This window comes from Vigna unguiculata, chromosome 6, assembly GCF_004118075.2.
Source record: "Vigna unguiculata cultivar IT97K-499-35 chromosome 6, ASM411807v1, whole genome shotgun sequence".
In the NCBI taxonomy this organism is placed as follows: Eukaryota; Viridiplantae; Streptophyta; class Magnoliopsida; order Fabales; family Fabaceae; genus Vigna; species Vigna unguiculata.
The window spans coordinates 19,024,519-19,150,871 of NC_040284.1; the positions used below are offsets into that span (position 1 = coordinate 19,024,519).

At 28.6% G+C, this 126,353-nt stretch overlaps 7 protein-coding genes and 1 pseudogene across 21 annotated transcripts; 4 read left to right on the top strand and 4 right to left on the bottom strand.

Moving 5' to 3' along the window:
* Nucleotides 1-610: 610 nt before the first annotated feature.
* LOC114187227 lies at nucleotides 611-6,054 on the top strand. Of its 2 annotated transcripts, XM_028075412.1 has the most exons (8): nucleotides 611-946; nucleotides 1,625-1,865; nucleotides 3,222-4,175; nucleotides 4,254-4,380; nucleotides 4,461-4,724; nucleotides 4,832-4,933; nucleotides 5,030-5,490; nucleotides 5,787-6,054. In XM_028075412.1, exons 2-7 carry the CDS (start codon nucleotides 1,810-1,812, stop codon nucleotides 5,375-5,377), a joined length of 1,851 nt encoding a protein of 616 aa, XP_027931213.1. In that variant the 5' UTR covers nucleotides 611-946; nucleotides 1,625-1,809; the 3' UTR covers nucleotides 5,378-5,490; nucleotides 5,787-6,054. The 2 variants fall into 2 exon arrangements, with proteins under 2 accessions (XP_027931213.1, XP_027931214.1); XM_028075413.1 differs by lacking the exon at nucleotides 1,625-1,865.
* A 13,286-nt stretch (nucleotides 6,055-19,340) lies between these two features.
* LOC114187281 lies at nucleotides 19,341-21,902 on the bottom strand (annotated as a pseudogene).
* A 1,868-nt stretch (nucleotides 21,903-23,770) lies between these two features.
* LOC114187279 (purine permease 21-like) lies at nucleotides 23,771-26,626 on the bottom strand. Of its 8 annotated transcripts, none has more exons than XM_028075488.1 (4): nucleotides 26,298-26,626; nucleotides 26,041-26,138; nucleotides 25,105-25,356; nucleotides 23,771-25,025 (listed from the first exon to the last, which is right to left on the bottom strand). In XM_028075488.1, the coding sequence occupies exon 4, from the start codon at nucleotides 24,967-24,969 to the stop codon at nucleotides 23,878-23,880; it is 1,092 nt and encodes a 363-aa protein (XP_027931289.1). In that variant the 5' UTR covers nucleotides 24,970-25,025; nucleotides 25,105-25,356; nucleotides 26,041-26,138; nucleotides 26,298-26,626; the 3' UTR covers nucleotides 23,771-23,877. The 8 variants fall into 8 exon arrangements, with proteins under 8 accessions (XP_027931289.1, XP_027931286.1, XP_027931287.1 ...); XM_028075485.1 differs by lacking the exon at nucleotides 26,298-26,626 and adding an exon at nucleotides 25,515-25,775 and having other exon boundaries at nucleotides 25,105-25,350; nucleotides 26,041-26,267; XM_028075486.1 differs by lacking the exon at nucleotides 26,298-26,626 and adding an exon at nucleotides 25,515-25,775 and having other exon boundaries at nucleotides 25,128-25,356; nucleotides 26,041-26,267.
* Nucleotides 26,627-47,280: 20,654 nt separating this feature from the next.
* Nucleotides 47,281-48,189, top strand: LOC114187626 (neurofilament light polypeptide-like). The gene has a single exon (XM_028075921.1). It carries the CDS (start codon nucleotides 47,353-47,355, stop codon nucleotides 48,070-48,072), a length of 720 nt encoding a protein of 239 aa, XP_027931722.1. The 5' UTR covers nucleotides 47,281-47,352; the 3' UTR covers nucleotides 48,073-48,189.
* A 27,640-nt stretch (nucleotides 48,190-75,829) lies between these two features.
* Nucleotides 75,830-78,049, bottom strand: LOC114187209. Of its 2 annotated transcripts, none has more exons than XM_028075391.1 (2): nucleotides 77,637-78,049; nucleotides 75,830-76,121 (listed from the first exon to the last, which is right to left on the bottom strand). In XM_028075391.1, the coding sequence occupies exon 1, from the start codon at nucleotides 77,951-77,953 to the stop codon at nucleotides 77,657-77,659; it is 297 nt and encodes a 98-aa protein (XP_027931192.1). In that variant the 5' UTR covers nucleotides 77,954-78,049; the 3' UTR covers nucleotides 75,830-76,121; nucleotides 77,637-77,656. The 2 variants fall into 2 exon arrangements, with proteins under 2 accessions (XP_027931192.1, XP_027931191.1); XM_028075390.1 differs by having other exon boundaries at nucleotides 75,834-76,121; nucleotides 77,627-78,049.
* Nucleotides 78,050-89,954: 11,905 nt separating this feature from the next.
* Nucleotides 89,955-97,210, bottom strand: LOC114187711 (disease resistance protein RPM1-like). The gene is made up of 3 exons (XM_028076034.1): nucleotides 96,738-97,210; nucleotides 95,722-95,846; nucleotides 89,955-92,346 (listed from the first exon to the last, which is right to left on the bottom strand). Exons 1-3 carry the CDS (start codon nucleotides 97,178-97,180, stop codon nucleotides 90,170-90,172), a joined length of 2,745 nt encoding a protein of 914 aa, XP_027931835.1. The 5' UTR covers nucleotides 97,181-97,210; the 3' UTR covers nucleotides 89,955-90,169.
* A 7,416-nt stretch (nucleotides 97,211-104,626) lies between these two features.
* LOC114188837 lies at nucleotides 104,627-106,220 on the top strand. Its single transcript, XM_028077494.1, has one exon. It carries the CDS (start codon nucleotides 105,346-105,348, stop codon nucleotides 106,108-106,110), a length of 765 nt encoding a protein of 254 aa, XP_027933295.1. The 5' UTR covers nucleotides 104,627-105,345; the 3' UTR covers nucleotides 106,111-106,220.
* Nucleotides 106,221-113,927: 7,707 nt separating this feature from the next.
* On the top strand, nucleotides 113,928-121,212 carry LOC114187728 (midasin-like). 6 transcript variants are annotated; one of them, XM_028076055.1, is made up of 13 exons: nucleotides 113,928-114,056; nucleotides 114,752-114,885; nucleotides 115,000-116,246; nucleotides 116,340-116,373; nucleotides 116,994-117,073; nucleotides 117,292-117,351; nucleotides 117,615-117,725; nucleotides 117,813-117,893; nucleotides 118,015-118,095; nucleotides 118,719-119,160; nucleotides 119,374-119,483; nucleotides 120,453-120,483; nucleotides 120,744-121,212. In XM_028076055.1, exons 3-13 carry the CDS (start codon nucleotides 115,092-115,094, stop codon nucleotides 120,902-120,904), a joined length of 2,346 nt encoding a protein of 781 aa, XP_027931856.1. In that variant the 5' UTR covers nucleotides 113,928-114,056; nucleotides 114,752-114,885; nucleotides 115,000-115,091; the 3' UTR covers nucleotides 120,905-121,212. The 6 variants fall into 6 exon arrangements, with proteins under 6 accessions (XP_027931856.1, XP_027931855.1, XP_027931860.1 ...); XM_028076054.1 differs by having other exon boundaries at nucleotides 114,752-114,848; XM_028076059.1 differs by having other exon boundaries at nucleotides 114,752-114,848; nucleotides 119,377-119,483; nucleotides 120,744-121,171.
* Nucleotides 121,213-126,353: the final 5,141 nt, after the last annotated feature.

Consider the following 126,353-nt stretch of genomic DNA (forward strand, 5'->3'; position numbering starts at 1 on the left):
CCTTTTTTCCCTCACGTCGTTTCGTGTTCTACGAGAGAGACAAACAACCTTCGTCAACAAAACCAAAAACTCTTCTCCCTAACCCTTTCAAGCTTTGGATGCAAGAGACAATCCGAAAAACTTCTTCACCTTTTCTCCCTAACCCTTTCTCCATCTTCGTTTTCTATCTTCCTTCGTAAAAATCCTTACAAACTTCGCACAAAAAATTTTGTTGGGGGTGAGAAGAGAATGAGAGTATGTGTGCGCAGGAGAGAAACATAGAACGACTCCAGAGAAAGTGAAAGTGGGGAAGTCGAGCGATTCACTTCCCATCACTTCCCGCCTCAATAATTTTTTTTTAATTATATTAATTTCAAAAATAAAAATCACCTCACCTAGCCATGTTTGTATGCCACCTCAGGTAATAATGGAAGGGGTCAAAGAAATGGAGTCACTTTATCATTTTCCTTGAGAATTATGACTCTTCTAGCTTTTTCTCTGGTTTGAAGAGGATATACTTTTTCCCTGTAAACACAAAAATATATAATAATAAAATTTTGGCATTAAAAATTTAATTAATAATATCAATGTTATGGACCGTATTGAAATATGAAACTAAAAGCGGGGGAAAAAGAATTTCAGATGTATTCACTTTTTATTTCTTTTCCCCTTTCTCTTCATTCGCGCCCTAGACCCCGTGCCCACCCCATTTCTGTTTCAATGTCAGAGTTCAAAGCATTTTCCAGTTGATTGAGCCCTAAGTGTCAACCCCATTTCTTGTTCATTTTGTCGAGCGAAAACCAGAGTTCCTCACGTTACCAAGTTGAGTGTTAATCGTTGAAGGTGGCCGTAGACGTGGTGGTGAGAGGCCATTGATGTGGTGGCTTCGTTGCTTGTTGGCTGTTGGGTGAGAGGCCATTGAAGCTGTCCTCGTTTTCTGCCATTCCAGACCCTGTGAAATAACCTGGTAAGAGATTCTCTTAATCTGAAATTAATATGCAATTCCAGTTTCAATGTATGGTCCTTCACTTGACCAAACTTTGAAAACCGACTACAAGTGAATAACCTGTTTGGCCCAAAACACACTGGAGCGTGCAGCAGTAGGTTCGGTGATTTGTAGTGTGTTGAACCCTTGAGTTCATGTTGTTGCAGAATGATGTAGTTCAAAAGTTTCCCTATATTTTCTTCCAAAGTAATATTTATGAGTATGAGTTGGATAGTAACACTCTCTCATTACATTCCTTTACGTGTCTCTTGTCAATGGGTACCTTGAGATATAGATTTAGCATATATAATTATTAGTTCACCCACTCAGGAACCTTAATCCAAAGTTGGGTTAGAAACTGATTAGTTCTGCTAAAAAATATTTCGTACACATCAGATCTTCATAATAATTTTACTTTTTGTATCTTTACAAAACATCAAACTGTATTGAAATACACTTTTTATCATGTGAAAAGACATTAGAATAATGATAAAAGGATTAGGTGTTGATGTCAATTTACTGATCCTACTTCAGAGCATGTCATACTTAGAATAGAATCCACGCATCCTGGTACCAAATGAATTATATATAAAGAGTAAATATATGTTGCATGTTTACTACTACTATTGCACTATATTTACCTGTTTTGCATCCAAAAAGGTGCCTAAATCATCATGCAGAAAGAAAGGAATTAAAGACACACTTGACCACAAGTTCTAGCCATAAAAACAGGTCCTTTTCACAACACATCTAACTCCATAATGAGATGATGCCACATGAAAGCAGTGCAGAACAAAGATTCTAGGTAAACCGTACTTGTGAAGTCCTACAGAAGTGTGACACCTATGATGGCTGTTCTTAGAAATCATTACCAGAATCAGAAATTTTCCGGCAAAAAACCGTCAGTTTTGCTTTAACTCTTGGGTCCTATTAAAAATTAACATTATGGAAACTTTTCCTTTTTACTGTCTCTTCTGACTTTCTTATCCTTATGTATCTAATTATCTATAAAACAACAAATGATTTTTTTTACAACTTCTACAAGATCACTTTTACTGTTCTTTTTGTTTCAAAATAAAGGAATAAATAAACAGGACATGTCATTAATCAATGAAGACATTTACACGATAAATTTATTAACTTTTATGATATTATTTCAAAAATCATACTAAAAATATCTCGGTGTAAAAAATTTGCACTAACAAAAACATGCCTGTTAAACTTGAAAATTAAATACATATATAAAAAAAGTGAAGAAATAATAAGGATGTGAAGCAAATGAGATTGAAATATAAGGAGACGCCAACTTTGGCTTGTTGCAAGGTCTTCTTCATTATTGTTGCATTAGCCTAATAAGGTTTAACTCTATCATGGCAAGTGGTCAATTTTGACAGAAAGCTCGGTTTCCAGTGTTTGTCTTTTGGTTTTTCCTGCACACCAATAATAATTTGCCGCAGAATACGACCTATGCAATTCTCAAATTTTATTTTACTCCTATAGGATTCTCTTGTCTTGTGGTTATGGGGAACATTCATGTTAGCCCTACCCACTCTCTCTTATCCATATCACTGCATATTATATTATTAAAGGGTGAGATAATATCAATAAGACATTATATATTTTTAAAATTCCTGAAATGAAATTTAAACTTCTACTTTATTATGATTGCATGTAATGTTTTTAGGTTTTCCAACAATATATTATTTTAAGATCATTTATACAATACTTCTTAATAGTTAAAAAGATTAATGCAAAAATAAAAAAGATCGTAAGTGAACATTTAAGAAACCTTGGTAGTGTACTTTACTTTACTTTATTTGATAATCCTATGCATGTTATCAGCGAGATTCGGATTAACATAGTCAGAGTGAACAATTTAATTAAGTATTTAAGATTAGCATTAATTTTTTATGCAAGTTCTAAGTTTGGATTTTTTTTCTTGCATCATATATGTATATTATGTCTTCGTGAAGTCACTTTGAGTTCTATTTTTTTTATGATATTCAATTTGGTTTAACTATTAATGTGTGTTATTAAATTTTCGATAGAATAATGACCCCGATTTGAAGGTAATGAAAATTATCCTTATAGGAGAATTTTCCCTTTTACCATTGACAATTTCCTACCAAATGTTGCTATTCAACCTTTACAGGATTGAAAGTAAAACATTTTAGTTCAAAAATCACTTGAAATGTGGTTTTTGAACTTTACAATTATGTGTCCTATAGTTCTTGATAATTCGTTGTTGGACATGTAGAAAAATGGACCATAGCTGGATGTATAACATGCTTGATCCTTCACGGATACTCAGACAAGAGTTCATTAATGGAGTAGCAGAGTTTGTATCCAAAGCAATGGAGCAAACTAGCTTTATAGGTAGAGGGATAAGGTGTCCGTGTGTCAATTGCAAATGTGAGAAAATCCATAAACCACAAGATGTGATGGCTCATTTGTTAAAATTTGGATTTATACCAAACTACAACATTTGGGTTAATCATGGAGAAGAGGGAACAAATGTTCAGAACTTAGGTTATGCATCCAGTAGCTTCAAAAACATGAATTGTGGGGATCAGTTTGCTTCAACAACTAAAATGGTGTATGATGCCTATATGAAAACATGTGATTTGGCGTCACTTCATGGTAATGTGGGGAATGACAGTTTATATGAAGAGTCCCCTAGTGCTGAAGCACAAAGATTTTGTGAAATGTTAGCCTTTGCGAAAAAACTTATTTATGAAGGAGTAACCGAGTCAAGATTATCAATATCTATAAGGCTTCTGGCGATCAGAACCAAATGGCATGTTAGTGAAGAATGCTTAGATGATATGATTCAAATGCTTGTTGATGTCACTCCTAAAGATAATTGCATACCTAAGAACTACCGTGAAGCAAAAAAGATAGTCTCTAGTCTTGGGTTGAAGACTAAAAAGATTGGGTTGAAGGCTCAAAAGATTGATTGTTGTGAAGATGGGTGCATGCATTACAAGATTGATGACCAATTAACAAAATGCAAGTTTTGTCATCATCCTAGGTATTTACCTCGTAAGGGTGTCATAGGAAGTCATAAAAGTGTCCCAGTGCAACTCACCCCATCTGAGATCCCAGTGCAGCTCACCCCATCTATTGTATCTTCTTCGGACAATGATCTACCTAATGAGGAGGTGGAACATGATGACAGTGGCAGGGTTATTATTACACCCATTGGTAAAGGGTAAGTATATTATGATATACAATTTTGTTTGTATTTAATGCACTCAATGCCCATTCACCTGTTTGCTTCTTTTTGTAGGTGGACGCCTAACCACCATGCCATTGAGGCAATTGGGCAGGTAATTAGGGCACAATTCAGGAGTCCCTACCATCATTATGAGGTGGTCCCTGAAGATATTCAGCTTAGATGGTGGACCCACTTTAAGGTAACATAACACTATATTTTACATCAATTATTATCTTATTAAATATTTCTTATCACTTTGTATTTTTTGTATTTTTGTAGTCTATTGTTACTTGGGCACCTCAACATGAGTCGCAAATTCAAAAAGTTTATGAGAAAAAAGTCAGAAAGTGCCTTTGTGACATGCTCTCCAAAGCAAAATCCAAGGGGACCCGGCCTAATTGGATAGGAGAACAAGCCTGGATTGAGTTGCTCAACTATTGGGACAATGAGAAGTTCAAAGCAAAATCTTTTCTGAATAAAATGAACACATCTTCAGCAAGAGGTGGTGCACTACACTCTACGGGATGCAAATCCCACCTCAAGGTTGCATTGAAGTTAATAAGTTTTATTTAAGACATGTCCAAATTTCCATACATCATTAAAGTTTATGTATTCATATATAATCATACTAATTGCATAAGTTTTGTCAGGAGCGAAAACATGGTTGTTGTGTAAATGTAGATGAGTTTTTTCTTGTCACTCACACAAAGAAGGATGGTGCTTGGGTAGACACCCGTGCACATGAAACCTGTGTAAGTTATTGGTTTTATTACTAATCTTATTTTAATTTTTCTATACAATTTTCAAATATTATAATTGAATAGGAAACATATCGTCAACATGTGCAGGATATAAAATCAGATGGTTCTACAAGATCTACTACAACAACAAAGATTGACTGCTCGAAAGATATTGCTGGAGGGACGAGTAGAGGTGGAGTTGATGCTACTGGGGACTTGGCTGCCAACATTCATCACGGTGCCTCATCCTTCACTCAACCTTTGACTTCAATCCGCACAATTCATTCAACACATGAGAAGTTGCTTGAGACAGAGAGGCTTCATGAAGAAGTAAGACAAGCCACTCTAAGAGCTGCTGCAGCAGATGAGAAAGCAGCTGTAGCCAATCAAAGAGCTGTTGCAACATTAAAGGGCTTGGCTGAAACAAATAAGAAGTTTGATGTCATGGAAGAGTAAATATAGTTGATCAAGCAACCGTTGGCCTTCGTGTTGGAAAGAAAAACCGCAGACACTACAACAACCAAACTTGGATGATCAACCCCTTCTTTGATCATGGACTTCATTGAAAGGTAAATGACATTGTATATGCTCTCATCTTTCACTATACGATAACAACATTTTCAATACTAATTTAGAGTTCACCATGGTCACAATTTCAAGTCTTTCTTGTGGTTGGGTGTTAGCACTGCTATCATAACTTTTTTAATTTAATCAAATACCAAGTATATTTATTGTTGTATTGAATTTTTGTATTTGACCTCTGTTACACCTTGCGTTCAATTTCTGCCTAGACTCTTCTTCAATTTGTCTTGGTGTACACTGTTTTTAAGCTTCTTTGTCTTAAATTTTGGTTTTCATTTTCCAGGTTCGGTTTCAGCGGACTTCTTCTGGCGCTGTGTGGCTATTACTTTGGATCTAGCTACCTCCATTCTAGTTCCAAGTTCAGTTGGCTCAACTGTATGCTTACATTGTAATCAAGTTTTAAGTTGTAGTTTCCTCCAATTTTATCAACATCCAGGAATTGCAATGTGTGTGCCTGAATTGTAATTTGATCCTTTAACTAGTCCTTAAGTAACAATGTTTTAACTATATATATTATTTCTGTATATATGATTTAAATATTTGAATTAAAAGATAGAAAGCAGGCTTTGTTTTTTTAATCTTTTTACTGAAGTATATTACCATTTGTGAACTTTTGAGTATTACAAAAGTCAGTGTCACAAGTGGTCCAGATTATACATTCTTACAGGATTTATTTATTGAGATACTCCTTATACTTTTGAAGTGAGTAGCTAAGGAAGTGGATCTCATTGCATAAAAGTTTTCATTTGAGCATTCTGTGCACAATTCAATTTATATCTTACCGATTTTCTCCTGTGCGTTTGATAAAGGTTCCTTTAACTACTTTGTTTATTTATTTATTTTCTTAGTAACTTTCACCCATTGATACATTGGATCTTTCTCCTTCAATTTTTCCGCCTTTTTGTAACCTGGATTGGGATAATGAGAATTTGTGATCCTGTAAGTCAAGTCTCCCCTTCCTATAAATTGGTATTTCTTCCCTCCAAAATACATATTCACTCATTCTTCTCTTTATTTTTATGAGGTTCTTTGCTTTTATAAGCTTACTTGCTAGCAAAATTTCATATTTTGCGAATAAGTCTTCAATAATCATTTATACTTTAGAAAAATGATTTTATTCGTGTTCATCAGTCTGTTTTTTTATTACATCTACAAAAATAAATTCAAAAGCACTATATATACGTATTTAAAAAAAAATACTTCAAATATATATACAACAATTAAAATCTATTTATAGTGTACTTCTACTATCACTTATTCACAAAATAAATACAAATTTAAAGGTAAATGTGATAGAAGAGATTCTTCTTCTATCCAACATTACTATTCATCTTCCAATCTCCTCTTTTTTTTTATATATATATATATATATATATATATATATATATATATATATATATATATATATATATATATATATATATATAATTTAAACATTGAATTAAAATGATGTGATTCACATTTACTAAAAGGATAAACATAAATTACATTATTTTAATGAAACAACTTTTATTTTATAAGTTCATGACGATAAGTTAATTTTAAAACCACTTTTTCTAATATGATATTCAAGTTTGATTTCAATATATATGTAAGACTTTAATTGCGATTATATTTGAAATCTCACAAACTAATGAAAGTGGAGTCAATTTGAGACTCTTTTTTTTTTTTACTTTATTAATAAAATAAATATATTTAAAACAGATATTAACATGCATTTTTTTAATTTTCAAGCATTATATATACTTTTAAGAATATACTTGGATGAATAATGATACTTCGACAATTTTTTCTTATAATTTATTTGAGACTTGAGATGATATTTTTTAAATAATTTTTGTATAAAAAAATGAAGAAAAAAGTAAAAAATCACTTAAAAAATAAAATCTTATATTATAAGAAAAAATTGTGAAAATTTAATTACGAAAAAATTATTTTCCTTCAAATATATACATAAAACCATATGACATTAAAGCCACAATTTGACCATCATTCATTCACTCATTACAACTTGGAGAGCTACTATTCTGCCATGCAACCTAGAAACAACATCACCTCCATTTATTCCCCATAATACGTAAAAAAAAAGTATTTAATATTATATATCCTCTGCACATATAAAAATATTCATAATTATGTTTTGCAGGATACAGCAATCCACGTTTCAGTTGGTGCCTTTAGCTTCACATTTCATAATAATATTGCAGTTGCGGTACTCAGAGGCATTACCACTACCATTAAATTTTGCATCAGTATTAACAATTTTAACTCTCCTTGCTTTTTCTTCTGGTTTGAAGAGGATATATTCTTTCCCTGTAAACTCACTCTCAACAAAAGCATTCAAAGCTTTCGGAGGCTTTCCTTTCACATCGCTCACCCGAATCAGTGAATCTGCAGAAGAACACTGTTTCAGCAAACCCTCCCTCGAAACCCGACCCTCGCATTTGAAAGGGCCTATAAACTCCGCACAAAGTCCTCTCACCTCATCACACTTAATCATCACACTATATCTAACATGGGTTGTGGGAGTTACGTTGTAGGAGTGAACAACCTCCCACCATGTCACTCTTTTCTCTGCAGAACCAAGGTTTCCACTCTCACTTTTACGCATCACACCGTAAAAGCAAGATTTTTTTCCACAGAGATTGGTTAAGTGTTCCGTATTACGAACTGTTTGTTCACAAGCGCCATCTTCAACCACTCTCACTACCCCAAAGGTGAAACATTCTTTGTTGTTGTTGTTGTTTCTTTCTGCAGTGATCTCCACGTAAAGTGATCGAACTGGATGATCATTGCAGAGAGAGTCTGCGAGTCTGAACAGCACTCTTTCTGGACTGACGCTCAAACGAAAAATGCTGAGCTTGGATTTATCAAAGAGGGAAGTGTATATGAGAGACGACTCTTTAGGAAATTCGAGACTTGACCATTTGTAACTGAAGATATTACCCATGTTACAGTTGGTGGCTTCTGTGTTTTCGTGTTTCCACCAGGGATGAACATCATGGAGGACGAAGTGTTAGGTTTTATAAAGGAAGGGGTTTCACTGGGGAGAACAACACTAATGAGATCTGAGCCTAATCACATAAGACACTGACACCACTCTCAACCCAAAACTTTAAGGCAATGGGTTTATGGGCCTTGATCCTTATATGGCTCTCTACTTTCTCAATTCTGGTCAATGTGGAACTTAGACTCACACTTGGATTCCTAACAATCTCCCCCTCAAGGGTGAGTCCCTTCAACCACATTAGTACACTCCCCCTCCAGTGGAAGCTACCCAACCACGAGTACTCATTTTCTGCCCTTTTTTGTACTGTCGTTCTTCTTAATGGGACACGCTTTTACCTGACCAACACTGTCAGGAAGACTTTCGATACTAGGACCATACTGCACTCGTCTGAGCCCGGTATTAACCATCGGCTCTGATACCACTTGTTAGGATTACAAAGGAGGGGGTTTCACTGGGGAGAACAACACTAATGAGATCTGAGCCTAACCACATAAGACACTGACACCACTCTCAACCCAAAACCTTAAGGCAATGGGTTTATGGGCCTTGATCCTTATATAACTCTCTACTTTCTCAATTCTCACACTTGCTTATTATCTAAAAAAAAAAAACTGTTGGGTATCAGAGTACCAACAACTAAAATACAAGATGAAAATAAAGGAACAAAAATAGATAATAGGCAACGAATATAATTTATTCAAGAAAAGGAAAAATTATATATCATTCTCTCTAATCCCAAGGAGAAAACAATGACAACCCCTCTCTTGGAAATAGGAAAAACTAATACAAGGAGAACCTTAAAGGAGAAACTAACCTTCTCTCTTAGAGGAGAAATTAATATTCTCTCTTAATTCTTCTCTCAAGCAAGTAAAGTGAAAGGAATAAAAACGGAGAGACTTTGGGATGATTTCCTAAGGAAACATTGGACTCCTTTTATAACATTAAAAGTAAGCCCCAAAGTAAGTTCCCATCGATGTGGGACTTCTTTTCTCACAATCTCCCACTTGAAGATTTTGATGAAATTAATCAAATCTTCACACCATGCTTTATTCTCTGCCTTCATGTTGCTTGTTCTTCTGATAAACTTCAGTAGGATCGAATCCACGTAGACTTCATTGACACATAATTCTGATCCTCCAAAACGCAATGCAACACTTGAGGTTCCTCCTAAGGACCTCTTGTCAACACTTCACTGCTCTCCACCAAACCCGCCATGAACCTATTAACCACTCCCACTGCTTGTGCAATGTCTGGTCTTGTACACATCATAACATTCATAAGGCTGTCCACCACCGATGCACTCGGTACTCGAGACTTCTCCATCCTCTCCGCTTCATTGCTAGGACTCATACGTGAGGAACAATTGATAGAAAGTGGGGTCGAAATTGGCTTGCAATCTTGCATGTTGAAGCGCAACAAGATTATCAGTAAGTATTTCTTTTGAGAAAGCCAAACCCCTCTATCTTTTTTGTCTCGGTGAATTTGCATCCCTGAAATCTTTGTTTGCTGGTTCCAAGTCCTTCTTCTCATACTTCCTAGCCAATTACGCCTTCAATTCTTGGATTTGAACTTTGTTGGGGCCTACCTCCAACATGTCATCCACATACAACATCAATGGTCTAAACACCCAGTCTGTTGTAACCGAGGCTTATGAAGTAATCAAATCTCTGGTACGAACACATGAGCGCCCTCTTTAAACCGTACTGAGATTTGTTCAACCATGCAAACCAAGTTTTCTTGTTCTTTAACGTCTTCTGGTTGGAGCATCATTTCATTTCTGCTTAACAATAACCTTGTGGGTAGTGGGACCCACAGGTGGTACCCACAGGTGGTACCCCTTCACATTGTTAGCATAGCCTAAGCACTTAATTTTCCCAATTTCAAGCTCTACTCGTGCTTTGGATTCCTTGAACTGGTAACAACACATTTGACTTCCTCTTGATGTAGTACACCCACAATCTCCTGGAGTAAACTTTGATTCTCCTAGTGATAACTCTGGTGATTCCCTTACATCAGAATAAACCAAGTCTTCTTGTGTTTTCCTTTTTCTGGTAGTCAAACTAGCAATCTACGATCTATGACTATGTTTGTTGGCTTACCACATAGTGCTCGCATAGAGGTAAAACAACCTTCTTGAGCCCGAGTAAGAGATTACGTTCCACCTGGATTTGCAAATTTTGCTCTGACTTATACCCAAGTTTACGATGTCACATCAACATCGCTTCTTCTTGACTTGTCGATGCAACCATTGCATTAGCTTCCTGCAACGTATCTCCCAAAAGCACATACACATCTGCCATGATCTTCTGAGCTTTCATGACTTACCAGATCTTAACTCTTCTTCACAGAATATCTTCGTCCTCCGAGGTATTTGCCATACAACCTTGTGAGGTTGATGCCTCAAAGTTCTTTCCTCCATTCTTCAAATGCCAACAATCTTTCTTCACATGCCCTCTTTTGCCACAATGGTAGCATTTGAGATGCTTCTTACTTTGATATCTATCATGAGACTGACTCCCACTAGATCCATGTTTTGTTGATCTACCTCTCGTCATCACCAAAGCTTATATTTGCCTTGCACTTTCCACCATATCCTCTTTGTTCTTTCGCCTGGATTCTTCTTCAAGAAGAGCTCCGACAACATCCTCAAAGTGTAGGAGGTCAGCAACGTTGTAATTTGTAATGTTGTAATTTGTAATGTTGATGACAAGCTGATCATATGAATCAGGTAAACTTTATAGTAGAAGCTCCGCACGTTCATTTTCAATTATGTTGAAATCTGCCGCTGAAAGTTGGGCAAACAACGTATTTAGATTGTTGATGTGGTCTGTTACCGATGTGGACTCACTCATTTGAAGAGTATAGAGTTTTCTCTTCAAGAATATTCTTGTGTGAAGTGACTTAACCTCGTACAGGCTTGTGAGAGTATCCCAAATCTCCTTCGCTGTAGTCTTCTCCGCAATGCTGGATAAAACCGCATCTGCCAATGCTAAGTGCAAATTTGCTATAGCATTGTTATCTATTTCCTTCCACTTTTTATCTGTAATGCCGACAGGTTTTTCTTCAATTGCTTCTAGACAATTGTCCTTTCTCAAAATTGCCTTCATCTTCAGTTTTCACAATGAGAAATTTTTCCCATTGAACCTCTCTATCTCGTATCTTGCTGTCATGGCCTTAAAACCGACTTATGCACTTCTCACTATGAATAGTACTGTCTACTAGAACAATGGAAGTAGACCGTGAACCAGTGCACCAGGTAATTCCCAGGAAAGAGAGGTGGGTCACTAATGGACACGCTTAAGTACCAAGTCTTTCCTAGCCAGAACTTTCCTAGACATGCACTTTCACACTACCACACTTTATCCACTATCACAGCACTATTCTAATGACAATAGCAGCGAAAGATAATCACACGAACCAGGCTCTGATACCACTGTTGGGTATTAGAGTACCAGCACAAGTACTCACAACTAAAATACAAGATGAAAATAAATGAACAAAAATAGATAATAGGCAACGAATATAATTTATTCAAGAAAAGGAAAAATTACATATCATTCTCTCTAATCCCAAGGAGAAAACAATGACAACCCCTCTCTTGAAAATAGGAAAAACTAATACAAGGAGAACCTTAAAGGAGAAACTAACCTTCTCTCTTAGAGGAGAAATTAATATTCTCTCTTAATTCTTCTCTCAAGCAAGTAAAGTGAAAGGAATAGAAAGGGAGAGACTTTGGGATGATTTCCTAAGGAAACACTGGACTCCTTTTATAACATTAAAAGTAAGCCCCAAAGTAAGTTCCCATCGATGTGGGACTTCTTTTCTCACACGAAGAGGGTATAAATAGCAGAAGAATAAGAGTCTTCTAAAGTGATGAAGTACACTGATTAGAACCTTCACCATTCATGGATATAATAATATTTTAAAGAACAACTTTTTTTTACGAGATGAGGTGTGTTCTTCTAAGTGATTTTGAAATATTGAAAATGTGATTTTGAAATATTGAAAATGAGAATAAGGACAAATGTAAAACCACTTAAAAGATGACTATTAAGATTGTAAGAAAAAGTTGTCAAAATTTAATAGTCAGAAAATCATTTTCCTATTTTAAAATATAAGTTTTGAACAGAACAAGACAAGGACATCAAATAGAATGATATAACATTTAAGATAAAGTTTGCAGTCATATATATATATATATATATATATATATATATATATATATATATATATATATATATATATATATATATATATATATATATATATATATATATATATATATATATATATATATATATATATATATATATATTATGACTTCCATCCATTTGACTCTTATTTTTTATTCTCTCGTGTGGTTTAGTGAGTTATTGATTCTTTCACAAAAAAAAAAAAGAGAAGATAATGGTACATTAATCAAAGATTCATACTAAGTCACATCAGAACATCAGAGAATAAAGGATGAGAGTCATACTTAATTTTTTTATTCTTTGACGTAATTTAGTGTGAGTTATTGATTCTTTCAAAGAGAAGTATAGTGATATATTAATCAATGATCACACCCACATCAGGGAATAAAGGATGAGAGTCATACTTATTTTTACTTTGTGACGATTTAGTGAGTTATTAATTCTTTCAAAAAGAAGGATAATTATATATTAATCAATGATTTATTACACTAAGTCATATTAGAAATAAAGGATGTGAGTCAAAAAAATGATAATCATAATATAATTTCTTTTTAGATAATTTATAAAAATTATTTTATACAAAATATTTTACAAAAAAATTAATAACAATTTCTTTCATAATAAAATTGGTAAATATTTTCTAAAAATAAATTTTAAATAAAATTTTCAAAAAATATGAATTTTTTTAGCAATAATATATCTTTAAATATTATCTTACATTTAGAAAAATGACACACGTGTTCTACGTTTTTATATATTAGAATAAATTAGTGTAAATGTTTTTGTTTACGTTAGTATAATTAAATTAGAACTAAAATTGTAATACATTTAAACATTACATAATTATTAAAATGCTTTCCGATTATCCACAACCTTGTGATAACATGAATAAAATTAATTATCACTTAATCATGTGGAGACATAAAATTTTAACTTTTTTTTTCACAACACATTTAAACATGTAATGTTTTGAATAAATTAGTATAATTACAAGTTAAAATTTAAGTATAGTACCAAATTAATGTATATAATTGTAGTGATGTACAAATACCACCGACAAAAAACAGCTAGAGGGAAAAAGTTATACGAGTGATAGTATAAAATAATTTTATATTATAATTTAAATTTTGACATCAATAATCTTAAAAGTTTGTACTAAAAATAATTTATCATAAAAATTACGAGCATTTTTTATCATTCATTTAATTAGTCCACATATAAATTTATCTAATTCATCCATTGCAAAAATTCATTAATTTAATTTTTGAATGGTTAATAATGCATCCGTTAATGTTTAAACCAATGGATGATGGGTTATCATATTAATACTTGTCTGATATAAAATAAATTCAAACATTTTTTTTTGTGATTAAGCTTGTTTAAACGTTTTTTAAACACATATTGTTAAATTTAATTTTGAAATATTTTTTAAATATAACTTTTTTAACAAAGGTTGTTTTTTTTATGAATGCATTAAATATTTATCCATAAAAAATATCAGTAGCTTAGATTTTTATGAAATGGTCATATTTTTACAAAATAAAAAAGTTTAATATATAATTTTTTTCCTTCGTAATGTCCAAACTAGCTATTACCTCACTGAAAAGCCAGGTAGGATAAATTTATGTATGATATGGTATAGATGCCACTTAGTCTAAGTCAATACCAAACAAAGCTTCAACATGACAAAATATGAGGTGAATCTTTGAATGTTCAAATAATAAATTGAAACAATAATAGAAAAACCCAAAATGGATAACACTCATGGAGATAAATACATATTCCTTGAAAATGCTTCTTATCGAATCAATACCAACTGACATAATATACATGACGTATATCATAATGAGAGCTTTGGATCAATTAGAAATAATATACTTAATTGGGCATTTTTATTTTTGTAGTATTTCAAAAGAAATTTATAGTTTAGATAAATCGTCCAATTTGACACAATTTCAAAATTAAAAGTTGTATCATATTGAAAGGATCTTATTGTAGAAGTTATGTCATGTTAGAACAACTTCATAATCAAGAGTTATATCATATTAAAAGAATTTTATTGTGGATAAACTAAAATCGTGTTCATTAACCGAAATCTATCATGTTGTAAGAACTAAATAAACTAAAATCATAGCATGTTATAACGATTTCTATTTTATAATAAAATAAACAGAAATCGTATCATGTAATTTTGTAATGAAATAATTAAAAATAATTAAATTAATTATTATTTTATATTTTAAATTACTCTATTATAATCGGTAATTTTAATTTTAATTTATTAGTACTAATAATTTAAGTTATATAATTATTATATTTGTTTATTATTTAAATAATATAACAAAAAACTTAATTTTTTAAACTACTTTTCATTTTAACTTTTAATTTTAAAAAAAATGAATTGACAAATCAATTTGTTTTGTTTCATCTACGATTTATCTGGTTGATAAACTAGGCACGACAAATCAAAATAGACTATAAGTTGTAAATATCAATTTATCTTGTCAAATAATTTTAATGAGTTAACGTATTGATACGAGATAAGACTTACCTTATCACGCTTAAAAAATGCAATGAAATAATAAAATAAAGAGATAAAAATTCTAAATGAATAATTGAAGTAAAAAATGTTTAAAAACTATAAAATAAATAAAACACTTCAATAAATTAAATGCTTAAAACGAATATTTCCTTTTATCTCTTGTCTCCGTGATATTTTGATTTGTATATCTTAAGGATTAAATATATTTTTCATCTTTTAATTTTCGATAAAAATTAAAATTAATTTTTCTTTTAAATTTTATACAAGTTTAAAAGTTTAAACATGTTTTTTGTTTTTTAATTTTCAATTTAAATTTGTTCATGTTTAAAACTTTAGATAAATTTAGTTTTTTATATTTAGATATATATATATATATATATATATATATATATATATATATATATATATATATATATATATATATATATATATATATATATATATATATGAATTTAGTTATTTTAATTAAATTTTATTAAATTTATTTAACATTTTTAAGGTGTTTTTCACTTAACGTTGAAACGAAAATATATTAAATAGATAAACAGCTCAAATATTATTATGAGACTAAATGTTAAATAAATATAATAAAATTTGGTTAAACAAATTAAATTCACACATTTTAAAATTAGAGTTATGGCTTGATTTAAAAATGAAAAATATATTTAATCATAACTTAAAATATGTGTAAAGTGTTCGAACCACAATGTTAATTCGGCTTGTTGGGATTGGAATGTAAATAAATTTTATTATAATAATTTTTTATTATTGGCAACACCTTTTTTGTATATTAATTATGTTCTCATACCTCCTATCTTACATTTTTAATTAACACTAAGAGTTGCATATATCTCCTTCCAACCTGCTTTACAACTTTCACAACTGTTAAATTTCAACTTTAACTTTGAAGTAAAACATTTAAATCAATAAAATTTAAAATAAAGCAACCTTATTAGTTTATGTAGGATGCCTTGCACAATATCACTAAGAATGATCCAAATCTATATTTAAAGCATTGGCATCTCACTAAAAAATATGTAACACTTAGTCCATCACTTGATTTAAAGTGTTACATTTGGATAAATTTTCAAATTAATTATTTATTGGAATCTAAACGTGGGTTTAAATTTTAAGATCAGAATATATGAGAAAGTTAAGTGAAAAAAAAAAATGGAAAACTCGTTGTCGTATAATTTTAAATTAGAAATTATTTGAATCTTTTATGTAACTTGACTAAAGACTAGAAATTCTCAAAAACATTTATTAGAAAGATCCATCATATATATATATATATATATATATATATATATATATATATATATATATATATATATATTCAAGTTAAATTAGTGATTTAGTATTTTAATTTGTTGGTTTGGTTCATTTTTGTTTTTTTATTATTTTTGAAATCAATTTGGTCATCTAATCTTTAAATTTTGTCATTTTCGTTAAGTTGACAGTAAAATCGTGTTCGTACATGTTATGTGTAAACTTGTGAAATTTTTAATTTTTTTAATTTTTTTAATTTTTTTATAACAGTAGTTGTTTTCAATATAGTTACTCTACTCAAAATTTTGATTCAATTTAGTCTTCATATTCTTTAAAATGATTCAATTTTTTCTCTTCAAATTCAAACTAAACTAGTAATTAAATTTAACTATAAATAATATATATATATATATATATATATATTAAAATAATTTTAAATAATTTATACATCAAATCACTCACTTAAATAGTCAAATTATTTTACTTTTTATATTTTTTCATTTATAATATTTTACACTTGAATTTTGTTACACTTATAAAAAGTTAAATAATTTTAATATTTACGTGAAGTGATTTGATATATAAATTCTAAAAAGTTATTTTAATATATATATATATAAAAGTTGCAATTAATAATTACTAACCAATTTTTTTAATTATAAAAATAAAAAATAACAAATTAGCACATGGCATGTACATACGTTTTCATTAACCTAACAACAAATTGAACATTTTTTAAAAAATGAAAGAATTAAATTGAACCTAAAAATAATGTAGGACTAAAATAAATCAAATCAATAAATTAAAATATTAAATTATCTACTTGTGTATAACATTTTTTATTACACATTATTTAGCATTTAACCATTGTTTAATTTTTTCCTTCTTCATTAGTTTGATACATTAATTAATTCTTAGATGCCTCTGCAACCACATAATGGCCCAGTGAAAAAATAATACATCAACACTTAGATGCTTCTTTCAAGCTATAGTGTTGTCGTACTGCAAAAAGAATATTATTATTTTAGATACAGAGAGAATAAACCATAGAAATCTAAGAGCAGAAATATTCTGGATTCGTCATTAATTAGTTTAAGCTATCAGCTAGCTCCCTAAACGATAACATATTCCTTGTCATATAAAATTGTGTGTAGTGTGCATGGAATAATGTTTAAAAAATTTGAACATGTTTGTTAAATTTTATTAAATTTTATATTTATATATATATATATATATATATATTAAATTTTATTATTTTTTAATTTTTTTGTGTTTTTGTAATGTTAGTTTTTTTAATAATTTTATATATTTTTCCTAATACCTTATATATAAAAGCAAAATTATATATATATATATATATATAATTATTTATTTATTTAAATTGGATTTTGAAATCTAGATAAAGAAATTATGGAATTTTGAATTCCATTAAAATAATTACTAGATTTCGGATTTCGAACTTCGTTTAAGATAATTTCTAGATTTTACAATCTGATTTAAATAGTTATTGAATTTGGATATATATATATATATATATATATATATATATATATATTATTTATTTATTTTCATATAAGGTATTAAGGAAAATAAAAAATTTAATGTTTTTCTATATATTTTATTTATTTATTTTTAATATCTTATATAAAAATAAAATAAAAACAATATATATAATAAAAAATAAAGTTAATCGGATTTAGAAATGTATTTTAGAACATTAACGACGCCATTTTGGAAATTTTTTAAAAAGTTGAGATTCTAAAGAAATTGTTGTAGTGGACAAAGAAGCCTCCTAATTAAGAACTAAACTATATTACAAAGATCATTAAGCAGGTTAATTATGATACTTATTTGTAGAAAATTGATAGATTAACAATTTTTTTTTACAAACTTGACAAATTACCAATTTGAGTAAAAAAAATGTTATTTTATTACTTTATTTTAATTAAAAAATAAAAATTAATCTATTTTAATTATATTTAAGAAAAGTTTGTTAAAACTTTGTCAAAATATTTCTTATCAAAAGATAATTTTGATAAGTAATATAACTTAGAAGGTAAAGTTCACACATTGATTATAACATTCACTGCTATCTGACATATGACTTGCGCCGGAATGTTTTTTGCATACACATCCTTTCTCTGCTGAGGATGAAATTATCTCTTCTAAAAGATCGAAGAGTAAGAAGTCTTTTACTCGGACGAATTTGAAGAGTATTTGCTAAATGATTTCGGCATTAAAAGCATTTTTATATTACCAATTTTTAGACAAATAAATAGGCATGTTCAATTACAATTGCTTGCAACTTTCTGCTGAATGATCTAAGCTAGCAAATTTTGCCCATAAAAACTGAAACATTTATGGATTATTAATGATGACGATGGTAAGTTAAATAGAAAGGGTAGAACTAAGAAATGACTGTGCACGTTCTCAGAGACTGCGATAGTTTTACCAAGTTCTACAATCATTTTGGGGTGTACAATGAAATTGGAACCCTAATATTTATTAATATTATAAATAAAATGTAATCATTATCCAGTTTTCCTAGCCGCGTATAGTTTACACAAGTCAAAACACAATTTCTTTGCAAGCAATTTCATTAAACAATTTATTTCTTATTTACTGTTTCCTCCATAATTTTCTACCGTATAATTAGTAGATTTACTGTTCCATTTCATCAATAAACACAGTTTTAAATAGTAATAAACTACTTATGCATTAAACAAAGTTTCATTGTACAACTATAGGTAAAGTTTTCTTATACAATGTTACACATTCTTATTAAAGAGATTCTTCCGATGATAATGATGAAGGCTACGTAACTCATTTATGAACCTCTTCGAGTGATGCAGAAGCTTTTGGATGATGAATGGTGTTTCTGTTTTTGGACTCGGTATCATCGAGGTACTGTTGATACAAATATGATATAATGCCCCAAATAGCAAGCATCATAGAGATAACCTTAATACCATGCATTTTGTCATGGAAGAATATCACTGCCAACATTGGAACAAGAGGCACTCTCAAAACGGTTATGGCATTGCAGAAGAGGGAAGAAACCTCACTGGTAAGCCCCAAACAACCAATTGTAAAGAGTTGCCAAAATATGGCTGTGAAAGTGAGGTTCAACAAATATGAAGCCTTCCCCGTCTCATACTCCTTCATTTCATTCTTCAAACCTTTCCACTCTCCACTTGCAAAAAGTCCCACTATGATAGCACAAGTTCCTACAAGGAACGTGTATATTATCATATCCATGATCACTTTCAGTGTTTCCCTTTTCATAACCTTCTTGAACACAAGCTGAGTGAGGGAAAGCCACAGTCCATACCCTGCTGATGCACAAACTGTGGCTATGAATCCAATCACATACTTTTTCTTGGATATTTGTGTGGAACCTGAATCATCTGATGATGACTCGTTTTGAAATACAAGAAGGGTAGAGGAAATGGTGAGAAGGACTAAAGAGTTTACAATGTAAGGTGTGAACTTGAGTGAATTGAGGAAGTATGAGAATAGAGCATTAAAAGCCAACTGGGATGAGCAAATGAGTGAATAGGTTGAGACAGGAAGGTACCATAGCCCAACTGAATATAAATAACAACCTAATGCCAGAAGCAGGCCAATTGAGACATACACAAATGCTAGCATTGTAGCAGATGGCTGATTTGGATGAATGTTATTGTTTGTGGTCAAATTTTTAGGTGTTGTGATGAAGTAATAAGGAAGCAGAATAGGGAAACCACCAAGTTGAACAAGTGTTCCCATCCACTTACTCTTTCCACCCTTTTCATAGTACAATCTTCCAAGGAGTGTTGCAGCTGATCCACACACCAACACAAGTACAGAATGAATGACTATTCTGAACCAACGGTAATACAGTTTTTTCCTACTCGTTGGACCATGAAAACTATTGTCCTCCAAGAACTGTGTTTCTTTGACTCCATTAGCTTAAAGAAAAACATACCAGATTATTATTGCATAAACGTAGATAATGCAAGATAATAGATTGGACAAAGCTTTCAAAAGAACTAAGTTCCTCAGAAACAGAAAAGTATCGAGGTGCTTGTGTTTGATGCTTAAACATTGACATGCACAAGAATTGTGTCTTGATTGAGATATAATTGGACGTTTTGCATCTCTATCCTCCTGAAGCTAACAGTGTGTGTCATTAGAAAATGTTTTTCACTTTTGTTTTCTGTCTCGATGAATAGTTATAAAATGTTTTCTTCCTGTTTCTAGAGATTTGGAAAAGGTTGGTTTATTATGTTCTTGTATAACTATTTGTAAACAAGAAAAATAAGGATAAACTAACTTCGATATAAACATAGAAAATTAAAAAATTCAAACCTAGCAGGTCTTAATATTTTATAGTATAATCAAAACTTGAGGCCTCATAAAAAAGTAGGTGACGTTATTTTTTAATTTTGTTTATTGGGGGAAGTATTATCTTGATACAGCTCAGTAACTATATCTCCACCAAAACAATTCCATCGACGTTACCACCTCAGCCTAGGTTGTGGTTGATGACATAGATTATCACGTTCGATGATTTTGTTTATTTCAAGTTTAGTCTGGAATCTGCTGGCAACATTGTAAGGTTTAATTCAGAAATTTTCATTCTAGAGGAACCATCGTAATTGGGATCAAACCAAGGTTTTTCAAAGTAGACAAAAAAGTTACAAAACGCTTGAACATATATGTAAGTTCTGCATACACTGAAATGGAAAGATTTCTTAACCTACAATCACAGTTAAACATAAATAGGTAGAGTCATTATGGTAACAAAATATGATGCAGCTGAATGAAAAGACATATAAGGAATCATTATAATCTTAATTTTGTGTCTTCTAACACAGTTGAACCTTTTATTTTTAAATAGGGTTAAATATGTTTTTGGTCCCTCAAGTTTTAGTAAATTTTGGAATTAGTCCCTCATCAAAACTTTATACCAATTTAGTCCTTCATCTTTTAAAATGCGTAAATTTAGTCCTTTTAATCAAATTTTGTTAAGTTTTTTTGACGTTTCAAACACATTTCATGATAGTATTTAAGTTAACATTGAAACAAAAATGTGTCAAACAGTATAAATAATTTAAATACTATCATGAAATGCGCTTGAAACGTCAAAAAAACTTAACAAAATTTGGTTAAAAGGACTAAATTCACGCATTTTGAAAGATGAAGGACTAAATTGGTCAAAAGTTTTGAAGAGAGACTAATTCCAATTTTTGTTGAAGCTTGAGGGACCAAAAACATACTTTTAAATATGAAGACAAAAATTTGACTTACCAATTTTGCTGAGATGCAGTTCTTGAGGGTCTGCCATGTGGATGGTGTGAAAAAGGTTTCAGGGGAGTGTTGCCCTTCTTGTGTTTCTCCCATGTGGAAGGTGAAATGAGTTTTCAGAGGAGGGAATTGGAAATGAAGATATAGTCCAGAGGAGGGTGATTCGAAAATGCAATTTATACATTATACATTTCTAAATGTCGTCAATAGAAAGAGAAAGAGTAGCAACTTAACCTCCTCAACTTTGCCATAATTACGATTAGTGCCTCTATGATTCTAGCCTACACATTGTTGACACTATATATTGCCTCCTCTTTTGTTTATGTGATGGATGTGTGAGTATGACATTTTACATTTGCGTAGTATTATTTTTGACATCCAACAAATTTTTACATACTTCACTTTTAAGGGTATTTTGGTTATTAAAAAAGTTAACCTTTGTTTGTTGAATATTTAATTAATCAACAAAAACGTTGTAATGGATTATGTACTTCAGACAAAATCCAAAAAGAGTTATAAAAGTAGTTTATTTCAGGCATTTCTTCTCAGTGAAAGTTTTTACTCTACAATGCATCTCAATGCATCTCAGTGGCCTCTTAGACTTGAGTCTGAAGAGATCATATTTATTGGGCTAGAGAAAAAAATCGACATATTGTTTAATGGGTCTTTCTTCCAACAGCTCCAAGTTTCTTCTGCAACTCCAAAGATTCCCAAAATTTCAAAAATATCTTTTGACCATTTTAGCGAAGCTATATACATCACACTCTCAAAATTGTTTCCAGACGTCGACTTCCAATAAAAAATGCTTCTAGCAGTTAACAACCCATTTAAAATTTTAGACTTTCGGATGTTAAAAAATAAAAGAAAAAAAATTATATATTTATATATATGCATTTTTGTTTTTTTTTTTAATTTTTAACAAAATCTAAAAATTAAATAAAATTAAATAAATCAGAATAAACTTTTCACTTTTTAATTTTTTTTATTTAAATTTTAATGTTATTTTAGTTTTACTTATTTTTATATTTATATTTATTTTTCAGTATATTAAATGAAAATAAAATTATATATATAGATATAAATTTTTTTTATTTTTCAAATATATATTACGAAATATGAAAACATAAAAATAAATAAAATAATTAATAATAAACTAAAAAAACAGTTAAAACTTAAAAAACATAAATTTTATATAAAATTAAAAATATTTAAAACTGAATTAATTTTTTGACTTCTGGGAGTCGACTCCTGGTAATATATTTTGATTTCCAAAAGTTAATTTTTGGTAATATTTTTTGACTTTCGGAAATGGACTTTCAGTAATATATTTTGACTTCTAGGAGTCGATTTCTGGTAATATATTTTGACTTCCAGAAGTCGACTTCAAGTAATTTATTTTGACTTCCGAAAGTCGATTTTCGGTAATATATTTTGACTTCCGGAAGTCGACTTTGAGTAATATATTTTAACTTTCAGAAATCGACGTCTAGAAGTAATTTTGAGGGTGTAATGTCCGTAATTTTACTTAAATAATCAAAAGATTTTTTGGAATTTAAAGAAATTTCTAAAATGTAAAAAAGAAAAATTGGAGGTGCAGAAAGAAACACCCTTGTTCAATTGCATTTACTTACGATTATACAGAACTTGGCCCAAAATTTGAAACATTTTCTATAGATTAGTAATGATGATTGATGATAAATTTAATATTGGACTTAATAGGTTACTCATTGTCTTTTTATCTATATTCTCCACAAAGGAAGTATGTCAGACATTTATTATCAACATGTGATATAGTTAAAGGACAATAATTATCCGACAGATTGAACTAAAAGCTAAACTTTGATATTATCATTCAATCCAAAATACAATGTACAGTAAGTTCATTGCTTTTTCTGTTAGCTACCTTAAAAGTCATGTTATCGATTATTGGTTGACAGTGCAAAGCCATTAAACTCAAAATTCAATTACTGATATGAAATATATGCATATTTATAAGTGTTGAAAATCTGTAATACAAAGAGGGACAGTGTTTCTAAGTCTCAAAATTGATGACTTAAAAAGGCTACCTAACTTATCTATGAACCTCTTCTTGGGGTACAGAAGCTATTGGAACGTGACTAGTGACTGTGTTTTCGGACGTGGTATCATCAATGTACTGTTGATACACATATGATATAATGCCCCAAATAGCAAGCACCATAGAGATGGCCTTAATACCATGCATTTTGTCATGAAAGACTACCACAGCCAACATTGGAACAATAGGCACACCCAAAGCGCTTATGGCATTTGAGAAGAGGGAAGAAACCTCTGTGATGAGTCCAAAACAACCAATTGTAAAGAGTTGCCAAAGTGTGGCTGTGAAAGTGAGGTTCAACACATATGAAACCCTCCCCAACTCATACTCATTCATTTCATTCCTCAAACCATTCCATTCACCACTAGCAAAAAGTCCCACTACAGTAACACAGGTAGCTACAAGAGACGTGTACATTATCATGTCGATCACCACTTTGAATGTTTCCCTTTTCATGACCTTCTTGAACACCAACTGTGTGAGGGAAAGCCACAGTCCATACCCTGCTGATGCACCAACAGTGCATATGAATCCAATCACATACTTTTTCTTGGACGTTTGTGTGGAGTCTGAATTATCTGATGATGACTCGTTTTGAAATACAAGAAGGGTAGCGGAAATGGTGAGAAGGACTAAAGAGTTTACTATGTAAGGTGTGAACTTGAGTGAGTTGAGGAAGTATGAGAAGAAAGCATTAAAAGCCAACTGGGATGAGCAAATGAGAGAATAGGTTGAGACAGGAAGGTACCATAACCCAATTGCATATAAATAACAATCGAATGCCAAAAGTAGGCCAATTGAGACATACACAAATGCTAGCATTGAAGCAGATGGCTGATTTGGATGAATGCTACTGTTTGTGGTCAAATTTTTGGGTGCTGTGATGAAGTAATAAGGAAGCATAATAGGGAAACCACAAAGTTGAACAAGTGTTCCCATCCACTTACTCTTCCCACCCTTTTCATAGTACAATCTTCCAAGGAGTATTGCAGCTGATGAACTCACCAACATAAGTGCAGAATGTATGGCTATTCTGAACCAACGGTAATATACTTTTTTCTTACTCATCGTCATCGACTCATTCATTGGACCACCAAATTTATTGCCCTCCAAGGAATTTGTTTCTTGCACTCCATTAGCTTCTAGAAAAGCATAACAAATTCTCATTATATACAGTTAGATAATATGTGATTATAGATTGAATAAAGCTGTTGTGCATACTTCTGATTTACTTAAGAACTCACTTCCTCAGAAGTAAAGTTGCTTTATTTGTGAATAAGTTTTTCTTCTTCTTCTTCTGCGTCTTCTTCTTCTGTTATTACTGTTATTGTTGAATATCTTCATTGATATACATAATTGGATGTCTTGCATCTCTATCCCCAAGCTAAGACTCTATCAGTAGAAAATGTTCTTTTGTTTTTGTTTTCTGGCTTGATGAGTAACTATAAAAGTATCACCTTTTTCTTCCTGTTTCTTTAAATTTGGAAAAAGTTGGTTTAATTTCTTGTATAAATATTTGAAACACAAGAAAAATAAGGATAAAATAACTTGGATGGTTATTTATAAGCATAAAATATAAAAATCTCTCAGATCCTAATAATTTATAGTATAATCAAAACTAAAAGCCTCACCAATCAGTGGATGATATTGTTCTTTAATTTTGTTTTGTGGGGGAGAGTATATATTGATACAGCTCAGAAACTAGACCTTCACGGAAAAAACTCCATCATCCACACCATCTCAGCCTAGGTGGCTTTACCTCTTTTACAACTAAGGTACCAACTACACTGTGGACAGTGACATAGATTATCACGTTATTCTGTTTCTTGTTGCTTGAGTTTTGTCTGGACTCTGCTGGCACCATTGTTATGTCTGGTTCGGCAATTTACATCCTAGGATCCATCGAAATTAGGACCAAGATTTTTCCAATAGATGAATAAAAATGACACAAAAAACTGGAACATGTCTATGTTCTGCATAATTGAAATGGAAAGATATCTCGTATCCTATATTTCATCACAGTTTCTGTGAGTATGTAACAAAATATGATGCAACTCCAGGAAAAGCCTTTTAAGCAAACCTTATACTTCTAACTTGTCTCTTTTAACATAGTTGAATCTTTTTGTGTTAACTATGGAAGAGAAAAAGTTGACTTACCAATTTTGCTAAGTTGTACTTCTTGAGATTCTCCCATGTGGATGGTGAAACTAGTTTCGTGGGGGTGTTGCACTTCTTGAGTTTCTCCCATGGGGAAGCTGAAGTAAGTTTTCAGAGAAAAGGAGATAGAGTTAAAAGGAGGGTGATTGGAAAATGCAAATGAATCATACAGTGTACATGTATACACATGCATCTATATAGAAAGAGAAACAGTGCCGGCTTATTCTTTTCAACTTTGACTTAATTACTATTAATACCTATATTTGCCTTCACACAATGGCACCACTTCATACTTAAAATTTCCTTGACTTTAGGTTGTGTGATGTGAGAGAGCTTGACAATTCTGCTTTACCACTTGTGTCAAAAAGGAAAAAAAAAATAAGCAGGGTGTGTTCAACATGATGCCTTGTTTATTGGTCAACAGAGGAAGGTGGTGATGTGTTACTATGCTTTTTCAGAGAAGCTATTAAGTATTTCATGTGATCATAGTATGTACTAATATCTAGCATTAACTTTCAAGAAAAGTTAATACTATTCAATCATCATGTGTCAAATGAAGCTCATTAAAAAGTATATCAGCATCAGAACACTTAATTGTTTTATCTGCCTTTTTTAGATCATTTAGAGTGTAAGATGAAAAGCTGATGAACATTTTGCAGTCGAGGAGGTCGGTGTGGCGGTGGAAGAGATTATATATCTGTGGCTGCTGTTCTGCTCTGAGTTCGTCAGTGGAGATGATAAAAACACACACACACAAGAAATTAGAGGTATATAAATAATTTATATAAAACAAAGTGAGCAAAATATATTTGACCAATTATGAATTATGTGGGGAACATGCTGTGTGTGCTTTCTATATTGATGGCAATAACCAGCGGTAGTTAAGAACACCTACCAGATAATAAATAAGTTACATATCAAAAAAACAATATTTTAATATAATTTAAAAAATATATTATTAAAATATTATGTTGTCTCTACTAATATTTTTTATGGAATTTTAATTTTGCAAGTTAATGATATTTATAGTTAACAATAGTTGAAAAATCATGTACTAAAAATGTAAAAAATCGCAAACTTTCTTATAATTTCTTTTGGATCAAAATTACAAATTCTTGTAATTTTTCTGCCAAAAATCGGAAACATTCCAATGATATATAATTATCCAAACTTTCCAAACACTCGAAGGATTTATTGAGTTATTGTGACAATTCTAAAAATAACTTTATTTTTATAATATTTTCCTGCTTCTTTTTTCTTCACATTACAACGTGGAATTTTGGTAAATACTTACCGACAAGAGTTATATTTTTTATTATAATTTATTTTTGTTTTTTCCTTTTCTATTTGTAAATACTCCTATTTGTATGGAATAAACATACCATTAAACATTAGAGCTCATATAAATGTTTTGTATTTTTTTTTATATTATCTTTAAGATATCGATGTTTATAAGGTGCGAAAATCCTTCACTACACTAAATTGATTTAACAAGTTATTGTATTTTGGGAGAGAAGTACATATGATTTTGTTGTATATCATATAATATGGACGAATGGATGTGCTATGCATGCTTTAACCTAAATTATTTTGACTGCTTTCCTCGTCTACTCTTTATCTCTTATTATTATTATTATAAGAGTTATCTAATCTCTCACTAATATCATTAATATATATATATATATATATATATATATATAAATAAACAATATCTAACATCCCTCATATGGATATTACTAAATTAATAATGTAGAATCTAGAAAAACTCAGAGAATCATCGGTTTCTTCTGTCTTTAATTATTTTAAATGTATACAAAGATTAAATAAGTTATACTTTCAAAAGCTAATACAGAGGAAAGGTACCGATAAGAAACGAAAAAGACTGCACAGGAAAGGTTATAAATAATATATGATGTGCAGTTCTTTTGTCTTTATAAAAGTATGCTTTTTAAGTAGAAAATTAATTCAAATAAGTCCAACACTTAACGGATGTATAGATTAATGAGTCAAAGTTTATAAGGGCTGTCTGTTAAACGTGACAATAATAACTAATTAAAGACCAAATTTAGAATTGTATATCTTTTCGACAAATTAATTAAAAGAGCGCAAAAGCATACTCCAACCTTGTGTATTTTTTTCTTAATATACATTCAAATATGTTTGTGTACTTTTATGCTTTTAATTACGAACTAGAAATCAAATTATCAAATTAATTACATATTTTGAAGATTAATTTAATGAAGGATGGTACACCCATATTTACAAAATCTCAAATTACATAAAATAAGTGAAATCATATATCTTATGTATCTGTTTTTTTTTTTTAATGATAATAGAAGCAATGGTAGACCTTCTCATGGACAGGGTGTTCTTGTCCCAACTTTTAAAAAAAAAAATTAGAATTAAATATGTTTTTGTTTTATTAACTTTTAGTGAATTTATATATTAAAAAAATTTAAATTTTTGAAAATTTTAAATTATATGTTGTGTATATTTGTAATGGATGAAAATTAAATTAGATATATTTGTATTTCTTTTATAGAGCATAATATTTAATGTTAATAAATAATAAAACATAAAATTAAATATAATAAAAAATAAAAATATTTATTAAGATACTTTGTTTTATTTTCTTTTCTATTGTTTTTTGAGTTTTTTACATATGATACTCATCATCTACTCTCACTTGTTTTCTTTTTTGTTTATGAAGAAAAAATGAAGTTAGAATATTTATTAGTTTAATGGTTAGTATTATTTTTTTTCTCTTTTGAGCATTTGTATATTTATTTTTTATAAATATTAAAGAAAATATAATGTCCTATATATTTTTTCAAAATCAGTTTTTAATTGTGACTGAATTATTATAGATTATTTTTTAGTAATCACATCTTTGAATTTTCTATTAGATTATAATAAATTATTTTTTGATATTAAAGTTTTTTTTTAAAAAAATCGGTATAATAATGAAGAATAAAAAATAGATTCATTTTTTAACAATGATAGAACAGAAGGTACTGTGAATATGAATTTCTTGTCGACAATATGATTATTTATATTAAAAAATAAATAACTGATAATTTTAATTCTAATTTAATTATTGATAAGTTCAAAAATCTGAAAGAACTAATGATAATTCTATAGATATGTGTAATTTTTTTTGTAGTTGCAGTTATCTGAATTATATTTTAATGAAGAATAAAGAATAAATTCATTTTCTAAAAGTGAAAAAAGAGGAGCTAACATTGAAGTGACAATATGATTACTTTAATTAAAAAATTAATAGTTAAAAATTTTAGTTCTAATTCAATTATTGATTAGTTTAAGAATAAAAAAAATGACTAGATATGTGTGATTTCTTTTGTAATTTCAGTTATACTAAATTATATATTAATATTTATTATATTAGTGATAATAATTAATCATATAAATTTTGAGTATATTATTTTGAGCCTCTTAAAATTATCTACCAAGATCCATTACTAAATAAAAAATAATAAAATCATTATTTTTATTGTTTTTATTATAATTATTAAATTAAATAAAAATATTTTTTATAATTTAGTATAAATAGCTTTTATTTATTTTATACCCAGTCTTAAAATAAATAAAAAAATAGTTAAGTTTAAAAAAATGTCAAATTAAAAATAAAGTTAAATTAAAAAAAATGATAAGATTATTATTTTAATTTAAAAAATAAGTTTGAAAAAAAATCTTTATATATAAACTAACATTCCATAAAATTAATTTATAAAAAAATACATTTATTTATATATCAGAATTCTTTTACATCTAATCAAGGTGAAATATTTTACTCTCTCGTCACATTTAAGATTAAAATTTTCCAGTATAAAAACTAGATTTTTATTGGCAGCGATATGAAATAATATAATAAGTTGTAGTTAAAATAGACTATACCGTCGTCGTGTAAAGTAGATTAAAAAATCTAATTTAACTTGTAAAATTTACATACATTTCTATTTTATACATTATAATTTCTAGTAATCAATTATATAACATAAGTACAAAGTTTGTGGTGTATAGAACCAGATACGATCAAACTCAAGAATAATAAAATCAAGATGAAAACTAATATACGTGCACGTTAGGTATAATCAAACAAGCCAAAATTTGAAAATGAGTGATGTTAAGAGGTTACCGCTTTACAAATCAGCCATCCAATAATTTCATTCCTTCATTTTCCAAATCTATGTCATGGATTTCATAGTTAGGATGTTTATAAATATAAAGTCAATTTTAATATAGGGCATAAAAGATTTTTTTATTTTTGGTTAAAATACCTTTTTGTCCCAATTTTTGTCAAACTTTGTCAAATCGGTTCTAATTTTGTTTATGTGCTTAAATAGTTTTTAGTTTTCGTCAATTTTGTTCAATTAGGTTCTTTTTTTGTTAACACCGTTTAAATCATTAACAATCATAAACAATGACTGCTACTGTTTTTTTGATTTTTTTATAAATTTTATAAATTTTTTTAAATGTCTACATGACAATCCAGCAGTGTGTCACGTATCAGAGTCAGTGTTTTATATTCAATTTGATCCCTAAATAATATAAAAATTAATTTTTGATTCAATTTGGGGAAGGACAAAATTGGTTCATGTTAACAAAAATTGAGACTAAATTGAATAAAAATCACGAATATATGGACCAAATTGAATATAAAACATTGACTCTAACATGTTACACGTTACTGGATTGACACGTGGACATTTAAAAAAAAAAACATAAAGTGACATGTGACAATTACTTTTCATGGCCATTAATGATTTAAATGGTGTTAGCAAAAAAAGGACTTAATTGAACAAAATTAACGAAAATTAACATATGTTTAAGCACAAAAATGAAATTATGACTGGTTTAACAAAATTTGATAAAAATTGGGACAAAAAAACTATTTTAACATTTATTTTTTTTATTGTTTAACTAAATATATATCTTTAATAGAGAAAACTTCCAAAGATACTTCTCACTTGTATTCAAGCATATCCATCCATATAATATTTATATTTTAATTTTAGCTAATTCAACTATATTTAACATTATTGTTTTATAAAAATATTAAACACGGTATTTATTAAAGAAAAAATAGGAAATATAATTCCTTATGGAACAAAAAGTTATATAGATTTGAATAATATTACTTTTAATCAATGTAAATTTAAATAATTCTTAAATTAGATTATCACACTATAAGAAAATTTTCATTAACAACAAATTTTAGTGAATAAAAGTTGTTAGTCACTATAGTGACTAATTTAGATACTAATTTACAAAATAAAAAAAATTATTGGTTACTAAAATAATCACTATTATGAATAAAAAATTCTAATTTGTCTCTAATTTGATTTCCAATACCAAGATTTTAGCTACCAAAGAAGATTAGTTACTATACAGTAGGTAGCAATTTTTTTCTACTAAAGGAATTAGTTTCTAAATTAGTCTCTAATTAATTAGTGACTAATTTAACGATCAATTATAATTTTTTATTCGTAATAGTGACTATTTTAGTAACCAATATTTTTTTATTTTGTAAATTAGTATTTAAATTGATCACTAAACTTAGTTGTTAATGAAACATTTTTTTGTAGTGTTATAACTCCACAACATTATTTTTGTGTTATGAAACACATAACTTGTCACTTTTATAAACAAAATGACGTGAGGTTGATGTGGTGTGAGTTTAAATTTAACATTGGGTAAAAATTGATAAATTTAAGTATCGCATAAAGCAAAAGACTCAAAAAATCCATTATCTTAAGATTTATGATCGAAGATGGTGTCAATTTCTTAGGTAGGTTTGACTCAGATCTCATGTTAAATTTTCCTAATGTATCTTTTCAAAAAACATGTTAGTGATATTAGTGTTGCATGTGGCATCAATTGTTTCGTGATAGAGGTCAAATGGAACAGGTTACAATCAAATCGTGACGTTTGGACTTGTGTTAAACTCTTAAAGTAAAAAGTGTTGTGCCCTGACTAATGACTATTGGTCTAGAAGTAAGGGTTCGATCCTAACAATTGGTATCAAAGTCAAGATCACGAGATTGTTATGAGTTTCTTGTATAAAAAGTATTCTTGATTAGTTATGTTTCCGCTTAAGAGCATGCCAACGTAGAAATTCCTTCAAAGGATTAAGATCATGAGTATTAAACCAACTGAGATTAAAGAAACAAAAGTAAATAATTTATTAATATATTCACAAGTGATTTTAGTGGTGGTTACTTTTAAAACAAGATCAGAATGTTTATGAGACTAGGGTGCCTATTTTTAATCAACCCTAACTAGTTCACACTAATTTAATTAAAGCACACACTCATATATTCAATTATATAGAGAGAGAGTGAAATATGTTGATTGATGATGGCCCAATAAAATATATATTTAATGTTGGTAGTTGTAGTACAGTGACCAAAAGAGTGAATAAGGGCAACATTGATGATTTGGAATTAGGAAAAGAAGTATATTTTATAGATCTACGTTGGCCTTCTTCATCCAATGAAGCGTCAGTCCAACTACCATTCAAAATTGTTATTAATCATTCTGCAACTTGTCAGTATTGTTCTTTTCAAACCATTAATATAGAAGTTGAGTGTCCAAACACATTGAATAATCTTCATCTTAATTAGCATGTCTTAATTAGAGGAATGTTGGACTACTAGATTTTCCTTCAAATCTTTGTTGTGTGTCTTGGCTTTGAATAATTATGATTAGTTTTTAAATTTGGGAGGGAAAAAGTTAACTTAGAAAGCTAATTTGACAAGTTTGGTGGAAGAAAAACCTTATGAAAGCTTGTTTTGAAATAAAATGTTATATGACAGATGTTATTGTCCTTTAGTTTTATCAATCAAATACAATCCTTTTAATGAAATTTTTTATTGAACTTTTTTTACTGCTTTGTAGATTATTATAGCAGTGAACTTTATAGACACCTGAAAAGAACATGGCAAAGAAGCTTTATTGTGATTTTCTTATTCCTATCGGTACAGGAGATCTTGGAATCATCTTATTAGGTGATTGGTTCATAATGAGATATGTATAATATTTAGTCTTTTTTAGAATATATGAATAAATTTTAAAGTTATAAGATTTTTTATATGCATAGACACACATATTTTGATAGAATAAGTCTTTTTTGAATAATATTTATTGGATTAAGTCAATGAAATTCTTTTATTTAGAAATTGTATATTGTTACATTTAGGTAATACCATTATGAATGAAAAAAAATTAAAAAAATATATAAAAAATAATCACTTATTATATCATGTTTAGGAGTACCTATCATAGTAAATTAGATTTATTATGATAGATATTTAGTGACCTGTCATAATAAGTTGACTTACTATGTTAGGTATACCAATATTTGTTATAGTAAGTTAACTTATTATGATTGGTCTATTAACATATGTCATAGTAAGTTAAATTTATTACGACAGTGCACTAAGACCTAACATTGTAAATCAGAATTACTATGATAGGTTTTCGTGGTGCCATAGAAAGAACGCACTTTCTATGACTCCCACAACTATGACGCCAGGATACATGTTACTTTTTACCTGTCATAAAAACGTGTTTTCTGCACTAGTAAAAATGTAGGTTTTAAAATAAGAAAATTATGATATTCTATCTATTAAAACTCTAATAGAAAAAACACACTTTCTATGATAAATCAGACTTACTATGATAGGTTTTCGTGGCGTCATAGAAAGACCACACTTTCTATGACTCCCACAACTGACGCTAGGATACCTGTTCCTTTTTTACCTGTCATAAAAACGTGTTTTCTACACTAGTGAAAATGTAGTTTTTAAAATAAAAAAATTATGATATTCTATCTATTAAAACTCTAATAGAAAGAACACACTTTCTATGATAAATCATACTTACTATGATAAGTTTTCGTGACGTCATAGAAAGATCACATTTTCTATGATTTCCACAACTATGATACCAGGATACTTATTCTTTTTTATCTATTATAAAAACGTATTTTCTACACTAATAAAAATATAGTTCTAAAAAAAAAATTATGATATTCTATCTATTAAAACTCTAAATTAATGCGAAAATGTCATTCCCATCAGGTTTTAGATCTTCATGTCACATATCTCCCTCTTTAATTAGACTAATAAAGAAAGTATTAAAGTATGAAGTGGTGGAAAGTAAGTGAGCCATAGTGATCAAACAAATTCCAAGATTTGTCTCATGCGTGATAGTATTTGATGTTAGATTGAACATAAACTCTTACTGAATACATAAATTCAGTTTTGAATTATGCTATAAAAAATACTTAATATTTTGTCCGGAAGATATACATTATAACAAAATCATTAAATATCAATTAATTTGACAAAAAATAATTAATCACTATATTAATTAATTTAGATATTATTTAACTAATTAAAAATATTAATATTTAAAATAGCTTTTATTATAAATATAAATTACGATTAATTTGTTAATTAAAATTTAAATTAATCTCTAATGTTAAATATTTATTTATGTTTTTTTAAACAAAACTATAAATTTAAATTTTATGTTAAATAAAATAAAAATAAAATATTTTTAAAGAAATGATTAGTTTATTATCTTAAAATTTTAAATTAGAAGAAATATAATCATAAGTTCGACTCATAGTATTTTATCTTCCAAAATGATGCATCGTTTTCATATTTATTTAGGTTACTGATATAAGATTCTCTTCATCCAAAACTGAGTAACTATGACACAAAGTATTCAACTTCACTAAAATTTCTATTTCGGTAGATTAACGCTACTTTTCAACAAGAATAATTTGTTATCTATCAAACAGGTGTTGTTGCTTTCCATCCTCGATAATGGATTTTTCTAACAGTGTTTTAGATTTCTGTGCAAGTAGGTGTGGAATTTTAGGTTTAAAATTTTGTATTTACGTGTTATGATTGATTGGAGAAAAGGGCAAGTTGTACGCCATTTTTTATACTTTTAAATTCATAAATGATAGATGAATTTAAACTTATATTTTAGTTTTAACTAAAGGATGATAGATGATAGATGAATTCAAATATATTTTTAATGTTTAAAATGGAATTCGTTTTTAAATTTTAATCTTCAAACTTTAAAAGTAGATAAATATAATTTTTTTTTAATTTAATTAGGTTAAATTTTGTTATGTGTGAAAACTCAAAAAACATATTAACTAAATTTTGAGTATTATATTTATTTACTTTATTTAAAAATTAGGATGTATCAAAATTTTAAAAAATAATTTATCCATATGTAGAAATTATAAATATATATAACCCTTAAATGATGAATAATGTACTAATTTTATTATATTATTATTATGATATAGTTATTCATTTTTATAAAGTAGTAAAAGTATTATATTTCTTTTATATTGTAGTTTTGAACGTTAGGGCAGAGTATTAATGGCAATGACAAGAAAGTCGTATGGAAGTAATGTATGGAATAGACAAAAACATGTAAGTATGAAAAATATGTTTGCTTTGGCAACGTTGTTTTGTCGGATTCATTCATTTCAATCATTCAAAGGAGGGACAGTGTCATTTAAAAATGTACAAGTCATTGGTTAGATCACCTCAATGCAAAGTTGATGGGTTGAGTCAATTTTGATGGAAAGCTATTCAATCTACTCAATTTTAATTTTCGTTATTTTATATTTATAGTCAATATGATCTAATCGGTTCTCTTTTGTTCTAGATTGGATTAACTTTGGTTTCAGATTTTGAAGATAAAAATCTATAAGATTAAAATATGCAAATTAAACCAAAACTTGACATTAGATCTCATATACGATTCATGGTACATTAAATTAAAAAAAAAAATTATAAGGGGCATTTTTCTACTAACACTTTTGGTAATCTGAATTTTTCAAAATTCATCATTCATCTTCTACTTCATAATACATAAAATAAATATATAAATTTATTTTCACTATATTACATTAATTTGGATTATTCTAATATAATTTATATTATATTAAATTTAGGTTAAATTCATTTAGTCAAGTACATTGAATCTTACGTAATTTAATTGATTTGATGTAGGATTTATCCAACTCAATTAAATATAAGCGAGGTATATCTAACTTTTTGATCTAATACATGTTAAATTTGACTACAACTGACTGGACCCAATGTGTCTGAATATAATCTAAATTAAACTTGATATGGGTTTGAGTTGACTCGAATCAAACGAGACACAAGCCAACTTGACTCAACCTAGGTTTAAGCCAAATCAACTTGTGCCTATACCAACTTGGCCCTTAAATCGATTTATCTTGACCCTAAGTCCTAGTTGACTCAGCTCAACTTTAGCTTAAGACGAGTTGGCTTGATCTAAGTAGGGGTTGACTCACCTTTACCTAGGTCTAGGCTGACTCAACTTAACTTGGGTTGAATCAGTTAGACATGAGCCTCAAATGACTCACCTTGATCGCAAGCTTTGGCCAACTCAACTCGACCTGAGTTTAGGACAACTCGATATGATCCAAGTAGGGGTCGACTCTCCTTGACTTGGATTCAACCTGTCTCGCCTCAACTTGGGACATGAATATCTCAGTTTGACTTGAGTTTAGGTCAAATCGACTCGATTAGAGACTAAGCAAACTTAGCTCAACTAGGAACCAAGCCAACTTGACTCAATCTGGGCATAGGCTAACTTCGCTCGACAAAGGACCAGACCAATTTGTCTAAACCTAGTCCTAGGTCAACTTGACTCAAGTTGTGCCTAAGTTGAATCTACTTGACTTTAGGCAATTTTGACTCGGGTTGACTGGGGCACATGTAGAACCGACTAAATTTGGGCTCGATCCAACTCAATCAGACATGTGCCTAGACCGACTTAACTTGACTTGGTTCATTGTTATTGAGTTGGACACGAGTTTGGTTCAACTCAACCTTGACCGAGCTAAGCCCAACCTTGTCTTGATTAGGTGGTGCCAAACTTGGTCTAAATGGAGGAGGCCTCTCTTGTCATGATCGTGAGGCCCAACATGAATAAACATTAGTTAACTTTGATTTTATGAACTTGGACCCGCTCTAACTTGACTAAATATGGAATCACCCCAACTTGGCTCGACCTAGAGCCAAACCAACTTAGCTCAACCTAGGCTTGGGTTAACTCGGCTCTACCTGAGCCTGAGTTGCCTTTACTCTACCTGAACCTAAACATATTTCGCTCAACTTGTGCCTAAACTAATCTAGGTCAAGTCGACCTGACCTTGCATGAGCCTAACTTAATTTTACCTTACTTGGGTCTAACCCAATAGTTGTAACTTGAAATGACGTAGACGGACCTTAGATTTTGAATTTTTTAAATCCAGAAAGATATCCAATCTATATAAAATCCAATTAAATAAATTGTACTTAAAATTTTAAATATGATATTGGATTTGAGATAAATCCATTTAACTGAATTTAAAAATAGAGTTAAATATGTTTTTAATTCCAACACTTGGACGCAAAATTGAAATTAATCCATGTCACAAACTGTTATACATTTTTGTTTTCAAACTTTAAATGGATTTAATTCTTTAATATAATGACATTAATTTTTTTTGGCTTATTCTATTTGAGTTGAAATGCGTTAAAATTGTATAAACAACTCAAATACCATCATAAAATGTGTTTAACATGTTAAAAAAAATTTAACGCTATTTCAAAATTTGAAATAGAAACAAATTTCAATTTTGTGTTCAAGTTCACATGCTAAAACTATATTTATCTCTTAAAAATAATATGAATTTGGATAGTTTATGGATGGATTTGAAAATTGTGATTTTTTTTTCTCACCCTTGTCCATGATAGACTAAAATTTATTAAAAGTGGTTCATGTTGATGAATTCCACTTCTCATGAATAACTCCCTCGTAATTGTGAAACAATATATTTTAATCCAGTATTGGTATTAGAACGAAAGTGTGAAATCTGACCCAATCCCATTTAAGAACATGGTATTTACTGTTTTTTATTTTCAGTTCATTTGATAACCACTCCTATCGTTAAATTGCTCGGTAATTAGTTTTTGAAATTATACTTCATTTAATTTTTATATATGTGAATTAGATTTTAACATAATCATAATTTTTTTAGTCAATGATAGCATTTGATTCTTAATTATTTAAGGAAACAGAACTTATAATATTTAATGAGACTCCTCAACTTGCAATGAAAATAATCATTTTCATTACCTGTTCTCGAGGCAGTACAATTTTTTTTTATCTAGTTCAGTGATCAATTTCTCCACAAGGGGCCACCCTGCCTTTGTTCTTGCATTATGCCGAATCATTTGGAAAGATTTAACAGAAGCTTTTTACTACAAAAATGCTTCTGCATTTTCCCCCATAGTAATGATTATGTTCATAAGAAACAAAAATGAAAAATGCAACACCAGTAAGATTAAAAAGATTAAATTAAATAATGAAAAGTAACTTTTACCTGTGAACTTAATTATTAGACCAGACAGGTCTCCATATAAAGTCTGGCAAAAATCCAAACTACAAGTGATGTAAAGAATAAAAGTCACACCTTTTAAACAACTGAATTGTTCTTAAACGAAAGTGCTTGCATTTAACTGAATTATTATAACATGAGTTGGAAAATATGCTTTAGAATTAGAAGTTCTTTAATAATAATTTCAACCATTTAGATGGTTTAAGCGATTCAAACTAATTCAATTTCGTTTGGTTAACCCAAATTAGAACATAGTCTAGTTCATCAGTATAATTTTAGGGCTGTTTCTCCATGCACCTCCAACAATTTATTTAGCACCCCAAATTTTACAAAATTATCTAAAATACCCTTTTAACTTTGACCATCTACACCCACAAAAATAACATTATCGGAAGTCGACTTCCGGTAATATATATTTTTGATTTCTGAAAGTCAACTTTCGGTAATATATTTTGACTTTCGGAAGTATTCTTCACTGAAAGTCGACATCCGAAAATAATTTTGGAGATATGATGTGCGTGACTTTAATTAAATGGTCAATGAGTATTTTTGAGATTTAAAATTTTTTGGAGGTGTAGAAGACATTTTTGAGGTAAAGGAAGAAAGACCCCAATTTTAGAGTTCAATCCAAGTTTTGACATGCAATGCAACTGGGTTCCCGAAAAAGGGTTTTCATCTTGAACCCTTTGTTTCTCCCCAACAACCCTGCACAACGCAATTTGAGGAACAATGCATTTATGCATTGCGCTTGCTACTTGCAGGAAAACCCCAACATTTCTAAGCACGGTAGCAGCCATGATGGATATGAACAGAGAATGTGACGTGATTTCAGAACTAGACAACCCTCGTCCATAATATGAATTACTAGTTTGACTGTGAGTTCTTCATCTTATACTTGAGATTCAAGCAAAATTATTACTCATTAATGCATTAGAATCCAGTTTCCTTCCCCCCACACCAAAGATCAAGTCCATGCATAAAACATTCAAGGTCTTCACTAAGCATAATACTAACTTTCGTAAAGTTTCACCGATAAATATTAAGTTTTAGTAAAATTATATATCATTTAGAAACTGGTCTTTGTCTTGCATAATTTTAACATAAATCTTAGTAAAATAACCTCTTTTACCTTTAATTATAGATTGAGGAGTAAAGAAGTTATAAAAAGTAGAAATTGATATGTTTGTGCTATTTTTTCATGTAAAATGAAGAAAATTGATCGGTGGTGATGAGTACCATAAAGGCGATTAAGGAAAACTTCATGAGAAGGAAATATCTAAAATAGCCCAATTTCAAAATGTGCAGCTTAAGCTTTCAGAAAGACGGTTTGAAAATATCTAGAATGAAACATCTACAACTTAAGCGCTAAATCTGGAGCTAAACAGTCAACTATTTTTTCTATAAAAACAAAGCATGCCTTTTTTATTTGTATGCTAGTTTTGAGAACTGATATAGTAGTTCAGTTCTAGGTAATTAAGTACTTATTGTAATATATAAGAGAACTATGGCAAGAAAGAAGTAGCTCTTTGCACTTATTGCAAAAATCATTATGAGCATCTAATTTCTTTCTATTTGGAATTGGATGTAACTCTTCTGAACTTGTTATATTGTACTTGATTCAATATTATGTTCTTGTTTTATGTGTTGGTTATTTAATTTGCTTTTATTTCTTTGATGACTTAATCAATCATCATACTTCAACACTAGATATTAGAGACATCTGATTTAGTGTTTAGATTCAATCAAATCTCCTAATCTTTGACATATACCAACTATAGATATACAACTTTAGTTGGTTTAAGAAGTCTTGTTTTTAATGTAAAGAGTCTGCGTCTTTAGATTCTAATCCTATAAATATGAGAATAAAATTACAATTAAGAATATTTTCAAGAACATTAAAATTATCATTATCAAATTCGCAAGTTAACTCGTACAAGATTACGTTTCTACACATAACTTCAGAATTAACTAACAAACTCGCTTTCAATGTAAACTCGACAAAATCGGGAAAGATTTCGGTCAACTTGCCCGACAAGTTTGCAATCAAGTTGGGGAGTTCAAAGGAGAAATATTTTAAATTCAAAACGACAACAACCATAGTCGTTTGTTGTACGACACGGAAAAAGAAAAAAGAAAAAAACTCGTCTTGATTAGAGTAGGATTTCACCGCGATTGTCTCTTTACTGTGTCACCGTCGCTTGCCACTTGTTACGCCACTGCTTGTTCACCGTGTCGTCGCTCATCGCGCGATTGTTTGCTCGCCGCACGGTCGTTCATGCCGAGGTCGTCTCCATTTTGTTCTTCTCCAGCTAAGTGTCGCGAGTCTTGTTTTGTATTCCAAAAAGGTGGGTCTTTTTGTTGGTTAGTTGTTGCACCACAATGGTTTGGAGAAAAGGATTAAGAGATTTTTATTCGTTAGGTGGTGTGATGCAACTTTTAAGAAAGGTATTATATATTATATTACATATTAGGCTTTTTTAATTAATTAGGTTTTTTAATTTCATTTTTTTAATTAAGAATTAGGGATTATTTTTAGTTATTTGATAATTGTATAATATGTTTTTTTAATGTTGTAGTTCAAAACTGAAATTAGCAATCAATTTAAAGTATATCTGGGAATGAATCAAATTTAACCGAGAAGTGTATCCCATTTACTAAAAATAGAAGTAACAATGCTCCTAAAGTGCTTATATATTTAAAGTACTTTGAATTGAACTTGTATTCTAATGAACTTATCTTTAACTATTTTGCTTAATTATTTTATTGTAATATTTGAATTAATGTTATTTATAATTTTTTTCATGAAAATTAAATTCTTCCAAATTTATGAGTTGACTCTACGAACGAGTTTACAGAGCTCTCAAGAGTTTACTGAACTCAACTCTTGAGTTTGACAACTTGACTAAGATAAAGAATATAATTGATAAGAAGGACAGAGCAATTGGAGTGAAAAAAGTCAAGATTAATCTCAACATCATTCAAACTTATATATTTAAAACAATCAAACCTTTATCCCTTTGTTATTGTAAACTTAATAGATTATAAATTATTGTTTCATCAAACCAAATTCCTGGTCAAAGGGGTCTCAATACTCACACAACCATGGACCAGAAGACAGATATCATGAGCATCAAATCAAACCTATTCTGAAATGTTTCCTATCCTGTATTCAACCTATATTTTATGACATGTTTGGTATCCAACCTATCTAAAACAGGGTCTAGAAACTGCAGAATTTTACAAAACGTTAGGAACCAAAAGTTGAAATCAGAAAGAAAAGAAAGAATTTTATTGAATAGAATGAAAAGAACAAGAAATAGGAGAATACTCTCACCTCCAAGGGTTTCCCTTTAGCAGAGAATTTCTCCTTTCACAAAGAGCTAAAGCTAAATCTATAAAATGAACATCGTTCCCTCTACTCTAGTTTAGTCCTATTTATAGATATGATTGGTCTGACCCATGGTATCCCTTTAATTAGTAACTACTATTATTCCCTTTATTCTATATACATCCTGATACAAAAGCAAACACACATGAATATTCATAATATGAATACTATGTATTCGTTCAGTAAATGGGGAAGCAAGATCAGATTCCCTTAAGTTGTTCATCAGTATACTCGACGTTTCATAAAAGTGAGCTAGATGTTCCAAGAAGCATCAGCACCCAGTCTATTAAATATCTGTCAGTCTGTATCTCGCTTTACATATCAAATAAAACTATAAAATATTCAGCATCATCCACAGACTCTAACAAATATGCACAAGCCAACCAGTTAAAAACTTGAGTGGCATAACTGTACAGAGAAAGTTGTTACTGAAAAAATATGAATATGACATTATAAATAGCATTACTTATTCACTAGATCTATCATCTTTCTGTAGAAAAAACTTAAATGGCATGACGTAACTTATACAGTCGAAGTCAATTTTATAATGAGATTAAGAACAAGTGTAAACACATGTTGCTCCTGATAAAGTAAATCTGGAAGAAGCTTGTCTTTGTACGGTTCAGTATAACTCTAAATTGAAGCGAGAAGAGCAAACCGTTGAAACAAAGGTGGATTAATAAACAAAACATATGTCATACCAAAAATAACAGAAGACAAACTTTGCACGCACCTGATTTTTTGGGCACAACAATGTTACATACAAAAGTCAGTATGCAGTCAACAATAAAGCAAAAGAAATTACATGAACTAAGGTAGCATACAAAGAGAATTAGCTAAACAACAAAACACAGATCAATGAAATGTACCGCTTAAATGTACCTAAACCCTATAAAATTTTGTGTACCCTGCATTGTGCCTGTGTATCAAGTATATGTGAGGACAGAATGGAGGGCTTGTCTTGGATGGCTATATAGTACACAAATAACACTCCCAGAAATTACCAGACTATTTTTCTTAAATTCATAGAGGTTACAGCAAAATGTTATCCACATATACATACATTAACCTCTTCTCTCTCTCTCTCTCTGTCCTCAACAGCAACAACCAAACCTTGACGTATTAGGCGGAGTTGTCTACATATATCAACCAAAGCCAATCTGAAGAACAACCTTAGCAAACCATTAAGAGAGACTTCTCTTTTTTACCAAAAGTTTTCTTGGATTTTTCTCTTTTAATCAACTACTTTTCATTTGATCTACTCTTCATCTTAGTTCTTATGGGAGCCTGGAAGCTCTATTTCTCTTCAATATAGCCTAAAATTGTCTTCCCTACCTCCAAGAAAAAAATTGGAAATCACAAATGTCTCATACTTACTATTTTGAACTGGTTAATTTTCCTATGGATGAAAAAATGGGGGCTAACAATGACTTATCTGAAACCTTTGATTGACTTATCATATCACAATGTATTTGTTGTAGCCAATACTTACACGATTACCGTTTCCTAGGTGGAACCCCAGCATTGTATTGTGGTGTCTTTATAGAACTACAGTAGAAGAATATAAATTAAAAAGAACATCGTACTCATCCATGACCAGGGCCATTTCCCACCAGAAAAGAAAATAATAATATAGAAGCCATCCCAATGGCCAAATTCATCCATCCTTTCATATAACAACACTCCAAGGAAAGAGAAAAGGATTGCGGTAAGACAAGAGGACTAATCATTTATTTAAAGGAGTAGAACAACCCAATACATATAGCTCAGGGAATCAACTTGTCATTGCTTTTGCGTACAGCAAACCTTAAAATTTATGCAGAAAGTATAGACCAACATGTCACTCTACACTAATGTTGGGACCTACCAAAATAGAAGCTAAAGAAGCAATCGCAACATATCAGATCATCAAGAGGTAGAATGCAACAGAAAACTAAAATAATATACAGACATTGAAGATGAGAGATCCTAATCTAACAACAGGGAGTTAGTTAAAGCTTATTTCAATCATCCAAATTAAGGATAATTCTCTAATTCAATACAGCAAAGGGGTAGCTTGAAATGCAATCTAGCAGATCAAAACAATATACAATGCTTAAGCACTCTAAATTACATTTTTTCTCTCCAAAATCCTTAGGATCAAGACCAACTATGTGCTGCCTAGTCCTCTACTTCTAATCATTTACAGATCAACTTGATTCCATAGGAACACCAAGGTTTTCAGTAGATAAACTTCTTCATAAATACTTATAAAGAAATTAAGAAGGCAAAATACACTAAATTTTTCCTGCAAACTAACTTATGAACTTAAATTTATTTTATCTTCTCCTTTTTTTTTTTCTCATATAAATACACCCTTACTGAGAAATTCATGGTCCAACTCAGTGCATAACTTAAGCACTTCAAAAATTTAATAAACATTCACACATAAACTTTCTAAGAAGGGCGAGTGATGACAAAACGGCTACTGAAACTTACTAAGAAGAGCGACATAGCTAGTAACGACAATAAAACCGAAGATGGCGTAACCGGCAGCGGCGGAGGCTCCGGTGATAGCGGCGGCGACAGCGTACTTGAGAAGCTCTATCGGATCGGCGGCACGGGGTTGATGGTTTCCTAATGTTGATGCAAACTGGAAGGGTTTTGCAGAGCCCAACCCCCAAATCCGTGGCTGTTCGGAGCAGCGGTTTTGTTCGTTTCGGTCTAGGCTTTACCGGTTCGATCCGGTATATTACAGTTGACCGGTGAAATCCGGTTTAACTGTTTCTTTTTTTCGGATAATCAGTGTGTCAAATATTTAGTAGTTGTTTTTTCTAATAATTGATAAAAACACAAAAAAAAAAAACTGATTGGTTTTTTTTCGGAGACATTGATTTTCCCATTTTCTTTAAAAACAAAATTTTCTTGATTTAAGATTTTATAAATTTATGTTTGAGAATAGAAATTTGTAATATAATAATAATGCTTCCATATTGTTATGGACCAACAAGTCATTGACATGGTATTCGAAAATAATATTCTGATGAGATTTAAAAAAAATGCTATAATATTTAAAAAAGCTATTTCTAGGTATTCATCGTGTTAGTGACTTTATTTCTAAGACTATATAATTAAAGGAAAGATTTTTATAGAAATATTTCAATCATTAGAGTTTTTAAAATATTAAAATTTAATTAAATATTAAAAAAAAAAAGCATCGTTCACATACTCTTATCTCACTAAATTAGTTGGCAGTTAGTTAAGCTGAAGAGTTTTATTATAAAATCAAATCAAATATTGATTTTTTTCGCCAAATAAATAGTCTATCACAATATATAAATGTATAATTATCGAGACAACTTCTTACATCAAATACATTTTTAAGTTTATTTAAAAATAACATATTTTATTGTAATACTTTTAAAAAATATGAGTCTTTATGCCCAGTTGGCCCATTTTTAAACTCATTTAATAATTAAAATAATTATATTGTTGGATGTTTTTCTATGAATCCAGATTTGATGATTGACCAAACTGCAACATGTTCGATGAGAGGAGAAAGTTTTTCCTTCAAAGCCAAGTTTTGTCTTGAGTTGTTAGAAGCTAAAACAAACAACTTCTAGTTCTATTACCAATTGAGTGCTTCATTCTATAACGGGAATCTCTTGTCACGTTTTGTATATGAAAACAAAAGTAGAAATTGTTTAAAATAATTGTATATTAAATAAAAATTATAGAATCAAGTTTAACTTTTGACTATCATTTTAATATACTAGTTGAGACATTGTTAAACTCTTATGATTTTGTTTTTAATAAATCATCTTCAACCTTCTTTCATAAACAATATGAAACATATTTTAGTTTACTTAATCATTATTAAATAATTGTTCAAAATAAAATTAATTAATGCTCAAATTAAATGTGTTGGAAGATGATATAATCGTTTTCAAAATTAGTTGTCATTATGTGGTGTCCCAAGGTATTGTTTTTTATTTTGGAACATGGAATTTTGTTGTTGTTTATGGAACCTTAAAAAAGAATGAGTATTTAAATTAAACTTGACATCGACTCTTAAACGATAGGAGATTTATTAAATGTATATGAACAACTTACATTACACATTAATCTTATAAAATTGAATTAAACTTAAAATTTACACGTTAATTTTATAAAATTGAATTAAACTTAAAATCTACTTTAGCATAAATTTTTATTTTTATTATATATTGTTCAACGATTTCATTTATAATTAATGTAAAAATTTCAACTTAATATTTATAGGTATTGTTTGATTTATGAAAAAAAATATTTTTAATATAAAATTAATTTTTTATAGGTAATTTAATAATAAATGATATGATAAACTCAGCATAAAGATAAATTCTAATATTATATTATAAATTAAATTAGTCATGAAAAAAATAAAAATTAATACATCAATATAAAATAAAATAAAATAAGAATACGTTTATCTTGGTTGAAGTTTGGTTAGGTACGATGGACAACAAATAAGATGATGAGGCACAACAATTGGCACGATGTAAAAGTGTGACAACTGACAACAGAGTGAGTTGAGAAATAAGTAGTTTCGTTGCTGCCAAAATTCAACATAATGATGATAAGACTTGCAGAAAAGGTAGTAGCATATATGATTTTGTTATTATTATAGTAGCTTACATCTAAAGCCTCTCTTGTTATAACAAAACCAACCAAATTAGCAGTGTCACTTGGATTACTTCCTAAGCAAAATCCATTAACAGATTCTTCACCTTCAACATGCAACTCTTCATCCTTCAAACAATTCGTTTGGTAGATATATATTTTCACCTTTCTGCCCATCCATCGATCTTATATAATCAGATACATTTGCTAACATTTATAATAGGTTTATTAGTAAATATAAACATGAGATTAATTCGACTAAAGATAAAGTTAAATTACAACACGCGTAGTTTTGACTCTAGTATCACCGTTGAGATTTTTGAAAGAAATTACTCATTAAATATAAGTTCAGTTTACACATAAAATATTGACGCCACTCTTAACTCAAAATTTTAAGAAAATAGATTTATGGATCAATTTTATCTTCAAATCCCACATGGAAGCCATTTTGACATGTCGAGCTCAAAACTAGTGATCATGAACAACCATTTGCCTGTTTATGTGACAAATAGTAACTTCAGAATTGGCCATGTCCTTATCAGCATTTATTTCAAAAACCCTGAATAGCAGGTAAGTTTGGGACTTAGGATAACATCCAATTTATGCCATCTGCTTTATAATAATTTCCCAACCAAGGGCATTCTTGGAAATTAAAAAAAAAAAAAAACACTACAGTGATGTACCTATTCCCTGGTCTCAACCATTATATAAAGAGTTCATCCCTTCATGGCTTCAGAAACCAACATTCCCTTCTCATAACAACCACAAACTCTCATCACTTCCACTTCCATTCTTGCTCAGATTGGAAGGTATGGATCAAGTTAAGTCCCTCAAAATAAAATCTTTGATTCAAAGCAAAAAACTCCATGACTGTGTAATCAAGCTTATCCAATTGTTAGTCTCATTGTCTGTGTTTTCTTTCTTCATTTCTCCATCTTCCTTGCTTGCTTTCCTCTACCGCTTCAACCTCTACTTCTCTACATTTTCTTTGCAACTATTTACTCACACCATAGACAAGAACTGCATGTTTCTACTGTGCAATGGCCTCCTTGTGTTTGTTGGCATAACAAAATCTTTATCTGGCTCCACCAGTGTTTCTGATAAGTATCTTGAAGGTGGATCATCACGATCTTCATACTCAGATGTTGAGGCTAATGAGCCAATAATGTTGGTGGAGAAAACTCATCATGAACTTGAAGGACAGAAGAAGGTAGAAGCAGAACATGCGATAGAAATCAAGTTTTCGGTTGAAGAAGGTGAACAGAACATGGTTTTGGAAGGTGAAGAAGAAGGGAAAAAGAATAGTGAATCGGCTTTGAGAGAAGAGGAAGAAGCAAATGCAGAAAGTGGAGGTGAAGATGAAGAAAAGGAATCAGAAATTGGTGAAAGTGTTGAAGAGGAAGAGGTTGTAGAAGAAGAAGTAAATTGGGTGTTGAGCACTGAGGAGTTGAACAAAAAGTTTGATGATTTCATTAGAAAGATGAAGGAAGATTTGAGGATTGAAGCTCAAAGACAATTACTCATGGTTTGAATTTGATTAGGAACAATCATATGATATTCCTCTTTTACCCTTTTTAGGATTTGTATTTTTTGTTTAGAATTTCTAGGTCTCTAAATTACTTCTCTAGTATAATAGTTGTACTTCATGCAGAATTTAGATGTTGTAGGATGAAAAGTGCACTTTAGAGTAACACTATAGAATTGTAATTATGAATGAGAAAACAATGTAAGATTTTGTGGAATACAAGCATATATGCTTCGTTTGGTTATTTTCTTTTTTCAACACTTCAACTTCAATCTTCATTTTCAGGAGGATCCAACTAATTATTTTTCTTTTATAAAAAAAAAAAAATCTTTTCAATTGGGTTAGTATTTTGGGACTTCTTATTCATATATATTCCCTTACATAATGAAGATCTCAATACTAAATTGTTTCTCTGCTTTTCTTCCTTGTATATTCATAGTTGAAGTTGTGGGGTCGTGTTTGTAAATTTTGAAACTTTTGTTAAAATTGTTAATAAAATAATCTTGATTTAAAATCAACTACATTTATTATTTTTGAGTTATATATATATATATATATATATATATATATATATATATATATATATATATTACATCTTGTTTTTTTATAATAGTTCAACCTTGGCCTTTTATATACAAATAATAATTTTTTTTCCAATGGATATTTTTTTAAAAAGTATCCTAATTATGAGTTAGTATTTCTGTGAGTTCAACGGTGGAATACATTTTTTTTTCTTTGAGCTCTATTACGGTAATTCATTCATAAAACAAGTATTAATGTTTTGAAATTTTAGTTTCCAAAACAATTGATACTTTATGAATTCAAAGTTAAATTATTATTTTTTTCTAATTATAGTCTTGTCTGCAATTAATAATTTCTTATCAGAAAATTAATTATTGAGTTTTTAATGGAATACAAGCTAGGAACATACAGTCTAATCAACCACAAATGAGATATTTTTATGCTTACCATAAATGAGAATTCCCACATTACACTAGGTCTACTTGAATTTAAAAATAAATGTTTTTAAGATTTTTTTCATAAAAAAATATAAAGCTTTGTATCTAAACATAATCATATTTATGATTTTCCTTGGCTAATTGTGGTTCCAAGTACACATGACCCGCATTAAATGGGGATGACATATTTGTTTCCACATGATTAAATAAATGTATTTTAGTCTCTCTCCATATATATATATATATATATATATATATATATATATATATATATATAGAAAGAAATAAACAAAATACATGTCACATTATCAAAATAATAAAAAGAATAAAGAGTTAAATATGTTTTTATTTTGGACTTTTAGTGAAAACTAAAATTAATTTCTCTTCAAAATTTTAGTTCAATTTAGTCTTTCAATTTTAGAAATACTCGAATTTAGTCATTTTAACATAATTTTGTTAAGTTTGTTTAACGTTTTAAATGCGTTTTAGATAACATTTGAGTCGTTTATACTGTTTGATATATTCCCGCTTCAATACTAGTTGAGAAACGTGTTTGAAACATCAAATAAATTTAATAAAATTTGATCGAAAGTACTAAACTAACACATTTCTAAAAATGAAGAACTAAATTGGTCTAAAATTTCAAAGATTAACTAATTTCAATTTTCATTGAAACTTAAATACCAAAAACATATTTAGCCAAAAAATAAATAGCAAAAAACTCAGTTAAAAAATACAAACTTTTAAACATTTAAAAATACTGACAAAATTTAATAAAACCTCAAATAAAAATACCTCATCATATATTTAAAATTTAATTAAATATTTTTATAAATTTTGCATGCGTGGAACTGTCTATGTTTAGAAGAATCCATGAACACCTTGAACGCCATGTCAGTAATGTAAATCACACAAATAGGTAACATTTTGAGGCTGAAATCGTTTCTGACATTTATTGCAAATATCAGCAACACTCACTCAGCTGCCATGCGTCTGAAGAAGAGCATCTGCATATTTATTTCTGTGGTATTACTCAGAAAACTATTTGAATTGAAGGTTCTAGTTTCATTAATTTGACTCTATCATGAACCAAAAGAAGAAATTTATTTGAATGTAAAAGCAAGTGGGTCATTGCAAGATGGCATGGTTTAACTAAATAGTTATTGAAACTACAAATACAGCCACTCAGCACTTGTATCACTGTCTAACCTACAAGTGGTGAGATTTTTTTTTTTTTTTTTATGATTTAGAAACTATGGTTGAGCTTCCATTGGAGGCTTCTCAAGCTTTCCAAGTATATAATGGTTGAAAAGGATTTATGATATTAATAGCCAAATCAGGGATTAGTTCATGATGTTACTCATAACTAAGAAACATAACACAGTTATGATTCCCATCAATTTCACTCAAAGTACACATATTTTTTTTCTAATTAATAGTTGTTTTACTGATATTAATTAACATCTGTCTTTTTAAGTAAAGCATTTTATTTAAATATCATAGACTAAAAAAAATTATTCAAAGGGGAAATTCTATTAAAAATAGTTAGTTAGATTTTTAGTATGAAATTTAATTATATGCAAATTAAAAGATATTTCTTATTACTAATGTGATTATTATTTTACATCTTTATTTTAGATGTTTTTTATACAGTTAATTGTTGGCATGCATGTTATCTTAGCCTAATTAGTTTAGTAGTAATCAATCAAACTATTCTTTGGTAAAAGATAGGAAATATTCCAACTTAAAGAATAAAATTGGAAATTTACTTGCTAAATCAGTATTATTTTTCTTGTGGATGGTGTATATTTGATAAAAGAAAACATAAAAGTAGAAGCAAAGTAAATAATTTAAATGAGTTGTTATTATCACTATTTAGTGATTTTTTAAAATTCATTTTTATCTTTTAAGACCTCTTGGTCTTCGCCCACTTTCCTAATTTTGTTTTTCTCTTTTCAATTTATATATGTTCTTGTTATTTTTCCCTCCTTCCTTTTATTAATTTTCAACTTCAATTATCATCTATTTTACCAAAACTAATCATACCATATTAGATTTCATTTCAGAGTAAATGTTTGCTTTAAAAATTCCGTAATTTCTTCATTTGATAGTATTTGAGATTATGAATTTCATTCGTTGAATAACAGTAATAATTTTAAGATTAAATTATACTTTTAGTCCCTATTTTCGTAACAAAATTTGAATTTGGTCCCTCAATTAATTTTTATCTCAATCTGGTCCCTATTTTGGGAAATTTGACCCAATCAAGTCCTTTCCGTTAGTGGTGGAGTAACGGTGTTAAATGGGGTGCCACGTATCAGCTTCTGGATTTTTTGAAATTTTTTATTTTTTTTTGAAATTTTTTTTATTTTTTATTAATTTTTTTAAAATTTTTTTAAAAAATAAAATTTTGTCACGTGTCAAGTGGATATCGTGTCACGTGGCAGTGACAATGTCACGTGTCACTATTTGGGAGGTGTCATTTTCTCATTCTCAATTTGGTCCCTCTATTTTATTTTTTTCTCAATTTAGTCCTAATTTTTGTAAAAAATATGCAATTTCGTCCCCCTCCAAATTGAAACAAAAATTATAAAATGTTATACAAATATTTTTATTAAATTTGATTTTTTTATTCAAATTGATATTTTTATTATATATTTTCAATAAAACCAAGTTTCTTTAAATTTGTTTCACATTAAATTTTACTTAAAATTGTTTTCAAATTTTAAATTTATTTGTTTTTTATTGTTACATAAACTTGTTAATTTTTATTAAATTATATAATTGTTATTTTTATACTAACTAAAATATTTATATAGAAATTAAATTTGGTTTCAATTTGGAGATGGACAAAATTGCATAAATTTTACAAAAATTGGGACTAAATTGAGACAAAAAATAAAATACAGGGACCAAATTGAGAATGAGAAAATGACAACTCCCAAATAGTGACACGTGGCAGTGACAGTGCCACGTGGCACTATGTCCACTTGACACGTGACAAAATTTTAATTTTTTTAAAAATTTAAAAAAAAATAATAAAAAATAAAAAAATTTCAAAAAATTTCAAAAATTAAAAATTAAAAAAATCTAGAAGTTGACACGTGGCACCCCATTTAATACCATTACTTCACCCCTAACGGAAAGGACTTGATTGGGTCAAACTTCCCAAAATAGGGACCAGATTGAGATAAAAAATAATTGAGGGACCAAATTCAATTTTGTTACGAAAATGAGGACTAAAAGTATAATTTAACCTAATTTTAACTAGTTTCCTAAGGTCATGTTAATAATTTTAACTAGTATAAGTGAATTGAATTTCCGTATTGTTTGGTTATATTGTACTATCTTTCATAAATTTCAACTTTTTGTAGTTATTACTTATATTGCTATCAACCTCTAAATAAGGTAATCTATTTCAAGCTATGATGATTATTTGATTTTTTTTTTTCTTGTATGATGGTTATTGATATTGAACTGATGAGTGATGCATGTATTAAAATTAAATTTGATGGATGTTGAGGTTTAGATTGTTTTTCGAACTTGAAAATGACTTGAAGGGTCAAAATGAGTATTTGTAGTTATTTTGAATATACTTTTATTTAAATTGACGTTAAAACTGTGTGTGTTTTAGTTTTAACTTGTCTTGAAAATATGAAATGTTTGAAAAACTTATGTTCAATGTTATTTTTGATTGTGTGTATATGTCTTTTAGGTTGGTTACTTAATTTCTTATTATATATAGATGTTACATACTTACATAATGTTTTGAAAAACCTATACTCAATATTGTTTTTCATTAGTTTTGAATATGTGCATAGTTCACTTGGTTTTTTACTTATTATCATTTTTTTTTGAATTTTTATGTATAAGGTTAGAATACCTTAAGTGTTCTATAATTAATATATTCTTTATTATTATTATTGATAATAAAACTCAAAAACTTGTGTTTTAAACTTATCGGAATGATTTATTTGTTTAGATTTGGTTTTGAGAGAGTTTTGAATTTTGTGTAAAAGTTTGTTTCTTACGTATATTTGTTTCTTACTTTGATAAGTAATTTTTCAACCACTTATAAATCAAAGTCTTAGATTACATAAAGTGTTGATCTTTGGTAAGACATTTTTAGTACAAATTTTAGTCATGACATTCACATTAGTCTAAATTATTGTGACTTGTAAAGCATTAATATAAAAGGGTTTTGTACTCTCATTCAGTTATTAATTATCATATATATTATTACTTAATTATAAATTATCGTAATTTTATTTTCAAATTATTTAAGGATTTTTTTTTAATTTTTTTTCTTTTTTTTCGTTTTAAAATTAATAATTTAATCCTTCATATTCAATTCACTTGTCTTATTTTAATATTATTATTCTTTATCTCAAAGCATAAGACTCAAAAGCCCCAATACTCAAAGGAGTTTACACAAATAATAAAGACGACTACTTATAAGTTACAAAAATATCAATTATTAACAATATTAATATTATTAAATAAATATATTAACTTAATATTAATAATATTTAACTTGAATTTAATTAAAGTAATTTTAACTCAGTCTCGTTAAAAATATTTCGATTAAAATATCTTCGTTTCGATCTCAAACCAAAATATAGTTAATATGATTATTCTTTTCCACCTTTTTCATGATAATCCCAACTCCATATTAATAATTTTAAAGATTAATATTAATGACTAATACAATGAAGAAAACGTAGAGACTAACTTAATAATGTAACAATTAATTTACAAAACATCAGATTACTGATTAGTTCATTTCATAATCTATATGTTGAGCAACATAATATATATATATATATATATATATATATATATATATATATATATATATATATATATATATATATATATATATAAGATTCCAAAGACATATGTAATTGAGTTAAATTTTTATCATAACCTCTATCTTTGTAGAGACCATTGTATTCTGATCATGGACAAAGTTCTTTATGTAGAAAAGAAAACAAGAATTCAAACTCTCACATTATGTAGAAAACAAAGAAATACAGAAAAAAAGAATTATATATTATTGAGTATGTATAAAATGTTACAAGATGTTTACTATATATACACACACAAAACTAACTAATCCTAAGAATAAAAAATAAATGGATCTAAAACATCAACATATACTAACAATTTTCTATATTGTACCATCTTAAACACTACCTCTTATCCAGTTTCTTTATAGTAAGAAATTTCCTTTTAACTCTCACTTACTAAATATCATTATTTATATGAATCTGAGTTTTTAGTAGATTTTTGATGATATCATTATAAAATATCTACTCAAATACATATACTGATAGTATATGATAGTATACAGTATGACCATTAATGTTAAAAACTACTTCAAACTCTAATTCACAAACTAGTTATAATTTTTCTTAATAATAGAGTTTATTAAATACTAATAATTTTTAATTTATAAAATTGTGTGTAACTTAATCAAAATATATAATAAATATTCTTTTAAATATAAATTTAATTGTTATTTAATAATTTTCTTGTAATATATAAAATCAAATATTTACTTTATGAACAAATAAAACAAAAATTGTTCATATTAGAATTTTTTATATTTTATGAGTTTTTTTTTACAAATTTGTTAAAAAATATTGACAGTAATTTCTTACAATTTTTTTCATAATCAAATTTGTTAATATTTTTTATAAAAAAAAATTTCAAAATAAAATTAATAAAAAATATAAGTTTTTTTCGTAATACTCAAAAGGACAATTGAATCTATATGAAAAGTACAGTTTCACACAAGACTTTACGGGTAAAAATCTCATTATAACTCAAAATAATGTTTCCAAAAGAGAGCATTGTAATACAATAATGCAGATGTTACAACTCAAGCCTTAAGTTATCCTATAGAAAATTATTTGTGCATTATAATCAAAGGCATCATAAATTAAAAAAAAAATCTGTGTAGTTGCATTGTATGGTAGTTTGAAATATATTTTTTTATCGGCAAATAAAATATATATTAATGATAAATCACTTAAGATGTTTTAACCATTTAAAAAAAAAAAAAAACTAGTTCATCAATTACAAATTCAACAAATTTTGCATATAGCTTTAGCTACCAAGATCATTCTCATCTTTCTATAAATTTTCACAAAGAGTTGTGTATATTATATCCTATACATAGAGGCTAAGTGAATACATGAGGATATTATTTTATTCATTCTTATTCTATTTAGCCCTCAAACACAATATATCAACCTGTCACAAGTTACAAATACTCTTCTTGCATATTTAACATGAATGTAGAGTCAGTGGTTCCAATAAATTCTCAGATAAATCTCTTCCTGCACCTACTCTACAAATAGCTCATCAAAACATAATTATAAAGTGATTATTCTGTAAATAGAAAGCTGAAAATCATACATACAAAGAAAAAAACAAGCACTCTTTAAACCGTAAAGTTTAGGATATAAGTTAGAAACACATAATAGATAGCCTATTATTGCCCCTAACACAATAAAGCAAAAAGGATAATGGATTTCTAAGCGATGGACCTTAAACACAATATGAAACATAGACATAATCAGAAAATAAAAAATTTACATATTTGTGCAGAAAAATACTGCAAACAACATTATTTATCATATTGTGAACTTGATAAGATCTTTTTTATGATTGAAATTTTAAATTAAAGATGATACCTTTTCATATGAAAATATAAATTACCTCATATATTTTAAAAAGTACTTACCAATGTACTAGTTGAGAAATGTGTTTTTGTTACTAAAAGGGACCAGAAAAGTTCTCTGAGTGGTTGTGCATGTTGCACACTCATTGCCCTAATCCTTTTGGTGCAAGTTGAAGCTTTTGAGTTACACTTTTTAGTAACAGAGACATATATTATATCCACTCCTTAATGTTTAATTCCCTTTTACTGTGTGGCTAGTTCTTTTTGAACAGATTACTAAGTTAAAAAAACAGTAGATATTTATTGTCGCAGTTGGATAATAGAGGACAAAAATAAAGGATATGTGGGTCTTCAAACTATATTTGTCTTCTGGAAGTGCTTAATTGGAAGTGGCAAGAATGCAAAAACCTTTTCACTAACTCAATCTTATATGGTATTTAGTTATTAGAAATGTTTTCATCATATCATATAAGTTAAAGTTGCTTTAAATATCAATATCAAAATTCAACTAAAATGTTTGCCAACAATTATACCATTAAGAAAATATTTTTCTTGACTCAGTTTATGTGTAGGTTAAAAGACTGTGTAACCAGTAATAACTTTTTTTTTTTTTATGAACAATATTGAGAATTAAACTCCTAAATCTTAGTTTTAATATTAATTGTGAAATCGAGTAAGTATTATTAGATTTTAAGATATAATTCTTTCTACCATAAGACAGTTCAAATAACACAATTGGATTATAAGTTAATATACTTAATTTTCTAAATAGCAGTATGCAAAAATCTAATTAAAGTTAATATTTTTTGCTAATGAAGCTGCATAATTAAAATTGTCATTATAAACCAATATAAATAAAATTAGACTATGATATACGTTAAGCTCTTTTAAAATTAGTTGATGTTTTCAAAATTCGAGACAATTAGAAATTATTCTGACTAAAAAAACACCTAGTTTACTGCAGAGATCAGAGATCATTTTCATCCACAAAAAAAAAATTAAAACCAGTTTAAAATAAAACTCAATTTTAAACCTAGAAAAATCCAATTCTATTCGACCCAATATATATATGTTGATAATGCTGAAAAATTGACGAATTACGGACAAAAGAGTATTTCCTGAGACGTGCAGATTCATCATTTTTAAAGACTTTTCAGCGGTGTGTTGAGCAAGTCCCCTAAGGATGTAACAGGATCTTTCTGGATTTTTCGAGGATATCAGAACTAGCAAGAAAATACTTCTCTGAGAGAAAGTAACCTAAGACAGTATAATAAAATAAGAGAGGAGATAGAAAAGAGCCAAGAGAATTGGAAATGTGTCTTTTAGGAGAGCACTAGACAACCTATTTATAGGTGCAAATGAGGGTTGTGATGTGCTAAAGATCTCATGGCCACCTAGGATAATTGTAACACCTCCACAATAACTTCACAACGGTCAACAATCAACAAATGTTGTAACTGCTTTTTGAAAATAAAACAAAACATATTGCCATAAAGTTAATGGCCAAAATCAAAATTGACGCAATGGAAGTGATAAAGACACAACAACAACGGTCGTGTGTATATATATATTAAAACCATCGTGTTTACAACAATCTCCTACATATTGCAAAAGATAAGAAAGAAGACCGAAGAAAATTTTAGGTTTGATATAAGATGTAATGCATCAGAGCTTGTATAACAAGCTATATGAATCAGTCTTAGATTGAGAAACTTAACACACAATGTAGATGGTATAACAAGCTATATGAACCAAAACACTTAGTGTGTGCTTAATAGGCTATGTGCATGTCCGGTATTCATGAGTGCTCTAGAGATCATGCCAAGATCTCATACAAGTGACCTCACTTGATATTCATATAGGTGATTTCATCAAGTGTATGCTGCAAATCATACCTCACCCATAAGGGATATGAAAATCATTAAAAACTTTGTTTAAATTGAAATTCTTACACCTCATAGAATTTTAATTACAAAGTTTAACCTCTCAATAATCCAGTTTCTAGCACTTCCACACAGACACACACACCATAGAAATGAACATAGTTGATTTAAAATCAATTTATTGCTATCAAAACTAACAAGTGACTTGTTCTTACCCTATGAATCTTATTCATGGGATCTCCAATCACAAAGGTTGGGTTACCGTTACTTGTTTGTTTGCATGTGAATACAGAGATCTAGTGGAGTATTCATGTCTGAATCAGAGATCTAGTTAGTATCATTGTACCCTTCTAGTACAGTGGGAAATCCATTATATTCAATGGTATAATCCATTGAACCCGTAAGTATCTCATAAGTCTTGCAAGTGCATCTCAATATTCCTAATTATAATATTAAGTGTATCTTCTCGGTCTACCTACTGCATAAAAAAAACCTGGTCTAGAAAAGAGCATCAAAGACATTAAGCTTCCAATTATTTTGGTATACTGAAGTTGAGAAGATAATTATCTCTATTTTTTCTTAATTAGAATTAGTATCATAAGGGATATGAAGTCAGAATTTATACTATCTTCCTTCATTATTATTCTAGCTTCTAAAATCACATTGCCTTCATCTAGAAACAACTCATATTTCAAATTAGATTCTAGAAACTAGTTCTAAAGACTATCCCATTGCATATATATATATATATATATATATATATATATATATATATATATCAATCATTAGTATATCATATACACATATATGATGACACATTCTCTACAAATATTAAATATCATTAGGTAAAAAGCCACAACAAATAATTATTTTCTTTTCCTTTAAAATGGAGGTTAAATTCACTCAATTTGTTTTTTTAATTTTCTCCAAATAATAGAGTAAAATTACTTCCACCCCCACATTCATAAATATTTAAGATCGGTAAATGGAAAAAGTACTTGGTCATGCCCATCTTCATTTGTGAGTAGGGAGTATACAAACAACTACTCATGTATATCTAATAATGGTCCACTGCATCATGTCAAGATCGGCTCTCAGTCTACCTCCACATGATTTCTGGTTCTTTCATGTGAGAGACAACTTATTCAAAAAACACAAGAAAAAAAAATCGTTCTTCTCTCCAAAGTCCATAGCGTAAGCCAATAAGTCCTTAAAATTATAGGAAAACTAACGAATCACGAACAAAAGAACACTTTCTGAGACGTGTAAATTTACTGTCCTTAAAGACTTATCTGCGGATTTATTTTCCGAGAGTCTAAAAACTATCAAGAAAATACTCTTCTTCATAAAAGAAGTAACCCAAAACAGTATAAAAAAATCAAAGAAGAGACAAAGCAAGGAGAATTGAGAAGGTGTCTTTTAGGAGTGGTGATACTAAAAATAACTAAACTTATAAGTTTTAAGTTTTGTCTTATTAATAGATTAATTTGACCTATTCATATACTTAATCAACATTAGTTTGTGGAAGATTCAGTAGATATATTTCAATATCTGATACCTTTAAATAAACCTTTTAGTAAATATTTTCAGACAAGAAAAAAAAAGGTACTTAAAGAAACTAATTTTTTCATAAATTAAAATTAACTTAAATGCATAAATTAAAAAAATTATATGAAAAAATTCCTACGTATTAACCTATGCATGAACTAATTATAATTTATACAAAACCATTTTAATTCAGGGAGAAGCTTATTTACTTTTTCTTCTTATCCTAAAAATGTTTGTGGGGACTTTTCCCAACATACAAAAATCTTAATTATATATATGATAAGAGCAAGTTGCATGTACATATAATGCAACCCCCATTTATCATTCTCTCTGCAATTTATCTTCTATATGTTCTGGGGTCAGACCACACACGGAATCAATTATTGAAATTTTATATGTATCACTGTCTCCATCAATCTCATAAAGCATATTTTTCTTGTTTTTCTATCAATTTTTTCCCTATTATTTCTTCTATTATGCATGAACAAGTGAGTGATTTGGATATAACTCTAAAAAGACAGCTTTTGTTTTCATTTTTTGGGACATCGAAGTCCCTTTTGTGTTTGGAAAAAATTGATGTGCAGATAATGAAAATGAAGGAATGAAATCTTATTTGTGGAACATACTAAAACTTTCTTATAATTATAAGGAGATTAATGAAATCTCCAACTAAGTTTAATTATGTTTCAATTTTCATGTTTCACTGTATTTTAAACTTTTAAACAATCATTCTACAATATATATTTTAATAATTAGGCGGAGTCTGTTAATTCAATATGTATGACATTTAAAAAAAAAACACTTTCTTTGATTTAAATTATGTTTCTAATAAACTTATGAAAAGGGTTATAATTTGTGGAGCGTTTGAACTTGAATTAAATGAGACAATTTAAATCATAAAATCTCGTTTTGAAAATGTTGCTTCTAGATTTCACCGACCAAAATTGATGTGTTGCAAATGGTGAAAAAACAAACAAATTCATTAAATATGGAAGTAGACAACCGTTTGGTAGTGAGGTCCCATTGGGACCCTTTGTGATGAAAATCCATTAATGAGGTGAAAAAGAAAAGTCTTCTCTTTTAGTTTAATCTTCGTGCTCGCTATTAGGGTTCCTTGTAATAATCTCGTGCTTCTTCTGTATTGAGATTTTCAGCTCTTAAATATGCTCTTGGAGTTGTCTTGCTCATTCGCTTAAGGGTCGGGGTCGTTTTGACTAGCTCTTTCCAGGTAAAGGAAGCTAGGGTTTATTTTTTTAAAGTTATTTTGTCAATTTTTGGTATGTTGTATGGTTGTGATGCTTGAATGAGGTTGTTGGTCAAATAAAAATGTATGGTGTGCAAGTATGTTTGATTGATGTGGCGCTACTCTTTTTCTGCACTGCACACTTTTCGTAAAATGAAGATTTCTACTACGTTAACCGTTGGATTGAGCTGAAATTTTACCAGCTTATCCTTAACACATAATTCTTGACTTTGACCGGTCGGATCTTTAATTGGAGCTCTGTAGTGAGAGCAATTTTTATCGCAAGGTCACTGAATTTGTGTTGTTGACAACACTGCACACTTTTCGTAAAATGAAAGTTACTACTTCGTTAACCGTTGGATCGAGCTGATATTTTAACAGCGGATTCTTAACACATAGCTTTTAACTTTGACCTGTCCGATCTTGAATCAGAGCTCTGTAGTGAGAGCAGTTTTTATCGCAAGATCTTTGTAGTTTGGTTGTTTCTCTGATCTTGAATGGTTATTACTGGCTTGAATCTAATTGTTATATTAAAAGCATGTGATAAATGATTATGCATGAGTGATGTGATTCATGGATTGTGGATGATGGGTTTGGTATGAACTTGGCATGTGATTTAAATGAGATGGTTGGTATCAAGGAGACATGGTATTGATATGAAATACAAATATATATTCACTGTTTGGGAAGGATGAGTTGGTATGGATTCAACATTTGGTTATGAATGAGAATGGGTTGTAAAGGTTGGTATTGCATCCTGACACTCTAAGGAGTCAGTTAGTCTCACTTAGAGCAGATTGACTCTTGTGGTGAGAGTAGTAGGAGGTCTGAAATTCATTAAGGGTTAACCTTGTGTGTGAGGGAATTGATTCATTGTAACACTTGTAACACCGTAACACATAGCTCAGGGGTGAGCATCTCAGGGGTGAGCAGAGGTATCCACCACAAGTGCGAGCATCCGCTGAATCCGACCAGATTATATGTATCCGGATGAGTCGAGTCGAGTCTTAGTGTATTGATTGGGAGGTCATAACATGCTTGGATGATGTACGTATATTGAACTGTGAAAGTATATCTGATTGCATGATAAAATCTTTTTGGCTCTAGATTACCCTTTTGCTTGTTTGATTGCTTTGTATGTTGTTCTTCTACCATTGCGATGATCATTAATTTATTGATGGGAGCAGATGCGATAGGTACTCAAGGTCAACAGAGAAGGGATGGTTCCACTGCACAGTCTACCCGTGCTGGACTTCATGTCTCTTTGGGCTTTTCTTTAGGGCGAAGGCCCGTGTATTATATTGCTCCTAAGGCTTTATGTCGAATACTGACTATCTCTTACTCCTTTTGGGTTGTAGGCATTGTAGTGAGCTTTAGTATTTCCTTTTAAGTACCTTGGATAACTATAAGTAGGGATGGCAACGGGGCTGGAACGAGTTTCACTATCCCATACCCATCCCCGTAAAAAAAATTTCATCCTCATCCTCATACCCAAACCCAACGGGTATTAAACTTTTTTCCCATCCCCATCCCTACCGGGTAACGGGTATAATCTCGTACCCATACCCGTACCCGTTTTCTAACTACTTCAATATTAATTCTTATAAAAGAAAAAAATTACGGTAAAGGAAACATAATATTATTAAATATTCATTATTAGGAGGATGATTGTTTCTTTCATATCAAATACTTTGAAATAAATTATAATTGTTTACATTTTATATTAGAATATCAAATAAAATTTCATGAGAACCAAATCATTTATTAAATTTGCAAGCTACAAACATTAATGAAACTTAGTTGATAAAATTAAAAAGTATTTAAAAAAAATATATAAAAGAAAAACAAATATTCAAATTAAAATATATTTTAAATGTTTTTTTACTTCAATTTTTTAAATTCTAATGAATATCTTTTTATACACTAATAAAAGTTAGGTTAAATTATACATTTGGTTCTCATTTTCGTAGCAAAATATCAATTTGGTCCTTTTATTTTTTTTATCTCAATTTGGTCCCTATGTTGGGAAGTTTGATGCAATCAAGTCCTTTCTGGCAGTGGTATAATAACGGTGTTAAATGGGTTACCACGTGTCAATTCTTGGGTTTTTTGAATTTTTTTGAATTTATTTATTTATTTTTTAATTTTTTTTAAAAAAATTAAAAATTTGCCACGTGTCAAGCTGACATCGTGCCATGTGTTACTATTATGTCAGGTGTCATTTCATTTTCCTATTCTCAATTTGGTACCAGTATTTTAATTTTTGTCTCAATTTAGTCTCATTTTTTGTAAAAATTGTACAATTTTGTCCTCTCTAAATTAAAACCAAATTTAATTTCTATATAAATGTACACAAATATTTCTGTCAAAATTAATATTTCAAGTAAATATTTTTAACAAGATTAAGTTTATTTTAATTTATATTTTACATTAAACTTTATTTAAAATTATTTTAATAGAAAATAATGCTAATAACAAAAAAAATTCATAAATTGTATTGATATTTTATTACATCATACTTTAATATTGTTTTTTATTTGAATTTATATTTCAAATAATTGCATATTTTTAAAATGTGTGAAATGCAATGATTTCTATACAAATGTTTTACTTGGTGTAAAAATAACAATTATATAATTTTTTTAAAAATAACTAGTTTATGTAACAATAAAAAACAAATAAATTAAAAATTTGAAAAATATTTTAAGTAAAATTGAATGTGAAACAAATTTAAATAAACTTAATTTTCTTGAAAATATATAATAAAAATATCAATTTGAATAAAAACATCAAATTTAATAAAAATATTTGTATAATATTTATATAAAAGTTTTTTTTTCTATTTGGAGGGAGACGAAATTGCACATTTTTTACAAAAATTGGGATTAAATTGAGACAAAAATTAAAATACAGGGACCAAATTGAGAATGAGAAAATGACACCTGGCATAATAGTGACACGTGGCATTGTCACTGCCGTGTGGCACGATCTTAGCTTGACACGTGACAAAATTTTTAATTTTTTTAAAAATTTAAAAGAAAAAATCAAAAGAAAAAAAAATCAAAAAATCCAGAAATTGACACGTGACACCCCATTTAACGCTGTTACAACACCACTAACGAAAAAGACTTGATTGCATCAAACTTTTCAAAATAGAGACCAAATTGAGATAAAAAAAATAAAGGGACCAAATTGATATTTTGCTACGAAAATGGAGACCGAAGACATAATTTAACCTAAAAGTTATAATATATCACTGCTCAAAATGAGACAAAGAACAAATAATAAACATAATAATAAAATTTTAACTTAGATTTTGTATCTTTTGAACTCCAATATATGTTGGATAGTGAAAAAAAATATTCATGGCAATTACATTAAATTTTTATATTATATAAACAAAAGTTATTTATATAATTAATGTGAAAAAATTACAATATGATTGATAATGAGTTAGAAAATAAAAAATAATTAGATAGAATATATCGAAATATTATTTTACATGATGAAAATAAACAATAAAAAATGTTAAAAGTTTACAAATGTGTGTCTAAGAAATAATTTGAGAGATTGTTGAAAGAAATCACACAAAAGAAATCAAATGTATAATCAAGGGTATAATAAGATGAAAAATACCTTAGAGATCTAAGAAAAATTTTCAAATATCAACATACATACTCAATGGTTGAAAAATAACGAAAATTATTTTAATGAAACAAAAGTGTTCTTCAACTTAAACAAAAATCAATAATAATAATAAGTAAAGATTTTTTTTATATTACATTAATTTGAGAGTATTAAACATATTGTCATGTGAAAGGAAAATATATAATAAATAAAAATATTAAAAAATTATAGAAATATTCAAATGTGAGGCATAACAATTTTTTAATTGACATACACCATTTTAACATAATGACATAAAGGTTATGATAAGATGAAAAATATATTGGAGATGCGAATGAGTTTCATGACAAAACAACTAATTAGAAGAAATAAAAAATAAAAAGTATATATATATATGATTATTTAATTAATTGTGAATATTTTAATAATTTAAACAGGGACGGAGATATGACGGGGACGAGTATTATGGTGGGGATATATACATCCCCGTACTCATCCCCATACCCAATTGAAAAAGTCGAGAGATTCCCCATACCCGTACCTATACCCAGTAAATGCGGAGATTCTCCGTCAAAACGAGGACGGGTTCGGGCAATACCCATGGGGACGGGTTTATTTGCCATCTCTAACTGTAAGGAGTGACTTTGTACTCCGCAACTTGCTCTTTATATTATTCAGTGTAAGATTTCATTTAATTATGTTATTATTTAAATGGGATGTTACATGATTAAATTGTCTAATGTGCATTCAGGTACTATCTATTCTATTAAAATGAAAATGTAATCAACTTAACACTAGTGCAGTAAGGATTTTTAGCTCCGGTTGTTTTTTGTATTCTGCCTCGGTTCCAGAACCGAGGCATATTGGGACGAGACCAAAAGGGGTGGCTTTTGGCCTCGGGTCTCTATAACCGAAGCCATAGATTCATTTTTCTGCCTCGGGTCTCTAGAACCGAAGTTATAGAGCAACATAGTCCCATCTGTTCCTTTCGTCACTGTGACACCACCGTCGAAATCAGCGGCAACCATATTGGCGACCACTGTAAACACACAACAAAAATCGTCAGGAACAGTGTGCACCACCTGTAGAAAACCAAAACCAGCGAAATGTAGGTGCAAAACCCTCGTGTGAAGAACACTACACATCGCGTCTGAGCCATTGTCGCCTCCACCGTCACGAGAAGACGCAACCACCGCTACGAATCCTTTACCTGCAGATGAAACCAGAATAAGAAGTTGTAACACAAAGCGAGACCTGCAAAACCCAAACCAGAGGTTGTTTGCGTTGCGAAACCAGGCCGCCTCGACGAACCACCATGTTGCAAAGCAGACGTTGCCGGTCACCACCCTCGCTGAAGCTGCTGCCATGAACGAAGAAGAGGGAGGTCGCGTACCGAAGCAGTGGCTGCATAGGAGTTCGCAGAAGTAGAGGTCGTCGTCCTCGAGATCGAGAGAGAGAGAGAGAGAGAGAGAGAGAGAGAGAGAGAGAGAGAGAGAGAGAAATTCGCGCAGAGAAAAGAGAGTTGGGGAGACGATGAATAGTGATTAGGACTCACGAATTGGGAATTTTAACAGACTTTATGACCTCGATTCAGTTAATAACCGAGGCCAAAAGCTTGATGCTGGTGGCATTTTTGAAAATTTGAAAGCTGATGTTGCCTTTATGGCCTCGGTTCAGTTAATAATCGGGGCCAAAAGCCCATTTATTGCCTCGGTCCTTAAAGACCCGAGGCCAAAAGCCATTTTTGAAAATTTGAAAGCTGATGCTGCCTAATATGCTTCGATTTAGTTGTAACCGGGGCCAAAAGTCCATTTACTGCACCGGTTTATAAAGACCCGAGGCAATATAGTTGAACGAAATTGCAAAAATGCCACTGTCTCCTTATAGGCTTCGGTTTGGCGGTAACCGACGCCTATAAAGCGAAGTAAAATGTCAAATCTGCACTAGTGTAAGTCATCTCCAACAAATTCAATTCAAATTTCAATAAGGCATCTTTTATAAACATATAAAAAAACATAAAATTAGAAATAATAGTATTAGGGATTTGTTGTAGAGATATAAAAGTAGAACAATTATATAAAGATAAATTAATTACTTAGTTCATCCATAGTTAATTTTTTTTATTGATTATGACATGATTATCATTCATTCAATCTCTAAATTGATATGAATTAACAAAAATAAACATCAATTAATTCATTAATTTTCTTACCGTTCATATGACATTTTATTCTTTCATCTCTTAAATTATCTCTTAAATTAAGCAAACAAAAAGTTATTAGAGTTAAAAAAACTATAATTGAGTTATTAACAAATGTTCTAACACAATCCTAAGAGTATACAAATTTAATTTATAAATGATCCATCAAATCGTTTAAATTAGACTGTTTAATTATGCTTGTCTGTTGATCCAATCTAATGAGGACCGTCTATCTAGATCGTCTATTTCCTACCAATATTTTAAAAGCCTAGTTCATTTCAATTGGACAAATTTAAAGTTAAAATAATAAATTTAAAATTTAATTATAATTAAAAAGGTTATAATTAAGTATTATAGATATTATTATTAAAAATCTGTAAATAATCAATTATTATTATTAAAAATTATTAATTTTAATGAAGTTATACGTTTCTGGAAATTGTAACGGTTGCTAAATGTGTTACGGTTTATCATTGTGTAGGCACAGTTAATTATTGGTAACTCTTGGAGCAACGATACTTGCAGTATATTGAACCTCTAGAATTTTCTAGCCTTTTGAAAATCCCTGTTACTTTGTTGTACGATCTCAGTTACTTTTGTAAAATCACTATTAAAAATTCAACAAACTTCTTAAAAAATTATGAAAGAAAAGACTTTTTCATATTATATTTTTTTAAGTTTAATCGGTAAATAACTTCTTCTTAAGATTATAAAATTTATAAATATTTTTTACAAAATTTATTATAAAAAATATTTTATACAAAATATTTTAAAAAAAATTAACAATAATTTTTTACAAATATTTTTCATAACAAAATTTATATGTACTTTTTTAGAAAAATTAAAATAAAATTTCACAAAAAATTATAAATTTTTTTAATAGTTAATCTATATTATTACTTCCCGCAGTTTATGAAATCTGATGTAATTCCAACTATATAAAATCCCGTTATATATCTTTAAACGAATGAAAAGTTATAGAAATTCACGTTATGACTTTTGTTGTTTTTTTTTTTAAATGTACATAAATTCTTAAACAAATGAAAAGTTATAAAAGTCAGATTTTTAAATTTTAGTATTTATAATTTGCACGTGATATTCATATAAGAAGAAAAAAAAAGTCTACGAACAAAGTAATCACAAATTGTAAAAGTTAAAATTAGTAAATCATTATTAATTTTTTTAAGAATAAGTAAAAGGTGTAACCACTATCAATAATAGAATCACTGATAATTGTTTTTCTATTAGTAACTACATTTTTAGGGTTTAGTAAAACAAATTTATTATATCAGTAATAAATATCGATCAACAAGTCATTATATCAGTTATAAATATAAATATTAATATTAATATATGTGTTATAATTATAAAAAGCCGATAAATATTAATATGTAAGCGTTACAACTTATAATAATGAAAACCGAATTTTCAATGTACCTATATATCTTTGTATAAAAGAAATTTGAATTTATTTTAAGGTAAATTGAAATTTCAATGTAGCTAGCAATTATTTTAATATCGTTTACATGTAAAAAATTATTCTAATTTTCTAGATTTTAACTAAACTTAACGTACACATGATTAAATTTGAGAAAAAAAATTGTATAAGAAAAACTATATTTATTTATTTAAAATAAAATAACTAATTCTTTACATAAATATGAAAACTCAACTAACATATTTTTTAGTAAAATGAATAATAAATTTGTTTAAATCTTCCGTAAGCTAACTCTTCAACACTCTTAACAAAAATTAAAAAGATTTGGAGCTGACACGTGACATGTACGGTTCAAAAACGTTAACTATTTAAACATCATTAGTCAAAAGGATCAAATTGACCAAAATTTGAAAAAAATGAAGACCTAATTGAACTCAAAACGAAAAATGAGGACCAAATTGAATAAAAACAACAAAAATATGGACCAAATGTATGTTTAAGCCTAAATATTTTTTATGTCTCATATTTAAATATTTTTATTTTTTAATATTTTTATTTCTTGTATGTTTTCCTTTCTCACGTTAATGTTTAACAGTCTCAAATTAAGTGTTCAATAGCATAAACATTTCATTTACTAGATAATATAAAAAATTTATTTTATTTACTCTATTATTATTAATATTTGTTTCATTTGAAGAATTTTTTTGGTTTGTCAAAATAATTTTCGTTATTTCTCAACCATTGACTATATTGATATTTGAAAATTTCTTAGATCTCTAACGTATTTTTTATCTTATCATACCCTTAATTGTACATTTATTTATTTTTATACGATTTCATTCAATAGTCTCTCAAATTATTTTCAAGACACACATTTGATCATTTTCTAAATATTTTTATTTGTTGGTTATTTGTATCATGTAGAATAAATACTATTTTGATATATTTTATATAATTATTTTTTTTCTAGCTCATTATCATATTATAATTTTGTTGCTATAATTGTATAAATAAAATTTATTTAGTATAATATAAAAAGTTAATGTAATTGCCTTGAAATTTTTTTATCACCATACAACATACATTGAAATTCAAAAGATATCCATGTTAAGATTTTATTATTATTAGTTTAATCTTTGTTTTTTGCGTGATTCTTTTCAAGTGATGTATTATAATTTTTATTAGTGTATAAAAAAGATATTTATTATAATTTAAAAACTTGAAGTAAAGAGACATTTAAAATATCTTTTAATTTGAATATTTGTTTTCCTTTAATATTGTCTTAAAATTATTTGGCATTTTAATTTGAAATATATACAATTATAATTTCATTCTAAATATTTGATATCGAATAAGCAACACTCATCTTACTATTGAATATTATAATATTATGTTTCATTTACTGTAATTTTTATTTTATAAAAATTAATTAAGGAAAATGGTATCATTGTCCATTAATTAATTAAAATTGAAACAATAAGAAAGCGGGTAGGTAGGGTATGAGTTTATACCAATTACCGGTGACAATGGAGATGAGACAAAAGTTTGATACCAGTTTAGATATGAAGATGTGGATGACTTTTTTATGTGGGGATGAATAAATGAGATATGAAAACAGTCCCATCTCGCGAAATTGCCATCCCTAACCATTATTTATTATTAATTAATATTAACAATTTAATATATATATATATATATATATATATATATATAAAGTACTAACAGATAATTATTCATATTTATTAATTGTTAATGTAACCGTAACAATTAATAGTAATTAATATTATAAATTCAATTATTAAATACTATTAATTGATAATAATAATATATATATATATATATATATATATATAAAGCAATATTTAATAATTAATTAGACTCGTTGATTTTTAATTTAACTGTAATCATTAATAATAATTAATAATTAAAATGACAATATTAATTAATTTTTTTAATTAATAGTAATTTATAATTTTAATTTTTAATGGTAATTGGTATTACATTAATATTGCATCCTACTTTTAGTAAAGTCTCATTGATACAAACTTTATTTTTATTTGCAGTCCGGCTATCCAAAAGTGGCACTCGACGACACCAAGTCAGTGGCCTAGCACCTAGCGACATCGTAACGGGGCTCGACTGTGTATCAGAAACAAGAATTTTGAAAAAATTGATTTTGTGCAATTGACTAATTAGACATCTTTCCTTTAATGTTCTTGATTCCAAATGGTTTCAGAGTAACTTATACTCAATCACTCAAAACACAAATCCAAACTTTTCCTCAAATCAAGACAAAACACAAATCAAGTGTCAATCAGTTCAACATACAACTCATCAACTCAACTTACCACATCACAATTAAATATCAAGATAATAATTTAACAGAAACTTAGCTTTCCTTATCTGACAAAGCGACTCCACAGACCCAAGTAACTCTAAGAACACCAAAATGCTTTTAACTCCACAAGATGCTCTATTTATATATATAAACATCACAAAAAGAACCAGGACATACCATTATGATCATTGATCAACATAGACTCAAATAGAAGATGAAAACCTCACATATAAGCAAAAAAAGTCTCACATGCAACATAAACAAAAGAAGACTAACAGAAATGGTTGAAACTTAATTTACACGAACGAAAAAATTAATTGGTCCAAATTGAAGAGCTCACTATGAGGACCACTCTTACGACCCTAGATATTCAATAAGACGAACAGAGAAAGAAAATCCTTGAAAAAAATAAAAAAACTCTAAAAAAGTAATTTCTAAAAAAGTAATTTATTTTAAAATAAAAAAACTCGTTTATAACAATTTTATTTATACCAAAATATTTTAATATTAAATAATCTAGTCAAACTATTTTTAAATCACTGTCAATTTTAAAATATCATTTTCTAAACTTTTACATTTACCCACAATTATTAGCGAGTTGTCTCTATTTAAGGTTGATATATGAATAACATGATTTTTTCCCCTATATTTTTAAACAGTAAAAAAATATTTTTTTAATAACTTTTTTTGTCGAAAATTATAAACTAAAATTAATGAAAAACTAAAAAATATAATATGTTTTTAATACTTTTATTATAATTACTAACTTCCACAATAGTTTATTAGCCTTCAAGTAATTATCGATTTTTCAACAGTTAGAATTATGTTATAAATATTAATAAGATTTTATATTCCTATTAGCTAGTGTGGAATGGTCCAATCATCCAAATTTGTGAAAAGTTGCTTAGAAACTTGTAGATTTTTTTTCTTTATTAAGCTAATGATATATATAGGTTAAATTATGGTACATGTTTGGACCAAAATATTTCATAATACGAGAGTAAACATACTCTTCTTCTGAACACTTTATTTTCCTTATAACATTTCATTAAGAAAAAGACAACATTTTGTAAGTTCCTATTCAGATTTGCAAAATTTAAATTTTAGTTAACAATTACGAAAAAAAATAGTAATAAGTAGTTATTTTGTAGCATATCATTGTGAAACCTAAGATCCACAAATCTCCACGTCTTCCAAATAGTTTAATGCTTTCGCTGTCCCTTCCATCAGAAGGGAAGGAGTTGATAAGGCAATGATGCAGACTTTGCCAAAACAACAAGATATTTGTGTCTATACAAATAAAAATATAACTATCCATTTAATTTATATTGATAGAAATTCACTTATAAAATATATATAATTTTATATTTGTCGTCATTCAAATTTAATACAAATAATCGTAATTATATAAAATTACAATTTAATAGTTGAATCAATAAAATTTAATAAAGGATAATTATATATAATAAGAGAATTTTTTTCTTCTAAGGCAGTTTCTTTTTTCATCTTCGTAATCTCTCCTGCACATTATATAAAAAAATCATTTGAAAGTAAAAAGTAACTTTTGAATTATGTAATTGGGAAATCAAATGAGTTGTGAATTGTGCTATCAAAAGACCTTTTTTTTTTTTTTAACTTTTCTATCTTTTGAAAATCATTTTTAACTTTTGGATTAAACAATCCGAAAATTACTTTTAAATTTTAGATTATGTAATTTAAATTTAAATTTTTATTTTCTAGATTATACAAATTAAAAACGAAAAAAATGAAAAGATGATATAAAAGTGGTAGGAGAAAATTTATGGAAATACATGAAAAAACTACCTAATTTTTAATGAAAGAAATGTTCAGATGAATTGGATAAGTGATCATTCTCATTGAATAGTATTATTATAGTAGGATCTTAGGTTAGTTAAAGAATTTGCACATTGATTAGATTCACAATAAACACCATAAGATGAGAGATTTGAAGACTTTATTTTGAAATAAAGCAAAGTTTAATTTCAATAAATGCATTAAAGTTCTTACTTTCAACATCAGTTATAGTAAGAAACTCACATGAGAAGTAGCATTCAATCCATGTTGAAGTTTCATACTTTCTAATTATATCTTATTTAACATAAGTTCTATAATGAATATTAAAAAGTTTACAAAACTGGTGTTAAATAACTTCAGTAATATTATTAAGTTCTCTTTATTAACATTTTTTCTTCTTATTGTTGATATTACTTTTTTTGGTAAAAAAAGTTTTTAGTTGGAGCATTTTGAACCAAAGTAGTTCATAGTAATGCATTTTCGTACGCATATTTTTCATTTTAATTTTTTTTTGAATCACTTGAACATAGTTTTTTGTTTTGTATACGGTTTTTAAACTTAAGAAGTATTAAGCCTAAATATAATTAAAAGTTTTAAAATCAGATCAATGTAAAAAAAAAATATTAAGTTTGATAAAAGAAAAATAAGGAGTAAAACATTTGAATCCAATTGTTTACGCATAAATCAAAGACTAATTGCAAGAGCCAAGTTGAAGAAAATGCCAAATGCTTAAAACCAGATCATAATCTTCACATTCATCACTTTCATTTTTTTCTGAAAGGGGTATTCACTTTCATATGACAAGTTTTAAAAGAAAAAAAGAAATAGAAAGTGTATGCATGATGATTACATTGTCGTAGAAAAGGTTAACCAAACTAGAAATGTTCAAAAGAAAAAAAAGGTGTCCATTCATGTAAATATTATATCAGTTTTGCTTTCTTGTTTTTGTAAGAAAACATGTTTAGATCTTTATAATATCCAAATGTTTCATTTTACAGAAAATATATCATTTTTAAACTAATTGATTTGAGATAAAAAAAAAAGTTGGAGAAAGAAATGTTTTATCCTTCTATATTATGTAAAAATGTGAAAAAGAAAGTGTAAAGGGTAAATATTCCACATGCTTAAAAAAATCAACAGTTTTCACTCGCTTCTTCTAACTTTTTCTTGTTAAATTTAGAAATTTTGCTATCATCATCAGAAATAAAATGTGTAAATTTATATTTCAATATTAAAAAGTTAAGTGGAATACCAACTCTGCATCTCTGCAACTTCAAACGTATATCAACTTTGTTTTGATGGCCAAAGGAAGAGCAAAACAATCATGTAGTGATCATATTCCTTATTTCTAAATCATAATAGGTACTTAAGCAATAAGTTTATGGTTTTTAGAAAATCATTGTATTTGTTTTTCTTAAGATTGTGTTGGAACTATGTCAAAATTATGTAAGCAGAAAAAAACAATTGAATTGGACACTTCATTGTCAAACATGTATTATGTTTGATATGTGTCAAACATTGACACACCATTTGTGAGGCGTCTTCAAGTTTTATAGATTAAATTATAGTATACAAGTGAGTGTAAATTTACTTAAAAGTCAATTCTAAGGTTAAAATAGATTTAAAGTTTACTTCTCGGCACGCTCTCCTTTATTTCACAAGAGTTCTTACTTCAAACGACTATTTGTGAAATTGAATGAGTCATAAGTCTACATTTTAACACTTTAACATATGTTGCTACTAGTTAAATAAAAGTGGGTCAATTTCATGTTTTGTCTATATTTGGGTAACAGACTCCGTGTTTTAGAGAAGTGGCATGTAATCTTCTTCTACCTTATTGTGACGGAGCAGAAGAAAATATATGGTTTTGTTGATGCTATGCATTTAACAATTGTGACAATGAAGTATGGAAAAATCATGTGATAGTGGAACTCAACTGAATCCTAACATTGGAATGAAGCATGAGATTGGTTGATTGATAAGGAAGTAGTTAAAGTTACAGAAAAAACTTGGTCCTACTGAATTTTTGACAGAGTATGTGTGGTGATGGAAGTTTCTCAACTCAAGCAGGGAGAATATTTGAGGTGTGTTGGACATTAGCAGGTACTATTTTGTTTTCCTCAGTTTTTCCTCTGCATTGCTGGGCCATAACACCCAATCCAGACACAAGGTAATCATCAAATAAGTTCTTACGTAAGAAACCGATTTAGATTTGGAGCCAGATCTTGCAATTCTTTCAAAGTCTTCTTCTTGGATGCAAATGATTATATGGCTGTATTATACTTTTGGTAAGTTTATATGTTGCTGATAAGCTCTACTGAATTCAATGTTTATAAGCCAAAATTAGTCAAACAATTCACATTGTACCAATGATTCAGATATCTTAATTAGACTAAAGCATTATATGTACATCAAGTTGTTATAGTAGTTTGCATATTTTACTTCAATGATGAATACACATATTGGATATATTTTCTTAGGTTTACTTACGTGTGGATGAATTTTGAGTACAAACCCGAATGCTGGATTGATATGTTTTGTGGATTGAGTGAGGTTTTAGTGAGATTTGTGGAAAGAGGTAACCTTGTAGTAGGTTTTTGTTCTCTTTTTCAATTTTTTCTGTGTTTTTTTTAATGATCGGGACAACCTTATTGTCCCAATTAATTCATATTTGTTACTATTGATAAAAAAAATCAGCAGAGTTAGGATGAATTGGAAAGTCCATTTTGGTAGGCATTTATAGGTGGGATTCCAAATTCCAGTCACAAATATGATTTCTTTAGTACTCTGGATCCATGCAGTTTGGAGCATTAAAAGAGTCTAAAGGGAGTACGTCTATGCTAGATCTGCTAGATAACATTAATGGTAAGGTTTAATCAAATCACTTCTCTAAATATTTGATTATATATAACTTTTATTAATCACTTTCCATTTCCATTACTTCATCTCAGGTTACATCCATGATTGTTTAACTTTCGTATTTTACTTCTTCCTCTTCCAATCACAATTCCCTCATTTGGAAAAGTTATGAAGCTTCTAAACTCCAACTGTTTCATACAAAGATCATCAAACCTTTCCATTTATACCTTTAAGGAGACTAAACCTGAACCTTAGATATAAAGTACAAATTTTTTACTGGATTTTTTATACAGTCATTTGCCAAGCAGTAACAATACACTAATATTAATACTTCAAAAATCTTTTTTTAAAACGTTAAAATCAATGTCTATCAATCGTAGCAAAAGAACAACACAACAAAAATCCAGAAGAAAATCCAAATTGGATCAAACTTTGGCCAATAAAGCATGGATCTGGATTTCCTGCAATTGCTTTTTCCATATGCATTCAGGCTTTCTGCAGGTTGAAACGATTGAATGAAGAACAGATTACTTGTATTTTATCCCAGTAAAGCAAACTCCAAAAACACATTCAAGATCATCTAACGGCTACAATAGGCAAACTTTACAGCACTGATTCCGGTTCCTAAAAGGTAAAAGAAGATGTCGCTCATAGTACAAATAAACAAATTTTCAAGCAAGTGAAATAAACTGTGAAGGCACAGTACCGAAGACAATCAAGTGCTACCAACTTTGTTGCCTTGTTTGTATCTAGTGTCCTCAGAAACCTCACTGTGGTGATAAGTTAAAGATCCAGAAACTTTATTGAAAGACACTAGAAGTCAAAGGAGATTGGTTTTCAATGTAAAAGGTTCTAAACATAGTCATTTTTTTTAACCCTTTTCGGCCAAGAACAAGAGAAAACAAAATTTAATGGATTACATATACAAAGACAGTTAGCTAGTCGCTGTGTTGCTTTAGCCAACCTACATTTAATTAGTTTACAGAAGTTGCTAAAAAAAATGAGTTTTTGTTTACAAAAATGTTACCTTTTATCTAGTTTCTCTCTTTTTTATGTATTTTCTTTACTTCTATATAGACATAATGAATGTAATTGTTCATGGATGGATGAAAATGAACAGCATTTGCAGGCACTACAAAGGAAAATGAAGAAGGCATAACTCAGATGAATAATTTTAAACCTACCAATTTATTAGATTTGAAGATAAAACAACCCTACAGGTAGGAGAATTTGAGAGAAAATATGTACTGTTACTTTTCATGGTTGAGTAGCATTTATAGCCATTACAAAGAAAGAAAGGAAGAGTAGTTCACAACATCACTGTGGTGGCTGTGATGTACTAATTTAGTCTTCTAATCCCTTTATCTATAATTGAGCAGCATCCTCAGTTTTTTGACATCTGTGATCTACTCTGGCCTATGCTATGCTATCACCATCTTCTCTTCACAATTAATCACCTACAAAGACAACAGTACAAGACTACATGTAATTAATTTATATCTTCAACATTCAAATTCAAATTTTCATGTAGATGCCTTAGAAAAATAGAGTACTAAGCACATGACAGTAGCACTGTGCATCCAACATGGATGGCACATGGGCCATGTACGGTTAAATTATTTCCCATCCCTGCATATATTTAAATATAATTTACATTTTGAACCAACACACAGCAACACCAACACCAACAGAGGCATAAAAGTCATAAGGTTTTGGAATTATTGACCAATGATAAAGTTATTGATGCAACGGAAAGATTGAAAACTTAATATCCAATTTAGTGTTTATCAGAGAATAGACAAAAGTATTACCGACACTGTCCCACATTATATATTATATATATACATATTTTTATATCAGGTAACCCTGTCATTGATGATTCATGGGTGACCTAAGCCTTGCCCTATGAAGGTTGAACACAGTTCAGTCTCAGTGCTTTCAACTTCAAGAAAAAATAAACTTTTTATATAAGCAATTGTTCTATCACTTATCCTTTTGATTGTCAAATATACTTTAGAGAATTTTATTTTTCTATCAGTCACATGCACTGTGGCATTCCTAGCCCCAAAACATTCCCATATCCTTAACTCAAATCTATCCTAAAATACTCATTCAAACAAAATCTTAAAAACAACGAATCATGTTAACAACATTCAAGATTAAAAATTATTCCAAATCACATGCATGCAGCCGTTTTCAGATGCCCTGAACGATTCAGAACCTGTTTGATTGTATGGATGTATGAATAAAAGATATAGAGATGAATTTTGAAATCTCAGATAAATAAGAGAAAAAATGATTTTTTTATTTATTTTAAAAAGTCATTTTTCCTATTTCTCCTTTACTTTCTTTGTAAGCTAAGAATTTAAAAGAAAAGACAACCTTTTTTTTTATCTTTTATTGTTCTGTCATCCAATGAATACGAAATCAATCTTTTGCATAAATTTCCGCCAATGCATGTTTTTCATTTAATTCACATAAAGTAAATGGTCCTTTATTTTGTCAATTTAAAAAAAAAAAATTAAAGAAACCATTTCTCATGTGAACTAAAACAAAACAATAATTTCTTTTACAATTACAGCACACAGAGACAGACATTCAATCCATCTGTAAAGAATAAAAGTCCGCACCAACAGAAAAAAAAAAAAAAAATTGAAAACAGACAACAACAATAGAGAAAGAAAGAAAAGTCTTACATCCAAGTGCGTGTATCGTCCTTTCATTCAATCAGAAGATGGTATATAGAGTAAAGTTATTGAATTTTAAAAATATTATTTTTAATGCAAGACAGATTTTTCTACTAAAATTGAGCATAAGCAAGAGCATAATCCATAAGAATATTAAAAAAGATAAACCATTGAATTGTAAAACACAGATATCAAAGTGTGTGGTCAATGAAAAAAGAAAATAATTTTGAAAACACTCTAATCGAAAGGAAACAAATTGAGAGTTTAATTCTTACAAGGACAGACATTTTCTCTCATTGGGGTCTTTAATCGGACTTGTGGTTGTCCAGCGGCGGATCAGAGTGGTGGTCACCGGCGACGTAGTGGAGGAGCTCCTCTGCGGGTTTATGAATGGAAGCATCGGAGTTAGGGAAAGTTTGGGTTTTGGCGAAGAAGATAACGAGGAGGAGGAAGAGGGCGGTGGAGAGAAAGAGAGGCCAGAAATAGGCCAAGACGTTGAGGAACCTGGGTGCCAGATAGAGGAAGGAGAAGATAGAAAGACACACCAAGATGGCACTTCCGATTTGGTACCTGAACTTCAACAGTTCTTGTTTGATCTCCATTGAAGAAGATGAAGAAAAAAGGAAAAGGAAAGGGTGGTACTGTGATAGCTAGAGAGTGACGATGGTGTGGTTGTGAAAGCGATGTGCTTGTGAGTGAGTGAGTGTGTGAAGAAGAGAGATTTATAGTGCTGTGTGAGGAAAAAAAAAAGTAAAAATAATAAAGTAAAAAGATAACTTTTTTTTTTCCTTAATAGTTAGATATTAAGAATTATTGTCTGTTTATTGATTTAAAATAAAAACATTATGAAAAGAAAGCTTTTAGAAACAATAAAGTTTTTTAAAAAGACATGTTATTATTTCTATTAAATTATTTAATATGGTTATAAAATGAACATTTTGGTAAAAATAACTGATTATTTTTTAAAATATTTATAGACAATAATTTGCTTTTATTCAAAAAAATAAAGTTTAGTCAGTTATAAAAGTCATAATTAACATAATTAATATTATAAAAGGTATGATTTTCTGTACTTATCAAACATAATTTAAAGTAGAGAGTCACTCTTATTTAGATGTGCAAAGTTGTACTACTTTAATTCATCAAACAATATCAAAATTTTCTAGTTTTTAATATGTTAAAAAATTAGTTATATTTTCATTCTTTTCGTTTCGGCATAATGATTTTTTATATTAATTACTTTTTTGAAATTTCTTAATAAATCATGCTTCAAAGTTAATTTAATATTAAATTATAAGTTTAGAAACTAATTTGTTATTAAATTATGCTATAAAATATAATTCACACGAAGTGGTTCGTATTTTGTAACGCTAAATTTTTCTTTTTTCGAACGGTCATTACCTAGGTACATGTTCCGAAACAAAATGGTATTTTAGAAGAAAATAAAACAAAAAACATTGTGGTTACGTTTGCAGAGATTCCCTTTCAGACATTTTTCACCATCGTGTCTGCCCATTGTTTTTTACTGTGCTGAAATGACCAGAATGGACTTTCCCTTCGAGGGTTCACATTTGTTCTGGATTATTGTGTGTCTTATTCGGTTTGTTACTTTGATTTTCGATTTCCTTAATCAAGTCTAATTCCTCAGTAAATTACAAAATTGATTTTGTATTAGATTAAAATGATTTGAAGAATAGTTTATTTTTTAATGTGTGATATGAAGAAGTTATCACATCTGTGTTTTTAAAGACACCGTTCAAAATATTATACTTTTTATTATACAACTTTATTATTGAATTAAAATTTCAATGGGATGTTTTTTATATATGTATTAATGAGTAATGACTTAAGTGTTATCAATTAAATATCTAATTAGTGGTTTATCTAACAAATGTATTGTTTAAGTCATAGTTTGAAATTAAAATAACAAATATTGAAATAATTTCCTCATATCTAAAACTTGTTAATCATGTGAAATGTTTCTTGAAGATGCATAACTTAATATATTATAACACTTGAATGAGAAGAATTGATGTTAACTCTCTTTATAGTAAGAATTGAAGAGAGTTCAAACACTTGGTTGGAAGTTGAAGTAAATAATAATAGGTTAAAAGTTATATTATTTTTCTCTATATATGTGTGTGTGAGTATTGATTTATATGAGTGATTTATTCTCTGTTATAATGTTACAATATGTAAATGATGTTTTAAAAATCACCGTAAGATAACGGATTATGTTTTTCTTTCATTATTTATTTATTAAATATATTTTCTTTAAATATTTTGAATTTTGGAATTTTGCGACTACACATTTTTGTTTCTTTATAACAAAAAGCATCCCGAGGAAGTCATGCCATCAATGATGATAATGCATGCAATCGTATTGGCGAACAGTTATAACGCCTATCTACATTAATTAAATTATTTTTGTTACTATTATTTTATAATTTTTTAATATTTTTTTTAATTTTATATTACGTTTCTCTGCTATGTATTCATTTCTCGAGATTATTTTGACAGTTATTGCATCTCTGCTATGTATTCATTTCTCTGGTTTATTTCAACAGTTATTGCATTTTATTTGAGATCGATAGTAATAAGCCTATGAATTCAATTCAATGCTTAATAGATGCAATAACTCGTTCATGCACATAAGTGTTCAAGTCAAACTCTTTTTTTTTTATTTGGAATTTTATTATGCAAACATCAAATTTTGATAATTGATTAGTTTAGTTAAAAGTATTTTATTATTCATCTACTTTTGTTATCTTTTTACATATATTAAGAGGAAATATGATTTTATAAATATGATATTTAAATGTTTTATTATTAAGAAATCAAGTTATAAATAAAATTTTTACTAAAATAAATTTTATTTCATAAAAATATTAATCTTTTTAAAACCCCTTTTTATTAAATTTTTTTTGTCATTTTTCTAAGATCCAAGCTCACCCTTCCGTTAGCGGTCCGATATCGGGTGGAATAGAATGTCCAAGAAAGTTCGCTAGGATAGGCTTTAACTTGGCTATGATACCATGTTGGAAGTGGATTTAAAGCCTAACTCAACCCCACAAAACCGGCTTGTAAGGTGAGGTTTGCACCTTATAAGGTGAGGATTGCACCCACTTATTTTTTGTGAATTAGCCTGATCTCTAGTCGATGTGGGACTTCCAACACTAGAAGACAACAAAACTAACTGATTAATTTTGTGAATAAAGTAATATCATTTTTTTGCTCTTGAGTCAGTTTTTATTCTGTTGCATGTGATCTTTAGAGGGTTTGCATGTGAGTTTCGGTCGTTCCATTTGAATATCAATCCTTTTGTGATAATGAAGGTGTCTTCATATATTAATCTGAATTTTTTTGTTTAGTTAGAACAAATTGTGAGATTTGAATCGTAAGGAGTCATTTTGGGTGTGTGAACTTTACTTTTAAGCTAAGGGAAGTTGGTGAATTATAATTGCTAAAACGGTTTGCTAATTTGAGTATAATATAACTGCTACAATGTTGATTTGGTATGATAAATTTTGAAATGATTATTTAAAAGACATTGTTTTTAGCTTATGAAAAGTTGAGTTATAATGTTATCACATTGTATGTATTTCCATCCGTGTGCGCATGTGCATATGCATGTGTGTGTCTATGATGTATGAATTATGTGAATGATGAGTGTATAGTGACTTCCAAGGGAGGAAGTGTTATACTGAATTGAGTTTATGGTATATTGAATTATGATTCAATAAGATTATCCTCAGTGGCAACATTGTTGGAGGAGCCAAAATAATACATCCAAAATTTATACATTTAATTATTGTTAGAATATAATAAAAATGAATACATAATTTAGTATAACGATAACTAAAAAAGAAATCATGCATATCTAAAAGATTGTTCTTCGTTCCTTCAGATCCCTAAACTCATCAATAATTGAATCAGAACTAAATTTTCAGTTATTTCTTTTTCAATGTAAATAATCATATTGTCGGCAAGAAATTCATCTTTCATTATATTCCAATCTTGTTTTGATAATCTTCATTGCAGAAAATGATCATTCTGTTGTAGTTGTAGAGACGGAAAAAGTTAAAATAAGATGAACTAAAGGATCAATCAAGTAGAGTGTCCTTGACTTTCTTGTTATTGACAAAGATTTACATAATTCAAGCATGGTTGATAAATTCTTCAAATCTGGATGGTTAGGAACATCAATAATAAAATGTTGAAGTTGAAATTTTAAACTAATCTTATCTTGCTCACTAAAATCTAAAGGATAATATTTGTTCACAAGAGTGCATATATCCTTAATGTTAAAAGCTTTCTAAGCATCTTTAGGAACTAAAGCATTGCTTATAGTTAAAAGTTCCATTGTTTGCTCATTAAACCTATCATTTAATTCTTGCAACCGCTTGTCCACTGTAACAAGAAATATATTCACCCTAAAATGATGTTCCAAAGAAGTGACATGATCTTTTTGATGTCGAGAACAACCATGACGTGCAACATAAGTAGAATTAAAATTAGGAATATCAATATCATGTTGTTCACAAAAGAATACCACACTTTTTAATAGATTTTGCCAACCATCTATAAACTTTTGAATCAAAATTTTAGTATAACAAACTAATTGCATAGCATTCAGTATATCCTGATATTGTTTCAGCAAAGCTGGGCAAAGAGAGTTAGTAATTCCTATAATCTCTTTCATCATGTGTAAAATTAATATGAACTCAAATGAAGACAACATATTAAATGCAGCATCAACATCACTCCTTTGAGAATAAGTTGATCCATCAACAATAATTTTTTGAAGAACCATACAAGATGCTTTATATTAACCTTTTTCCATGATCTAAAACCTTATTTTAGTAAACACATCTGACCCAAAATGGCTATCTGGCTTTGAACTAAATAGATAACATGCCAAATAAGCTCCATCAGTAGTCTGGGAATACTCTAGGCAAGAAGGAAAATTTTTAATCAATTAGATTGAAATCTCCTTGGATGTTTTTCCTTATAAAAATGATAGTTTTCAAGTTGTATTTAATATGGACCTCGTTTTAAATAAGCTCTTCGAATCTCATCTCTTTGGGCTCATTGGATATTCTTATATTTGAAGACGTTTACTTGGATCACATTCCAAAGAATTAATATGAAACTCCTCACCTATAATTCTTTGAACCTTAAAAAAGGGCTCATATGATTGAACAATTGGATTATTATCATGCTTCAAAATATCTAGAAGAGTTGAATTTGTCCTGTTTTCATCTTCACATATAGCTTCTTTTTTTTCACTTTTATGAGATTAATCTATTCTTTTATTCTTCATCAATATACCGATTTAAAAAAATAAGACTAAAAAATAATTTGTCATAATCTAATAAAAAATTGAGAGACGTAAATACCAAAAGAAAATTCGATGATAATCAAACCATACTTAAAATCCAATTATAAAAAACACATAGTACAATATTTTTTTCTCCTATGTTCATAAAATAAAAAATTTAATACACAATAGACTCTTTAAATAAATTATTAAACTAATATTTCACTATCAAGTGAGACAAGAGAGAATTACCTTCTTTTTTATTTCTTTGAGAATGGAAGATAACAACTGAGAGATGAGAGCAAAAATAATAGTTTTTTTTTCTCTTCGGAAATAAAAAAAAATAGGTAAAAATGAGTGATGAGAACAATTTGTGAGAAACTCAAGACATATAATGAAACCAATTTTAAAATCCGGTTATAAAAAACATACAATACAATACTTTTTCTTCTATGTTCATAAAATAAAAAATTAATATAAAAGAGGCTCATTAAATAAATTATTAAACTAATATTTCATCAAGTGAGACGAAAGAATTACCTTCTTCTTTTCTTCCTTTAGAATGCAAGAGAATATAGGAGAAATAAGAGCAAAAAAATAGATCTTTTCCTCTTCAAAAACAAAAGAAAACATGTGAGAATGAGAAATAATTTGTGAGAAACTCAAGCCATAATGGAAAAAAAATAATAAAAATATCTTGATAAATCATTTTATTCTTTATTATATTTGATTTTATAAAAAAATTATTGGGGGGGGCGCATGGTCCCCCTGTTCACAATCCTTTACCATTGATTATCCTGGCTCTAGTATCCAACTCATATAAAGGAAGATATTTAATTGTGAGATTCCTACACTATTGGAAATATATGAAATAACTACGGAGATAGACTACAATGAAGTGGTTACATTGAAATTATTGACAAATAATAGACTATAGTTTTATGTGAATCGTAGTTAATATTGTCTTGAATAATTTAACCTAGTTCATTTTTACTCTTGCCACGAAAGCCATTATTGTCTCTCGTTGTTATTGAATGCAAACTTTTCCTCCTTTGCCACGAAAGGTGAGGTTTTCCACTCTTCTTCTTTTTCTTACTTTGACTTGGTACCTCCCTTATTGTCCTTCACTCAGGTTCACATCTCCTTCCTTCTCATTTTCTTCCTCCTCCATTTGTATTTTTCCTCTCGCCTAACCTTAAACTATTGTTCATGTTTGGCTATTTGTGTTGTAGTGACCATACACATCATTGTTACCCTTTTCCGTGATTGTGTTGCTACTCACCTTGGTCTAGCTCATGTTCTCATATAACCACACCCCTAGGTTTGCATTCCCCTCTTCACATATTTTAATGCGTTTAAAAAATTTGTATATGATATTTTTTATTATTATATGAATTATTATGTGTTATTTAGATTATTTATTGTTTGAATATGTTATTTAGTATAATTTTTTTTGTAATTGGTTTATTGTATGTATAGATTTAGTTTGTTTAATGTTGGATTAAGTTCTATTTCTGTTCAAGTTTCTTAATTAGGAGCAGTGGAACTAAATAAAAATCAAAAGGATGATAGACTATGATTATTAAAAAACTCATAGCATATAAGTGATAATAGCCTACGATTCTCCCAATAACTATAGTTTATAAGTGACTTTTAGACTATGATTTCAATTGTAGTCTAAAAGGCTTGTTTTTTACTATGGTCTTATATACTACGATTTTGTAACCGTAGTCTATGACCTTTGTTGTACTAGTGTTGGTGGAACAATTATTGAGGGAGAGATTATTACATAATGCATATCAATAACAATATAAAAGTCCATTAAAGAAATGAGATATCCTGTTATCGATAGCCTAAATCAAATAAAGTAAAATATTATATGATGAGAAGTTGAAGGAGCTTCTTATGTCAAAGATTTTTTTATAGCAGGTGAAAGGTATTATCATGATATATATAGAAAGTTAAGGTCAATTTAAAATGTTTTTGATAGACCAAGTGTTAGTCTTTGGTAACACCTTGTTTACTCCATAAACATATTTGAATCCTTTAAGTAATAACTACACTCCCATGTTGGTTTACAAGCAAACATTACTAGCACCAACAACCTTTTATACACCATCATGACTCATCTTCAACACTCCAAAATCACCAATAGTGATAGATGTGATGAACTCCTTCCTTGGTGTAATGTGGAGTATAGTACCACTATCAATTATATCCATACTCCCATTAGATACAAGATTATCATATTCATAGTCAAGAAGAAGAACAAGATTGTTCATGTAGTAGTAGTAGTACCACAATCATCATCATGATCATTCACTTTTTGCTTGCTTCTTTTGCCTTTGTTCTCCTTCTTCCATTGAAAATGGTATCTTTGAATGTGCCCAGGTTTATTACGATAATCTCTTTCATCATGTGTAAAATTAATATGAACTCAAATGAAGACAACATATTAAATGCAGCATCAACATCACTCCTTTGAGAATAAGTTGATCCATCAACAATAATTTTTTGAAGAACCATACAAGATGCTTTATATTAACCTTTTTCCATGATCTAAAACCTTATTTTAGTAAACACATCTGACCCAAAATGGCTATCTGGCTTTGAACTAAATAGATAACATGCCAAATAAGCTCCATCAGTAGTCTGGGAATACTCTAGGCAAGAAGGAAAATTTTTAATCAATTAGATTGAAATCTCCTTGGATGTTTTTCCTTATAAAAATGATAGTTTTCAAGTTGTATTTAATATGGACCTCGTTTTAAATAAGCTCTTCGAATCTCATCTCTTTGGGCTCATTGGATATTCTTATATTTGAAGACGTTTACTTGGATCACATTCCAAAGAATTAATATGAAACTCCTCACCTATAATTCTTTGAACCTTAAAAAAGGGCTCATATGATTGAACAATTGGATTATTATCATGCTTCAAAATATCTAGAAGAGTTGAATTTGTCCTGTTTTCATCTTCACATATAGCTTCTTTTTTTTTCACTTTTATGAGATTAATCTATTCTTTTATTCTTCATCAATATACCGATTTAAAAAAATAAGACTAAAAAATAATTTGTCATAATCTAATAAAAAATTGAGAGACGTAAATACCAAAAGAAAATTCGATGATAATCAAACCATACTTAAAATCCAATTATAAAAAACACATAGTACAATATTTTTTTCTCCTATGTTCATAAAATAAAAAATTTAATACACAATAGACTCTTTAAATAAATTATTAAACTAATATTTCACTATCAAGTGAGACAAGAGAGAATTACCTTCTTTTTTATTTCTTTGAGAATGGAAGATAACAACTGAGAGATGAGAGCAAAAATAATAGTTTTTTTTTCTCTTCGGAAATAAAAAAAAATAGGTAAAAATGAGTGATGAGAACAATTTGTGAGAAACTCAAGACATATAATGAAACCAATTTTAAAATCCGGTTATAAAAAACATACAATACAATACTTTTTCTTCTATGTTCATAAAATAAAAAATTAATATAAAAGAGGCTCATTAAATAAATTATTAAACTAATATTTCATCAAGTGAGACGAAAGAATTACCTTCTTCTTTTCTTCCTTTAGAATGCAAGAGAATATAGGAGAAATAAGAGCAAAAAAATAGATCTTTTCCTCTTCAAAAACAAAAGAAAACATGTGAGAATGAGAAATAATTTGTGAGAAACTCAAGCCATAATGGAAAAAAAATAATAAAAATATCTTGATAAATCATTTTATTCTTTATTATATTTGATTTTATAAAAAAATTATTGGGGGGGGCGCATGGTCCCCCTGTTCACAATCCTTTACCATTGATTATCCTGGCTCTAGTATCCAACTCATATAAAGGAAGATATTTAATTGTGAGATTCCTACACTATTGGAAATATATGAAATAACTACGGAGATAGACTACAATGAAGTGGTTACATTGAAATTATTGACAAATAATAGACTATAGTTTTATGTGAATCGTAGTTAATATTGTCTTGAATAATTTAACCTAGTTCATTTTTACTCTTGCCACGAAAGCCATTATTGTCTCTCGTTGTTATTGAATGCAAACTTTTCCTCCTTTGCCACGAAAGGTGAGGTTTTCCACTCTTCTTCTTTTTCTTACTTTGACTTGGTACCTCCCTTATTGTCCTTCACTCAGGTTCACATCTCCTTCCTTCTCATTTTCTTCCTCCTCCATTTGTATTTTTCCTCTCGCCTAACCTTAAACTATTGTTCATGTTTGGCTATTTGTGTTGTAGTGACCATACACATCATTGTTACCCTTTTCCGTGATTGTGTTGCTACTCACCTTGGTCTAGCTCATGTTCTCATATAACCACACCCCTAGGTTTGCATTCCCCTCTTCACATATTTTAATGCGTTTAAAAAATTTGTATATGATATTTTTTATTATTATATGAATTATTATGTGTTATTTAGATTATTTATTGTTTGAATATGTTATTTAGTATAATTTTTTTTGTAATTGGTTTATTGTATGTATAGATTTAGTTTGTTTAATGTTGGATTAAGTTCTATTTCTGTTCAAGTTTCTTAATTAGGAGCAGTGGAACTAAATAAAAATCAAAAGGATGATAGACTATGATTATTAAAAAACTCATAGCATATAAGTGATAATAGCCTACGATTCTCCCAATAACTATAGTTTATAAGTGACTTTTAGACTATGATTTCAATTGTAGTCTAAAAGGCTTGTTTTTTACTATGGTCTTATATACTACGATTTTGTAACCGTAGTCTATGACCTTTGTTGTACTAGTGTTGGTGGAACAATTATTGAGGGAGAGATTATTACATAATGCATATCAATAACAATATAAAAGTCCATTAAAGAAATGAGATATCCTGTTATCGATAGCCTAAATCAAATAAAGTAAAATATTATATGATGAGAAGTTGAAGGAGCTTCTTATGTCAAAGATTTTTTTATAGCAGGTGAAAGGTATTATCATGATATATATAGAAAGTTAAGGTCAATTTAAAATGTTTTTGATAGACCAAGTGTTAGTCTTTGGTAACACCTTGTTTACTCCATAAACATATTTGAATCCTTTAAGTAATAACTACACTCCCATGTTGGTTTACAAGCAAACATTACTAGCACCAACAACCTTTTATACACCATCATGACTCATCTTCAACACTCCAAAATCACCAATAGTGATAGATGTGATGAACTCCTTCCTTGGTGTAATGTGGAGTATAGTACCACTATCAATTATATCCATACTCCCATTAGATACAAGATTATCATATTCATAGTCAAGAAGAAGAACAAGATTGTTCATGTAGTAGTAGTAGTACCACAATCATCATCATGATCATTCACTTTTTGCTTGCTTCTTTTGCCTTTGTTCTCCTTCTTCCATTGAAAATGGTATCTTTGAATGTGCCCAGGTTTATTACGATAATGACACTTCATATTCTTGACTTGCACATGCTCCTGCTCTTCTGACTACCACCCTTCAATTCCTTTTTCTGACTCATTCCCCTATTTTCTGTGACAAACAACTCAAACTAAGAAGAAGAACCGTGTGTCATCCTTCTCATCTCTTCATTAAGAGCACCACTATTTGTCATTTGGAAATAAATAATGTCATTAGAGGTTGAGTTTGTAATTGAAATATGAAATATCCCCACGACTCTACTAGACTATTTAGTAGTCATAGCACAAAAAACTTCATGATAATAAGTGATCTAAAATGGAAGAATCCTCCTTGTACCTCAAATTCATCGATCAATTCAACAAATACAATTTTTTGTAACTAACTTGGAAGTATGTAAGGACTCAATCTTTTACCACAAAGTTCTAGCATGCATCTCATTATCAATGCGATTATAAAATTGTCTCGTACATATTGTTGATTAAAACCCCCAGAGTTATTGCTTCTTAAAGTCTCATTCTTAGCAATTATTTATAAGCCATTAAAATTCATTTAAGTGATCTAAAATGGAAGAATCCTCCTTGTCCTTAAATTCATCGATCAATTCAACAAAAACAATTTGTTGTTCCTAACTTGTAAGCATGTAAGGACTCAATCTTTTACCACAAAGTTCTAGCATGCGTCTCATTATCAATGCGATTATAAACATTTTCGTGTACATATTGTTGATTAAAACCCAATAGTTATTGCTTCTTAAAGTCCTATTCTTTATCAAATATAGAATTCGACTTCTCTGTATTAAATACTAGAAGATGCAATTTTCATAATGATAATATGTACTATTTAAAGCAATCGTATTTGTATTTGTCTCCATCATTCAAGCAAGTGAATATAGCCCTAAACCAAGAAGCTGTTATGCCACTATGATGGGAAAACAACAACAACAACAACAAAACAACCAAAAGTAGTAAAGTATGCAGCAAAAATAATTCTCCAAAACTAGCAAAAATTTGTTACAAACAACAACCGAAAATTTTAGCAATAATCAAAAAAAGAAGAGACCAATATTTTAACGTGAGAAAATCATCTCAATGTGAGAAGTAGAAACTCTTAAACACAAATCATACAATTAAGCTCCACTAAAATCAAATACGGGTAAAAAGAGTCAAAGTAAAAGCACAAATAAATGTTTACAATCAAACAATACATCAAAGCAATAATGTTTCTAGTTGAAAAACAAAGAAAGAAACTTAAAATAGAGCAATAGTACAAAACTAATTTCTCCGATCACAAATCTCCCATGATTCCAATATCATAATTCAAAATTTTAACTTGATCCAAGAAACAATAATTGTAATTTAACGAGGTGATTAAATATTAATATGCCAACCAATTATTGGCAAATTATGTGGTTGAGGGGAGGAGGGCATGCCCCCAATTTTTTTTTATGTGTATAAATTAATAGATAAATAAAAGTAACTTTTTTAATTTTAATATATTATATATTCGGCACCTCCAAAATTTTTATATACTCATAAACAAGTTTATGCACCCTTTTTGAAAATCCTGTACTGCAATTAATTATTTTTCTACCTTTTAACTCCTCCCTGTATAGGAAGGAATAACAACTCTTGAACTTTGATAACCCTACACGCAACTCACAAGATAAGGGATAAGGGGAAGGATCTCTACTTGATTTCTCCACTCAATATATGTGAACACTCCAAACAAATACTTACACTTTTATTTCACCAAAATTGTGACCTAGATACACTTAACTCCTATTTACAAAGACTTGGTCATGGGAATGTAGTTACAAATAAGGACTCTAATTTACTCCTGCAAACCAAACTAAGATGTTTATCCCCATGTTAAATTAAATAATGAATACAAAGTGAATTTATTGCAACCTAAGCCACATGAAGAGTTCTTATGATTTAATTGGTTTAATATCCCAGTTCCATTTCAAAATTAAAGTACATAAATGGTGACAATTCAAACAATAAAAACATATATATAACAACGATTACATTATTGTGCTTCAAGATTTACCAGATACCAGTAGACCTATCTTCAAGAATTAATATCATGAAAAAAAGGCAAAATGGTCGTTGTTGGAGTATTCCACGAGAGGTATTTTGTTAATAATCCAATAGTCTTCACTTCGCTCATCACATAATCTTTCTACAAACTGTTCATGCATATCATAAAGATAAAGCTTTTCAAGATGCTTCAAGTTTTGTATATCTCTGGGGAGCCTTATCATTTGATGGCATCTCCCTATCTTCAATACTTCAAGACAAGGAACTTTTCCCTTACCAATCTCTATGCTCTTCAACTTTGGCAACAATCCTAAGTACAAAACCTTCAGTTTCAACCATCCATTTCTGAAATGCAACTTTTCACCTTTATATGCATCATACAACTCAAGGTGCAACAACTGTGGCAGCTCCTTAAGGTAATCTAATGGATCTTGCTTTAGATCAGACCACTTCAAGTACAATCTGATAAGATTTGGAAGATTTGATATCCATGTTGGAAGTGTTCCTAAACGCCCATATAGGTAAAGGCGTTTAAGGGACAGTGGAGGATACCTTAAAGATTCTAACTTTAGCATGCCTTCTTTTCCCAAAGCCCCAATGCTCAGAGAACATAGATTCATCATGTGCTCTATAGAATTGCACAGTGCTTCACCATGTTGTGCTTCTAGCTTTATAATTCCCAACTTCCTTAACTTGGTTAGTTTTTGCAGTCCCGTTATTATGCTACCACCACTTACATCTAAATATGATAGATTCTGCAATGATTCTAGATTTTGAACTCCTTCACTTAACCTTAGTCCTTCTAAACAGTACAATTCTGAACTTTGATCACTGACATAGTAAGCTAGGAGATGGCGTAACTTGACAAGCTTATTGATCTTCACTTCATGCACTTTAGTTTGTTTTAGGTCTAGAGTCTGCAGATTCTCTAGGTTTCCAATGGACTTCGGAAGTGACTTTATGTTGGTGTTCCTTAGGCTCAAGTATTTCAAGTTGAATAGATTTCCAACTTGTTCAGGAAGAACATCAACAGATAGACATGCATCAGACAAGTCTAATCGAATCAAAAACTCAAAACTAGAGAAAAAATGGTTGTTCACCTGAAACTTCTTAGCATCATCGAAAACAAAACAAGACCTCACTTTTCCCCACTTATGGTCTCTTTCCATGGTAGCAGAACCATTCTTCCTTATAACTGATAAACGCCTAAGAATGAAATCCATGTTGGAGTTCACTGGTGTGCTTGCATCTTCCATCACATGACAAAACATCTGATCTTCACAAATCCTAGCTATGGTCTCGTGCATGAGGTTATACACGTGACAACTTCTTGGTCTTCCATCAAAATCAAGTCTTGAACCATGAACCAAACCTCTGCAGATTAGTTCAGCCAGGTATTCATCTCCAAATTCCTCCATTGATGTGTTCTGGTTCTGGGTATCTCCTTCTACAAAATCCTCTGCTATCCACAAGCGAATGAGCCTCTTGCAACTAATAGAATAGCCCTGAGGGAAAAGGCCAAAGTATAAGAAGCATTGTTTGAGGCGAAAAGGAAGTTCTTGGTAACTTTGCAACTTTACATGTTGAACCATTTCAAGATGAGGGTTACTTTTCAATAATGATCCAAGATTTTCAAGTACCCTTTTCCATTCAATGGCAGATTTCTTCGTGGAAAGGAGACTAGAAATGGCCACAATGGCCAGTGGCACCCCATTGCATTTTTCCATGAATTTTTTTGACAAATCACTCAACTCGGGGAATTTCACATGCTTAACCTTCTGGTGAAAGAGCATCAAAGCATGTTCTAAAGACAAAGGTCCTAACCTGAATTCTTCAACAGTTGTATCAGTTCCAATATTATTCGGAAAATTAGCACTTTGTGTAGTGATAATAACCCTATGTTGAGGTATGGCAAATTTGATAACGTTCCAAATTTTTAGCTCCCTCACATCATCTAACACAATGAGACATGTCTTACCTGTGAGGTATTCTCTCAATCTTTGTGCAAGATCCTCCATTGTTGCATTCCTCAATGAAGTTGATCCATGAGGATCTGCCAAAAGTATGTTTTCTTTAATTTGCCTTATTGGGTACAAAGAATCAGCTTGAGTTCGAGGCATGGTTATCCATACAAAAAAGTCGAAATCCTTCTTGTGTTTCTTCTTCTGCTGGTTCAATTTCGTTTGCTTGTTATACACATTCTTCACTATTGTAGTTTTACCTTAAGAAATATCACAGAAAATACAGATACCATTAAGCAATATAATTTACTTGGTATACCACAATAACAATCTTTTAAACATTCTTAAGAAGAATTTTCACACATTTCTCCAATTGCTTTGTCTACTATACAAAAAAATAAAAAAGTTAATAATAAGTAGGCTTTAGTATTTAATTTTTCATCCGCAACCATTTTAAATGTGTTATAATATTACGGTTTAATTATTCATTTGATCTTTATTCTCGTCAAATAGTTTTAAGTTAGTCCTTCAGTTTATATTATTTTTCTTCTTTTTAATTTGGTTCAGATTTTTCAAAAAGTAATTCAATTTAGTTATTTATCTTAATACTTGTCAGTGTCACGTGTTAATTTGTGATTTTTTTTTTAAATTATGTGTCACCTCAAAGTTGTATCACATAGTATCGTCAATGTGACATGATCCAATTGAATTACTTTTAAAATCAGGACTAAATTGAAATAACAAAAAAATATAGGACTAACTTAACATTTTTTGAAAAAAAAAACATGAACAAAATAAATAATAAAACCTAAAATTATATTCGCATTCATTACTTATTTATCTATTTCTAAATTAATAAATATTATTAAAAATCACAAAATTTTACTCTTATTTCAAAGGATATAAGTAGATTTTTATATTATAAATAAATTTGTTTCGATACCAAGTCACGAACATCTTTAGAATCAATCATTTCATCCAAAGCATTATTTGTTTTGAAGTCTAGAGTTCCTATTACTAATTTGTCAGTAAATGGCTACTTGAAAGGTAGAAGCAGAAAATAGTAGTTACACTAGCCTAAACTCCTAATTGATGTGGAATTAATGGGTGTAACAACAAACACTCTAGTCGGTGACTAAGGAAGTTTTTATACTTACAAATGACACGAGACACCAATGTTCTGATTATAAGTTAGTTGAAATAACATCATTAGAGTTAATTATCGCCTATGAGTTATAGTTTGCTTTGAAACTCAAAGTTCGTGTTACAATTTTGTTTTTAAATGACACATCACAAAGTTAAAGGACGAAAGAATAGTTAAATTGCATTTGACATCGACTCCTAAATGATGTGAGACTATTATAATAAAATGATTTGAGACTATTATATACCAGTAAATATCTTGAGGATATAATAAAATCTAATAACTATTATACCTTGTGTGTAAATATCTTGGAAGGTAGTACTAAACTTATAAACCATTTTTAACTCAAAACATTAGCCTATAAAAATATTTGATAATATATATTCATAAGTACAAGCAATATATGTTTATTTAATTAATGGTCATGTTACTACTTCAAGACTATTTTTTGTTCTGTTCTATGTATTGAATTGGGTATTATTATCATTATTCCTATTTATATTTATTTTCAACTTGATATCACTTTAATAAAAAAAATCATTTTATTTTTAAATATTGAAATTCTACTTTTAAGTTGCTAAAATATAATAAAATATTTAAAGATAACATGAAAACCATTCTAACATAACTTGAACTAATTAAACAATATTTCAAATATAATTCTCTAACATGATTTTTAAATTTAAATTAAATAATATAATTACTTAAACAATTAAAATGTTATAATTAAATTAATATGTATATAAAATTGTTTAAAAAATATTAATTCTCTTACCACATATTCTTCCTCCAAAGTTCATAATTTACTCTATATATAATCCATATATTCTTTGTAATTGACTCTATTTGTGATTACAAAATCAATTTCTGATGCTCGTCTTTGTTAAAAATTATTCTTTGAACTAATTTCCCTTTTTAATGTTGTGTGTTGTTGTTTTTAGATGTGGAAATTATAAGTAACCAGGATTTTAGAGTTTTCAGCTAATTTTAAATTTTACTTGGACTCCAAAATTAAATTTCAAGTAGGGATTATTTTACTCATTTATTTAAACAACGAATCTTCTGTGATTTATGTCAGTGATAGGATTTTTTGTTAAGTTGGGTGAATGTTTAAATTAAAGATTAAAAGTTATTAGGCCTATTTTTCTATATCAATATTAAATTATGAAAATTGGTTTGGATGGTGATATACATGTTAATTTTGGAAACAAATTTGAAATGAGTTTACAAACATGACTCAAGGATTTTATAGTAGTTAGCATATTTGTGGAACTACTTGGAGATTCAATTGTACACAGTAATTTTACAGAAAAAGTTTTAGATGTTCAAACTGAAAAATGCTAATTATTAATTATATGTAACTTGTTTTTTAAGTGATTCGGTAAAAGTTAGACTTATTGGTGGGAACTATTTGTTTTGTTTAGAAATGAGACCGTTTTAGGATAATTATGCCGATTTACAAGTTTTTCATGTCCAACACATGATATTTGTTCAACACATTTCATACTTAAGATAATTTTATTTCGGTAAAATTTATTGATAAAAATATCTGTCAATAATAAAAATTTTGAATTACTAACCAATTTTAGTAATAGGTATCCGATGAAAATTTCTATTAAAAACAAAAATTATAATTTATTAATGAATTTTATCATTGAACTCATTATATATATATATATATATATATATATATATATATATATATATATATATATATATATATTTCGATTAATATTTAAAATTTTAAAATTTGCCGAAAAGTTATGTTTTACTAATGAGTTTGTTTTAGTAGAAAAATTACTTTGAAAATTTAATAATTTTTTGTAGTGAAAAAAAATCACATTGTTGTATGTTTTAAAGTAGTTATATTTGATTCTATATTTTATTAATAGATATATACTAAATTGAAAGATTAAATCTTATTCATGGTTTAAACTCTCATTCTAAACTTAATATAACAACATTTTTAATGCAAAATTAGATCATCTCTATTTTCATTAATGAAACAATGTCTCATTACTAGATAACATTAAAGATTTATTTAGGTAAGAAGCAACAATCTCACCTATGTGAGTTCACACGTTAACATGAACACAAGAATTGAGATGTGAACATATATGTGGCAACTCTTTTGTCACATTAATAAATCTTTAATGTTATTTAGTCTAAATTTTAGGATAAATATAATTCAAAATTTGAGTCAAAAATAAATCTAATTTTACATTAAAAGTAAAAGTATGAAACCAAATAATATATATATATATATATATATATATATTCTTCCTCTTATTTAATAAATCATCTTCATAATGAAAACATCTGATGCATTTTCCATATTCAAAATCTTCTTAAAAAGCTTTACTATTTTCTTAAAACTATGTAAAAAAATCAGGAAATTGGACCAGCTCAATGTTAAGCAAATTTTGAATTATTATAATAAATGAAAAATAAAGAAATTAGAGGAATAATAATTGGAAGAAAAACAAATTACCTATCCCCGGTGGGCCTACCACCACCAACACTGGACTATTATTTTGTCTCAGCCAAGCTGTGAGGTTTTGCATGTTATGTTCAATACTAACAAGTTGAGATTCCTCAACTAAATGAGCTCCTAACCTGAAGAGTAATATTATATTAGGTTAGTCTAAAGTTGGAAAAACGGATAACTTGGTCCGATTCAGCTCGATCTAACATGGGTTGATCATTTAGTGAGTCAATCCAACCTGACTCATTTATTAGCGAGTCAACAAAATTTGAAAACCCGCTTCGACCCATCACATGTTGGTGAGTTAAATGGGTTGGCTCACTGGCTCACTTAATTAAAAAAAATACAATTTCTTTTATTTTTCAGTCAAAACTAAATTATAATTTTAATTAAATATAAATAAACTTTAATACAATCCAAAAATACATTCCAAAAGGATTTTTAAACTCCAAATACAAACCAAAATCACAAAAATATAAATTATCAATGTGTTGGCTAAAAAAACTTAACTTGACCCAAATGCAAGGCCCAACTTAATAGAAAAATATTTGTGTGACTCTTTATTTGCGGATTGGTGAGCCAATCCGGCTTACCACGGGTTCAAGTCGAGTGAGCCGAGTTCTAAGTGGACCGGTCAAAATTCAACCCTTATTGAAATTTATAAAAAAATTTCAACTCAACCCAACTCGAACTCATGGTGAGTCAGATTAGCTCGTGAGTTCCAATTCATCTTGACAACTGTAAGTTAGCCTCTAAAATTATAAACACCGATTAGTTTAGTTCTTAAATGATTACTTTTATACAAAAAGAGGGCGATAGTTGTTTCAATTCCTAAGTTATAATAACAAAAACTAAACCGACTACAATTTTATAATTTCTTAAAAACTAAAACACTGAAACTCATTTTTGTGATCATTTTCACTATTGTTTATAAAATCAGTATGTCAAAGGTACTATATATTACTATTGAAAATTAAAATTGAAAACAAAATAGAGAAATTGTAGTTTAGAGGTAGAGATACCTTGGAATTTCATCGGGAAGAGTCTGTCCATGAAATGGTTGGAGTCCTAGACTTGTGCTGAGAATGAATATATTAGATAGGGTTTGCTTGATATCTCCAATCTCAGATGATATACGATGACGATGTTTTACACTTCTGATCTTCCCTTTGAGCTTGGTCATTCCAAAACGAACTCCATCACGTTTTGCCACTTTGAACAAGTAGAGATCAACAACATCCTCCATGCGAAACACCACGTTCCTCAAATCATTCATCCAATGTTTCACTCCTTCATTCAGCACCTTCTCCACTGCATCCTTCGTCAAAGGTTTGATTTGGTTTAGGAGATTCTCGATGTGTTTAACATCACTGTGAACCCCTCTTAAAATTCTTCCTTCATCTTTCACTAACTTCAACAATTTTTCAGCTAGAAGAGCTATAAGGGTCACTGCATTTTCAGCCATTGCTCTTAATTTTCTCTCTCAGATCTAACACACACACCCACACCATGTGTTTGTATAAAAGATTGCACCTTACTGTAAGTTTTGTTCATGGTCTTGACGTGCAACAACCTTGTGTGGTCCAAAAACAATTAAAGAAAATGAGTCAAACGTTAAAATTCTCGAAAGTTCTTTTACATAGCAAAAACGGTCTTGTTCGCTTAACTATGATTTCCAGCTCAAATTGTGGATAGAAAAAATTCGTATTATTTAAGATTGACCATATAAAATACTTTTAGAATTAGTTTTTTCTATTTATTTGTATATTCTAATTTAATCATATTTTTTTAAAAATATATTGAAATAAGAGATTCTAGATTGTAAAATATATATTGGAATTCATTAATAAAAATAATATCGGAGAGATTCTAGACTGAAAAAAGTTTGTCATTTTCACAACTTAATTTTTATACAACTATCTTCCAACTTGTTTTACGAAATTATATTGAATAATTTAATTTTTTATTTCAATTAAGTATCTCAATTCAATATATAGTATTAAAAAAGATAGTTTGTTATTTGATCATTTTAAAGACAAAATAGTTGTCAATGTAATGTACTTAAAAACATGATATTTTAACCCTCAATTTTTTAAAAACGATTATTTTTGACGACTTTTTTTATAATAAAGTATTGTATTTGAATGATAATAATAAATATAAATAAAATAGTAGTACATAGTTGTATGGTAGTTATATAAAAATATTAGTTATTAAAATATCAGAGACTAAAAAATATCTGAATGTCGAATAGAAAAGTCATTTTTGGTGTACTATTTATTAGCAAGAAAAAAAAAACACCAACTCAAACATTTATATTGTATCATTATTTCTAGATTTAAAAACCAGAAAATATTGCAAGTTGCATTTGAGTGGTCCTCGTGTTTTAATGATACATTTTTATTTTTATTTTTTGTTATTTCGCAATTCTTAAATTTATGACCATGCTTAAAATAATTAAATTAATTCACATCAGTTGGTAGATAATAAAAATAATAATATTGGTAAAATATATATTATGAATTTATGATTATACTTCTGTTTTCTCATATTATGTTATACATATTAAATGTATATTTTTCTTTCTCTGCTTATATATCTATGTCTCATTTTTTTCTTGCATTAATTATGGAGAAGAATCGTAAGATAAGAAAGCAAGTGAACCTTTTCTTCCTATCATCCATAGCGTGATACTTAAGTTGATCAGCTTGTTTGTCTTTTCCAGTGGACCAAGAATTTATGAGCGCTGACAAAATCAATTATGACTAAATTTGATTTTGAATAAGTTTAGATACGTTTTTGTCTCAATTTTCATTACCGAATCTTAAATTGTTTTCTTTTATTTATGTCTTTTTTTTAAAAAAAAATTCTGTTATTTTATTATTTCTGTTAGTACTTTACCAACGATTTAAGATATGGTACTTGTTAGTTCGTCTAATATTTTTTTTATTTTTTTTAATTGTTTACATGTTAAATTAATATCTTGTTTATTGGTATTGCCACCTGACATTGTCGACATTAAATATTATTATTTTATATTCAATTAAATATTTGTATTTGATATTTTAATTTAATTTAGTTCCTGTTTTTAATGAAACAATATAACATCTTATTTTAATAACAAAATATTAATAAAATAAAACATCACAGAATTAATAATCAAAACATATAATCCATAAACCAGAGTATGTTATTATAATTATCCAAAACAAAAATAATTATACCAACTTAACATATAGAAGGAAACTATAAGCAAACTAAAGAGACTCAAAGTCTTTCAAAAAGGTTTTATACACAGAGAACTGGGATCTAAGAACTAGACAATTGTATATGCATCTCCATCTTGTAGATCGACTCTTGCTTCCCTTACTTATAAGACAATTCAAAAATGCTCTAAGACACCAAAATGTCTTTAGCTCCATAGGATTGTATATCTACACATAGAAACATCAAAAAAACTACATTTATTATGATTGTTGATCATCAAAGACCATATAGATGAGTCTAAGGACACATGCAGTTAAAGGAAGCTTACATGCAGTGCCGGAACTTGGACAAAAAATTTAGGGGTGTCAATTTAATTTTTTTATATACAGTTTATTAATTAAAAAATATATTTCTTTTACTTAAAACATTTTCATATTACAATTCACACTTCTCAATTTTTAATATTTCTAATTGATTGAATTCACGCAAAATGGATATTCTAATTTCTAGTCCAATTCAAAATTATTCAACTAATTCATTCTACGCACTAGAAAACATAAAATCACAACATTTTATAATGTAGGGTTATACTAATTTGAGAAAAATATAATTAGTGATCATGTCAATTTCAAAAAATAATCCCTAAAATCAAGTTATTTTTCATACTAATTTAGGGAAAACTTAATTTAGAAGAAATATCATGGAAAAATCATAAATCTAACCTACATAAATCATACTAAGATACTAATTTAGGATATCTTGTGAATATGAGTTATTTGATCTCTCTGTACTCCCATCTCCAGTTCTCAATCTATCTTTTTTTTTTTACATTTATATTTTATTAATAGTTTGTTCTCAAAAAAATTTATAATCAAATACAAAACCTTAATCTTTTATTAATCAAGATCCATCAAATTAATTTTTATTTAATTTTTTAAAAATATATAAATAATATATATATATATATATAACTATAAAAATAATACATAAATATATAAATTTAAATTTAAAAAGAAATAAATATATATAAAAATAAAAGTTAAAAAGCTTGGGGGAGCCGTGGCTCCCCGTAGTCACATGCAAGGTCCGTCCCTGCATACATGCAAAGGAAAAAACAATTGGACTAAGAAAAAGAGTACAAAATCAACTTACTTAGATTTGAAGAACCCACTACGAAGATCACTCCAAAATTCTCATATCTTCAAACCGATGAACAAAGAGCGAGAAAGAAGAGAGAGAAGGCATAGAACTCTAGGAAAGAGGTTTATGAAAAGATAATGTGTTTTAAAGTAATAAAACTCGTTTATAAAATTTCGATTTATATTTTAGAGTTTTAATATTAAAATAATTGAATCTAATTATTTTAAAGACACTAACAATTATAAAATATCATTTTATAGGTCTTTACCGCAATTTTATCTCTCTCTAAATTGAAACCAAATTTAATTTTTATATATATTATATTAATATTTTTATTAAAATTGATATTGTTATTAAATATTTCTGAAATTATTTTTAAATTAACTTTAACTATATTATTATTATTATTATTATTATTATATAATTATTAGATTTATATTTGAATTTTACTGCATATAATTTCTCGTAATGGTTTTTTTGTTGTCCTACTTATTATTGACGAACATAGCTAGTTATAAAAAAAAAGCTAAAAAAAGTATACACACATGTTAATAAAAGTATTTTTAATAAAATTATATTTATTTAAATTTACATTTTAAGTTGAACTTTAATTAATTTTTAAAATTTTAAATTTATATTGATATTTTTATTACATGCTTTAATGCTTTGTTTATTTGATTTTAAATTTCAAATAATTGTATGTAAATTTATTAAAAAAAATTGCTTGTATAACATTTAATAATTTTTATACAAATGTTAGGGTTAGTTTAAAAATAATTTTGTTCAAAAAATATTTAACAACAATGTAAATTTTAATAAAAAATATCAATATGACATTTATATAAAAATTAAATTTAGTCTCAGTTTGACAAGGAACAAATAACTCCGTTAAAAAAATGGAATTGAATTGAATCAAAATAATAAATATAGGGACTTGATTGAATATAAGACAATAACACATGACAACTAACACTTGATATTGTTAGTGTCACGTGACATGATGTTTACTTGACACATGCACAAATTAAAACAAAAAAACAAAAAAACGCAAAGTGACGTGTGAAATATATTTAACATCGTTGGTACAATATTATCGAAAAGGACAAAATCACGTCAATTTTTCAAAAATTGGAACTTAATTGAGAAAAAAAATTTGGAAGACCAATTTGAGATTTGGTGACGAAAATGGGAACCAAAAGCGTATTTAAACCTTTTGAATAAATGTAATTTCTTTTAACTTAATTCAATTTAATTTTGTATAAATTTATAACTATAATTTTTAAACTTATAATTTATTAAAAAAGAATTAAGTCCATGATAATTTTGGAAAGTTTTAATTAAGTTCTTATTGAATTTTGGATTAAATATGTTTTTAGTCCCTAAACTTATAAACAAAATTAGAATTCATCTTGTCTCAAACTTTAAAAATGAATGGATACATAGTTCTTTAATCTAACAACGTTAACTCTTTTTACACGTTAAATATTGTTCCATGTTGACGTTTAAGTTGCTTACACCATTTGACACACTTAAGCTCAAATAACAACCTAGAACATCGTTTAACATGTAAAAAAATTAATGTCGTTGAGTTAAAAGGACTATATTAATTCATTTTAAAGTTTGAGAACTAAAATGTATCAAAATTTTAAAATATGGACGAATTTCAATTCACATCCAAGTTTAGGGACTAAGAACATATTTAATCCTTAAATTTTTAAGGTATATTGAGTACTTACAAAATTATACTTTTGAATTGGGTTTATGTTGGGAGGTGTAACTATTATTTTATAATGTCATCCTACCTAGTTTTGGTCACATGTTATTTTATAATGTTACAATTTTACAATTTATAATCTTATAGATTTATAAATTTATAATTTTATATAGTTATAATTTACAATTTCAAATTATAGTTTTAAAACTTTCTAGTTTCCTAATTTTTTTAATTTTTGAACTTTCTAATTTTCTACTTTTTAATTTTTATTTTATTTTATAAACTCGTTATTTTGTTCACAATTGGGTTAAAGTTTTCAATTGGCTAGCATGCTTTGACTCATTCTTCTTTTACCTAGAGGACTTTGTTGAGTTAGGGTAAAAATGTTTTGTTCCGCCATAAGACTTTGGAATAAGCTTAGCAAGATTGTCTTACTCAAGGCCTATTGAGCGGGTGGAGTATTTGCTTGTAAGTCTATGGAAAGTAGGGGAAAGACTTTTCCAAGAGGCGTCGTTGCATAGGAAAGATAGAGTTGTTGGTTATGAGAGAATGTCATACCGTTGATATTACTTTGTGGTAATATGTGGATGATTGTATGTTATGGTTGGGAGCATGTGATAGTTGATATCTTGGATGAGTTTATGCTTATATTGCAGTAATGCTAGGTGAGTTATGTGTTGCATATATATTGTTATGTGTTGTGTACATGGTTAGCTTACACTTGCATGTTTGTGATTGTGGTTTCCACCTGCGATGATCATATAACTTGTATTATATGAGAGTTGATATTGGTGCAGATGCCACTGGAGATGCATAGCTGTGAGGAGCTCGTGGGAAGGACTTGGGACTTTTACCTAAAGCATTTTGAAATTGTTTTGAATTTCAATGTAATAGTTGGATATTTTGGAAGTTGATTCTCTTTTACAATGATTTGTAATAAGTTTATTTAATAACTTATGCCGAAATAGTTTTGTATGAATTTTAGCGGTGTTTTATTTTGATAAATAAAGTTTGATTTCAATGAATCACGTGGTTTGTGAGAAAGTATTTATGAAGTTCTTATTTTATAAATGGTATCATACATTTGTTTTGAAAATTTGAAAAAAAAAAACTACATGTGTCATCTAAAAAAGGATGTTACATATCACTTTCAATATTTTCTTCAAAATTTCATATAAAATATTTAAGATTAAACATATAAATAAAAACATTAACAACATATTATATTATTAATTTAAAAAATGAAAGATAATAGTAACTTTTCAATTTTCACAATTCTAATACGACAACTTATACAAATAAATATATTGAGAGTAGTAAAAGAATTGTTTCTGAAGTCTTTTGTTGCTTGCTCTGATTTCCTTTTGAACACACGGTTAGTAAAGACACTACTTAATACTACTTACACAATAAAATGAAAAAGAAAATAGTCATCAGCTAAACTATGAATTTTGAAATCATCTTATTAATTTCTTTTGTTACATTTACATCCGTGGTATTGACCTTTTGTCTACATTTTTTGAAGCAACAAATAATGGAGTTTTTTGGGCACATGTAGGTGAAGTAACTTGTAATGGAGACTACCAGACACGCTATCAGTAAGAGATCTGTCTCTTCCAGAATGGACCTTAATTCAAACTTGCATCACATGTTCACAATAGAACATGGGTCATCATCACTTCGGACTTTCTTTCCATTTAATTTTTAACAATTTTTTTAATCCTTTAGTTTAAGTTAGGTTTATTCTTTTTCTCTAAATTTAAAATTATTTTATTAGTTTTAATTTTTATGCTTAAAAATATTTGAAAATAGAAGTATGAAATGAATAAGGGTGGACATAGATTGGATTTTTCAATATCCAATCTAGATCAAATAAAATGGATAGGTTAAAATGCACGTCCAGTTTAACTAGAACAATTAAATTTGAATTTCTTTTCAATCCAATTTAAATTAGATTAAAATTAAGATTTAATCCATTTTCTTAATGAGATTAAATTTAATAAGATTTATTTAACATATCTAACTATTAGGTCTATTAAATATTAACTATACTGTCATAGTTTGACCTTTCAACTTAGACTGACTCAGTTAGATCTTTCGAATTACGTCAACTCGATTTGATATTATATTTTGATCGACTCAATTCGATCTTTGATAGGAGCTGATTTGACCAATTTTTAGTCAAAATTGACTCAACCGACCTTTTAAAATAATTTTTATTTTTATTTTTCAAAAAAATGTCAATGAACCTATCTTATCTCATCTTTGACATGTCATTTTGATATTTAGATAAAATAAACCAAAACCATAAACCAGACAACTCTAACTCAATTAGCAAATTTTAATAGGTTCTCAGACAAAACCATAAATATGACTTACTACTTTTAAGTTTTGTATACTTATATAATAAGTTGTGTTAGTAAAATTTGTGAAGATTTTAAGAATGGTAAAAATAACTTTTTTAATTACAATATTAAAAAAATATATTTTAAAATTAGAAAACCAAAAACTAATCGAAGAGATTATAAAAAAGGCATATACAAGTTATTCTAAATTCAACAAATAAGAGTAATTGTAAAGAAATATTGCAAGACTTATAATTATTCATTTAAAACCTTTCAATCCTCAAAAGGTAGCGTGAGCAAAGTTGTTGACTGTTCTTAATTATTACAAAAGGTTTTGCTGGATTTTAAGGGTATTTATTATGTATTAGTTGACACCTTGTCGGAAAAAATAAAAAGTCATAAAAGTGCTCAACTTGTGCTTGATTCCAGGAAAAAATGCTCCAATTTGCACGCCTTTGGAAAGGAGGAAGAAAAAAGGTGTTCTTTTTGAGAATTTTATTGTTGCCAATTTTGGCATTATGACATTCTTGTAAAGTGCTTATGTTTGGCTTAGAGAAAACCAAACTACTGATTTACCTCACTGAGATTTGTTTAGAAGGGTCTGATACAGTGCCATGTGGAGGATCAGACATGTTTGGCACATGCATTCAGCAACTTCAAGACATTGAGTTTTGTAAATGTTGGTTTTCAACAAACACCTTTGCTACCTCCAAGAGAATCAATAGAGGATAATAATGATCACAGATTATGGTCTGGTCAGAAAATAATAGCAGTAACAGCAGTTGGGTATTGCAGTTGCAGATAAGATTGCTCAGTGGTGTAACCAGATTGAGCTTTCAACACTGATAGTTCCAAATCTCACCCATCTCAGGTATGGTGTGTTAGAAAAACACTTTGGTTTGGTTTGGAGCTGAAGTTTATGATATATATGAGTTTCTTTGTCACATTGATGAGGTAAAAATTTCCCTCCATTGCTACCCTTTTGACATTTTGGTAACCTTTTGCTAATTCTACAAGACACCCTTTTAGTTTGTGAAAAATTTTCTGACTTGCAATGTCACAATCTGTAGTGTTAAAAGGGAAAAACTTCAGATTGAACAAAATTTGAGGTATTTTCCTGCAGCTTTTCCCTCAGATCTAAGCATCTTGCTTCATCAAAATTTGCACCTTTTTTGAAGCAGCTTCAAGACTTTGGCTTTGAAGCATTGAGTGTATTCTGAGTCAATGATCATGGATAAAGCATATAAGCATCAAATCTGTTCCAACTTGGTCACTTTCCAATCTGTCACCATGGTTCTTGTTCTGGTCACATCATATTTTTTCTTTTCAGCTTCTAAATCCTTCCCTAATCTTCTCACAATACCAATTGCCCTATTATCCACCATGTACTTTCTTGTCACACTGATAAGGAAAAAAAGGGACAAAGAAGAAAATCTTGTCCAAAATGGGCTACACCTTTTGCAGGATGTTACTCATAGTGAGGTTAACCAACAAAGTGAAACTGCAGAGAATCATGAGGATGGTGAATCTGCAGCACATTCAGATTATTTATTTCCATCAGATTGTGAAAGCAGCAACTTCTCTGTCATGGATGGAACTTTTGAGCTGAATATTGAAGAGCATAGGCTACAAGATGATTTGGTGTCAGATTATTCTCTTCCATCAGATAGTGAAAGCAGTGATGGCTCAATATTGGAGGAAAGTTTTGAGAGGCATCAGAAAGGAAATAAAAATGAGGATATTTCTGATAGCTTGGCTTCTGATGATGATTATGAGGGTGAGGATGAAGAAGATAGCCTGATTGAAATCAATCTTCCACACTTTCCTGAGTTTGATGAAGATCCTAAGCAAAAGTTGCAATCCAACTTGGCAGATTCCATTTTCAAGCAGCAAGGCCTGATGGAGCTCTTAGCAGAATTCAATGACATGAATGAGGATGAAAACTTGATTGAGATTGATATTTCCATGGGGATGCAGATTTCAGATTGAAATTGCCATGTTTTGAAGATGAATGTGTTGTTGGTGATTTTGATCTAAGTATTTTAACTCTTTTTCTTGTTGATGTTGAGGAGGATTTTGTTCTCACTAATAAACTTAGCATTTTGATTCATTGGCCTTGCTTGTGGTGGCAATACAGTTAAATAGTTAAATAGTATACACAAAAATATAGTAAAACTAAATAATCAAATAAAGGACTCAAATGCAAAAAATCTTAAAATGTTAGCATTTTCATTAAATTGAATTTAGAAAATATTTTATAATTTTAGTTTACTGATTATCGAAAACAATTATTTTTATAATTTTAAAATATAAAAAGTAAATAAATTTATTTCTTATATAAGGATCCACTAAAAAATATGTCTAGGGAAGTGTAGTGATTAAAAATTGTTAATTATTACAGTAATCAATTTATATAATAATTTATAAAATAAAAGATTATTAATTATTAAAATAATTTATGTTATGAATAAAAATTTATAATTTATTATTAAATTGGTCATTAACCAATTAGAAACTAATTTAGAAACTATTTTTTTTAGTAACAAAAATATCGAGAGCTAATGTTTAGTGATCAATCTTTTTTGATATCTAAAACCTTGATAGCTAACTTTTAGAAATTAATTTAGAGATAAATTATAATTTTTTATTCATAATATATGTGATTATTTTAATAATCAATAATTTTTTATTTTATAAATTGACATCTAAATTGGTTACTATAATTATTAATAACTTTTGTTTATTAAAGTTTGTTGTTAATAAAACATTTTTTTTAATGGTATAATTAGGAAATTACCTAGTTATTTTTTAATTAAAATTTATGAGTTATATGTTAAATAAAAAAAATACATCATTAGTTTTTGAATAAGGAAATTATATAGTTATTTATTTCATTCAATAATAAATTTGTCTTAATTTAATTAAAAGACAAAGTTATCTAATTAAAACATGTAAAATACATTTATGTAAAATTATATCTTATTATATAATAGTATAATTTTCTTTATTAGAAATTGTTAAACAGTATCACAAGAATAAAATAAAGTTAATTATAGACATATGGGTAAGCATGTCTTATTTAAATTATTAAAACTTTAGCGAAAATACAGGCAACGTGTGTTTATATTTTTTTAATTTGTATAAAATTTTTAAAATTAATAAATAATATATAATTAATCTTTAAAATAGTTTTTAAATGTAAAATTAAAAAAATAAAATATATACATAAAATAAGTTTTTAAAATAACGATTATAAAGATAAATTATTTATAAAATAATAATTAAGAGTAAAACTGAAATAACGAAATATAGACATAAAAGATAATATCTCTTTATATTGTTATATATTAACATTAAAATTAAATTTTATTTTTTAAAAAATAGACATATGTAGCAAAATAGATTTTAATCTTTATTACCAACAAAGAATCAAATTATTTCAAAGTGAGCATTGGATAAGAGAAAAAGAAAATATAATGGCAAAATTATGAATTCTGATAATTATGGTTTCTGTTAATAATTAAATTTTATGTATTTGATTAAAACTGATTTAAAAATATTCATATATTTTTCTGATATAAAAGTTTTTATGTATCAAAAACATGTTTGGAAGAGCATATGCATGATCAATTCTAACTTATGTTAAGGACTAACGTTACTTATTTATAAAAGTATGTTATGGATTACTTATACTATCTTTTGAGATAAAAGTGTTAAGCTGTTTAAGGTAGTTATTGACAAGTGCACGAACACTACTTTTATATGTGTAAAGAATCAATTGTTTCGAAATTCAAGACCAATCATTTGGATGATACAAAGTTATACTACATAATTTTAGGGAATACAAGAATGTGACTCATAACATTATTTTTCACAAAGGAAATATCATATTATAGATCAATATATACGAAGAGAGGCAATAACATGTTTATAAGATAGACGCAAATCAAACATTTCATGAGGATGATTGAAGAACAGTTGTTTAGTAAAAATGACTATCAAATAATAAAGTTTAAAATGTTAAGTTTTTATATAAATTAAAATTATAATTATTTAGTCATTTATTTTATAAATTTAAGTACTTTTATAAACTTTTTTATCTCTAAATTATTTTGATTTCTTTTTTTTTAATTTTGAAACCATTTGCATGTATAAATTGTAAGGCTCCAATATTAAATGTGAGCTACTTTAAGTAGAGCTGTCAAAACGGGTAACTCGGTCCGACCTGGCTCGACCCACCACGGATTGATGATTTAGTGAATCAATCCAACCCGGCTCAGCCAAAAAAATTCGAACCCGGTCCGGCCCACTACGGGTTGACGGGTTAAACGAGTTGGCTCACGGGTTCATTTAATTAAAAAATATTATTTTTTTTCAGTCAAAACTAAATTGTAATTCTAATTAAAATCTAAATAAACTTTAATACAATCCAAATACAAACCAAAATAAAAGAAATACAAATTATTTATGTGATGGATAAAAAAACAACTTAATATGACCTAAATGTAAAGTCCAACTTAATAAAAAAATAAAAACACTTGTGTGACCCTTTTATCTACGGGTTGGTGAGCCAACCCGACTCACCACGGGTTCAACCCGGATGAGCCGGGTTCTAAATGAGCCGGTCAAAAATCAACCCGTATTGAAATTTGTAAAAAAATTTCAACCCAACCTGGCCCAAACCTATGGTGAGCCGGGTTGGCTCGCGGGTTCCAACCCATTTTGACAGTTCTAACTTTAAGTTTCTGATTATATATTTTGTTTGTGAAATAAGACACAAAACTTCCCTACTTAGTTTATTTTTGGACTTTTTTCTTGAGAAGTTGAAAAATAGGTAATAAGGGAACCGATAAATTGTTCTTATTTCGATTATTTTGAAATTTTGATGATATGTTACATATTGTATTAACGTAAGTTTTTTAAAATGAGTTGTGATATGACAAAGTTTGTTACATATTTGAGTTTTGAGTATGATTAATATTTAGAAAATTTCAAGTTTAGACTAGTATGTGGTAATTTTGAGAAGGTTGTTGTTATTGCAACTAATTAGATATGTGATTTGTGGAAGTTAATGTAAGTTGTTATGTTGAAATGCATATTGTATTGTTGACAGAATGTGGTGTTTAAATGTGATTGGAGTTTGAGGTAGCTTTTTTTAGTTAAGAAGAAATTGGTGATGTTATTTACAGAAGATAAGTTGAATTAAACATTTTTATTCTCCTTCAAATCTTATTTTTGTATTCGGAGACAGACCTATTGGGGTTACAGGAGAGTCATGGCTCTCCCAACTTTTTTATTTTATTTTCTATATTATTTTTTTTACTTCTTTATTTGATATCTCTTTTTTATATCTTCATCTCCTACTTTCTTCCTCTTTCTATTTCAATTTTCATCATCAATTTCTTATTATTTTCAAAAACAAATTGTACCACATAAGATTGAGGAGTTAAGAAATATTTTGAACCAAATAATTTTTTCTTTTGAGTAAGTTCATTTTTTACCCATTTTTTTCCAAAGTAATATGTTCTATTCATGTTGTGACTTTTCTATGCTCTAGACATATCTCTATTTGTTAGAGATTATAAAATTATGCTCTAATTATTTATCAAACTTTTTTTTTATGTAAATAGAACTATTTTAGGCTTTGAAGTTGGGTAAGGGAAGAACAATATTAAGAATATAATTTAAGGTAAAGGAAACTAATCATTTAGAAGTTATTAATTTTCTTAAAATATTGAGTCTTGGTTTTGAGATTTAATTTGGGGTATTCATAATTTTATTTTTTTTCCTACATAAGATGGGGGCTGAATTTTTAGCAAGCACTGTGATCATCTATATTGAAAGGGATATTGCAACAAATTTTAGTTTTGATTAAATTATTAAAGATTAAGTTATTGAAAGAACGTAGAGGAGCACTCTAACTAAAGACAACTTTTATTTATTTTTTAATAGATTATTGTTAATGATAAACTTTATGTTACAATTTCATATATACATATATATTTCATATATATATATATATATATATATATATATATATATATATTATTGTCATATGTTTTGAATTAATTGTTTTGAATAGAGAAAATAATGTCGAGAAATGAAAATTTTTTTAATTAGAAAAAATAATTTATATATATAAAAGAAAATTTGGCCCCTCTAATTTTTTTTGTTCAAGTTCTGCCACAAATTGTACTTATGCTTATATTTGTTAGTGTTAGTGTAAGTGTACATAGTATATTTATCGCAGATCACACCACAACAACACATGGTAGGTAAATAATTATGTGAGAACATGTGAGTTATGTTTTTACATGTAAACGTGTTTGATTAAATAATTATATATATATATATATATATATATAAATATATAAATATGAGTATAACTCACATTTGTGTATGTGATTACTATAATCATATATAGTACAAGGGTATGTGACTTTGTATGTAGGAATTATAAGATTGACCTAGTGATAAAGTTGGAAGGAAAGACAGGAGAGGTTTTGACGGTGGTGGAACTTGAAAAAAAAATTAAGAGGCCAAATTATATTTGTTATATATAAATTATTTTTTTTTATTAAAAAATTCAATACATCACATCATTTCCTCTATTCAAAACAAACACTTATGACAATCTAATCCAAACAATATAAAAATAATAGATATGAAAGAGTAACATAAAGTTTATCATCAACAATAATATATTAAAAAAAAGTTATCTTTAGTTACAGTGTTCCTTTACGCTCTTTCAATGACTTAAAATCTTCGATAATTGAATCAGAACTGAAAGCTAGTTGCAATATCTCTTTCAAGGAAAGAGAAACTTAATTACATGTAACAATGAAAACATTTGAGTCAGACCGTCCGCTTGGTTTTTTACTAAAAAGATAGCACAATAAGCAATATGCAACATCTTTTAATGGCAAATACTCTAACCATTAGTGGCGGATCTTAACTAAGAGTTTTGGAGGGGTCAAAGTAATATAATGATTTGATCTCATTTGATTGGATCATTAGTATAACGCTTTAAAGAATTACGCTTCTATAAAATAATGAAGACGTATAATTTATCTTCTTTTCATTTTTCACATATAATTTTTTTATCTCATGAGCCTTTTATAACTTTTACAAAACGAATCTATTATCTTATTGTTCATCGATATACTGATTTTTTAATATATTAAAAAATAATTTACCATAATCTAATAAAAGATTGAGAGACATAATTATTAGAAGAAAAATATATTATAATCAAGTCACAATTAAAAATCGATTAAAAAAAACACATAATACATTGTTTTTTGCTTCTATAATCATAAAAAATAAGTATACAAAAGGCTCATGAGATAAAAAATAATTTTAATAATTATTAAACTAATATTTCATCATCAAGTCAAACAAGAAAGACTTACATTTTTTTTCTTCAAGAAATGAAGGAAACAAATGAGAAATGAGAGCAAAAATAATGACTATCTGTTTGACTTCATTTCTTCTTCAAAAAAAAATGAGGGTAAGAGATGAATACAATATTTAATTACTCTTTTGGTTAGTGTTTCTAAAAATGTCAAGTTAGCCCCCCGTTTTTTTAGTCTCAATTTAGTTCCAATTTTTTAGTCGAAATTTGATATTTTTTAGACGAAAATAGAAACTAAAAGAGTAATTAAACCTAAATATTTTTATTTTTTTATTAAATTTGATTTTATGTTTTATTATTTATTAACATTAAATATTGCATTTTATAAAAGAAATAAAAAGAGACAATTTAATTTCCATCAATTTTTAAAATATACTATCTATAATTTTAATTTCAAAATTTATAAAAATTTCAAAATAATATATATAATTTTTTAAAAAATAAAAAACATTGGGGGGGGGCCACCCCTCCCTCCTACACTAATGCTCCGCCACTGCTAATCATGACATGAAGAAAGTAAGCTAAATCATGTGTAGTGAAATCTTCTTGGATGATCATCTTTACCAAAGAAAAGATAATTTTCTAGATGCATTTGATATGAACCCCATTTTAGATAAGTCATTAGTACCTCATCAATTTGATTTGATGGGTATTGCCAAATTTGAATACACTTCCCCGGATCACCTTCTAAAACATTTTCAAATTCATTATATGTAACTTTGGGAACCTTAGAGAGTTGTTTTTCATTTTCTTCAATTTTTGGATTCTCATGAAGTATCTCAATTTGAGAGAACGTAGATGTAGTTTTTTCATCTTCATCATAAGCCTTCCTTTTGAAAAAAGAATCGATTGTTTTATTCTTTATCATAATTTTTTTAATATAAATTTTTCACCTCTCACATATTTACAAAAAGATAAAATTATGAATACTCCAAATTAAATCTTACAAAGACCCAATATTTTAAGAAAAATAATAACTTCTAAATGATTAACTTCCCTTACCTTAGAGTAGATTCCTAATCTTGCTATTTCCTTACACAACTTCAAAGCATAAATAGCTCTATCTACACAAAGAAGAGTTTGATCAACGATTAGAGCATGAATTTATAATTTCTAACAGATAGATATATATGCCTAGAGCGTAGAAAAGCCACACATTGCTTTGAAAAAAAGGGTAAAAAATAAAATTACTCAAATAAAATAAATAGTTCGGTCTAAAATGTTTCTTAACTCCTCAATTTTGTCGTAGTGCAATTTGACTTTAAAAATAATAAAAAATTAATGATGAATATAAATAAAGTAATAATATATAATTTTTTTAAAATATATAGAAAGTAAATAAAAAATCATTGAGATTAATATAAATAAAATAATAATATATAAATATTTTTTTAAAATATATAAAAAACAAAATAAAATGAAAAATTGTTGGCTTTCCTGTCACACTTATGATCCGCTCCTAAGCTCTGAGTTCAACTTCTCCGTTACCATTAGGGATAACAAAAAATAAATAAAAGATTAACTAAATCGTAAGAATAAAATAAAATTACAAAAGGATAAAAAATTATAAAATAAATCGATTCTAAAACTTAGTCCTTCATGGATCGAATAAAATACGTAATGAATGAAAGAAAAAGTTAAAAAGGGCATTAGCATTTTTGGTTTTGTGCCGCCGGTCACTACTTTTTTTCACCTTCTTATTTTTACTACTTTTTGGAATTTATACGTGTATTTTGTAATAAAAACTTTTATAGAGTGGATATTTAATATAGAATATGAATATATATATATTATTATTATTAACTAGAATAGTTACTTGTATGGAGAGTATACAAATTATTAACTAGAATAGTTAGTTGTGCGGAGAGGTGGAACTAAAATTGTAAATCTTAATACAAAATTACAACACACATCTACACATACTTTCACTGCTCTGATTATGCATACAGATAAAAAAAACTATTTTAAAATATGTACAGTAACCAATTTTGAAATTATCAAATAATAAAACATCTTTCCATTTCACCTTATATTTATAAACCATTAAGTTTTTAATTATCATCTAATTTAACCTCTTAATTTTAAACTTTCACAGCATTAATTGAGGAGCAGTGTTCTTGTGTCGGCACATTCAATTATCATTCATTACAAGCACAATATTCACAATATTTCAATTCATTGAAAAATAATGCAAAAATCCACAAGTTATAGTTAATAATTTTGGATAAAATAACAATTTAAAAATCACAACACGACAATGCACGACACAAGGAACTTCAAACTGCGACCGTTGATCTTGCACGTACGCCACGAAAACCCCATGGGAGCCGTTGGATCCGAATTTCAGCGTCTTACGTGACAATTTTTAACCGCATTTAAAATCTGATTTGAAGTCCGAGATTTAAATTCTCCTAAATAACCTTACATTTACGCACATACTTGTTACTGAGAGTGGCAGAGAAACAGGGGAAGATGGCAAACAAAGTGCGTTATGCTCTTTCATTTTCTTCCAAATGAATGTGTAAGATTTTTCTCTTTCAATTTCCTTGTTAAACGCCGTTTTATGTTGTAAATTTTTCTTCTCTGTATTTTCTGGAGTTAATTCCTAGGGTTTTAGATTGAAAAAAGTACTCTAAGCTGGGACTTTTTCTTTGATTTGATTATCTGGGTTAAGCTTGACATTCTAGGTTATCACTGGATGTACTTGAGAACAAAATTGAGGTTTTAAAGTTTGCCATCTTGTTTTTTCTTTGCTCAGGTAATTTTTTTTGGGAGTTGGATGAATTGGGTTACCTTTTTTATGTGGTTTTTTATTCTTTGGAAATGGTGCAGAATGAATATTCAGAAGTTAGTCTTTCTTTTAACTCCTTCCCTGCTGAGCAGTGTCGAGCATTGCATTTTTTACCTTATGTTCATCAACAACTTAATTTATTTTGGGTATATATACTCATTCTTTTTTATTTATTGCTATTCTTGTTGCTGCTACAATTGAAAAACAAGATTTGTCTCCACTGTGGTTTAGTCCTAGTTATCAATGCTGGATAGTAGCACGTAGCAGCCAAATTCTAGAAACATTATTGTGGGATTGTTGGTATTTTTATTTTTATTTTTATTTAATAAGGATATGTTATCAAAACTATGTACATAATTACACATTCAATACTCTAAAAGTACTCAAAGTTTAAGACATATTGCTAATTATCTGTAAAATGTCAGAATATAGGTCAAGAGGAAACACACAAGTAACCACAGAAAATACTGCTCTGGATGACTGTTTTGTAGCTGCCAACCGCGGCGATATGGTGCCACTTTTGTATGTTATTAATAACCATGAGTTATGATTTAAAAATGTATGCTTTATTGAATGCCCTTCCATTGTGTCTTCCTTTTATCCTTTATTTTTCATGCTTTGCTGTTTGAGTGTTTGTCATACAGGTACTGAATGATTTTTTTCTATTCTCCAGGTAGGCTTCGTTTGTGCAATTTAACAGAGTGTAGAGCATAGTGTGCTTAGGAAATAGTGATTTTGTATATATATACTGTAAGTAAGATCACTATGGGCGAGGAAGAACCGGTGAATGAATTTTCGGAGACTGATTCAAATGGAAAGAACTCTAAGGAGAAAATTTTGGATAGAAGTACTGAGAAAAAGGACTTGGAAGCTGACGAAGGAAAAGTATTGGCGAACAATGGAATCAAAGAGTTGAAAGAAAATATCGTAAAAGAAATTGAAGATGTGAAAGCTGATAATGTGGAAAAGGTAGAAGAGGACAAGAAAGTTGGTGTTGTGGAAGAAGCTATAGAGGATAAGAAAGAAACGAAAGATGATAAGACAGAAGGTGGAATGGATGGAGCAAAAGAGGATAAGAGAGAAGATGGAGTGGAAGAGGCAAGAGAGGATAATAAAGAAGATGGAGTGGAAGAAGCAAAAGAGGATAAGAAAGAAGGTAGAGTGGAAGACGCAAAAGAGGATAAGAAAGAGGATGGAGTGGAAGACGTGAAAGAGTATAAGAAAGAAGATGGAGTGGATGGAGTATACAAGGATGGAAAAGACGGGGCAGGAGAAGTAAAAGAGGATAAGGAAGTTGATGATGTAGGAGTGAAGGATGGTGTGGAAGTTGATGGTGTAAAACAAGTCAAGGAGGATAAGGCAGTTAATGGTGTGGAAGAAGTTAAGGAGGATAAGGAAGTTGATGGTGTAAAAGATATAGTAGAAGATACAAAAGGTGATAAATCGAAAGAAATAGAGGAGGATAAGAAAGATTTTCATATATCTGAGAATGATAAAATGGATGAAGACACTGGGGTTAAAGAAACAGTGGAAGATAAACAAAAAAATGAAGAAGTGGAAACTGAGAAACCAGAAGTAGATGCTATGGAAGTAGAGGGTGGCATTAAGGGGAAGGAGGAGGGTGATGAAAAGGAGAAAATTGAAGTGGCAATGAAAGAGGACCCGGATGAAGACAAAGATAAAGATAATATTGATAAGTTAAAAGAAGTGAAGGAAGAGAATAATAAGGTTAACAAAGGATCAAGAAAACGAGGGAGAGGGAAGATCAATGTGGAGAAAGATAAAGAAAAAAGAAAGGAATTGAAGAAAATAGAACCAAGGACTCCTACTATTGACCGCCCTGTGCGAGAAAGGAAGGTAGTTGAGAGGTTGGTAACATCAATTGAGAAAGATCCAACCAAAGAATTTCGCATCGAAAAGGTATTTGTTTTCAGTTTGACATTTGAAATATTTACCCTTAGTTATGCATTTATTATAACATAGTTTGTTTACAGCTTCTCTTTCAAATTGCAGGGACGTGGCACACCTTTAAAAGACATACCAAATGGTATGGTGCTTTCATTTTTTCAATTCTTCTTCAATAATGACCATTTAATCCCTTCTATATATACTCAAGGCAACATAAATAATTATAATGCATATGTCCACATTCTTTTTAGGTTTATGAGGAAATCTTGATGTGAGTCTATGATTTGAATTTAACATATTATCAGGCAAGAAATTGTCCAGATACATATTAATTACACTTTTCTAATTATGTTAAATAATGTGCCATTTGTAGTGATGGTCGATTGAAGATAATGAAATTATAGTATTTGTGTTCCTCCCCCACTCCCCTCCCTGTCTAAATATTAAGCCCTTCCTGATGCAGATTGTGATGATTTTGTGATCCATCCTTTATTGTTAATGGCAAATGAGATTATTAGCTAACTATAGTTCATTCATTGCATTTAATGTCATTTTACTATTGGGTCTATGGAATATTTAATCTCGAGAGAATGGGAAAAAGGTTTTTGCTATGAATATATAAGTAAAGGTTACCTGAAACTTGGGGGGTTTATCAATTCATGATTTTATATTCAGTTATTATGCTGTGAAGTGTGCATGCATATTTTTACTACTTCAGAACAGCTAAAAACTTTATCGCTCTTGCATTTTCTGCACTAGTTGCCTTTAAGCTATCCAGAAGGAAGACTGATGATACCTTCAAACTTCTCCATACAATTCTCTTTGGAAGGAGAGGGAAGGTATGTCTTCATTAATTATCTGTGTTTTTTGTTACAGTTGTTACACCGCCTCTATTTTTATTTTCTATTATGTTTTTGTATTATGTCACATTTATAGTTCAGGATATAGAATAGTGGTTGCGTAGATTGCAGAAAGTTAAAAAATCAAAACTTACCCGAGTTAAAAAAAGTTACACTAATGTTTTTATACATGACTCTGGTATTTTACTCTTTTGCAGGCAATTCAGATCAAGAGTAATATATCAAGGTTTTCTGGTTTTGTTTGGCATGACAATGAGGTAATTATTACTTTTCATAATATGAAAATTGGTTCTCATAACATGCAACCGTACCGTATATTATAATTGTAGGTTTTGTTTGGCATGACAATGAGGTAATTATTACTTTTTATAATATGAAAATTGGTTCTCATAACATGCAACAGTAGCATATATATTATAATTGTAGGTTTTGTTCGCAGTAACTTTTACTGATTTCATGCTTTTCTGTTTGAAGTTCTTTGTCTTTCAAAGGTTCTAAAGTCCAACAATTGTTAATGCAGGAAAAGCAAATGATTAAAATAAAAGAAAAACTTGACAAGTGTAATAAGGAGAGGTTACTGGAATTCTGTGATGTTCTTGACATAACAGTTAACAGGGCAACAATGAGGAAGGTGTGTTTGCTAAGCCTTATTGATACATTTTTTACTAATACCATTTGACACTGCCCTATCATTGCTTATAAATTTCTACTGATGCAGGAAGATATCATTGCTAAGCTGATAGACTTTTTAGTTGCCCCTCATGCAACTACAACTGTGTTGCTTGCCGAAAAGGAGAAGGTTTTTTTTGTTTTGTTTATCAATTTTTTTACTGTTATGTTGTGGTAATTTCTTTTTACTTAGGCAACCATGTTCTGGTCATAGTATTTATTCCTACTATTTATGATTTATTTATCATCAGCCCAGTAAAGGAAAAAAGCGCAAGCGTATTGTAAAACGGCGTTCATCAGGATCTGGGACAATTTCAAGACGTTCTGCCAAGGTAATATGTCACTCGGTTTACTGCAGAAATGTGAAATGTGACTTGATCAATGAACTATAATTTTGTGTTCCAAAGTCAAGTCTTTCAGTGGAATTAATACTAATGCTGCATTCCTTTGGACTAACATGTTTATTTCCCTTTTGCTTGTTTTGCACTCTGCATTGCTACTCTTACTACAATGGAATTGTTCTTGACCAATTGAATGACAAGCTGTTCTCATCCCTTGACAGTAGGGTTTAGTTTGATTCACTAAATAACAGCTCTAAAAACAGTTCTTTTTTGGTTTGTACCAACCTATACATGAGTGGATCTGAAGGTTCTACTCAAATTCCACGGACAGTAAACACTGGTGTAGTGAGATCATACAATCCTATTATTAGTATAATTGCAGTCTTGACTACGCGGGTCTTAGCTTAGGTTCAAATCTGTGTTGCTATTATAGCCCTCCAAAAATTAGTTTGTGTTGGGATGTGCTGTGGTTACTAGTACTTTTTTTTGTTGGTATGATTTGTGTCAGTAAGTACTTTGTACTATATAGCATTTCATGTTAATCTAATCCCATATTTTTTCAAAATATGGTGTCAACATTTGGTTTAATCAACTTTTTGTCATGTCTTCTTCAGAGTATGAGGAAAAATGAAGATTCTTTAGCTGTGCCGAGAAAGAGTCCTACTGACACAGAAGATGAGTCAGATGAAGAAAATGACGAAGAAAATGAAAATGGTGTTGCTGGCAAATCTGAAGATGAAACATCAGAGAAATTTGAAAGTGAAGACAAAAGTGATTCTGGGAGTGAATCTGAAGATATGAAAGAAAAGAAAAAACCTTCTAAAACATCATCCGCCAAGAAAGAATCTGCTAAGAAAAGTAAAATTGAGAAAATTCCAGTTGCCAACAAATCTCACTCACCCCAAAAAAGAACTCCAAAGAAATCATCATCCAACCTCTCAAAGTCTGATGAGGATAGTGATGAAAGTCCTAAGATTTCAAGGAAGAACAAAAATGAGAAAGGAGGAAAGCAGAAGACATCAACACCCACTAAGCCTTCCTCCCTAGAGAGAAGTGGTAGATATCATTTGAAAATGTTCTGATTTGAATGCCTTTTGTTATATAATAAAAAGTACTTTTTAGCTTTAACTATTACTTGGGTATTTCTAGTCAATTCATTTATTTATTTTTCCATTTCCACTAGTTCAAATGTGAATTGAAAAAATGGTGATGATGGTGTAATCATATTCATCCCATTTACATTGTAAAACATCTTTCTTTTGTATCAAGCAGAAAAGGTTACTAGAGGAAGAGGCAAGAAGAAGGAGAAATCGAGCCCCACTGATAATCAGTTACATGATGCAATATGTGAAATTCTTAAAGAAGTTGACTTCAATACGGTAAGATATTTAAATAAATTGCAAAAAGTTCAGCGATTATAATTTTTATGTATAATGCATGGCTAAAGCTAGTGGAACTGCAATCTTGTATAAAATTGAATGTCAGGCAGACAAAGCTGGCAATAGAATAAACTCAAATGTAGTAAAGATGAGAATGTTGGTGGACATTAATGTGGCGGAGAAAAGGTTGGGTTAGCACCTATTGTAGAAAAGATGGTAGAAACTTGCATTAGGAGTTTTGTGCATGTGGGGAGAAGACTTGTAGAAGCTCCAATAAAGAGAGTCAAGAAGGACTTAGATGGGGGATTTCCAAATTGTTAGGGGTAGAGGATCAAGAAAGGTTATAGGTGAAATGATCAAGAAAGACTTAGAAGTCAATAGATTTTTTATAAACATGATATATACAACAATAGAATTGTTTGATCTATGTAACTGACCCCAGCTAGTTGGAAAAGGCTTTTTTGTTTGTAAATACATACATAAACCACTTCAAAACTATGTCTGGGCTTATTGTTTTACTTCAGAATGTATCTTTCTTGTATGAGATACGGTCAATCCTCCTTGAAACCTTCACAAAAATCCTAAGCTACGACATCTTTGCCTTTTCCTCCAATTTATGGATAGATTTGGCATGACCCAGTAATTGATATTTGTGATTGGCATAATCTGTCTGAGTCGCCTAGATGGATGATTAAAAATGTGCATTATACGCCACGGAATGTGGCAGCATTCCATGTCCTTTGTATTGCAAGTGGAATTTGAAGAATTCTTAGATGTAATATTGAATGTTGCAGTTATGATGCTATTGCTAGAATGCATTTCTTTGTCATTTTTGCAGACCATGTATTGCTATTAAACGATAGTGTATAATCATGAACAATACAATGGCAGTGCTGTATTTTAGTCCCTTCTGCTGAATATTCTCTTTATTTCTCTCTAAAATTGAGATTTTTGTTTTCCCTTTTGCAGGCTACATTTACTGACATTCTGAAGAAACTTGGTATTAATCCTTTTTACCTTTTTCCTTTAACACGTATTATACTTTTTCTCAATTGCGACTATAAGATAATGCTACTTTTGGGCCTTTGAGAAGAAATTCTTCCTTTGTATCTGGTTTTTGAATCATCAAGTGGCATGTACTCTCAAACCTGAAATTCTTAAAAGCTCTCTCCTATTTATAAGAATTTGACACTATGAAAATGAGAAACATTATATCATAACTCAAATTAAGTGCCTAAGTAAATTGCTTTCACTTTTCAGCCAAACAATTTGATGTGGATCTGGCCCCGAGAAAGGCAGCTATAAAGCTCATGATTCAGGAAGAGCTGACAAAACTAGCTGATGAAGCGGATGATGAAAACGGAGAAGAGGATGCAGAAAAAGATGAAGCCCTGTCTACAGGCCAGAAGGTTGAAGCTTGATTGATGAGTAGTCCTGACTACCTGGTGATAGTTTTAGCTATGTATACTATAACCCATTTATGTTGCTTCATTTGTACATCTTGTTGAGTGAAAGTGGCTGTAACATATTCCAGCCATCCATCCAATTTGAAGAGATAAAACTTGTATTTGTCAATTTAGGCTTCTAGTGCGCTGCCAGTGTGCACCTTCTTGTTTATACATAAACAGAATCTGTAGGATTTGTACTATAATGAATAATACTACTGACCAAAGCTACACTAGTCTCAAGAATCAACCTAGTTTAATAAAATATTTTACGTTGTTCATAACTAGAACAACAGTTGGTTGATAAAGCTTTTTTGGTGTGCTTTTAAAATGTTCTTTTAAAATCCTAATGTGGTCTTTATTTTTGTTGAATTAGTTTAATTCAGTCGAGGGTTTAAACAGGAACATGTAAATAGGGTACGTAGGTATCAGATCATGTTTTTCTTTTTTGCTATCTTTGTTTAATTTTATTTTTTTTTTCGTTTTAACTTGGTTGCAATTTTTATTAAATTATTTCAATTTAGTCGGACGTTTAACAATATGTTAACAGGTACGTTAGGTGTTTATTCATTTTTTTTACTTAATTTAAAAAAAAAAAATTCACATGTCCACTTATCATTGTATCACATAATAATGTCACATGTCAAAGTTACTGTCATGTTTAAGTGTCTTATATCTTTTAATGCTTATATTTGTTATTTTTATTTAATTCAATCTCATTTCTTTTTTAAGTGAATTATTTTTGTTTCTTTCCAAATTAGAATCAAATCTATTTTTTTATATAAATTTTATAATGATATTATTATTAAAATTCACATTTATATTAAATATTTATATTATTATTTTTAATTCAACTCTAACTATATTATTTTAATATACTTATTAGATTTATATTTGATTTTTTGTTTATATAAAAAATAGGGTTAAAATTTGTTTGAAAAGAATGAAGAATTTTTCTTCTAATTTTAAATTAATTTTAACCCTATTTTTCTATAACCAAGTCAAACCCTATTAAACAATGAAGATTTTTATTTTTCTAATTTTAAAAAACTCTAACCTTATTTTTTTAACAAAGTCTAACATTATTTTAAACTAACTCTAATCGTGTTTTTTATATGTTGGAGATATGTATGACTGACTCAAGGGTAAAGGGAGTAAATCACTCGTTTTAGATCTCAAGGACAACAATGTCTCAAAAAAAAATTATTACTAATATTTCTTTATTAAATTATGTTTAAGAAAAAAAAAACTCAATTTTTTTAGTACTAATTAATATACCTCTATTAATCTAATTATAGAATTATGTTTAAGATAAAAAAGGCTTCTAAAAAATATTTTATTACTAATATAGCTCTATTAAATTAATTATAAGTTTATTAAATTATGTTTAAGAAAAAAAGGCCTAAAAAATTTTTGTAGTACTAATTAATATACCTCTATTAAACTAATTATAGAATTATGTTTAAGATAAAAAGACTATCAAAAAACATTTTATTAATAATATAGCTCTATTAAATTAATTATAAGTTTATGTTTGGGAATAAAATTTAATTAAATTATTATTAGTGTATGTTAATTTTTATTAGTAGTAAAAATAATAATTAATGAGTTAAAACATATTTTCAGTAGATTATGATTTTGTTTACAAGAAAGAGAATGATTAGGTATCCTTATTCTTTTATAATCAATCTTGATTCCATTTCTTCTTTTGTCTCTCTATGACTTCTTTTACCTCTTCTTATTTTAGTTTCTTCTAATATTCTTTTTTTCTAGAGTATTGATAGATTACATCCCTTAAATCTCTTGAATCACATGTTGCTCGTCTGTATCAATCTTTTCATCCTCATTTTTGGTTAGTATGTTTTTTCTTTCTATTTGTGTTGTTATTTTTATTTTGTTTTGGATTTGTATTAGAATTAGAAATGTGTTTCTTTTATCTAGTTTTGTTTTTCGGTACTTTTATATTTACAGAGTTTTGTTTTATTTTTATTTTTTTGCATATATCTTAAGGAGAAACTGAATTTGTTTATAAAACTATTAATTAGATTATGCTTTAGTTATTCGGTGGATAATAGATTAATTGAAGCATAATTCAAAATTGAGTTTTCTGTAGAAAGATAATTCAAGTTTAAGCAAAAAAGACTTATTATCGAGTTTAGAAAAATAATATTTTTTTAATTATTTTTATTATTGATTTTAAAATGAACAACTTTGCAAGTTTGTGAAAAAGTTGAAACTTAAGAACAAATAAGAGACTTGAGACTTCAAGATATCGAGTTTATTTTCTAGATAACCAGAACCACATTTTATTGTTTTAATTCATTCGTTTTATATATTTATCTTTAGTAATATTTTATATATTATCATTTTTTATTTTATATAAAAATATATAGATATGACAACTAGAAAATTTGAATCAGACTATTCAAGAATTCAAAAGAAAAGAAGAATTGAGACTTTAATTGCATGACAAAAAGGAGCTATGAACAAAAAAGAGCAAATGTTTTTATATTGTAGATATTTCATTTTTGAAAAAAAAATGCTTAAAACTTGAAAAATCTTTAAAACATGATAATTTGTTGGATATTGATGTATTTGATTTAATTTCAGAATTAAATATCTCAAGGGAAATTATAGGTTTGGAAGATGATAAGCCAATTGACATTCTTAATTATAAAAAAAGAATAAATTCTTTTCCAAATGCATATATAATTTATAGAATAATATTAACAATTCTACTGTACGATGTTTAAGCCAAAAGTAGCTTCTCAAAGCTAAAGATAATAAAAATTTATTTAAAACCAATAATGTCTCAAGAAAGATTAAACGGATTAGTCCTATTATCTGTTGAGAAATAAATGTTAAATGAAATAATTTACGACAATTTAATAAATAATTTTGTATAAAAAAAAGCTCAAAAAATAAATTTTAAATAAAATGTCTTATTTTTTAAGTTTGCTTTAGGCCTTCCAAACCGTTGAGTCGCCCCTAAAGACATCAAACATAAATATAATAACTATATTATAATAGTATAGTTAGAGTTTGTTTAAAAATAATGAAAGAAATATTTAATAAAAATGTTAGTTTTAATAAAAATATCAATCTAACATTTATAAAACAAAAATGGTCTCAATTTAAAAAGAGATATAATTGCTTTATTTTAACCAAAAAATTGGAAGTGAATTGAATTGAATCACAATAATAAATGTGTATTACTGACCGGTACCTTATAACTAATATGTATTTTAACTTTATAAAAGTTCATAATCAATGTAATATGCCCTAATAATAGTTAATAGAATTTTATTTTATTTAAAAGACAATAATACCCATAAATATTGTACATATGTTTTAATATTTTATTTAATATTCACCGATAAAAGCTATAAAATAATTAATTAATAAAATAACTATATTTTAATATTGTTAAAAATAAAAATATAATTAAAAATAAAAAAAGAGTTTAAATTAATAGAAAAATCAATACAAAATAGTGTTAAACATCTAAAAAACTTACAAAAAAGTAATTAAAGTATCAATTTGGGATTTAATTGAGTTTCCAAAATACTTATTTTTATTGCTTAAATATTTCAAAGGATATTTTTGTATTTATAAAATCTGTTATATGTATCTATATTATTTTAATTAATAGAATTAATTATTTCAGCTTTCAATGTAAAGATGATGAAACTAATGCATAGTAATTATTCCTTAATGAGTATTCATTGATTTCATCATTTTTAGATTGAAAGCGGTAATAACTAAATACATTAATTAAAATAGTATAAATGCATATAACATATTTTATAAAGACCAAAATATCCTTTTAAATTTTTAAACAGTAACTTTCTAATATAAAACAAGGATTTTGGAATTGTTAAGGTCTTTACTAAAAAGCAATAAAAAAAAGATCTCTACTTAGGTTTTTTTTTTGTAATTTTTTTAGATGTTCAACACTATTTTTTTTGCTAGTTTTTTGTTAATTTAAACTTTCTTATATTTAATTTTTAGCAACATTAAAATATATTTATTTTATTATTTTTTAATTTTTATTGGTGAACATTAAATAAAATATTAAACACACTGTATAACACTTATGGACATTTTTGTCCTTTAAATAAAATAAAATTGCATTAATTGTTATTAGGTAAGATTTTGTTTAATATCACACTTGACTATGCACTTTTGTAGGATTCAATGCATATTAATTATCCTTAACCACTACTCTTAGCAAAATTTATAATAAATATAGAGATTAAATTCAATATAAGATACTGACATGTGTGATAATGTAGATTTTTACCATTATCTAGGCTATCTTTTGCTAACAAAATCAACTCCTCTTGAACTTTTTACCTACTTAATCATCACTTTTACTTTGTTTTGTGAATAAATACAATATGGGTTACATAGATCTAATTATACCACTAATCCCCATTTTTGTGTCCAATTTAATGATAAGAAGCTTTTATCTCAAGTCAAAGAAGTTGTCAAACAGAGAAGAAAGAAGAAAAAAAGCCAAAATTGAAGATTTGAATATAGCAGAATTCAAGGCTGAGCGCCAGAAATCAAGGTTGAGCCTCATTCCTCTCGCAATTTCCAGCGCTCAACGCCAGAAATCAAGGTTGAGCGCCATTCTTCTCGCATTTTTTGGCGTTGAGTGCCAAAATCCAGCGCTGAGCGTTGATTGGCTCGCATTTTTGGACGCTGAGCGGTGCGGAGACGACGTTGAGCGGCACCTGTGCTAATGTGGCAAAATTTCACCTTTTTCTTCTGGATTCTCGAGGGGAAACGATCTTTGGCAGTTTGGGACGTGATTTTTCACTCTTTGGGAGCTTGGAGGTGTGCTAGGGCTTGTGGGAACTATCCCTTCCTCCTCCTTGTATCTTCATCTTCTTCCATTTTGTAAGTTTGGGCTCTCCATGACAATGGAGAGCTAAACCCATTTTGTTGGGGGTAAATGTAACCACTAAACTCTCTTGTATTTTGCAAATGCTTTGAATATATTATATGCCTATTCCATTAAATGCTAGTATTCTTGTTTCCTTGCTTAATGCTTGCTTGGTTTGATCACCCATTGCATGATACTTGGTTCATTGGGTATTGGAAAATATCTTTTGAAACCTAGAAATGAAACAAGATGCCTAATGGAGCTTGTGTCTAGGAATGGAGCTTGACCCATTGGTTGTCTTAAACCCTAGTTCATAAAGCAGGTTTGTTGTTAAGAGTTCAAGGGATTGACTCTTAATAGGGAAACCTAGGCTCATTCTATTAAGGGATTAGAGTTTGAGTAGACTTGTGGGTTGACATTAGTATATTAATGGAAGGGTATGCTTTCTTTTATATGCATGGGAGTGAGGTCGGTGAAATCTAACCCCCAACAATATCATTCGATATCAATTCTTATCTTTTCCATCGTCTAGCG

Coding starts and splice junctions, on each gene's coding strand:
- LOC114187227 (XM_028075412.1), top strand. CDS start 1,810: ATGATGGCTGTTCTTAGAAATCATTACCAGAATCAGAAATTTTCCGGC. Junction 4,176..4,253: donor ATTACACCCATTGGTAAAGG/GTAAGTATATTA, acceptor TTCTTTTTGTAG/GTGGACGCCTAACCACCATG. Junction 4,381..4,460: donor GATGGTGGACCCACTTTAAG/GTAACATAACAC, acceptor GTATTTTTGTAG/TCTATTGTTACTTGGGCACC.
- LOC114187279 (XM_028075481.1), bottom strand. CDS start 26,233: ATGCATGTGTATACATGTACACTGTATGATTCATTTGCATTTTCCAAT. Junction 25,026..26,040: donor AGTACAACTTAGCAAAATTG/GTAAGTCAACTT, acceptor ATGCTTTTCTAG/AAGCTAATGGAGTGCAAGAA.
- LOC114187626 (XM_028075921.1), top strand. CDS start 47,353: ATGGATCAAGTTAAGTCCCTCAAAATAAAATCTTTGATTCAAAGCAAA.
- LOC114187209 (XM_028075391.1), bottom strand. CDS start 77,953: ATGGAGATCAAACAAGAACTGTTGAAGTTCAGGTACCAAATCGGAAGT.
- LOC114187711 (XM_028076034.1), bottom strand. CDS start 97,180: ATGGCTGAAAATGCAGTGACCCTTATAGCTCTTCTAGCTGAAAAATTG. Junction 95,847..96,737: donor CTTCCCGATGAAATTCCAAG/GTATCTCTACCT, acceptor ATTACTCTTCAG/GTTAGGAGCTCATTTAGTTG. Junction 92,347..95,721: donor GGTAGGCCCACCGGGGATAG/GTAATTTGTTTT, acceptor ATATTTCTTAAG/GTAAAACTACAATAGTGAAG.
- LOC114188837 (XM_028077494.1), top strand. CDS start 105,346: ATGATCATGGATAAAGCATATAAGCATCAAATCTGTTCCAACTTGGTC.
- LOC114187728 (XM_028076055.1), top strand. CDS start 115,092: ATGGGCGAGGAAGAACCGGTGAATGAATTTTCGGAGACTGATTCAAAT. Junction 119,161..119,373: donor TTCCTCCCTAGAGAGAAGTG/GTAGATATCATT, acceptor TTTTGTATCAAG/CAGAAAAGGTTACTAGAGGA. Junction 119,484..120,452: donor AAGAAGTTGACTTCAATACG/GTAAGATATTTA, acceptor TCCCTTTTGCAG/GCTACATTTACTGACATTCT.